The sequence below is a fragment of the Oncorhynchus nerka genome, linkage group LG15 (assembly GCF_034236695.1).
Source record: "Oncorhynchus nerka isolate Pitt River linkage group LG15, Oner_Uvic_2.0, whole genome shotgun sequence".
NCBI lineage: Eukaryota > Metazoa > Chordata > Actinopteri > Salmoniformes > Salmonidae > Oncorhynchus > Oncorhynchus nerka.
The window spans coordinates 26,062,539-26,206,717 of record NC_088410.1 but is presented as its reverse complement, the minus strand read 5'-3'; the positions used below and the strand labels follow the sequence as shown (position 1 = coordinate 26,206,717).

Here is a 144,179-nt window from a genome sequence, read left to right as displayed (position 1 = left end):
ACGCCACTGGAGTCGGCCCCTCAGTCCCCTCAGACCTAGAGTAAACACAGTGAAACGCCACTGGAGACGGCCCCTCAGACCCCTCAGACCTAGAGTAAACACAGTGAAACGCCACTGGAGACGGCCCCTCAGTCCCCTCAGACCTAGAGTAAACACAGTGAAACGCCACTGGAGACGGCCCCTCAGACCCCTCAGACCTAGAGTAAACACAGTGAAACGCCACTGGAGACGGCCCCTCAGTCCCCTCAGACCTAGAGTAAACACAGTGAAACGCCACTGAAGACGGCCCCTCAGGCCCCTCAGACCTAGAGTAAACACAGTGAAACGCCACTGGAGACGGCCCCTCAGACCTAGAGTAAACACAGTGAAACGCCACTGGAGACGGCCCCTCAGTCCCAGGCAGCTAGCAGTAAGCTTACAGTAAAAGCACAACCAGACAACAAATGCACAATCAGTGAGGGAGAACATTCTTTATGTAAGTGAATGTTTACCACTGGATAGCTGAACATGTAGCCTACAGTAGAGAGAGCACCCTGATCCAAACCAAATGACTTATATAGAACATTTTGTGTTGAGCTGGAACTTTCCCTCCAAGACATTTTGTAGACAACGTTCAGGGAGTGTGAAGGTGAAATTACGACAGTGTCCCTGACCATGACTAACACTAAACATAGGAAAGGGAGTAACACAGGGGTGTCTGTGGAGCTTCAACTAGTTTACATCAACCATAATTAAAGTCCTACTCCAGTCTCACTTTCAGATCATTTATCATCGGATTTACTTAACTATATGTCCATCTCAATAGGTGGTCGAGGTATCCTCTGACATGGCACCAGTGGGGGGGTTCTTCTATTGTTTCCACAAGCAAGGGGGGGAGGCGGACGACATCAGAGGGCACCATCAGACCGAATCCTTGAATGGCCTACTCCATGAAGATTTGTTTTAAACCTTTACTGTATCTGTGTGATAAAGTAACACAATCACTGGAGTGCATCTTTAAGTGATCCATCACTCCTCTAGTCACTTACACACATTATATCAGGCAGAGTGTAGATGTTAGTCCAGGCAGAGTGTAGATGTTAGTCCAGGTAGAGTGTAGATGTTAGTTAGTCCAGGTAGAGTGTAGATGTTAGTCCAGGCAGAGTGTAGATGTTAGTTAGTCCAGGCAGAGTGTAGATGTTAGTTAGTCCAGGCAGAGTGTAGATGTTAGTCCAGGTAGAGTGTAGATATTAGTTAGTCCAGGCAGAGTGTAGATGTTAGTCCAGGCAGAGTGTAGTTGTTAGTCCAGGTAGAGTGTAGATGTTAGTCCAGGCAGAGTGTATATGTTAGTTAGTCCAGGCAGAGTGTAGATGTTAGTACAGGCAGAGTGTAGATGTTAGTTAGTCCAGGCAGAGTGTAGATGTTAGTTAGTCCAGGCAGAGTGTAGATGTTAGTTAGTCCAGGCAGAGTGTAGATGTGTGTCCAGGCAGAGTGTAGATGTTAGTCCAGGTAGAGTGTAGATGTTAGTTAGTCCAGGCAGAGTGTAGATGTTAGTTAGTCCAGGCAGAGTGTAGATGTGTGTCCAGGCAGAGTGTAGATGTTAGTCCAGGTAGAGTGTAGATGTTAGTACAGGCAGAGTGTAGATGTTAGTTAGTCCAGGCAGAGTGTAGATGTTAGTTAGTCCAGGCAGAGTGTAGATGTGTGTCCAGGCAGAGTGTAGATGTTAGTCCAGGTAGAGTGTAGATGTTAGTACAGGCAGAGTGTAGATGTTAGTTAGTCCAGGCAGAGTGTATATGTTAGTACAGGCAGAGTGTAGATGTTAGTTAGTCCAGGCAGAGTGTAGATGTTAGTCCAGGCATAGTGTAGATTAAGGACAGTAGATGGACAACCAACCCACACATGTTTTTTAAGTGATGTCACATCCTGCCACTAATGAAGGACTTCTGAGGTATGTAAGCACATTAAGGGAAAATTCCCCACATTCTTCCCCCCACAGAGAACTTGTAGAGACATGGGTTAAGGTTAATGCAAGGTTAACAGGCTAAGTGGCTAATATGCTTTGAGAATACAATACAGGCCATAATCAATCTGAGGCATGGTCTGTAGAATGTTTAGAATGTTGTCAGTCTATGGAGACCATTATAATTGATTGTAGCCATGAGAGCTGACCGGTTCTGAATGGGTGTGTGTGTGGGGGGGTGGGTGTGGTGGGGTGTGGTGGGGTGGGGGGGGACTATGGACTCGTTCACTCCTCTGGGTAAACAAACTGTTTCGTTCAACATCTCACAATCTTCCTCCTAGACAACTGGTGCCGTTACCAGTAACCACAGAAACTCACATTTCCCCCTTATTAAAGATTGCCTTCATCCATGGTGGTTTTCATAAACCCTCCCTCAATCCCTCTCTCATCTCCCCCGTACCCTGCCTCCATCCCCCTCTCTTTCCCGCTATTCTCCGTTCCCATTCTTTGTGGGTTTGGGGTTGGGGAGTGCAGGCAGGCGTCGCTGAGATGGGGGCCAGTCTTTCTGCCTTTTTCTTCAGGGCAGGCCGTTTACTGGAGGGAGTAAACCCTGCCAGAACTCATGCTGGGCATAGTCTTGTCCAGAAACATGAAGGAAATATATTTATTAGAATGAAAACAAAGGAAGCCAACATGTATGGACTCCAGCAGTTCTAAGTTCCTACCCAAGACAGAGAGCCAGAGTACAGAGTGTGGTTAGTGGTTAGAGGGTGTGGTTCATTAGGCATTATTTTGGGCCTGGAGAGTGTGCTTTACCATACACAGTCAGAATCCACCAAGCTTTATACCAGTGGAGGCTGCTGAGGGGAGGACGGGTCATAATAATGGCTGGAACGGAGTCAATGGAATGGTATCAACCACATGGAAACCATGCGTTTGATGTGTTTGATACCATTCCACCTATTGCGCTCCAATCATTACCACGGGCCCGTTCTCCCCAATGAAGGTTCCAATGAAGGTTCCACCAACCTCCTGGGCTTTCATGCATGCACGCGCGGGCACACTCTTATGACAAGGTCTCTGGACTTAACACAGCAGTCAGTCTACAGCTAACAACCTACTTGACGACATACTTTCCTTCACTCTGCACACTGAACAAAACCTATACCAGCTGCTTACGTCCAACAGGCACAAACATGGGCCTTGTTCTTCCTTTCATTAAAATTAACTAATCGTCAGCCTCGAACTCAGCTTCTTTTCCGAGAACAAAACATTGTTTTTGTCTTCAATAAATATGACCAAACCATTACCATCGCCTATCTCCGAATTCAGCTTCTTTAATTAGAAATAATCCATTATTTGTAGTCATTAAACTGACCTAACTATACCTACCACCGAGCAGATGTTTGTCTTAGAAACTGAAAATAGAGATAATGTCTAAATGAGAGAGAAGCTCTACTATCATCCAGACAGCTCTGGAAGTTCCAGTACTCCTGAGGATTCTCTAGAAAGAGCCACAGTGAATGGAAACAGCCAAATAAGCACAAGATGATAAAAATAGAGTATCCTTTCACAGCGCCAGCTGTGTTGCTAGGGACTCTTGTCATTCTTCTCCTGTGTCGCAAAAAACACAACTTTATTCTCCGGAGCCTGTATCCTACATGGTTTGCCTTGCAGCAGGCATTCATGCTGAGGCAGGCACACACACACACACATGCATGCACACGCATGCGCACACACACATGCATTTGCACACATACACACACATGTAATTACACACACTTACATACACACACACAAACACACTCACAAACCAAAGCATCTGGAGCCAGTCCCTCTATACCAGGTTCTTTAACTCCATTCCTGCAGGACCCAGTGACTGTGGGATCTCGTTCCAACCTGTTATTAGTTCAATTATACATAGGGCATATTATATCACTCTCCTGCACTTTACACGAAGAGTCATTTCCAATGAGGGAGGGAGGGAGGGGGAGGGAGGGAGGGAGGGAGGGGGGGAGGGAGGGAGGGAGGGAGGGAGGGAGGGGGGGGGAGGGAGGGAGGGAGGGATCAAAAACAACTTCTCAGTCAGGAGTTGAGCTTTGGGACAGTAAGAGGGCAAAGTTGACAGACTGAAAGATACTGCTGATGAGCTGCTGTGGTGTCCCTGAGAACGTGTGGTTTGTTGGTAAATTAAGCCTGCGCCTCTGCCCCCGCCCGTCCATGGGTGTGTGGTGTGTGTGTCTCAGGCTGTTCTAGAGCAGAATACATATCAGAGCCTAAACCTGCTCACCCTGTTAAGACCGGGGCCATTTTCTGTGGAAACATTGGCACACACACGGAAACATGCCGGTTCATCATAGTGCACCAACAAACCAGATCCATTACAGAGAAGTTGAACGTTTACCAAGACATACAACTGAGTCAAGATGGGGACAGAAACTAACATGGAGTTTAGATGTAATCTAGGCCGACTCGCTGCACTTGACTGGCATGCTGCTGTATGATGGTTTATACTGTATATAAAAATGGCCACACGGAACCATAACCGATGAACAATGGATGTTCTTCTTCTTAGTTCTTCTGGTAATCATACATAGCATATAGGAGCATATGGGAAAAGGTTTGGGAATGGGAGAGGGGCAGAAGAACACATACTGTAGAAGAGGGGAGACTGACCATTTGGGAAAGGGGGATAATGAGTCGGAAAAGATAAATGGAGAGAGGGGGAGTGGGAAAGGGAAGTCCCGGAGTTGGAGAGTAGGGTAAAAGTGGAGAGTGGGAGAAACCGTTTAATATATATGGGAGGAAGACATGAGTGGGAGGATGACAGAGAGGGGGAGTGGGAGAGTTAGAGGATGAGAAAGAGGGGGAATGAAACAGAGCGGGAGAAGGAGAGAGGAAAAAGAGGACTCTCTCTTCCATGGAAGTGTAGTATACCTCTCTCTTAAATAAACAGACTCTCTCCCTACCTCCCTCCCAGAAAGAAAGAGCCCTCCAGCTGCTGATCCCACTCTCTCTTCCACACTCTCTCCTCCCCACTCTCTCTTCCCACACACTCTCTCCCTACCTCTCTGTCCCCACACCTCTCTCTCTCTTCCATACACTCCCTCTCTCCTACCTCTCTCTCTCCCACACACTCTCTCTTCCATACACTCTCTCCCTACCTCTCTCTCCCACACACTCTCTCTTCCATACACTCTCTCCCTACCTCTCTCTCCCACACACTCTCTCTTCCATACACTCTCTACCTACCTCTCTCTCCCACACACTCTCTCTTCCATACACTCTCTACCTACCTCTCTCTCCCACACACTCTCTCTTCCTGTCCCTACACTCTCTCTGTCCTACTCTCTCTCCCTGTCTGATCTCTTTGTCTCTCTTTTTTTCTTTGTCTCTCTCTCTGTCTATCTATCTGTCTGTCTGTCTGTCTCTCACCCCACCTCTCTCTGTCTATCTATCTGTCTGTCTGTCTCTCACCCCACCTCTCTCTGTCTATCTATCTGTCTGTCTGTCTCTCACCCCACCTCTCTCTGTCTATCTGTCTGTCTCACCCCACCTCTCTCTGTCTCTCTCTCTCTCACCCCACCTCTCTCTGTCTATCTGTCTGTCTCTCTCCATACACTCTCTCCCACACTCTCTCTTCTATAGCCCTTGTTTTCTCCCTCTCTCTTTCACACACACCCACGCGCATGAGTGCACGCACGCACACACACACACACACACACACACACACACACACACACACACACACACACACACACACACACACACACACACACACAGAGCCAGAGCCAGGAAGGTGTGTGTTACCTGTAACTATTAAAGGTTATATGTGGTGATGTGTGATGCAGCAGCCGGCGGCACAGCTCATCTTCTTGTCAATTCCCCCTTTCCTCTCCTATAACTAATGAACTGAGACCCTGCTGCTCTCAAGCTGGGGCTCCTTCATACTGAGCACATACCAAACATGTTACCCTGCAGAGTTCATAGGCTCAGTGTTGATGTATTACTAAGCACCAGACCTGGGGTGAGTTTCCTGAAAGCTTCACAGCTAATGTGGCACGTTACGTCTCTCGACGACAGCTCAGATGTAGAGTGGCGAGAGCGTAAAATCGATGTACGACGGGCAATCCTGTGTGGATGACTTGTTTTCAAAGGAAGCACTATGAGTGGAACTGTTAGTCTGCATCTGAAATGACACCCTATCCCAGATATATTATCCGATGGGCCTTGGTCAAAAGTAGTGCACTACATAGTGAATAGGGTGTCTTTGGGGCACACCCCCTTAGTGTACAGCTGTACAGTGTTTCTGATTTGGAATGTCAACATGTTATGCTGTCACAATGAGTGACCTGTGCTGCTAATCCTCGTGCAAGATACATTCTATGCTATTATTCACTATAGGGCTAGTTGAAGATAGGCTGCAGCTGATGCATAATGCTAGCTGGTTTCCATGTTATGCTATTATACTGAATAGGGCTAGTTGAAGATAGGCTGCAGCTGATGCATAATGCTAGCTGGTTTCCATGTTATGCTATTATACACTATAGGGCTAGTTGAAGATAGGCTGCAGCTGATGCATAATGCTAGTTGGTTTCCATGTTATGCTATTTTACACTATAGGGCTAGTTGAAGATAGGCTGCAGCTGATGCATAATGCTAGTTGGTTTCCATGTTATGCTATTTTACACTATAGGGCTAGTAGAAGATAGGCTGCATATGATGCATAATGCTAGCTGGTTTCCATGTTATGCTATTATACACTATAGGGCTAGTAGAAGATAGGCTGCATATGATGCATAATGCTAGCTGGTTTCCCAGGGTCAAACCAAGAGCAATTATCTCAATCCGACATGGAATCAGGACCTTACAGTTTCCACTAAACATTAGCACAGATGTGTGAGTGTACACATCTCTTCTCTACTCCTGACACAAAGACACTGCGGAACCAAGACACACAAGCAGTCAGTGTGGGAACAGCGGAAGGGAAGAGAGAAAGAGGGGTTCAGGAGTGGCCAGTGAGGGGTTATTGAGGGCTCTCTTCTCTCTCCAGTCTAAACACTCTTGAATTAGAGAAGGATCTGTCTCTGCATACTGAAGTATTCCTGGCTCATCCATGGATCCATTATAGGCCGTCCCTTTCATACGGACATTTTCCAGCCAACTTTACCATACCACCGCCTTTTCATGATATGTGAAATGTATTGCCTGTAGTAAAGCCAACACTTTTATTTACGCCAAACGACCTGAAACTCCCAAAGTCATACAACCCTTTTGATGCAATAGGACCTGCGTGTGGTCAACTAGATGATCATTTCAGCTCCATTTTGATCGGGGACTTCGCCATCGTGCTGCTTTGAGACAAGCTTGGGGACGAGTCTTGATAAATCAAGAAATGTCCGATTTTTGTTTTCAGTGAATCTCCGTTTGGATATTGGTTAGGCTACAATTAGGCCGGGGAAATGTTAGTTCCTGATCATCTTGTCTAGTTGGCTCATTTATTAGAATATTTTGCCATGTTATGTAGTTTAGTAATTGGATTCCTTTACTCGCAGTCACTTAGTAGCTGAGGCCTCAGGACCTGACTTCACTGACTTCTCTGATAGTCAATCAATGTCATTTTGTTTCACTTATTCTTCATCTGTATAGGCTATTTGGTTAAATGGTTTCTGTCTGGGCAAATAAGTGGAGGTGATATAGCTCATCTATGACTAATCAGAACCATTTAGCATGCCACAATGTAGCCTACATCAAGTTTAGGCCTATTATTTTTTTGCCAGATCGCTACTCCAAAAGCCCACGGAGGTTGTGAAATAAGAAGGAGAATCACGTTTTTCAAGATTGCTATTATTTTCTATCAGTATCATGATGAAGGTAAGACCCTATGCCTGCTCCCTAATTAAGCGGATAGACGTGTATTAGTGGATGCCAAGGGAAGCCAGGCTTCCCAAAATATTTACCAAGAAACAAAATAATGTATCTTTCGTCTCTCTGTGTCTCATAAACGTCCTTCAATTCGCAAGAGGCTAAATGTATCTCACTGGAAAAAGCATCGGAGCGAAGGAAACAGCGCCCCCTGTGTCTCAGTAGCCTATGTGTCTATCTGATCCTGTGGACAAAAAGAGTATGACATTGTTGCCGCCCGTAGCATTGAATGCAAGAGAAGCCAGCGAGCATTTGGCCTCCCTTGATATATTTTTTCCTATAATAGCCAATCAGTGTTGAGCTAAACTGAGTAAGCTCAACTGGAAATGGTTCTGGCATACCAAAAATCCCTGCCTGTGCCATTAAACCCCTACAACTCATCCAGAACGCCGCAGCCCGTCTGGTGTTCAACCTTCCCAAGTTCTCTCACGTCACCCCGCTCCTCCGCTCTCTCCACTGGCTTCCAGTTGAATCTCGCATCCGCTACAAGACCATGGTGCTTGCCTACGGAGCTGTGAGGGGAACGGCACCTCAGTACCTCCAGGCTCTGATCAGGCCCTACACCCAAACAAGGGCACTGCGTTCATCCACCTCTGGCCTGCTCGCCTCCCTACCACTGAGGAAGTACAGTTCCCGCACAGCCCAGTCAAAACTGTTCGCTGCTCTGGCCCCCCAATGGTGGAACAAACTCCCTCACGACGCCAGGACAGCGGAGTCAATCACCACCTTCCGGAGACACCTGAAACCCCACCTCTTTCAGGAATACCTAGGATAGGATAAAGTAATCCTTCTCACCCCCCTTGAAAGATTTAGATGCACTATTGTAAAGTGGCTGTTCCACTGGATGTCTTAAGGTGAACGCACCAATTTGTAAGTCGCTCTGGATAAGAGCGTCTGCTAAATGACTTAAATGTAATGTAAATGCAAAACAAAGCCTGTTGTCATTGTTCCAGGTGAATGGAATAAAGTGGAGTCAGGCACAAGACACATGTATGAGTAAAGCCACGATATTTACTCAAAATCAACAATAATCCAACAAGGATAAACATGAACAATCCAGAACACGTACACGGAGCACCTTGACAAAAACAATCGCGCACAAAACAAAAGGGGAAGCCAGAGGGTTAAATAAGGAACATGATTATGGAATGGACACCAGGTGTGTACAATGAAGACAAAACTAAACGAAAATGAAACATGGATCGGTGGTGACTAGAAAGCCGGTGACGTCGACCGCCGAACGCCGCCCGAACAAGGAGAGGGACCAACTTCGGCGGAAGTTGTGACACCTGTTTGGATTTGGCTTCACACCAATCACATTTATCAGAAGCCAAACGTCATTAAACATTTGTTGAATTTGTTGCATCTCTTGTGTCTTTGTCCTCTGGTGGCTAGCTAGCTAAAATCAACCCTCTCCTAAATTAGCCACGAACGGAGATAAGGGTTTGTACTTGTGGTTTAACTTAATTCTCTGTATTTTACCCACAGGCTGCTACTGTTCCCCAGTGATTTTACCCACACGCTGCTACTGTTCCCCAGTGATTTTACCCACACCCCGATACTGTTCCTCAGTGATTTTACCCACACCCCGATACTGTTCCTCAGTGATTTTACCCACATGCTGCTACTGTTCCCCAGTGATTTTACCCACACCCCGATACTGTTCCTCAGTGATTTTACCCACACCCCGATACTGTTCCTCAGTGATTTTACCCACACCCCGATACTGTTCCTCAGTGATTTTACCCACACCCTACTACTGTTCCCCAGTGATTTTACCCACACCTTACTACTGTTCCCCAGTGATTTTACCCACACACTACTACTACTGGATAAGAGCGTCTGCTAAATGACTTAAATGTAAATGTAAATGTACTGTTCCCCAGTGATTTTACCCACACCCTACTACTGTTCCCCAGTGATTTTACCCACACCCTACTACTGTTCCCCAGTGATTTTACCCACACCCTACTACTGTTCCCCAGTGATTTTACCCACGCACTGCTACTGTTCCCCAGTGATTTTACCCACGCACTGCTACTGTTCCCCAGTGATTTTACCCACACCCTACTACTGTTCCCCAGTGATTTTACCCACACCCTACTACTGTTCCCCAGTGATTTACCCACGCCTTGCTACTGTTCCCCAGTGATTTACCCACACACTGCTACTGTTCCCCAGTGATTTTACCCACACACTACTACTGTTCCCCAGTGATTTTACCCACGCACTGTTACTGTTCCCCAGTGATTTACCCACGCACTGCAACTGTTCCCCAGTGATTTTACCCACACACCACTACTGTTCCCCAGTGATTTTACCCACGCACTGTTACTGTTCCCCAGTGATTTACCCACACACTGCTACTGTTCCGCAGTGATTTTACCCACACACTACTATTGTTCCCCAGTGATTTTACCCACGCACTGTTACTGTTCCCCAGTGATTTACCCACACACTGCTACTGTTCCCCAGTGATTTTACCCACACACTACTATTGTTCCCCAGTGATTTTACCCACGCACTGTTACTGTTCCCCAGTGATTTACCCACGCACTGCAACTGTTCCCCAGTCATTTTACCCACGCCTTGCTACTGTTCCCCAGTGATTTCACCCATGCACTGCTATTGTTCCCCAGTGATTTACCCACGCCTTGCTACTGTTCCCCAGTGATTTACCCATGCACTGCAACTGTTCCCCAGTCATTTTACCCACGCCTTGCTACTGTTCCCCAGTGATTTTACCCATGCACTGCTACTGTTCCCCAGTGATTTACCCACGCCTTGCTACTGTTCGCCAGTGATTTACCCATGCACTGCTACTGTTCCCCAGTGATTTACCCACGCCTTGCTACTGTTCCCCAGTGATTTTACCCACGCCTTGCTACTGTTCCCCAGTGATTTACCCACGCACTGCAACTGTTCCCCAGTCATTTTACCCACGCCTTGCTACTGTTCCCCAGTGATTTTACTTTTTAAATGACAGCGGTTGTGAGCAAAATAAAAAATGGAACCATTTCCCCAAAAAAAACATAGCTGATATGGCTGACTTTTGAAATGTACAGCGACAGAATTCAGAACATGGGCCGTTCGTACAGTATTCTCCCTGTACACCAAGTCAGAACCATAGGATAAATGAAGGGGCATATAAGCAGACAATGAAAGCTCTTACAATATTCAATGATGACAATTCTCTAAAACAGGCTATAGGCTACATGTGCACCACCAAGTCAGAACAGTAAGCTAAGTTGAGTAGGGTCGAATATTGTAAGAGCTTTTTTAATTTAATCCCAGTCCCCGTCTCTGCAGGGGGCCTTTTGCCTTTTGGTAGGCCATCATTGTAAATAAGAATTTGTTCTTAACTGACTTGCCTAGCTAAATAAAGGTGGGAGGAGAATCCTCTCTTCCCAAGTAAATTACATTAAATATTATTAGACTATAGTTTACTACAATGTCTGTAAAGAAATAGCCTATTGATAATGAAAAGAAGTGGAGGGCACTCAACCAATGTGAGTCAAGGAGAAATCAAACAAATGTATTATCATTGAAAATAAAATGGCACAACGCGCGCATAGGTTTCCATGGTGAGTTAGCGTTTTCATTTTCCAGCTACCTTTTGTCTTTTCACTGTCTTTCCATCTGTCTCTCTTTTTTTCTTTGTCTGTCTGTCTGTCTGTCTGTCTGTCTGTCTGTCTGTCTGTCTGTCTGTCTGTCTGTCTGTCTGTCTGTCTGTCTCTCTCTCTGTCTGTGTCTCTCTCTCTCTCTCTCTCTCTCTCTCTCTCTGTCTCTCTGTGTCTCTCTCTCTCTCTATTTCTCTTTTTCTCTCTCCTCTTCAGTCCACATTTCTATTGGCAGAGCTGTGCATACCTAAACTGGAAGGGGAGGGGAAAGGTCCCTAATGACACATCCCAATGGGAACTAAATGAGAATGTCAGAGGCTCACTAGAAAGCTCGTGAAATCCGACATCGCCTCATTTTCCAAGTTCTCCCTCAACTAAAAATGCCTCTGTCTCTTTTCATTCCTGCTCTCTAACATGGAAAACCTGTCAGACTTGGAGCCATGGGTCTCCTGTGTTGTTGAACACTAACACAGTTAACAGCTAGTTCGCTAATTAGCCCCCCGTTGACTTCCATAGGGTTGTTATTGAGAGGCCATTGGGGACTAATATGGCCGCTCAGTTGCTTGTATAATTGCGCTTCCGTAAACAACCCAGACCATCAGTCACAGGAAAATAAAAATAACCCCTTTCTACTGGGGCGGTTAAATATCCCAAACAAAATACTACAACTAGTAGTTTGGATGATGGCTGAGACTCCCATTGACCTGGTGATCTCCTCAGTCCCAAAACACTGATTGGGATTGACATAGAATTATGCAGAACTGTTTTTTATTTAATTTATTTATTTCACCTTTATTTAACCATGTAGGCTAGTTGAGAACAGGTTCTCATTTATAACTGCAACCTGGCCAAGATAAAGCAAAGCAGAGCGACACATACAACAACACAGTTACACATGGAATAAACAAACATACAGTCAATAATACAATAGAAAAAGTCAATATACAGTGTGCGCAAATGAGGTAGGATAACGGAGGTAAGGCAATAAATAGGCCATAGTGGCGAAATAATTACAATATAGCAATTAAACACTGGAGTGATAGATGTGCAGAAGATGAGTGTACAAGTAGAGCTACTGGGGTGCAAAGGAGCAAAATAAATAAAATAGATGTTGTATGTATGGGGATGATGGGGATGAGGTAGTTGGATGGGCTAATTACAGATGGGCTATGTACAGGTGCAGTGATCTATGAGCTGCTCTGACAGCTGGTGCTTAAAGCTAGTGAGCGAGATATACCTTTCCAGCTTCAGTCATTTTTGCAGTTCGTTCCAGTCATTGGCAGCAGAGAACTGGAAGGAAAGGCGGCCGAAGGAGGAATTGGCTTTGGGGGGGTGACCAGTGAAATATACCTGCTGGAGGTCGTGCTACGGGTGGGTGCTGCTATGGTGACCAGTGAGCTGAGATAAGGCGGGGCTTTACCAAGCAAAGACTTATAGATGACCTAGAGCCAGTGGGTTTGGCGACGAATATGAAGCGAGGGCCAGCCAACGAGAGCATACAGGTCGCAATGGTGGGTAGTATATGGCGCTTTGGTGACAAAGCGGATGGCACTGTGATAGACTGCATCCAATTTGCGGAGTAGAGTGTTGGAGGCTATTTTGTAAATGACATTGTCGAAGTCAAGGATCGGTAGGATAGTCAGTTTTACGAGGGTATGTTTGGCAGCATGAGTGAAGGATGCTTTGTTGCGAAATAGGAAGCTGATCCTAGATTTAATTTTGGATTGGAGATGCTTAATGTGAGTCTGGAGGGGGGGTTTACAGTCTAACCAGACACCTAGGTATTTGTAGTTGTCCACATATTCTAAGTCAGAACCGTCCAGAGTAGTGATGCTGTGCGGGCGGGCAGGTGTGGGCAGCGATCGGTTGAAGAGCATGCATTTAGATGTGCAGAACTGTACTGACTACTGAGCGGTTCACCTAAGTGACCTGGATGCCAGTCTGTTTGGATGAGCTAATGTTGTTAGCAGATGGTAAAACAAATAAGCTAAATCATTTTTTGTTGTTGTCAATATACACTTTTACAGTTTATATTTGTTGTTATTTAAATTTTAAACTAACAACAATTAGGCCTCAACTGCATTGTTTGATTGCAATTCCTCTCCAAGTAATCTGAACATGAAAGAGAGAAATGGCCTGATATAAACCTAAGGTTAGGGTTACTTATTATCTTCCCAGAAAATATTTTAAAAATAGTATCGTCTCTGGTTCTATTTGTGATCTAATAGACAATGGGAGCAGAGAGAGGGACCGTCTGAAAAATGAGGAGTCAAACCAGGGTTGGGAAGATCGTTTTTGCCCTGTGTGTGTGTATGTGTGAGTGCGTGTACGTGTATGTGTGCTCGGTCACGTGTGGATATACTCATGAATATGATCATCATATCATGATACTATATACAAAATCATTGTATACGGTATATGATCTTGAGGTGCACTGCAGAATGTGTGTTTACGTTTAAAGACCATTTAAAGTGTGGTGTGTGATTATGGTACAGTGTTTCAGTCCCTGCGGACAGAAGAGGAAACCGTTGTAGACCATGTTGAGTACTGAGCAGTCAGGCTGTCCAACCACATACGTTCAACTCACCTCCCTGGCTTTCACGTTTCACTGCCGGGCAATTTAGTATCCTGGATGACAGCAGCTGTTTTGTATCTGCCAGTATGCTATGCAACACTATGCTGATGGAGACATGATACCCCATTGAATAAAGTCTGCTTCGAGTTGAGTCCAGTCGGCACTCCTCGGCTAGCGAGAGGAAACAGAAACAGGACCCAGCTGGTAGTGCTGAGATGGAGATGTGGTTTGGGGGCTACATTACATATCCTGCCACATAGAGAGAGAGAGATACACATCCTGACACACAGAGAGAGAGACTTGACGTTGACGAACCCAAGAAAACATTACAGTTCATTGTTGGGCTCACGTTTCCCCCGGCCCAGTCCGGCCCAACCCAGCATGGACCAATTGAATGGCTTCCAGAACCTGCTGGATGATGACACATTATATATCTCCTACTGCCACTCTGTGGACTTCATGAACAGTGATTGTCGTGTCGCCTCCCCACATGAAAAAACACTATTGTATACATTGGTATAAATACTAGAGTATTCACTTTGGTGTTCGTTGCAGACTTTACTGTAATATTCACTGTTGTTGTTTTTTCAGACTTTAGTCCTGTAGAATGTAATCTAGTATACCGTAGTTAGTTTACAGTTAACTATAGTATAACTACTGTAGTAAAATAAATGTAGTATATACTATAGTCATTTTTTTTTTTTTTTTTTTTTTACAGGGACAGTGCACATTAATCAACGTTTCAGTAAAAGTGCCGGTTTTAGCCAGCCGGCTCATTTTCAACCGCAGTCCCTGGGCAGGTTATTAAAAACAATTACAATATAGACAATAGCACCATAGAACAAGCAAGACATAGCAACATAGGACAAGCAAGACATAGCATACAGACAGAGCAACATAGAACAAAAAGCAGCAAGACAAAATTCATAAAAGCAACAATGTGTTTCCACACCTCACAAGCTACAGACAACATGGAAAGCGGCAACACACAGCTAGGGACCATGTTCACAAATCTGATTGACCTTTAGCCATGTCTTCAAGCATTTTGTGAAAGTGTGATATGTGGTGCAGTTATGTGTCTGATGGCAGTGTATTCCAGACATGGGAAGCTCTCACAGAGAATGCAGATTTACTAAAGGTGCTTTTCCTTAGGGGAACTATACAGTCACCTCTCATGGCAGACCTTGTGGATCTGCTGCCATATGTCTGGGTTTTCTGTTTAACAAAAATATTGAGTGGAGGGGGAGCCAGGCCATTAAGGATCTTGAATACAAGACATGCGTCGGTGTATTGCACAAGATTTTCCCAACTCAAGAGCTCATGCTTTCTAAGGATGTGACAATGATGATGGCTATTGGGCTTCCTATCAAGCACTTTGAGAGCCTGTTTGTAGACAGACTGAATAGGTTTTAATGTTGTACAGCAAGCTTGGGCCCAACTAGTCAAGCAGTATGTTAAGTGGGGGAGTATCATAGATTTGAAGTACAGTTTTGCTACCTCTGTAGTTTAACAATTTCGTATAAATCGGAAATTAGCTAGATTGAATTTAGTTATTTGAATTACCTTTTTCACATGCTTTTTAAAAGAGAGGTTGGAATCAAGTATGATGCCAAGGTACTTAAAATCGGATACCACCTGGAGCTTCTCCCCTGACACATAGACATCTGGCTCAGTAGCATCTGTTGCCCTCTTTGTGAAGAACATGCAAACCGTTTTTTTCACATTGAGATGCAAACACGAGTCACTGAGCCACTTTGTAACCTGGACCATTACAGTAGTGAGTTCTTGTGCAGCTTGTTGTTTGCTCTTTGCATGCACATATATCACTGTATCATCTGCATACATTTGAACTTCAGACCCAGTACAGACAGAAGGCAGGTCATTAATGTACAAGCTGAACAGGAGGGGCCCCAGTATTGACCCTTGGGACACGCCCACATCATAGCTACGAGTGGGCGACAGCTCATTGCTCACTCTGAGTTTTGCCTTCAAGGTATGATTTCATCCATCTCAAGGCATCAGGGGAAAAGTTGAACTTGGACAATTTTGTGATGAGAATCTCATGGTTAACAGTATCAAAAGCCTTCCTTAGGTCCAGAAACACAGCCCCAACAGCACCCCCTTTGTCCATCTTGGACTTCACATTTTCCAGAAGAAAGCAGTTGGCCGTTTCTGTGGAGTGTTTCGCTCTGAAGCCAAACTGCATGGAGTTTAATGTGAAGGGGCTGTTGTTGAGGTGGGCAATCAGTTGTTCTGCTACACACTTTTCAACAACCTTTGACACCACAGGTAGTATACTAATGGGCCTGTAGTTACTCACGTCAGCAGGGTCGCCTGATTTAAAGATGGCCGTTATTATGGCCGACTTCCATACCCTTGAAACACACCGAGACCAATAGATGTGTTGGTGACCTTAGTAATGGGGCCAATGAGTGACTCTTTGTAGTTTTTAAGAAAGGTAGAGTCCATCCCAAACACATCTTTGGCTTTAGAGTTCTTTAGTGAGCTAATCACCTTGTTCACCTTTGACTCAGAAACCTCCCTTATGATGAAGACAGGTTGAGTGTCATTCACTAGCACTGAGCCCAAGAAATCAGTGGAGGGGTTCTGTGTCAGTAACCTGACAGAGTCAATAAAGTAGGAATTGAAGGCTGTTGCTATTTCAACTGCATCCTGTGTTAGATTGTTATTCACCATGATTTCTAGTCTTTTTGCAGTGTTACTATGGTCTTTCCCTGTTAACTTTTTTAGATTCTCCCATATCAATTTAGAATTTCCCTTTGCTTCACCAATTATGTTAATAAAAAAGTTTGCCTTGGCCTGTCTGATTTCTTTTATCACCTTATTTCTCAACATGGTAAACCTACGTCTGTCATGCTCTAATTTAGATTTTAGGGCTGTTTTTAGAGCATAATCTCGTTCTTTCATCAATTTCCAGATTTCTCCATTTAGTCAAGGAAGAGTGCTCTTTTGGCCAGGTTTGGATTTGATTTTCTTTAGGAAGCCATTTATTGTAGTCTGGATTGTGGATAGAAAAACCTGACTATCAGCTTCCACGTCTGTATAGGACAAGAGATCATTCCAGTTTATTCCCTTAATTGCTTTTTCAAAATAGTTTAATTCACTCTTAGGTATTCTGAGTTGATCCGGCTTTCTAACAGTAGAGAGGTTAAACCTGCTCTTAGAAATCTTTCTGGCTATAAGTGTCAGATTATGATCAGACAGCCCAGTAACCATATTGAATGATTTAGTCACTCTCTCTGGTTTATTACTGAACACCAAATCAATCTGTGTTTTAGAGCAACAAGTCACCCTGGTTGGCCCTTTAACTAGCTGTGTAAGGTCAAAGGTATTAGTGATCCGTTTTATGTAGTGTTTGCAGATTGTAATATTCTGTAGTATTTACTTTAGTGTTTTTGCGGACATTACTGTATTATTTACTATAGTGTTTTGTTTTTATTATCTTTGAAACCTACTGGATAAACACTCAAAGAGCACATTTTCCATAACCTCTAGGTAGGACTGGGGTCTGAATGGATACTTCAGAGGAGCTTCTGAACTTTTTGATAACCTGTTTGGAACACAACATGGTCTATACTTGGCATATATACGTTTTTCACTTATGGGTGGCATAAATTGGGCTATGGGGGAGAGGGGAATGGACAGGGTATATGCAAATTAAATACTGTAGTATTTTCTATAGTTAAATGATACATTTTTGCAGACTGTGGTGTTTTTATGAAGATTATTATAGCATTTACTGCAGGGTTTTTTTTGTGTTGGGGGGGGGAGTAATACTGTAGTATTTATTATAGTATTCTACTTTTACATTTCAGCAGATGCTCTTATCCAGAGCGACTTACGCTAGTGAGTGCGTTATACTTTTCATACTGGTCCCCCATGGGAATTGAACCCACAACCCTGGTGTTGTAAGCACCATGCTCTACCTACTGAGCCACATGGGCTACTAATAACATTCTATAGTAGGTACTACACGTGATCGAGGGATACTACAGAGTGTAGTACAGTATTCTACAGTATGCTACAGTTTACTATAGAATTCTATGGTAAGTACTGTAGTATTCTATAGTAAACGTAATTGTTTTCATGTGGGGCCATAGAGATGATTATAGATCTCTATGGGTGACAGTCTGAGGAGATAGGACCATATTCAACTCAATCATAACAGCGCACGCTAAGTATAGGTTATGTCATGTATTTCCTTCTCATTATCAAATGGGCTATAAATGATGTCTTACGTGACTAAAGTTATGACTGAATGTATTGTGAGCATGAAGCTTGTTTGTGTGAAGACTCTATTTGGGTTGCTTGTCCTTAACTGATCTTCTTAATTGACCTTCTTAACTTATCTCATCTACACATCTTAACAGTACCTCAGTAACTCATTTCAATGTTGACACCTGGTTGCTAGGCATTCCCAGGATGATGTGGCATATTACAGGCGTGCAGAGAGGTTGAAATATTCATTGCTGCTTTAAAAAAAGATACTCTGGTGATATGTAACAATCCAGCAGAGTACTGAATGAGACAGGAGACTAAATGATTTATGGATAACACACGTACGCCATCAGTTGAACGAGTTCCAAGAGTGTTAACTGGCTTCAAATCAAGGACACATGTTGTAATAACTCATCATAGAAGAACCCTCTTTTTTCCCATAGTAACTCTGGTTGAAGAACTATCTTTATTTGTTTTGCTCCCATCTTTCTTATTGATTCTCCCAAGTCTGAAATGTTCTGCTGCATAAACTTTGAATTAGCTCTCGCATTGTTGTTTCCCTACATTTACATTTGACTAAACATGCTCAAAACATCCCAAAAACCTTCCTCACAAGTATAGTACAATAGTGTTTATGGGGTTCTACAGAGAATCCAAATGTTGAAGAAACCACTCATGTTCTGCCATTTCTATCGAATGCCAGGAGAGTTAAATGTTTTTTTGAGGGTTGGTCGGTATGTTGAGTAATAAACCAGAGTTTGAGTTTCATGGTACATCATCATCAGCGTTCTTTTTGACATGTGTCATATTTCTTGAAGAGCCATCCAAACCTCAGCTAATGACCCTGGCGTGCTAGAGAAAGCTCCCGAGCCCCGCTCGCTGCAGCCTGCCAGTCTCACACTCAAGTACAGCTAAAGTACTTGAAATATTGTTAAATACTATTTGAACCCAGGTCTGCCCGTGCTCGCACACTCTCACTCTATTGGGAACCTGACAAGAATATCACGACGACACCAGACCACCAATAGGAAGGAATGGAGTCAACGTTGTAACGCTGTCATCATCGCTTGGTCGCGTTTGAAAAAGGATCAGGATGCGAGGAACTCATTTGCCTCGAATCCCCCCTTTTTATATGGATATTGGAATTGGAAGGAACCTGCTTTAAAGAAAGTACTTGAAAGGGATAAAAGGAAGGGAGAGCGTCTCAGAATTCACTTCAAATCCTTTCCAGTCACGCTAACGTTTTAGCTAGCCTCCATTTGCGTGTCTGGGGTTGTGCTCGGCCAAACATATTGCCCATCCATCCGGAACTACAGCATATAAAGCCCTTCTACTTCCTGAACAAAAGAGACTGGGGCGAAAGGGGTTTCAGGCTGGAGCATGTCTTGGTATTCTGCTAGTTCAGCCTTTTACCTTATCGGTCTTCTTGGCTGCATGTTCAACAAATTAGCTCAGGATACAGGAGAAGACGAACACTGAGTCTGAGCGCCAAATGGCAGCCTATTCCCTTTATTGTGCACTTATTTCGACCAGGTCGCATGGGGCTCTGGTCAAAAATAGTGCACTATATATATAGGGAATAGGGTGCCATTTGGGATGCATTCTAGGTCTGAGTCTGGCTTTCATTTACATTCTTGCTGATTTCTAGTTTATTTTCAACTAAAAGGGGTAAAGAGAGAGGGAATTCCATGGGGCTTTAGAAAGAGAAAATACCAGGAATTACTCTCAAGCAACACAATCGTCAAGAGTTGAGATCCACAGGGGATCAGGCCTGCACAGCTGTGTGGTGTGGTGTTTTATTGTGTCGTCCTCTCATTTATTTTGATTACCACCATGTGTCATTGAAATGGCGTCCATTGAGGCTCCCTGTGTCAGAAGTCTTCGACTGACACCCACACAGGTCCCGTAGGGGATGAGTGTGAAATCTGGCAACTGGGAGGAATGAGCGACTCATCAGCCGTCAATCTTGGGGATTGAGTGAGACTTAATGAGATGTGTCCACAGGAGGGGGCCTGAGGTGAACACGGTTGCAGCGTGTCCTGTGGAGGCCTGTCTGCCTGTCTCTATGATGTGTTACACAGTCCAGTGGAGCCGAGAGGGTTGTAATGTATCACACACAAAACCCCAACAGGGCCCTGGTCTGCTTCTCATTAAGACGGTGGTCTACCAGAGCTGGGCTGACTACATCCAAACTATATCCAGACTTTCATAAGTTCTTCCATGTCACCCCGCTCATCCGTACACTCCATTGGCTTCCAGTCGAAGGTGGCATCCACTACAAGGCTTGCCTACAGAGCAGCAGGGGAACTTCCCCTCCCTACCTTCAGACTATGCTCAAACCCTACACCCCAACCCTGAAGCAACACTGAACCATGCGTGAGAACACCAGCTGTTCTGGATGACTGTGTGAACATGCTCTCCGTAGCCAATGTGAGTAAGACCTTTAATCAAGTAGTAAATCAGGTGTTAATTGAGGTGAAAATGAGACTGGAGTAGGACTTTAAAGGTGTCCCAGCTGTTTCTCTCTCTCTTTCTGTCCAGGGTGTAATCTCCTTGTTATCTCTGTAATTGAGCCAGTAGGGGCTAATTTTCTCTGGATAATTAGGGTTAGGCCTAATTGTGATGACTCACTGCTTGCGGATTCTTTCCTGCTTTCCCCACAAAACCACTCTACCAATATCAGTAGCGGAAGACAAGACACTTACCGCACCCACCCACTTTCTCTGAACTCATTTCTTAAAGTAACTGTCCAGTGAAAATCTCACTATTAAAAGTTAATATTCTGTTAACTCATACCCAAATAATGTTGCTGACTCATATTTGTGGCTAAGGCATAAATTGGAGAAAAAATAAAAAACACCCCAAAGTTGTATCTCAAACAGACCGTTTAAAAAATACTTGTAATTTCCTCATAGTGGACGATGTCATCCTCCTGAGGAAAAGGAGCTGGCCAATCAGCAGTCTACTCGCATTCAAGTTTTTTAGGGCCGATATACACCTACACCATTATTTTGTTGGGGTACCCCCACACCATTCCAACACAGAAAATATGTTTTTAAACATACTTAATTAAACAAAATTGGAAGGGAAACTATTTAACTTATATTGTAATTAATTATAGGTCATATTTTATAGAAATCTGGAAACACTAGACAGTTACTTTAACTCATCCTGCGAAAAGCCACTGTGCTTTCTCCCCGGCCACTTAAAATGAAATTGAACCTCATAAACTGAGGCTCATGTGGAACTCCAAACTTCTGCAAGTGGGGTGGAAAATCCAAACAAACAACCTAATGAGTCTCAGGTCCTTTTCATGTAACTTAACTCCAAACTAAACAACATAATGACAGTCTCAGGTCCTGTTCATGTAACTTAACTCCAAACTAAACAACATAATGACAGTCTCAGGTCCTGTTCATGGAACCTAACTCCAAACTAAACTACATAATGACAGTCTCAGGTCCTGTTCATGGAACCTAACTCCAAACTAAACAACATAATGACAGTCTCAGGTCCTGTTCATGTAACCTAACTCCAAACTAAACTACATAATGACAGTCTCAGGTCCTGTTCATGTAACCTAACTCCAAACTAAACTACATAATGACAGTCTCAGGTCCTGTTCATGTAACCTAACTCCAAACTAAACTACATAATGACAGTCTCAGGTCCTGTTCATGTAACCTAACTCCAAACTAAACTACATAATGACAGTCTCAGGTCCTGTTCATGTAACTAACTCCAAACTAAACTACATAATGACAGTCTCAGGTCCTGTTCATGTAACCTAACTCCAAACTAAACTACATAATGACAGTCTCAGGTCCTGTTCATGGAACCTAACTCCAAACTAAACAACATAATGACAGTCTCAGGTCCTGTTCATGTAACCTAACTCCAAACTAAACTACATAATGACAGTCTCAGGTCCTGTTCATGGAACCTAACTCCAAACTAAACTACATAATGACAGTCTCAGGTCCTGTTCATGTAACCTAACTCCAAACTAAACTACATAATGACAGTCTCAGGTCCTGTTCATGTAACCTAACTCCAAACTAAACAACATAATGACAGTCTCAGGTCCTGTTCATGTAACCTAACTCCAAACTAAACTACATAATGACAGTCTCAGGTCCTGTTCATGGAACCTAACTCCAAATTAAACAACATAATGACAGTCTCAGGTCCTGTTCATGTAACCTAACTCCAAACTAAACTACATAATGACAGTCTCAGGTCCTGTTCATGGAACATAACTCCAAACTAAACTACATAATGACAGTCTCAGGTCCTGTTCATGTAACCTAACTCCAAACTAAACTACATAATGACAGTCTCAGGTCCTGTCATCACCCTGGAACCTAACTCCAAACTGCAAAAACTACATAATGACAGTCTCAAAGGTCCTGTTCATGGAACCTAACTCCAAATTAAACAACATAATGACAGTCTCAGGTCCTGTTCATGTAACCTAACTCCAAACTAAACTACATAATGACAGTCTCAGGTCCTGTTCATGTAACCTAACTCCAAACTAAACTACATAATGACAGTCTCAGGTCCTGTTCATGGAACCTAACTCCAAACTAAACTACATAATGACAGTCTCAGGTCCTGTTCATGTAACCTAACTCCAAACTAAACAACATAATGACAGTCTCAGGTCCTGTTCATGAACTGCAAAAAACCTAACTCCAAACTAAACTACATAATGACAGTCTCAGGTCCTGTTCATGTAACCTAACTCCAAATTAAACAACATAATGACAGTCTCAGGTCCTGTTCATGTAACCTAACTCCAAACTAAACTACATAATGACAGTCTCAGGTCCTGTTCATGTAACCTAACTCCAAATTAAACTACATAATGACAGTCTCAGGTCCTGTTCATGTAACCTAACTCCAAACTAAACTACATAATGACAGTCTCAGGTCCTGTTCATGTAACCTAACTCCAAACTAAACTACATAATGACAGTCTCAGGTCCTGTTCATGTAACCTAACTCCAAACTAAACTACATAATGACAGTCTCAGGTCCTGTTCATGTAACCTAACTCCAAACTAAACTACATAATGACAGTCTCAGGTCCTGTTCATGTAACCTAACTCCAAACTAAAACATAATGACAGTCTCAGGTCCTGTTCAAACCTAACTCCAAACTAAACTACATAATGACAGTCTCAGGTCCTGTTCATGGAACCTAACTCCAAACTAAACAACATAATGACAGTCTCAGGTCCTGTTCATGTAACCTAACTCCAAACTAAACTACATAATGACAGTCTCAGGTCCTGTTCATGGAACCTAACTCCAAATTAAACAACATAATGACAGTCTCAGGTCCTGTTCATGTAACCTAACTCCAAACTAAACTACATAATGACAGTCTCAGGTCCTGTTCATGTAACCTAACTCCAAACTAAACTACATAATGACAGTCTCAGGTCCTGTTCATGTAACCTAACTCCAAACTAAACAACATAATGACAGTCTCAGGTCCTGTTCATGTAACCTAACTCCAAACTAAACTACATAATGACAGTCTCAGGTCCTGTTCATGTAACCTAACTCCAAACTAAACAACATAATGACAGTCTCAGGTCCTGTTCATGTAACCTAACTCCAAACTAAACTACATAATGACAGTCTCAGGTCCTGTTCATGTAACCTAACTCCAAACTAAACAACATAATGACAGTCTCAGGTCCTGTTCATGTAACCTAACTCCAAACTAAACTACATAATGACAGTCTCAGGTCCTATTCATGGTACCTAACTCCAAACTAAACTACATAATGACAGTCTCAGGTCCTGTTCATGTAACCTAACTCCAAACTAAACTACATAATGACAGTCTCAGGTCCTGTTCATGGTACCTAACTCCAAATTAAACAACATAATGACAGTCTCAGGTCCTGTTCATGTAACCTAACTCCAAACTAAACTAGTGAGAGATCCAATACGTAAAGAGTAAACATCACACACAACGATGTGGGCTTCCATTGGAACCTGGAAGGAGGGAGAGGGAGAGAGAGAGAGGGAGAGAGAGAGATATGGAAAAACACTCAGATGGTAACAGTTGAGGAAGGAATGCACTCTTATCATTAGTGACCTGGTCTGGGGTCTGTGGTTAGGCCCTATCAGTGCGTAAGGATTTAAATGTGTGCGCGTGGAGGGGCAGGGCGGGAATAGGGGGGTGACAAGCCGATAGCCTGAAGGAATGATAACCTGGTGAGTGGTGAAGAGGGAGACTGGATTCTGATAGTCCAATTTATCAAGGCTTTTTAATTTCTTTACCAAACATGGGGAGTGCCTTATTTTGTTTGTATAAAGGATACTGGGTAGTATTTATTTAGTATTTTATTAGGATCCCCAATTATCTGCTGCCAAGTCAGTGGCCTCTCTTCCTGGGGCCCAAACAGGAAACAAAACACAACATAGGACTGTTGGCCAATCAGAAATATTATGTATCTCTAAAGACATGGGCACCTGGTGGTTGTAGGCTGTGTAGCTATAGAGCTGGTGGTTGTAACCTATAAGTCTGTGTAGCTATAGAGCTGGTGGTTGTAACCTATAAGTCTGTGTAGCTATAGAGCTGGTGGTTGGAGCCTATAAGGCAGAGTAGCTATAGAGCTGGTGGTTGGAGCCAATAAGGCAGAGTAGCTATAGAGCTGGTGATTGTAACCTATAAGTCTGTGTAGCTATAGAGCTGGTGGTTGGAGCCAACAAGGCAGAATAGCTATAGAGCTGGTGGTTGGAGCCAATAAGGCAGAGTAGCTATAGAGCTGGTGGTTGTAACCTATAAGTCTGTGTAGCTATAGAGCTGGTAGTTGGAGCCTATAAGTCTGTGTAACAATAGAGCTGGTGGTTGGAGCCAATAAGTCAGAGTAGCTATAGAGCTGGTGGTTGTAACCTATAAGGCTGTGTAGCTATAGAGCTGGTGGTTGTAACCTATAAGGCTGTGTAGCTATGGAGATGATGACTGTAACCTATAAGGCTGTGTAGCTATAGAGTTGGTGGCTGTAGCCTAGAAGGCTGTGTAGCTATAGAGATGGTGGCTGTAGCTATAGAGTTGGTGGCTGTAGCCTAGAAGGCTGTGTAGCTATAGAGTTGGTGGCTGTAACCTATAAGGCTGTGTAGCTATAGAGTTGGTGGCTGTAACCTATAAGGCTGTGTAGCTATAGAGTTGGTGGCTGTAGCCTATAAGGCTGTGTAGCTATAGAGCTGGTGGCTGTAGCCTATAAGGCTGTTTTCTATACATGTAGAGCTGAAGTAGTGAAATAAATGGGCCTGACGTTTTATAGTTTTATAGGCCTGATTAAATGCCACGAGAGTTAAGGATTAAATGCCATGAGAGTTAAGGATGAAATGCCATTGGAGTTAAGGATTAAGTGCAATGAGAGTTAAGGATTTTTGAATGAGCAGTTACCGTACGTTCTCCTCTTGACAACCATCTCCCTCTACGTAGACATTAAATATCAGGGCATAAAAAGCTTAAACGCACTTCTACTAATGAGTGAGTCAAAATGTCTGGCAGTCCAGAGAAAGCTCTACCTCTGCCAGTCCAGAGAAATCATAGAAACCTCACTATGACCTCACTTCCTGGATCTCATCATCGTCATGGCAACCTCCGTGTAGGGGAGAGACTGTGGTCAACCAAGAATAATCACCTCCTTCACCTCATAACTGCCCACAACGCCAGGGCTCCCAAGGCCATGGCTACATCCAAATCCCAGCTCAGAGGGAAGAGAGAAGCATGTTCAGCTGAAAGGGATCGGCATCATCCTAGTGTGTGTGTGGGCCAAAGGGCTGGATAATTTTTTACTAGTACATGACTTCACAGTGTTGATGTATAAAAGAAATACGAGAGAAAGTGGGTATGGGAGGGAGAGAGAGGGAGAGAGAGAAAGAGAAAGTGGGTATGGGAGGGAGAGAGAGGGAGAGAGAGAAAAAGAAAGTGGGTATGGGAGGGAGAGAGGGAGAGAGAGAAAGAGAAAGTGGGCATGGGAGAGAGAGAGGGAGAGAAAGAGAAAGTAGGTGAGAGAGAGAGAGAGAGAGAGAGAGAGAGAGAGAGAGAGAATGGGAGAGAAAGTGGGTATGGGAGAGAGAGAGAATGGGAGGGAGAGAAAGTGGGTAGGGATGGAGAGGGAGAGAAAGTGGGTATGGGATGGAGAGAGAGGGAGAGAAAGAGAGAGAGGAGGTCAACCAAATGAGAGTTAGTGAATAAGATGAGAAGACTGACAGTGAGAGAGAAAAAGAGAGGGAGAGAAACAGAAAAGGAGACTGCATTTCCTCAGCCCAACACTCACCAGCCCTGCCTGTCTGTTAGATCACTCATCCGCCCCACATGAGACAGACACCATCATCCCACAGAGGCCCTATGATGTTCAAGGCCTCTGTCTGCTTTCACTCACAGGACAGGCAATCACAGGGTATTAGTCTGTAATGACCCCCTGATAGGGACACACTCCCACACCACAGCAGCACCGGAAGTGATTTGGTGGTGATGACACAGACAGACACACACACACTAGAGAGACACACATGGGGACACACACAAGCATGCACGTAAACATGGACACACATACACACTCATGAGCCACTTCGCTGCACCTTTCTTGTGTGTGTGCATGAGTGTCTGAGCGTGCCAACACACACATACACACTATAGCGTGCAAACACACACACACACACACACAATAGCGAGGAAACACGCACGCAATCAACCAGATTTAAAATGTGGCTCAAATACAGAACTCCCCAAACCACAAAATGACACAAATTAGTTTGAGTCACCATGCTTCTGTTGATGCATGTTTTTTGTGATGGCATCGCAATGGGGGGGGGTCTTAATTTCCCCAAGGTCTCGGAATAGGTTTGAAACGCCTAGTGTAAGTGAGGACTGGGAGACTGTATATTCTTCAGGTTAGGTTCTACGTTATGTGTTCTGTCCCGTGTGCTGGTAAGGGCACAGATGACAGACAGGTTCCAGTTGAGGTGGTTTCTGTCCCGTGTGCTGGTAAGGGCACAGATGACAGACAGGTTCCAGTTGAGGTGGTTTCTGTCCCGTGTGCTGGTAAGGGCACAGATGACAGACAGGTTCCAGTTGAGGTGGTTTCTGTCCAGTGTGCTGGTAAGGGCACAGATGACAGACAGGTTCCAGTTGAGGTGGTTTCTGTCCCGTGTGCTGGTAAGGGCACAGATGACAGACAGGTTCCAGTTGAGGTGGTTTCTGTCCCGTGTGCTGGTAAGGGCACAGATGACAGACAGGTTCCAGTTGAGGTGGTTTCTGTCCCGTGTGCTGGTAAGGGCACAGATGACAGACAGGTTCCAGTTGAGGTGGTTTCTGTCCCGTGTGCTGGTAAGGGCACAGATGACAGACAGGTTCCAGTTGAGGTGGTTTCTGTCCCGTGTGCTGGTAAGGGCACAGATGACAGACAGGTTCCAGTTGAGGTGGTTTAACAACGCTGAAGATAAACAGGCCTGGAACAGCACCGCACAGTGTATGTAGTATAGATGGGATAAGGCACTGAATTGTCTGGAAACTTGCTTCAACCAAAGTGTGTGTGTGTGTGTGTGTGTGTGTGTGTGTGTGTGTGTGTGTGTGTGTGTGTGTGTGTGTGTGTGCGTGTGCGAAGAGAGAAATAAAGATACAATAGTGAATGACAGAATACAATCTCCAACACACATCTCTTCTAAACAATATGCAGGGCTATAACATAATGCTATACAGGACCATACAGTGCAATACAACGTGACTGTACTCATTTGAGATCAAAGGGGTTGCCCCTGCACATGTACTACAAAGCATAGCACCATCATCTTCAGTACTGGGCTACAACTGCACAATGAACTGGAATACCTCTAAACAGGGAATTAAAATGTAATACACATTTAAATCAAATCAAAGTGCATTTGTCACGTGCGCCGAATACAACACCTTACAGTGAAATGCTAACTTACAGGCCCTAACCAACAGTGTGATTTTTAATAAAAAATGTGTAATTAGGTGAGCAATTGGTAAGTAAAGAAATAAAACAACAGTGAAAAATAACAGTAGCGAGGCTATAACAACAGTGAAAAATAACAGTAGCAAGGCTATAACAACAGTGAAAAATAACAGTAGCGAGGCTATAACAACAGTGAAAAATAACAGTAGCGAGGCTATAACAACAGTGAAAAATAACAGTAGCGAGGCTATAACAACAGTGAAAAATAACAGTAGCGAGGCTATAACAACAGTGAAAAATAACAGTAGCGAGGCTATAACAACAGTGAAAAATAACAGTAGCGAGGCTATAACAGTAGCGAGGCTATATACAGGCACCGGTTGTTTGGGCTAATTGAGGTAGTATGTACAGTGCCTTGCGAAAGTATTCGGCCCCCTTGAACTTTTCGACCTTTTGCCACATTTCAGGCTTCAAACATAAAGATATAAAACTGTATTTTTTTGTGAAGAATCAACAACAAGTGGAACACAATCATGAAGTGGAACGACATTTATTGGATATTTCAAACTTTTTTAACAAATCAAAAACTGAAAAATTGGGCGTGCAAAATTATTCAGCCCCCTTAAGTTAATACTTTGTAGCGCCACCTTTTGCTGCGATTACAGCTGTAAGTCGCTTGGGGTATGTCTCTATCAGTTTTGCACATCGAGAGACTGAAATTCTTTCCCATTCCTCCTTGCAAAACAGCTCGAGCTCAGTGAGGTTGGATGGAGAGCATTTGGGAACAGCAGTTTTCAGTTCTTTCCACAGATTCTCGATTGGATTCAGGTCTGGACTTTGACTTGGCCATTCTAACACCTGGATATGTTTATTTTTTAACCATTCCATTGTAGATTTTGCTTTATGTTTTGGATCATTGTCTTGTTGGAAGACAAATCTCCGTCCGTCTCAGGTCTTTTGCAGACTCCATCAGGTTTTCTTCCAGAATGGTCCTGTATTTGGCTCCATCCATCTTCCCATCAATTTTAACCATCTTCCCTGTCCCTGCTGAAGAAAAGCAGGCCCAAACCATGATGCTGCCACCACCATGTTTGACAGTGGGGATGGTGTGTTCAGGGTGATGAGCTGTGTTGCTTTTACGCCAAACATAACGTTTTGCATTGTTGCCAAAAAGTTCCATTTTGGTATCATCTGACCAGAGCACCTTCTTCCACATGTTTGGTGTGTCTCCCAGGTGCCTTGTGGCAAACTTTAAACAACACTTTTTATGGATATCTTTAAGAAATGGCTTTCTTCTTGCCACTCTTCCATAAAGGCCAGATTTGTGCAATATACGACTGATTGTTGTCCTATGGACAGAGTCTCCCACCTCAGCTGTAGATCTCTGCAGTTCATCCAGAGTGATCATGGGCCTCTTGGCTTTAAACTTCTTCACAACAGTATCTCGGACCTGCCTGGTGCGTTCCTTGTTCTTCATGATGCTCTCTGCGCTTTTAACGGACCTCTGAGACTATCACAGTGCAGGTGCATTTATACGGAGACTTGATTACACACAGGTGGATTGTATTTATCATCATTAGTCATTTAGGTCAACATTGGATCATTCAGAGATCCTCACTGAACTTCTGGAGAGAGTTTGCTGCACTGAAAGTAAAGGGGCTGAATAATTTTGCACGCCCAATTTTTCAGTTTTTGATTTGTTAAAAAAGTTTGAAATATCCAATAAATGTCGTTCCACTTCATGATTGTGTCCCACTTGTTGTTGATTCTTCACAAAAAAATACAGTTTTATATCTTTATGTTTGAAGCCTGAAATGTGGCAAAAGGTCGCAAAGTTCAAGGGGGCCGAATACTTTCGCAAGGCACTGTACATGAATGTATAGTTAAAGTGACTATTCATATATGATAAACAAAGAGTAGCAGCAGTGTAAAAGAGGGGTTGGGGGGGCGGGACAATGCAAATAGTCCAGGTTGCCATTTGAATACTTGTTCAGGAGTCTTATGGCTTGGAGGTAAAAGCTGTTGAGGAGCCTTTTGGTCCTGGACTTGGTGCTCCGGTACCGCTTGCCGTGCGCTAGTAGAGAGAACAGTCTATGACTGGGGTGGCTGGGGTCTTTGACAATGTTTTAGGGCCTTCCTCTGACACCGCCTGGTGTAGAGGTCCTGGACTTGGTGCTCCGGTACCGCTTGCCGTGCGCTAGTAGAGAGAACAGTCTATGACTGGGGTGGCTGGGGTCTTTGACAATGTTTTAGGGCCTTCCTCTGACACCGCCTGGTGTAGAGGTCCTGGATGGCAGGCAGCTTAGCCCCAGTGATGTACTGGGCCGTCCGCACTACCAACTGACCAACTGGCAGGTGTCTTCACTGACATTTTCAACATGTCCCTGATTGAGTCTGTAATACCAACATGTTTCAAGCAGACAACCATAGTCTCTGTGCCCAAGAACATTAAGGCAAACTGTCTAAATGACTACAGACCCGTAGCACTCACATCCGTAACCGCGAAGTGCTTTGAAAGGCTGGTAATTGCTCACATTAACACCATTATCCCAGAAACCCTAGACCCACTCCAATTTGCATACCGCCCCAACAGATCCACAGATGATGCAATCTCTATTGCACTCCACACTGCCCTTTCCCACCTGGACAAAAGGAACACCTATGTGAGAATGCTATTCATTTATTACAGCTCAGCGTTCAACACCATAGTACCCTTAAAGCTCATAACTAAGCAAAATATCCTGGGACTAAACACCTCCCTCTGCAACTGGATCCTGGACTTCCTGACGGGCCGCACCCAGGTGGTGAGGGTAGGTAGCAACACATCCACCACGCTGATCCTCAACACTGGAGCCCCTCAGGGGTGCGTGCTCATTATTCTCCTGTGCTCCCTGTTCACCCAAGACTGCTTGGCCTGACACGACTCCAACACCATCATTAAGTTTGCAGACGACACGACAGTGGTAGGCCTGATCACCGACAATGTCGAGACAGCCTATAGGGAGGAGGTCAGAGACCTGGCTGGGTGGTGCCAGAATAACAACCTATCCCTTAACATATCCAAGACAAAGGAGATGATTGTGGACTACGGGAAAAGGAGGACCGAGCACACCCCCATTCTCATCGACGGGGCTGTAGTGGAGCAGGTTGAGAGCTTCAAGTTCCTTGGTGTCCACATCACCAACAAACCTGAATTGTCCAAACACACCAAGACAGTTGTGAAGAGGGCACGACAAAGCCTATTCCCCCTCAGGAGACTGAAAAGAATTGGCATGGGTCCTTAGATCCTCAAAAGGTTCTACAGCTGCAACATCGAGAGCATCCTGACTGGTTGCATCACTGCCTGGTACGGCAACTGCTCGGCCTCTGTGATGTACCATACACCCATACAATTACAGGGCATATAAACAACGCACTGGGGGACATTATCCTTTACAAATACAGGGTTACATGTCCCAAATGATATGACAACCAAAACAGAGCTAGCCATCTCACAATAGTTAGCTCGCAGTAGAAACGACTAAATAGCATAACCATAAATATGACATAAACACCTGAAAGATACGAAATATGTACTTACATATCAACAAGGACGCACACTGGCCTTGTCTAACACAATGAAAGCTAACTGGTGGGAAAACACAAGGATGGCTGGAACTTTCTCCCACTTGACTTCTGTGCAGCTGATCTTCTTCTCTGAGCTGGAGATCGCCCAGCATGCTCTGCTCCACTTCACCGGTGGGCGGAGCTACTGCTCTGATATGATGAACTAACATTACTGACATGATTAACAGCCTTTTGGACACTTAGTGTGCATCCCTAATGACACCCTATTCCCTATATAGAGAAATATAGGGTGCTGTTTTGGGATGTAGAGACCTAGTCTTTGCTGCATTTTCTGTTATTCCTTGAAGACAAGCAGACTGGCCTTTTTCAAGTTGGCTCAGCCTATGATAAGTGTTTACTCTGTTGATCCTCTCATGTGTCAGTGTGTCAACGAGCCATCCTTAACTGACATTATCAGACTAGGAGAAATGCAGGCACTTGACCTGTCTGTCCATACATTAGCGTGTGCACACACACGCTGAGAAGACAATCACATGAGAACACACCTACACACACGCGCACCCACCCACACAGACACAGACACAGACACACACAGACACACACAGACAGGAACCAGACTTAATCCCCCTGGGAGGGTGATCAGGGTAGCTCCCAGCTAACGCTAATCCCATAAACAAACAGTAGTTTGTGAGGAGGGGAAAGGCATTGTCTCTTGGGCTCACCTGGTTATATGTACTAGACCTGGGTTCAATTAGTAGTCGTTTCTTACAAATACTTAAGCTGTGGTTGGTTGAGATTGTCTGGCGCTATGGAACCAACGGTGTACTTGAAAGTGCAAACCCTGCCCATCTAGCACTTTAGGCAGGCTCTGACAAATGCTGAAAGTATTTGAAAGGATACATATATTATTTGAACCCAGGTGTGTTTATATACGCTACAGGTAGAATGTTGGAACAGCCAACAGGATTAGAGCAGGATATCCATAATACAACCGCCGACCAACAGTTGGTGGAACCTCTCATTTGAATGATATGTGGATCAACATTCAGATGTCACATTCACCTCCCACGTTGGAGTGGGAGACTGATTTATATGGATTTTGTGTGTGTGTGTGTGTGTGTGTGTGTGTTGTGTGTGTGTGTGTGTGTGTGTGTGTGTGTGTGTGTGTGTGTGTGTGTGTGTGTGTGTGTGTACATGTTTTAGTATACTGTGATTACCAAAAGTCCTTACAAGAATAGTAAACCAACAAAAATTCAGAGAAGTGAGGACATTTTGCCAGTCCTCACTTAGGTTAGGTTTAGAGTTAAGGTTAGAATTAGGGTTAGTGGTTAGGTTTAGGGGTTACGGTTAGAGTTAGAGTTAGTGGTTAGGTTTAGGTGTTAAGGTTATAGTTAGGGTTAGGTTTAGAGTTAAGGTTAGAATTTGGGTTAGTGGTTAGGTTTAGGGGTTAAGGTTAGAGTTAGAGTTAGAGTTAGTGGTTAGGAGTTAAGGTTAGAGTTAGGGTTAGGTTTAGGGTTAGGTTTAGAGTTAAGGTTAGAATTAGGGTTAGTGGTTAGGTTTAGGGGTTACGGTTAGAGTTAGAGTTAGTGGTTAGGTTTAGGTGTTAAGAATGTTATAGTTAGGGTTAGGTTTACCAGTTAAGGAATCTACTGACATTAGGGTTAGTGGTTAGGTTTAGTTGGGGTCAGGGAAGGTTAGAGTTAGAGTTAGTGGTTAGGGGTTAAGGTTAGAGTTAGGGTTAGGTTTAGAGTTAAGATTAGAATTAGGGTTAGTGGTTAGGTTTAGGGGTTAAGGTTAGAGTTAGGGTTAGGTTTAGAGTTAAGGTTAGAATTAGGGTTAGTGGTTAGGTTTAGGGGTGAAGGTTAGAGTTAGGGTTAGGGAAAGGGTTAGGGATGCTGGTCTCCATAAAGTTCTCACAAGTATATTAAGACTTTGCTGATTCAGATGGGTTGGGTCTCTGCTGTTCTGTAAATAATGTATTAAATTTAGCTCATTTCTCATTTTCTAATGTTGGAAAATTCCCCCTCCCCCGCTCCTCTGCCACCATCCTCCTGCTGTTGCACAAGCAGAATCTACTGACACCTAGCGGCAGTATGAGTAATAGCACACGGGTTACTTTCTAAGTTGTCTGTCGTCTCTCACGGTCAGGGAAGGGTTCAATTAGACTGTTTCTCAAGTAGGCCTACAACACTGATGTTAGCAGCAGAACAAACTCCAATCACAGGTAAAGAGTAGTTCAATAGTTACAACAGCAAAGCTAACAGTTAGTTAACTAACTAGTTAGCTGATTTAGCCTACATCCTCTACATTCACTATGCTCAGCTGATAGCCCATATACTGCCCCCTCTGTGAGCAGTAGCTTAGGCTAGGTAGTTTGCTGACAGTGGGATGAGTGTCTTTGAACACCTGCCTCTCCAAAGGTATGTGCACCGCCCTGTATCCAATATATGTACGCACCCACACACACGTGTATGGTACAGGCTTTAAGCCAGACATCCCATTCATGGGACATTACATTACAGTGGTTGGTCGGGCACTCTCAGTGTTAACAGACCTGGTTCAATCTGTAGCCATGTTCTGTTCCAACAGAGATGGTTCAATCTGTAGCCATGTTCTGTTCCAACAGACCTGGTTCAATCTGTAGCCATGTTCTGTTCCAACAGACCTGGTTCAATCTGTAGCCATGTTCTGTTCCAACAGAGATGGTTCAATCTGTAGCCATGTTCTGTTCCAACAGAGATGGTTAAATCTGTAGCCATGTTCTGTTCCAACAGAGATGGTTCAATCTGTAGCCAATGCCTGGAGCGGTTTGGCAGGTGACAACACATAGCGGGTCTGAGCATGTTTCTAGAATTACTGACAATCTCTGGAGTTAGGCTAGTCTATAACACTACATAAACAATGCATTTATTTACACTTCCAGATGATAACTATCTACGATAATCAAGCCAGAGAGATACAACTGTTTCATGTGTTCTGTCTCCATGAAACAAGCACCATAATAAATCATCAAATTAGTATTAGACTATAGAATCCAGCCATATGTTCTGTGGGTATATTCTATGAATTATATTTCTATGGCTCCAAAAAATTCAAGGAACCACAATACCACAAATCTTCGACAATATGCTTTTCTCTTGCCTCCTCACGTTTCCCTGTGTGTACTGCTTGTCCCTGTATTTTAAAAGTTGAATTGAGTCCCAAACCATCAATGGTTAATGTGTAGGAGTGAGAGAGAGAGAGAGAGAGAGAGAAGAGAGAGAGAGAGAGAGAGAGAGAGAGAGAGAGAGAGAGAGAGTGGAGAGAGTGAAAGAGAGAGAGAGGAGGAGAGAGAGAGAGAGAGAGAGAGAGAGAGAGAGAGAGAGGGGAGAGAGAGAGAGAGAGAGAGAGAGAGCAAGAGAGAGAGATTGGGCTAAGACCAACCCCCCCTGGATGTTTCAGTTAGGTTCTGCTGCTCCGGTGTCTTGCTTGTCAGTTCTCTCTTGTGTGGTGGTTAGTGTGGATTCTCTTCAACGCATTGATAAGATCTCTACAAATAATATTCAAGGTAGGTTTATTTCACATCTGTATGCAATGTCGCAGTGCTAGTCTATGTTAATAGAATGTGTTTGACCAAATACGCGGTCATTGGATGCGTTGCTTTTACGCGCTAGAATTGCGTCTTACTTTATATCTGTTGTAAAAGATAAGGGTGTCTGTCTGCAGTGTGCTGAATCTCTTCTCAGAACATGTTTGAATTCGGTTGAATCCAATTTCACTTTCTGTTTATTAGATTTCGTTTGACATGTATGTAGCCTGTTGTGTGGAATGCACAAGCCGTTAACTTATTTTTGGTCTGTGGACCGTGGGAACTTTACAGACCATGCCCATCGCAATGAGACGTTTTTGGGGTAATCAGCGTACGGCAATTAGGCTGAATTTAGACAGGCAGTCTTTTGACCAATTAGATAAGTTCTGATAAAGATCTGATGTGATTGGGGTAATTACCGGTCAATGGGCTGAATTGGAAATGTAGGCATATGAGCACAAGACGTTGAAAAAACGTCTGAACCAATTTTGCTTAGTGGGATGTGATTCCATGGCAATGTGCAGTGAGATACAACAACGGCCACGATCATATTTTGAAGAACAGTTAGACTTCTCTATATGTATCCAGGCTATATTGTGGAATTTGTGTTGGCTATGCATTGTTTTGTTGCTTGTTTGAAACATATACATCCTATTAAATTGAGTATTCTAATTCCTAGCAATTCTATAGTTTGAACCTTGAAACGTCAAATGTGTTGCCCTAATTTCATTGGCTACAGATTAGATTCGAGTTAACGTTTCCAGACAAGACCATTTTTTAAATCTTACCATATGACTCAAGGCAAGAAAAAAAAATCCATTCTCAAAACACAAGACTCAAAGGAATGCGACCCGGTTGACACTTAATGGTTTTCTTACATAAACATTATCTGATCAAAGACATTCTCCACTCTGGTTTCGATTTCTTTTGACAAGACATTATTTATGAAAGTATATGCATTCCAGATTAAATTCCATACATTTGACACTGATTTCCTTCGAAACTTGAGCAACTCAAATTTACTCCAACCTACTGACATTTCACCCCGACTGTGCTATGACGAAGCTGGCAGGTGAAAGTGTCCGCGTGTGCCAACTTTACGCACGCACTGTTATGACGCTGAATGTCTAATATCGTTAACGTGATTAACTCACTCTTTAAACATAATTAAGGTAGTTAAGGAAAGAGCTTGAAACATTTCACATGGCCTCTTTAGGTACTCGCTAACTCAGTCAAAACCTTTACCCCAAGTGGTCACTATGTGTTTTAAACTAAGCTCATGTGTCGCTATCTCAATGTAGACTCTGCTCCACACTTCCCATAAGCCCAATGTTTTAATAAAAAATGAATCACTATAGCAAACGTTTTAGGGCAACGAATTAAAGATTGCCTTCAATAGGCTCATTTAATTACAATTAAAATGTAGATAAATGTTTTTAGTTATTTAAAAAAAATGTGTTTGTTTATTTGTTTTTCATTATGTGTTTGTAATTAGTCATACTGTACTGTTCTCACCCTAATGTCCTCTGTATTATTTAATTCACAGGAGTTGGACAATAATCGGCTCAGTCAAGACCCCTTCAACAGAGCACGTGAGCACCCCCTGGTGGCATTGACAAGCATTACACCTGTGATCAGAGACGGGGAAAGAAAACCACTACCTGACTCAGCTGCAACTAACACCTTCTTGTCTATTGGATTATAGTTCTGTCATTCTATGGAGCGAAACTCACAGAGAGCCCACATACCAACTGGTATTGATCGGTAACTGAAGCATGACAAGTTAAACTATGCGTTAATTAATACCTAGAATAAGGTATTAAAAAGTCAACCAAAGAGTTCACTAAAGAAGACTTAACAAACAACAGAAACATGGAGATGGAAGCCTCCCGTGCTGCTTACGCTGGGACCTTCCCCACTGAATCTATAGGCTCTCTACCCACCAACACCTCCTCTCCAAGCCTGCTCCAATTCTTCTGGGATTACCAGAACAATGATGTCATTGTGACGCACTACAACTACACAGGCAAGCTCCAGACAGACCGGTATCGTGAGGGGTTAAAACCTGAAGCCATAGCCTTCCTGGTAGTGTGTCTTCTTATCATCCTGGAGAATGCTGTGGTTCTAATAGCCATCTGGACCAATAAGAAGTTCCACCTGCCCATGTACTATCTCCTAGGTAAGTTGTTGTTTTTGTCCTACATCCACCCCCCTTTCTTCAGAGGACAACTTGACTATACTATATTAACTATACTTTATATAACTTTTAAAAAATGTTATGTTACAATATAATTTAAAAAAATCCACCATATGCAATTCCATTAATTTTCTATATTTTCTTCCTAGGTAACCTGACTCTGTCAGACCTCCTGGCCGGTGTCACCTACATGGCCAATATCATCATGTCTGGTCCTAATACACTGAGACTAACCCCAATACTCTGGTTTCTGAGGGAAGGAGGCGTCTTTATCACATTAGCCGCCTCCGTCATCAGCCTATTGGCCATCGCTATAGAACGCCACGTTACCATGGTGACAATGAAACCATACCACGGGGCAAAGAAGGGTCGGCTGCTGGCTCTGATCGGGGGCAGCTGGGCGTTAGCAGGGCTGCTGGGGGTGCTCCCCGTCCTGGGCTGGAACTGTATGGGTCGCCTGGACCGCTGTTCCACGGTTCTCCCGCTCTACGCCAAGTCTTACATCCTGTGCTGCGTGTCCGTGTTCAGCGGCGTGCTCCTCGCCATCGTCGTTCTCTACGCCCGCGTCTTCCGTATCGTGCGCACTAACACCCAGCGCCAACGCCTCGGAGGAGCAAAGGGAAGCCTTCGCAAAGGCCTCGCCAGGAAATCCCAGAAGTACATGGCGCTCCTCAAGACAGTCACTATTGTACTCGGCGTCTTCATCGCTTGTTGGTTGCCGCTCTTCCTCCTCCTCGGCCTAGACTCATTCTGCCCTGCCCGCCGCTGCCGACTGCTCCTCAAGGCGGACTACTTCCTGGGCGTTGCCATGGTGAACTCGCTCCTCAACCCCATAATATACACCCTGACCAGCAAAGACATGCGTCGCGCTATTTTAAAACTGCTCTGCCGCCCGTGTCTCATGACCAAGGACGGGCAGGTGAAGAGGATGGGGGTGCCGTTCCTGGAGTGTAGCTTCAGTAAGACGGAGGTGGCATCGAAGAAGCTGGAAGGCCTGGAGACGACGATCTCCTCTGGGAACATCGTCACGGCTCAGTCACCCATAAAGACTCTCTACCCCAAGCTCTTCAAGGTCTAAAGAGCCTAATGTGGATAGCTCTGTGATGGACAGGGAACTAACTCCCTATAGAAGATGGACAACATAAGTGCTCCATATGGCCTCCTGAAAAGACAGACCTGAAGGACCCTTTGGGCAGCTCTGTGTTTAAACCATAGAATTAGGGGCTTTGTCCCTTCCAGTAATTGTATTTCTATGGAGTGAACTTCATATTGAAGTGGTGGACAACAGGAGTGCTCAATATGGCCACCTGAAAACGGCATCACTTCCTGTTTGGCAACTCCACTCCAATGGCCTTCGGCAGACTAGACTACATCTATAGCTCTCTTCTGGCCAATGAACTAAGCCTAAGAGCAAACCCTCAAAAAGACAGGTGAATGATCTATGATTGCGACAGATATAGCTACAGGTGTTTTTGACGAGAGCATCAAGTTCAGACATATCTCTCTTCAGCAAGTCTGTAGTGGTGCACTTGCAGCAATATCACCACATCAAAAGACTGATGTTGTAAGAATGATGACTAAACATCAAGCCAGGTGGAAGAAATGAAAATGTGAATTAAGCAACTCTTCTGGTATTCACAAGAACCTTCCAGAACTGATTTGCACTAAGTTAACTCTGCATTGGGAGAGCATTGAAAGCCATGGATTAAGATTGGACATTCTGTTCTAGAACTAAGACTGTAAACTGGACATTCTGTTCTAGAACTAAGACTGTAAACTGGACATTCTGTTCTAGAACTAAGACTGTAAACTGGACATTCTGTTCTAGAACTAAGACTGTAAACTGGACATTCTGTTCTAGAACTAAGACTGTAAACTGGACATTCCAACCATGTTGAGTTGTTGTGGCGAGTGCGCCTCCGTTTACTTCACCCAACATTTTCTATGTTGTTGTTGTTGTTTGAAATGCCTTAAAGAAGGCATAATATGGACATAATAATAATATGTCTGTGGACACCTGGACTTCGCTGGCTCGAAGGTCCATGTTGTGCCTGTGTCCCAAACGGCACCCTATTCCCTATACAGTGCACTACTTTTGACATTTGGGATACACTCCGAGACGCCGGTTGTGATAACCCCATACAGCGACACAGTGTGCCCAAACAGAAGCCTATACAGGAAGTGGATGCTGTGTTGTTCACCCACCAGTTGCTCTTTGAAACACAAACACACAATGGAAACCTACACATGCACCTAAACATTGTGGTACCTGGATGTGGAGGGAGGTGTCAAACAATATTAAGACCACAGGATGCTGGTGAGGGGAGGACGGCTCATAATAATGGCTGGAATGGAATAAATGGAATGGTGTTAAAAGTCATATAAACCAAGTGTTTTCTACCGTTCCATTAATTATGTTCCAGACATCACTATAAGCCCGTCCTCCCCAATTAAGGTGCCATTAGCCACCTGTGACTAAGATTATAATTTGAGTAGAAAATCTCCACACTGTTTTAGTGGCATTGTAGCTGTAGCTGTTGTTCTGTGCTTACTCAGTCAAGTGGAAACTATCTGTTAGTTCCTGATTCAAATTCATATTTTAAATGCCATCACACACACTACAATACAAAAACACTACTATAAGAATGTCACCATGAACCCAACTACCTGCAGCTCTAATCAGTGATGGACTTCTTCCCCAAGCAAAGGACTTCATGCAGTCCTTCGTGTTCCTCTTGTGTTATTGTATCGATAAGAACCGTCTGTTGCACTTGGGGGTCTCTGTTTTGAAGACCGTGTTATAACTGATGAAACAACAGATCATCAGGTAACAGGTTACCATCCTAACCTGCTAGTCGGCATCATCCAGCTGCATTGGCTGTTTGGTAACGTTAGAACGTGCTTGTCAGCTATAAATCTAGATCAAAGTGGGAAGGTAAAGATGTATACAGTGCAATTCTAAGTTACAAACCCACCCATTGACACATCTGTTATTTCTGGCTTTAGAGAGGATTTTCCTATACAGTCTATGGACCTGAATGTATATTTTTCACCATTTAAACTGGTAATGTCATCTAGCAATTCCAAAATAAAATGTGTTCTGTATTTGGATGGATGAGATGGTGCACCATACTTTTGTACTGTGTGGTGTGTATTGAGCAATTTATTTTTGTATTTCTAAAGGAATTTGCTAGGGCTTGTACTTTGTACTGTAAAGTATATGCTTTTTGTACTACCAAGGTTCTACCATTATTAAAACAACTGTTTTCTGAAGAATCTGATTATAAAGTTGGTGTTCACTCTGCAGGATTATGCACAGATGTACAGAGCCTTCAGAAAGTATTCAAACTCCTTTTCCATATGTTGTTACAGCCTGGATTTAAAATGGATTACATTGAGATTTTGTGTCACTGGCCTACACACAATACACCATAATGTCAAAGTGGAATTATGTTTTACTAATTCATTCCAAATGAAAAGCTGAAATGTCTTAAGTCAATAGGTATTTTACTCCTTTGTTATGGCAAGCCTAAATAGGTTCAGGAGTCAAATTGAGCTTAACAAGTCACATAAGTTGCATGGACTCTCCAATAAAAGTGTTTAACATGATTTTTGAATGATGACCTTATTTCTGTACCCCACACATCTGTAAGGTCCCTCAGTCCAGCAGTGAATTTCAAACACAGATTCAACCACAAAGACCAGGGAGGTTTTCCAATGCCTCACAAAGAAGGGCACCTATTGGTAGATGGGTAAAAATATTTAAAAACAGAGGAAAACCTGGTTGTATGCTTTCCAACAGACACTGGGAGACAAATTCACCTTTCAGCAGGACAATAACCTAAAACACAGAGAGTTGCTTACCAAGAAGACAGTCAATGTTCCTGAGTGGCCTAGTTACGGTTTTGAATTAAATCAACGTGAAAACCTATGGCAAGACTTGAAGATGGCTGTCTAGCAGTGATCAACAACCAACTTGACAGAGCTTTTAATCATTTAAAAATATATGTAACCTTTATTTAACTAGGCAAGTCAGTTAAGAACAAATTCTTATTTACAATGACTGCTTACACCCGCCAAACCCGGACGACACTCGGCCAATTTTGCTCCGACCTATGGGACTCCTAATCACAGCCGGTTGTGATACAGCCGGCCGTAAAATATTGTACTATCCAGTTATTCAAAGCTCTTAGAGAATTACCCAGAATGACTCCCAGCTGTAATCACTGCCAAATGTGATTCTAACAGGGGTGTGAATGCTTATGTGACTGAGATATTTATGTATTTAATTTTCAATTAAATTTGCTAAAATGTTTGTAAACATGTTTTCACTTTGTCCTTAAGGGGTATTGTGTGTAGATGGGTGAGAAAAACAACAATTGAATACATTTTGAATTCAGGCTGTAACACAAACCGTAGATACATCAAGGGGTATGAATACTTTCTGAAGGCACTGTATGTGTGTGTGTGCAAACCTGCGTGTACTTGTGCATACGTGCGTTGGCGTGCATGTCCTCCCCTCGTGGAGGAGCTGAGTGAGTGAAATAGCATTTCTTCGAGAACTGTGGCAGGAAACAGTCTCAGACCCCCCCTCTCCAACATCTGTTAATAACATTGGTCTGGATACTGTATAGCTTCTGACATGATTCAAATATTTCCGTCGTCCAGCTCCTGTCTGACTGACTGCGAACACACAAAGAGCCTATTCTTCAAAGCCAGGCCCCTGACACATGGCCTTCCTGTCTCTCTTAACCTGTCATACCAGGGTCGTATTAATACAGTATCAAACAGGAAGAAAAAAGACTGTAACAGGAAGGGATGACCATCTGAGCTTGTCCAATAAGAAAGGCTTGTTTTCATGATCCTTGGCAAAAACGTGCACTAATGAATACATTAGTTACATGTAGACATAATGAGGTGTTGTTTCACCAGGCTGACACATAATCCCAGCTCGTAACTCATCCAAGGCACACTAGTCTTGTCCTCTGGTTGTGCGTCATAGATACGGTCCAGAAATGGACATACACATGTATGGTAATAAAAGGGTTATAGGTTTCTAAAGCTGCACTCCAGTCTCCTTTCCAGTTCATTTGTTTACTTAACAAAAGGCATTTCTCAATAGGTGGTCCAGGGATCCTCATGACATGGGCAGGCAGGCCTTTCCTCTTCTGTTTTCCTTTGCCGATGACATCAGAGGGCACCATCAGACTTCCTCCATGAACTTTACACTTGTGTCTAAAAAAACACAATTTTAAGTACAAATTCTGTCTGTTCTATAGATTAGGGTTACAGTTAGGATCATTGAGTTGCCCCCTTTACAGTGAATAATATGTTTCACAAACAATCCCATGAGATCTATTTACTGGACATTTAAGTAAATCCTAATAATCTACCCGGGTTTAACATGTAAAGATCATTAACCCCGTAGAGTGAAGTGTCTTTTGTTAGTATTGTGAGACTTTAAACACCTCTGGGTTATCTGTTTCTATAGCGATGGCTTTCACGGTTCACAGTGAATAACACACACACACACACAAACACATACACATACACACCAGACACGTGTGGATGATTTATGAGTCTACTATAGAAGCAGCGTAGTGTACAGCATACAGTAACATAATACCAGGTGGACTGAAAAAACAAATCTATTCAATACTAATACCACACAGTGTACTGTACATACAGTTTACCACAAAACAGATGAATCATCCCCCCTGTCTGTCTGTCTCTTTGTCTCTCTCTCTCTCTCTCTCTCTCATTGTCTCATTGTCTCTGTCTCTCCCTCTCTCCAGTTGTTACTATGGCTCTTAAAACATGAGAGAAGTATTGTGTGGTTGTAACCTGCGAGTTGATCTATGAACTTGGATACATAGATCAAACACATAATCTGACATACAGGTTTTCCACGATACGATGACCACATAGAAGACCAACAGCAAACGTTGGTAGCGTACATACCGTAGGCCTATAGGTTTCCCCACTTGTTAGCACCACACTTTGCCACTACCTCCATGAACATGACCATGTTCTGAAAGATGTTAAAGGTCGGTGAACCCTAACGTTAGCCTCCTTCCTGGGGCACTGACCCCTGTGCTGCAGGACTGTAGAATCGATTCCCCGCAGCTGTTCTAAGGTCTCTTATGCACAACAAAGGAGCAAGTTGTACCCAGGGTAGATGGCGAGGTAGAGACACCCATGAATCTGTCTCAGGAATACCCAAACACTGGCCCTGGGCTACCTTTCCTTCCTGCAGTGGAATGGCAGAATGGGCCATGGATAGACTGAATTCACACAGATGAGTTGCTAGTGTCACACAAATTAAAGCTGATTTCAGAATTGTCTCCCAAGGCTCAATGTGATGTTATTGGAATGAAGGTGTATTGTTCATCACTAATGAAGTGTGAACATTCATTTTCCTTCAAGCATAGACATTAACATTTGGAATTTGGACATGAATGAGTTTCAATATGGTCTCTGCTGCAATATTAAGTTTATTAAAGGTCCAATGCAGCTGTTTTTATCTCAATATCAAATCATTTCTGGGTAACAATACTGTGAATGTTTTCAATTCAAATGGTCTTTACAGAAACAAAAATAGCTTCTTAGCAAAGAGCAAATTCTCCAGCAAGAATTTTGGTAGGACTGTCTAGGAGTGGTCTGAGTGGGGAGGGGAAAACTGAAAACTAGCTGCTATTGGCAGAGAGGTTTGGAAGTCTTTCTTAATGGTTTATTAACTCATTTACCGCCTGGCAGGAAAAAACTTCAGAGTATTATTCAACCTAATATTGTTTAATTATATATAACACAGGGAAATCATGTTTTTGACTGCACTGGGCCTTTAAATACCTTCTCTGCAAAGAGTGGTTTCAATCACCTTAGCTCTGTGGTGGTTATTGCCAGTTAAGATGTTCTGTCTCTGAATGATCAACAGCATTGATGTGCAATTCATGTCTAAGACAAGTTTTTCCCCCTCATAGATCCTGTTCCTAAAGGCCCCAGGTAATTGGAGAATGGAGATATGAGATAATTGGATGTTAGTCGAAAATAGGGGTGTGTTGGCAAACTTTTGTTTTGCTTTGGGGAGGATTTTTTTTTTTTTGGGGGGGGGGTAGTGCATTTTCTTCCTGGTTTACATTCGCTCTTTTGCAGGTTTTACTACATCATGTCTTCCATCCAGCCAAATGTCCTAATCTGCTTGCATGCACCTTCCCTCTATCAAGGCGTTTTGGTACTTCCCTTATGCATACGCTTTTCCGTGTGCTAACTTTTACTATACCACAGCTAAGTATAGTCTACCAGTCTAACGCTCTATCCTGCCCTCTATCCACCATTCATAGTGAGAATAGTGGCTTGTTTAGAACCCTTTCCACAGAGGGTTCAACATGGAACCCAAAATGGTTCTACCTGAAACCAAAAAGGGTTGTCCTATGGGGACAGCCAAAGAACCCTTTTGGAACCCCTTTTCTCTAAGAGTGTAGACTCGCCTTTAACACAATGACTAATTGCATTATTGTTTTCAAGTGAGTACAACATTCTAGCCTACCCTGTGATTTGAATGTTTCATTTGATTTGGATCAGTTGTGGTTCTACTCTCGACAGTTTATACGGTCTAGAAAGGCACAGCAGCAGGCCAGTCTGGCTTTATTTTGTACTTCTGATATTGAATGCGCTGTCTGCTGCAGATCATCATTCTCCCAAGTCATCCTATAATAATGTTGCCATATGCTCCCGGCAGGCCCAGTTACTCAGGAAAGTTTAACACATGCTCTGCCTCCTCACGAATCTGAGCTATTCCTTGCACACCTAGAACCTAACGCTTCAATGTATTGTGAAGAATAGAAGGCTTTTCTTTGACATTTTAGTGACAGAGAGCATTGTTAGGAAGGCCCCACTAACACACACACACTCGTGAAGAAGTTTCACTTGCACCCACGCACGGAGCATAAAGAAGAAGGAATATTTAAAGAAAATGGACATGGACTCTAAAGAAGAAGAAGAAGAAGAAGGAGAAAAAATTGGTACAGATATTTATTAAGATGATTATTGAATGTTGAATGTTAAAGTTTGAATGTTAACGGTTGAATGTTAAAGTTTGAATGTTAACGGTTGAATGTTAAAGTTTGAATGTTAACGGTTGAATGTTAAAGTTTGAATGTTAACGGTTGAATGTTAAAGTTTGAATGTTAACGGTTGAATGTTAAAGTTTGAATGTTAACGGTTGAATGTTAAAGTTTGAATGTTAACGGTTGAATGTTAAAGGTTGAAAAATTATTAAAGGCGATAAAGGTAATGTAGTAAACTGGTTAATAATGTTATAATGTTGTTTGTTTCAACGTACAGCACATTTGGATTATGTTGAAGAGGCTTGGAGGACAAGGTTTGATAAAATATGATAAGGTTTAAATGTTATAAATGATATTTAAAATGTTGGGTGTTCAAGACATAACTGGAGTAATAAATGAGACTGGAGTAGGATTAGAATTGAGTGAAGTTAGAAGGGAATAAGAAAGGTTCACCGTTTAAAAAAATAATGTTTTAAAAGGTAATGAAGTATATTAAGGGTGGAAACCCCCAGGTCAGAGCAGCCAGGGGAGGCAAGGAGGGGGGTGGGGGGGGGCATCCTGTGGAGGCGCACCTCTTGCCTCGAAGAGGATAAGGTGGGGGCTAGTGGGTGCTGAAAAGGCACCTTTTGAGAAATGGCCACATTAGGTGTCAACCACTGAACGCGTCATCGGGGCAGGTGTTAGCCACGATGAGCTAGCAGAAGATGAGGAGTATGGTATAAAAGAGGCAGGACTTTAGGGAGAGGTACGACTCTCTTTGAGCTTGCTAGAAGAACCTGTTGCCGGCTGGAAGAAGATGTTTTCTGTAGCTTTTTAGTTGAAGATAGATGTTGAGGTTTAGGTTACCTAATTGATAGAAGTGTTAAGAGTTGTTTAGACACCAACTGAGGGACTGATCATCCTGAGGGCGAGACAAAAAGATGTTTATAAGTTGTAGAAGGTAAGAACACGTTTTTCTTATTATTAAACACCTTGCTTCTCATAATAAAAGACAAAAAAAGACAAAAAGACATTGTAAAAGACAATGTATTGGCACTCCAATAAGGGTTTAGTTAAGGGCGCTGGAGGCATCTATCAATTTAATCCAAGATTCATTTTCGCTTGTCATTGATTGGTGATATTAATTTGGTATTTTTATGCCTGTTTCCGGAATTTTGAATAAACTTGCTTTATTGTTCTGAAACCCTGTGTCATCAAAGAGTCATACAAGTGCATGTCGTTTTACTCTAGGGGTCTGAAATAGACTTCATTCATTTAGGATTTTTAACATCTGGTTAATTAGTCTATGGGGAACTCGAGTGGCTGGAATAAAGGATCCTGAGTGCATTGGTAGGTGTCGTAAGAGGGGTGTCTCTGGGCTAAGACAACCCAGAGGAGGTCGACCCGCTCATAGTGTGCTGAAGTTGAAGCTCTGGCCCAGATGATCCTGAGAAGGCACCGGGTTTATAGGTTCAGGGTGAGGGAGCGTAAACGCTCAACTTTGGGGATAGCCCACTTTACTGTAGAGTTTAAGGAACTGTCCCTAGCTGTACATTAGCTCAGTGGTAAGGCAGAGCTGCATCTATCAGATCCAGGGGCGCAATTTTGGTTTTAGAAGTGGGATGGACATAATTGTTTCGTTTTTTAATCCGGTCGGATAAACGCTCCAAACAGCCTACCTGACCGCTCTGAGGCGTCCGCATGGTCCTAAAGCACACCGTTTTGTATCACATTCCATTGATAAAACTGCGGGGGACAAAAATGCCTCCCCAGTGAAAGTTGCGCCCCTGATCAGATCTGTAGGGATTCATGAGGAATATCTGCCATTGGGTAGGCAGGGGCAAGTTGAATTGTTGATCCTGCATAGGTGGTATTTTAGCTTCAACAATAGCCTAAATATTTATGAATAAACTTTTAAAATGTATTACCTTTTATATGTGGCATAAACACAACTAGTCACAATGCTTGAATATGAATAGGCTGTTGCCAGCTGTTGGCTAGACAAAACCATCAGTATGCCTGGAGTTAAAAATGCAATGGAAACTCAAAAGGGATTTTTATTGTGCATTGCGTATTTACACACAGACTTTCATCTGCAACAAGTCAATTCGGTGGAAACACAACTCTGATGGGAAAATGCTCCAGTTTTTTGTTGTAAGCAGATAAATAAAATTGTAGCAGGCCAAAATTGTCCAGCAGAGGCTGTCTATCATAGCCTACACCCCCAAATGTGCTCTTCAGCACCATTCTCTCACGCCTTGCTCGCAGGTGCGCCTGCTGCTGAGGAGAGAGAGCAGCAGAGGAGCCTTGGCCTCGGCTACTGTTGATTGTCAAGATGGAGGCATTTTTCATTGAAGTAAAACAAAAGTTAGAGGGAAAAGAGTGAAAAGCCAACAATGGGAATTTAATATAAGTTTTAATATTGGGGTGGACTAAGATGGGAGTAATACAGGCTACTGCGCAATTCCCTATTCAGGTAGGATGATATTTTGGAAGTTACATTATTTATAATAATTTGTTCGATTATCATTATTATTATTGTATGTCGTTGTTATTATTTGAGCCATTTTCTTTGGCCAAATGAAGTTCCAACTATAATGCTGTGTTTGCCGCAGTACAACAGCCTGCTTGTATTTCCCCTATAAACAATGGCTTGACTTACTTTTGACATTTCCCTAATAAAGTTTAGAAATGTTTGTGAAGGTTTGGAGTGGCTATTATTAAGCTTTAGCCACTGCAAGCCTATGCTATAAAGGCAGTGTGATATGAAGGCGCTTCAACTGACACCGACAGTTGAACTTGAGGTGAGGAAGAATGTTTCAGGCCTACTAGAGTTACTCCTATAATCTAACAATATTATGCTTATCTTCATACAAAATATTATAATAAAAAAATGTAAGAATTAGCCTCCTTCTGTATGTCTATATCTGTATAGCAGATGCAATAGCCATCTGACATAAAGAAATGCATTGGTGTCGTAGCATGCCACGTAGCATAGCTCTCTCTGGAGCCAGGCCTAAACTTCTCTTCCTATTTATAGGCTAGATATACAGTACCAGTCAAAAGCCGCCATTGGACTCTGGAGCAGTGGAAACGCGCTCTCTGGAGTGATGAATCACGCTTCACCATCAGAGTCCGACAGATGAATCTGGGTTTCGTGGATGCCAGGAGAACGCTACCTGCCCGATTGCATAGTGCCAACTGTACATTTTGGTTGAGGAAGAATAATGGTCTGGGGCTGTTTTTCAAAGTTCAAGCTAGGCCCCTTAGTTCCAGTGAAGGGAAATGTTAACGCTACAGCATACAAAGACATTCTAGACTATTCTGTACTTCCAATTTTGTGGCAACAGTTTGAGGAAGGCCCTTTCCTGTTTCAGCCTGACAATGCCCCTGTGCAAAGAGAGGGCCATACAGAAATGGTTTGTCGAGATCGGTGTGGAAGAACTTGACTGGCCTTTACAGAGCCCTGACCTCAATCCCATCGAACACCTTAATGATGAATTAGAACGCTGACTGCAAGCCAGATCTAATCGCTCGACCTCCCTAATGCTCTTATTGCTGAATGGAAGCAAGTCCCGCAGCAATGTTCCAACATCTAGTGGAAAGCATCTAGTGAAGGGTGAAGGCAGTTATAGCAGTAAAGGGGGGACCAACTCCATATTAATGCCCATGATTTTGGAATGAGATGTTTGACAAGCAAGTGTCACCGTGTTCACATACTTTGGTAATGTAGTGTATTTTATATGATTGTAAATATGGCATCAAAATGTTGGAAATCTGATTTCCCTAGCTGATCTTTCATTGTCTGCAACTGTAGTATGAGCATGTGCTACGACGCAATTAGACAATAACAACCGACAATTCACTCTGTAGATCACCAGGCAGGATCAACTAGGAAATTATCGTGTAATGCGAGCACCCACGTCCTGGGGTTGTGGATGCGAGGAATAAAATATTTGGGACAAGGAAATGGGGTACGTGTATTGTGTGCCCAGCATAACAAACTAAGCTTTTAGTGCCACCTTGTGGCTCTGTTCTGGAATTTACAGTACTTGCTGGAATTACGTATTTTCTCTAGGCAGAACACTGCCCAGGGGAGAACAATATGTATTGGTGTGTCAGCACCTTCCGCACCTGGAACAAGCAGTATATATTACGTGTCCAGTTGTACAATAATCATATCGTGAAATCGTGAAATTGAATGGAACATGTACCCAAAGGTTCAAATCCATGGGAATATGAAGTGAGCTATATCAGGTGAGCCATATCATAATATGTTATTATGGGGTTGTTGAATGTAACAAAATGTATATGTTCATATAGGCCTATTCAACTGAACAGCTGTCTATTTCAGAATGACGTCATTCATTCAAAGAAAAATATGCATTGTCAGTGTAAAAGATAGGTCCATTCATTCAATCTACTGTAGCTTATTGTTATGATTCATTCCGTTTTCCCTGTGCTTTGTTTCTGTGTGAACTTGTAACTCTTTATTGAAAAGTGCATAGCAAGCACTTCATTCAAAGCTTTATTCCTTATTTCTGTAAAGTGCACACACGTTTATTTAACAGATTGTACAATTTCGTCGAATACGGCTTTCTAATATATATTTTGAGAAAATTGGGCTAATTGTGTCAATATTTGATTGTCAGAAGCGCGTTTAGATCGATGCAGAACTAGTCCCGCTTCCTTTATTCTAAGAACTCCTCTTCCGTAAAAGTCCCCTCCCTCCGCTCGCGGTTCACCGCTCATGCATGTCTATGGAGGCCAGCAGACTCGTATTGAGGCCCACTCTTATTTTGGCAGCGAGAATCAGTTTCGTACAATGCTTAGTCATGGTGAGTTACAGCTTTCCCCCGTTCCTATGTGGCGCACAGACAGCGATGGAACTATTCAGCTATGTGAGTCTATTTTACTATTAAGAAAGCAGATCACGATTGATTTTGAAGATATATAATATTAGTGATTTTGTCGCGAGAATGTTAATGAATGATGTTTCCGATTCCAATCGGCAACCTTTTTTTCCTACGAATCGAGTCGACACCAATAATGCCAGGCAGTTACTGACAGCGAAGCTAATTTTGATTGTCTGACAATGTTTTTCACAGCGTTTGCTTTTAATAGCCGTGGTGTTTTGTTGCTATAGCCTAATAGTACATCGACTGGTTGCCTAATGGTCACATTTGTTGTGAACGAGTAGTGAAGTATTAACGTCCGTGCATGCCAACACTTCAATGTGTTTAGCTATAACTGTTACAAGTGTGACTCACCAAGCAAGCTAAATGTATCACTGTAGCCTATTTGTTGGGAAATCGCCATCCCTTTGTCTAAAATCTGTAGCAAAATCATATGGTGCTATATAATTGCGCGGTAAGCACTTTCTTTATGTCCGTTTACATAAGGGACTCTTGACTTCTGGGTCATGTTTTGGTACACGCAGTTCCGTAATTTGCTCCCTCATCACAGTCAGTTACAGTCCACGATAAGATGAGTCACTGGCGAAGGCGCATTGCCAGTCCCCTATCAATCTTGTTTGAAATAAGCCTTCGTTAATACAGGTGGGCATTGTTTCAGATAGTTTAGGAAAGGTTAGGCTACCGGTAGTCGATCGGTTTGTCGTTCGTCTATTGTCAATATATCCAAATGTGCAATGTCTGTCTAAATTAATTATTTAAGAAGCTCGAGAAAGTTATGTGATCGAGTTACTAGTGTAACTCCGATTAAGCAACAATACAGATTTCCCCAGACTATCCAGCAATTTTGTAGTCTACTTTGTTGCATGTGCGTATCTCTCATGTCGTACATCAAATTGAAACCTATAGTCGTTCTCTGCGAAGTAACGTTATCGTATTTGGCGCGGAGAAAGTGACCACTTTAGGCCGGGGACTGTAGGCCTGTTGAGGGATAGCTGTAGTGTAAATCCCAGTAATATGGATATCTTCCATACAGGGTTCCAGGGTGACCTGCCCAGAAGTGTGTAGCCTACCGCCTATAGACGTATATTGACTACGAGGGCAGTTTATCATTTAATAAGCTGGTCCCATGAATTGCAAAGAGATATGGGATATTAGAACCCCGTTGTCTTAACATTGTAATCTTCAACCTACACGTTAACTAGCTGGTTAGATGTTTTTTGTTGTCTTGCATTAGCTTCAATTGCAAGTTTTCACCAACCTTATGATCTGCTTCAGACCGCTTGCGTTCTGCCTAAGCAGCGTAGCTACTATTCTTGAGCTGGTCCCGTGGTTGATTCAGAGCGGTAGACCCTTTGCATTATTGTGACTCCATTGTCTTAACCTTCCTATCTTAAACCTAAGCATGGGTACACTCAACATGTGACAGTTAGTGGAGGCTCCTCAGTGGAGTGAATTTAATAAAAAAATAGCGAAACATTAAAGGTAACCTTTTTAGATAACACTAAATATATTCACGAAAATGGATTAAAACACACCGTTTTGCAATGAAGGTCTACAGTAGCATCAAAAGCACTCTAGAGTAGAACCATTGTGTAACCGGAGGACAGCTAGTTTCCGTCCTCCTCTGGGTACATTGACTTCAATACAAAACCTAGGAGACTCATGGTTCTCACCCCCTTCCATAGACTTACACAGTAACAACTTCAGGTTGGAGGACCTCATCCGATCAGAGCTCTTGAAGCATGAACTGACATGTTGTCCACCAAATGAAAGGATCAGATAATTAATCTGATACTGGAAGCATAAGCTACAGCTAGCTAACACTGCAGTGCATAAAATGTGGGGAGGAGTTGACTGAAAGAGAAAGACAATTGTTGAACAGTTTTGAACAAATTAATTTCTTAAAAAATGAATAAGCAAGCGAGAGCTAGCTATATTTTGTTGTATTTTCTCCACTTACTTAGTTAGCGAATGCAGCTAGATAGTTTAACCTATTCAAACACACGGCTCAAACAGAGAGGGATGCCATGTTAGCTAGCAGGCTATGGTTATCCAACACTGGAACTTTTTTCCAAGTCAAGGTGAGCTTTTGGTTTGATTAATTTATTGCCACTGGAGCCGGCAGGTGTAACTTCTAGACTGCTTGCTGACTGTACTGCATGATTTGTAGCGATTAATATGCGTTAGTTCTAGTAGCTATGTTGTTTATGAGTATGATGTTCGCTAATATGATGACAAAGATGTAAGCTGTGTGTAGTGGTTATGATAGAAACTAATTTGCAACTGTTGGAGTAATGTTTACACCCTAAATCAGCTAGATGCAGGCAAGAGAGTGCAAGGCGGTATTAAATGTGTCAATGTCTGTAACCTTGATTACTCAATTTTCTCTCAACTTGTAAACTTTAATTCATAGGCTAGTCTGTAGCAACCTCATGATGGGTATAGGGACATTTTGAGTATCGTGTAGCAACCTGAACCTATCAATGTTACATTGAGCTGGGTGAATGAAATGTGAATGACAGTCATCCAATATGCTGTAATAGAAAATAAGGCTATGCTCATTAAAAAAATAATTGTCCTCCCTCATCATAAATGGCACCGACAGCCACTGCTGCCAGTCCACCCATTATGACTTGAATGGGGACGCCCGTTCTATTCATTCTATTTCTATGGTACCACCACAAGTCATGGGACTGATATTAGCTTTTTCTGTGCATAATGTTCAAATCATTTATTTATAAGTGACTTTGTTGAGCTTCACAATCAATTTGAGATATTTTCCCCTGATGTGAATGGGATTTGTGCCACAAATACTAAAATGCGGAATGTGGAACCAGTGCCAGGGAAACTAAACTGAAGCATGAATTGCTGTCATAACTTGTCCATAGACTGCTTACAGGGTAAGGAAACCATTGTCATTTTATCATTTGGGTCAACTAACCCTTTAATTAGTTCCCTTCTACCTATTGCTGCGTTCTCGTGCTAGTCGGATCAAAGAAACGGACATTTCCAACTTGTTAACTGCTTGAACGCGGCACGTGTATAACTACAACCGGTTAGCAAGTCGGAAATTGTGGAGTTTCCTAGTTCCAACTAGCACGTGAACGGGGCACATGTTTGTCCTTTTTAACTGCAGGCTTTTCTTTGGGTGCTGAAATCTGTTGTTTTTGATTAAACACGTCATTTTATGTGACGTCTGTCAAATTGCACCCCGTAATCGACAGTCTTTCGATGGAGTAAGAAGTTAGGACTTCAAGCGTGCGCCACAACACGATACTTTTATAAATATCCATTCTTTAAGGCTTACTGTGTACCTGTGCTTGTCCTGATTGTTATAGAGTTGTCAGTTGAATTTGGAATGCATATTTTGATAAAATTGCATTCTATACGTCCGCTTCCAAAACTGAAAGTCTGTCCGGCCATGATGGACTGCACCTTATCAGTTAACAAATAGCTCCCTTGGCAGGGTTCATGTAAAATGCTACTTTTATAAATAAAATACAGATCTGAGTCTTTCACTCAGTATTTGTGTTAAACAGAAAACCCAAACATATGGCAGCAGATCCACAAGGTCTGCCAGGAGAGGTGACTTAAGGAAAAGCACCTTTAGTAAATCCGCTTTCTCTGTGAGAGCTTCCCATGTCTGGAATACACTGCCATCAGACACACAACTGCACCACCTATCACACTTTCACAAAATGTATGAATACATGGCTAAAGGTCAATCAGATTTGTGATCATAATCCCTAGATGTGTATTGCCACTTTCCATGTCTGTATGCTACTTCTTGCTTGTCCTATGTTGCTCTGTCTGTATGCTACGTCTTGCTTGTCTTATGTTGCTCTGTCTGTATGCTACTTCTTGCTTGTCCTATGTTGCTCTGTCTATATGCTACGTCTTCCTTGTCCTATGTTTCTCTGCGTGTGCTCACTGCTCAATGATTGTCTACATTGTAATTGTTTTTAATAACCTGCCCAGGGACTGCGGTTGAAAATTTTACTGAAACGTTGATAACTGTGCACTGTCCCTGTAAAAATAAAATAAACTCACTCAATAGTAAACCAAGAAAAGCTTGCAGCTACACAGAACAAACATAGGTACAAGGAAACAATTAAAGAATTGACATTTTTACAAGTATCGACTGATGGTGACTCGATGTAGTTGGAGGTAGCCTAGAGTCCACCTACACTCGTTGCAACTCAACTCCATTGAGATGTAGTTGGAGGTAGCCTAGAGTCCACCTACACTCGTCGCAACTCAACTCCATCGAGCTGTACACTGAGTGTACAAAACATCAAGAGCACCTGCTCTTTCCATGACAGATGGACCAGGTGAAAACTATGATCCCATATTGATGCTGCTTGTTAATTCCACTTCAGTCAGTGTAGATGAAGGTTAAAGACCAGAATGATTTTTTAAAGCCTTGAGACAATTGAGACATGGATTGACATGTGTGACATTCAGAGGGTGAATGGGCAGAAGACACAATATTTAAGTGCCTTTGAACAGGGTATGGTAGTAGGTTTGTGTCAAGAACTGCAACCCTGTTGGGTTTTTAACGCTCAACAGTTTCCCGTGTGTATTAAGAATGGTCCACCACCCAAAGGACATCCGGCCAACTTGACTCCAATGCTTCCCACAGTTTTGTCAACATGGGCCAGCATCCTGTGGAACACTTTTGACACCTTTGTAGGGTCCATGCTTCGACAAATTACGGCTGTTCTGAGGGCAAAAGGGCAAATCAATATTAAGGTGTTCTTAATGTGTTGTGCACTCGGTGTATATATCATCGTTGAGTAAACACCGCTAGTTGAGGGGGTGAGTTCTTCCATGATGAGTACACTATGTGAGTTGTCAGAGGGAGTGTTGAGCAACAGGCTACTATTAAACTGTGACATTTCTTTCTCACGGAACTGTGAGGGATCGGCCTTCCATGAGATTTCACACAACAGACACACAATATAGGTCTACTTATCACTAGGCCTACTACTGCTGCTGTGTAGCCTACATCTAGGTAGAACTCCTACATCTCCTCGTTAAGCTAGAACTCCTACATCTCCTTGTTAAGCTATATTTCCTAGTTAAGCTAGAACTCCTACATCTTCTCGTTAAGCTATATTTCCTCGTTAAGCTAGAACTCCTACATCTCCTCGTTAAGCTATATTTCCTCGTTAAGCTAGAACTCCTACATCTCCTCGTTAAGCTATATTTCCTCGTTAAGCTAGAACTCCTACATCTCCTCGTTAAGCTATATTTCCTCGTTAAGCTATATTTCCTCGTTAAGCTAGAACTCCTACATCTCCTCATTAAGCTATATTTCCTAGTTAAGCTAGAACTCCTACATCTCCTCGTTAAGCTATATTTCCTAGTTAAGCTAGAACTCCTACATCTCCTCGTTAAACTATATTTCCTAGTTAAGCTAGAACTCCTACATCTCCTCGTTAAGCTATATTTCCTAGTTAAGCTAGAACTCCTACATCTCCTTGTTAAGCTATAATGGGTAACTATACATTCCTACAATGCAGTGCCTTTTCTTACCCCAGGAAGTATCACTTCTTCTTTAGTGTAAAATGTGGAATCCAAAATGATTTAATTATAAGGTCAGGTGTCCTTTTACCTTAAATATGGATATTGAAACTGAATTTGAATGCATTTGGAACTGTTTTCTTAGTGGATGTAGGTGTTATGCCATATCTCTGGGTGTTATTCATCAACTTCCACAATAAATATATGCCATAAAATAATCTTTCTTCATTTTTTTTATGTCCTAGTTAAATTCTCTCAACAATGTTTTTTTCATGATTATTGTATTTTATTAAAGATTGTTTGTGTATCCCTGATATCCCTTTTCACCCTGTTAGTTTGTTGTAATTCTCCATTTAAGAAAACAACCCCTTAATTTATCTGGTGAGAGAACAACAGCGCAAAGCTAAATGAATATAAACACTCAGTTGGATCTATTTGTATATTGTTTCATGTTAGTCTATGTCCAACTTATAAATGTCCACCCTGTTAAAATATGTTTGCTGTAGAAGTAATTTAAGCTCAATCTTGCTCACTCACAGTGTGATGGCTACTTTAGGCTCAACATTTCCACCCTGTTAGGATTATGTCCCTAACCGGTTAAGAAATAATAATAATTAAGTGCCTGAGCTTGACCAATATGTTTATCTGAAAGTCAAAAGTCCTTTTTCTGAACTTTTTTCTAAAGTTACAAGGTCCAAAAGGCACTGCATTGTAGGAACGACCCAACTTGACTTTAGTTAGGCCTACACACTGTAATAATATATCAGACCGTGTCCAATGTAAGCATTGTCTTCATTACAGAGAATGGGCCAACCACATAATATTAGTCTAATCTTGGTTTCACTTCAGTGGGTTGTACAGGATTTCATGTGATATAGAGGGAGGGTAAGATAATTATCTAGATAGTTGTATGGTCTGCCTACCTACAGTTCTAAGGCTGCGCCCAAATGGCACCCTGTTCCCTACACTTTTAGGAAAAAAATGGTTCCAAAAGGTTAATTCGGCTGTCCCCATAAGATAACAACCTGTTTTTGGTTCCATGTAGAACCCTTTCCACAGAGGGCAATACATGGAACCCAACATGGTTATACATGGAACCAACAAGGGTTCTTCAAAGTGTTCTCTTATGGGGACAGTCGAAGAACCCTTTTCTGTTCTAGGTGGCACCTTCTTTTCTAAGAGTTTACATAGTTGACATAGTGCACTACTACTAGAGTCCTATAAGCCCTGGTCAAATGTAGTGCATTATATAGGGAATAGGGGGCCATTTGGGAGGCATGTAGAACAGGTAGGCCAGAACTTGTCCTCCAGCCCTTCAGTTCAGCCAGTCAGTTCTCTTATCTACTTAGGGTATCTAGGGTATCTTATCTACTTAGGTAATCATTATGTGCAAAACGTAACATTGCAGTTATGTTACCCACTCAGGCCAGAGTAGCTGCAATAACACGATAACAATTGTTGCTGAGTAACTATGACTCTCTATAGTGACTTTTTTGTATTGGCCTAGTTGTGAACGAACAGGCTTAACACCTGTATAGCCTGTAGCTTACTTATTCGTGTGTGTGTGTGTGTGTGTGTGTGTGTGTGTGTGTGAGAGGTTATTTTCCTACTCTCCACTGCTGTAGCCAAATTGGTCACAGGACAGTCCAGGGAAAGAAAAAAAAACACTCAGTCACGATGACTAATTCAATTCTGGCCTAATTTAAGTCACTCACTCAGTCTTCCTCAGTAGGAAAGTACGTCACTCGGATCAGACTCTCGACCAGTGGTTGGGCTATCTTACCCACTCCCCGCCAGAGCTGGGTTCAGACTCTTTTACAAACCTTTCAAATACGCTGAGCATTTGCTCTAGTCTGCCTGAAGAGCCAGATGGGTGGGGTTTGCACTTTGGAGACGTCTCTATTGGTTCCATTGCAGCAGGTACGCTCAATCAAGCATAGATGCAATATTTGAAATGATTTCTAATGGTATTTGAACCCAGGTCTGGGGGGGGGGACTCTGCATTCCCTTGTGTGGAATCTGTGGAGACACCCAAGCTCTCCTAGAGCTGTGATGTTGTCTAAAAGCACATTGACTCTAGTCACAGTGACTAAGAGAAACTGTGACTCCTCCCAAGAGGATCCATGAGTGTGACTGTAAACTCTTTGATTACCTTAAAGGTAAACCGATCTATGCTGTATCTCTTCCTGTTCTAGGACACTTGTGTTCTGACTGGAGTGATTGAGGTTGGATGGCTTCGGAATGTTATTTAACTGAGTCATTCGCTTGTCGTAGAACATACTAAATCACTCTCGAAAATGAAAGTACTATCTGTTTTGATCAGACATGGAAATCAGTGCTAAAAACAAATTAAAAGAAGATGGTGAACAAGCTATGAAGGTAAGATACTGACATTTTGATGCAGGTATAGCCAACTAGGCAAAAATATTATTTAAATATTGTCAGTAAGATATATATCATCAAAATGTTTATCCCGATATGAAAATGTATTGATTTCTTTCCCCCATCACTATTAGATAAACCCTGTCCACCCTAACACCTAACTGTCCTGTCTTTTCTCTCTTCTCTTCTAGTTGCCAACGGCACCCAGACCTTCCCAGTAAATACAACAGTGCAATTTGAGATTCCAGAGCGGGGCGACTTCTGGGAAAGCTTCTAGAGTGGAGCAACTGATCAACCAAACTAAACTGAGCTCTCCCCCCCCCCCCCTCATTCCTGAATCCTCGGGGCTGCTAGCTTACGCTGACGACATTTTTGGCACCTGCTCTTTTTTTTCTCCCTCTACAGAGTTTTAGGAGTTTCCACCCCTCTACTACCCTATCCTTGTCCCTCTTCTACCCAACTCCTGGCAGAAGTGTAGCTCCATGAGCTAAGTCCTGATTTATAATTATGACCACCATTGAAGATGCAGTAGTATATCAGTGTCTGTTTTTTTGGCCTCAGAGCGAAAAAGGAATAAGCAAGTAGTTGGACTTGAGAGAAGATGTCAGAGTACTAGACACATCTGTCTGTTTTTCTGACTGTTGCGGACTCTCTTTTGTTCAGGAAGTTCCCCTTTAGGAGAAAAACATATCAACAAGCGGACGTGAATAACAGTAATTCCCTACTGCGTCTTTTCGGACTCGCTACATACCTCCTGCCAAAAAGACCATACGTCTTGCTGTTCCTTTAATTAAAAGAGAAAGAGAAGATAAGTTTACTCAAGGGCAGGTGGGAGAGAATCTAGAACACTGATGTCATAAATCGTGGTGGATAACGATTGGCCTGGTTATAACATACATAACCATGACTGGCAGTTCATGTAGAATAAGTATTTTTTTTAGTTTTACAATAGCACCTGATTGTGCACTATGGCTGGGCTTGTGGAATAAGTAAGACTGTACGAAAAACTCTTATAGACACAATGGCTGGAATTGAAGAATAAGAAGTAAGGGATAAGAAACCGTCTTTCGGACCTTTCTAAGAAAGCCGATTTAGTACTCTCTGAACTCTACAGTCACAGACATACATTCAACCAAAAAAAACAACAAAGACCCTAGGAAAAGGGTCGTAGCCTTCTACAATCCCCCAATAGCTCCTCCAGTTTTCAACATTTCCCTAGTGTCTCCTTGCCCCTCAGTGAGCAAGGATGTCCGGCAGCAGTCACTCCCAACACTGTTCTTAGTTGTTGTCACAGCTTCAACAGAAGCATCAGGAAGGATCCTTCGTCAGTCAGGATGTCTAATGAGTGCCCGACGGAGTGCAAGGCGGTGGTGACGCCGTCGACGCGCAACGGCCACCGCGTCTTCAGCTACACGCTGGAGAGCCACACGGCGGCCGCCTTCGCCATCATGAACGAGCTGCGGCTGGACGGCCAGCTGTGCGACGTGACGCTTCGTGTGTGCTACAACGACCTGGAGGCCGTGGACTTCGTGGCACACAAGGTGTGTAGCATTGTGTCAATTACGGTTATGCTGTGGATGGAGTCGGGTGTAGCGGTAACGCTCCTGACTTCGGACTACTCGTGCCCCCTTGGCGATAGGGGGGTCTGTGCCCTTCTCTTCTAGTCCTCATGCTTTGTCTATCCCCACATTTGTTTCTGTCTGTGAAACTCCCCCCAAAAATGTCGGGGGGAAAATTATGTTTGGCACTCCAATCTTTAAAGCTCCAATGCAGCTGTTTTTTTCTTTTTTTTTTATCTCAAATCGTTTCTGGGTAACAATTAAGGAACTTACTGTGATTGTTTTCAATTAAAATAAACAACTTCCTAGCAAAGAGCAATTTCTCAAGCAAGAATTTTGATAGGACTGTCTTGGAGTAATCTGAGTGGGGAGGGGAAAACTGATACAGTTGATATGTTTGAGATATCAAGCTGACAGTTCACGTCTACAGGTGGTGCTGGCATCGTCCTCTCCGGTCTTCAGAGCCATGTTCACCAACGGCCTGAAGGAGTGTGGGATGGAGGTGGTGCCCATCGAGGGGATACACCCCCGGGTGAGTGTTACAACACATTTTATAAGACTTGCCACAGGTATGTAATAAACCTTTCTAGCTGTTGGTCTACAGTAAAGTGTTAACCAATTCTATGGAAACCAACTGCATTTTCATGTGAGTAATAGTAGTGGAGACTGGATAGATGAGGGAGACCTGCATAAGTAGGAGGGTGGGAAGGCTGCCTTTCATCCAGGCGTGTCAGTAGAGCTGACGTTTAGAAGTCCCAGTTGTAATTACCCACGTTGCATTCAAGATAGGAAGGCAGTCACTCCACGTCTTCCTACGAGGGACCAAAGACTGACTCCATAAGAAAGACATTTGTATTTCAGTGGTAAAAAATATGCGCTCACACACACACACACACACCTGCTTTTATCGCTGGCTTCTTTGTTCCAGCTGGTGCGTACAGCCCCACTGAGTTATCTCCCAGAGATCGTAATCATGCCGCTGCCTATAGACACGCAGACACACCGAGCTCACAGAGAGGGCAGGATTAGCCATGTTGACTAAGGAGGGAACTGATAAACCAGCAGCTCTCTGACTGCTCTCTGTCATAGGCTAAGAACTGTGCCACACTGCCACGGCTTTGATAGTATTTATTGTGTTACGATTTTTATTTGCGAATTGTCTTTGTCTAAATCTGCATTATTGGGAAAGGGCTGTTAACTAAGCATTTCACGGTGAAGTCTACACCTGTTGTATTCAGCGCATGTGACAAATACAATTTGATTCGATCGGTTTTATTTGATTGTGTAGTTCCTCAGTACTGAGGCAGGTTGTGTCAGTCTGGAACCTCATGCCACAATAATGATGTAATTGAAGGGCCTCCCGGGTGGCGCAGTGGTTAAGGGCGTTGTACCACCAGAGACTCTGGGTTAGCGCCCAGGCTCTGTCGCAGCCAGCCGTGACCGGGAGGTCCGTGGGGCGACGCACAATTGGCCTAGAGTCGTCCGGGTTAGGGAGGGTTTGGCCGGTAGGGATATCCTTGTCTCATCGCGCACCAACGACTCCTGTGGCGGGCCGGGCGCAGTGCGCGCTAACCAAGGTTGCCAGGTGCACGGTGTTTCCTCCGACACATTGGTGCGGCTGGCTTCCGGGTTGGATGCGCGCTGTGTTAAGAAGCAGTGCGGCTTGGTTGGGTTGTGTATCGGAGGACGCATGACTTTCAACCTTCGTCTCTCCCGAGCCCGTACAGGATTTGTAGCGATGAGACAAGATAGTAGCTACTAAACAATTGGATACCACGAAATTGGGGAGACAAAAGGGGTAAAAAAATCTATATAATTAAAAAAATATATGATGTAATTGACCCTTTCTGTCTTCCTGTCTCTTCTAACTGTTCTAACTACTCTTGTCTCATTCTCTCTCTCACCTGCCCTCCACTCTCTTTTCCATCTGTCCCATCTCTTCTCTCCATCTCCAATCTTTTCTCTTCCTTTCTCTCTCTGCAAATCCCTCCTTCTCTCTCTCCACATCCCTCCTTCTCTCTCTCCACATCCCTCCTTCTCTCTCTCAGGTGATGGGCAGGCTGATAGAGTTTGCCTACACGGCCAGCATCTCTGTTGGGGAGAAGTGTGTGATCCACGTCATGAACGGCGCCGTCATGTACCAGATCGACAGCGTGGTCAAGGCCTGCTGCGACTTCCTGGTCACGCAGCTGGACCCTAGCAACGCCATCGGCATAGCCAGCTTCGCCGAGCAGATCAGCTGCACGGAGCTCCATCAGAAAGCTCGGGAATATATCTACATGAACTTCAGCCAGGTGTGTGGTGTAGATACTGTCTTCTGGATTTGAGCAAATATCTACTTCCCCAGGGTCGGATGACCTCATGGATACTATTTGTATGTCTCGGCATCTAGTATGAAGGAAGTTGGAGGTAGTTTCGCAAGCCAAAGCTAACAAGCATGTTATGACCTCTAATATCCTTCATACTGGACACAGAGACATAAAATGGTATCCACGAGTTCATCTGACTCTGGGGAAGTAAATAACAAGCTTCATCGCCAACATCCCGAAGTATCCTTTTAAAACAGTTAGCTTTAACCCCCTCACAACTGATTCAGGATCAGCTTTGCCTAACCTCGTTCTTTGGGTTTTGCGATTCTCCAAACCATAGCGAGAGAGAATCCTTTTAAACTCATGAGGGGAGTGAACAAGTACACACTTCGGAGAGAATGATAGTCAAACCCCCCCCCCCCCCCCCCCCCCGAGTTGGAAAAGTTCAGTATCCAGAGCATGCTCACTGTTGATGGTACGAAGTGTTTCACCATGACACTTTGCTCCTTGACCTTTCGATATGCCCTATGGGTTCCCCCAGGAAATAACCACGTCGCCTGACTCCGATCAGTTGAAATAATTCAAGCGGATACTGTGCGTCTCTCCTTATCTCCATTTGATATGGATGAGTCATTCAGTCAACCTTAATCGTTAGTGTCACCGTCACCGTCAGGCCATTCAGCTGCTATACAGATGAATGGCTTTTCTCAGATCTGTAGTCTCTTCCTGTAACTGGCGTCTTTGAAAAGCCAGAGTCCGTTTCCTCAACTGACTCTCTGTGTTTAGTTAAGGGAAACGTCAAGGCTTTGCGAGGGTGGAGCACCACCACCTGCACCACAGCATGTCATCACTGAACAAATAGTCTCAGCTGTTACTGTGCACCATCTTCGTTTCTTTTCTTTCTTTGGCCCTTGAACACTTAACATGAATAATCCTACTATTGTGTGGTAGTGGGTTAGGTGAGTGTGTGTTGGGTTAGTTTTGTGCGTGAGTTGGGTGAGTCGTGTGGAATCAGCGCATTGTGTGGGCGGGCTCATAGGGGTTTACCTGTATGTTCAATGTACAGGCAGTCAGTCTGCATGACTTCACAGGGAGTCAGACTGAAACTGTAACCATGGAAGAGCTGGTTAACAGGAAGAGATGTCTCATATATATTCTGCAAAGATCACTGATTGTCTCTCTCTCACACACACACACACACACACTCCCACAACCAAAAGAATGATCATGAGTCATAATAAGATGAATACCAAAGGTGTGATTCAGTGTACTCCATTGAATAAAAATGTTTTCAAAATGCTGCGTTTTATAATTCTAAAAGCCTAACAATTGCCCATGAACCATATCCAACAACCCCTTGTTATTCTCCATGACTTCATTTTAGACTGGCAACCAAGTGATGCCTTTCTTAGAACAGCCTCCTTCTCCTCCTCCTCACCTTTAGGTGGCGACCCAGGAGGAGTTCTTCAACCTCTCCCAATGCCAGCTGGTCACTCTCATCAGCCGCGACGAACTCAACGTGCGCTGTGAGTCTGTGGTCTTTCAGGCTTGTGTGGCGTGGGTCCGGTACGACCGGGAGAACCGGCGGCCCTACGTCCAGGCCCTGCTCCAGGCCGTGCGGTGCCACTCCCTCACCCCACACTTCCTCCAAGCCCAGCTGCAGTCTCTGGAGTGGGACGACCAGTGTAAAGACTACCTGGCTCAGATCTTCCAGGACCTCACCCTCCACAAGCCCACCAAGGTGAGATGGTTGGTTGGTATTTTGGGTAATAAAACCTGTTTACAGTTATTTAAAGTTCTAAACCCTCCATTGTTTCTGATGTGCATCAATGACCTTGCTGCTGTATCTAGCACTTAACGTCCAATACTGATGCCAAGAACCCTGATTTAATCAAGTTTTAAAAAACTACAAAGCCGACCTCCCGAATGGTGCAGCGGTCTAAGGCGTCACTACAGACCCGGGTTCAAACCCAGGCTGTGTCACAACCGGCCGTGACAGGGAGTCCCATAGGGCGGTGCACAATTGGCCCAGCGTCGTCTAGGTTAGGGGAGGGTTTGACCGGGGTGGGGGGCTTTACTTGGCTCATCGCTCTCTCCTTGTGGCGGGCCTGGGCTCCTGCAGGCTGACTTCGGACGTAAGTTGAACAGTGTTTCCTCCAACACATTGGTGAAGCTGACTTCCGGGATAAGCGGGCGGGTGTTAAGGAGAGTGGTTTGGCGGGTCATCGACCTTCGCCTCTCCAGAGCCCATTGGGCAGCGATGAGACAAGATCGCAATTGACATTGGGAGGGAAAAAAGGGGATATATATATATATATATTTCCAATGTATTTTTCTCCAAGGTAATCTCCTGATGGATCAATTGATTGATACATTTATGTGGTCTTCCTAGGTGATCTCGTGCCGCACGCCCAAAGTGCCCCAGCTCATCTACACGGCAGGGGGATACTTCCGTCAGTCCCTGTCCTATCTGGAAGCCTACAACCCCTGTACTGGGGCCTGGCTGAGGCTAGCTGACCTTCAGGTCCCCCGGAGTGGCCTGGCTGCCGTGGTCATCTCTGGGCTGTTCTACGCTGTCGGAGGAAGGAACAACGCTCCTGACGGGAATATGGACTCCAACACGTTGGATTGTTATAATCCCATGAACAACTGCTGGTTGCCTTGTGCTCCCATGAGTGTACCCAGGAACAGGATAGGAGTGGGGGTGATTGACGGGATGATCTATGCTGTCGGAGGGTCGCATGGATGTATTCATCATAACAGCGTGGAGAGGTTCGTGGAACTGAGATCTGATTGGGTGGTTTGATGAAGGGAGCGGGAGTTGCGTTTTTGTGTCCTTTAGGTTGGGGTTATGATTGGTTAGGTATGTAGGATTGGAACAGTGCCCTTTGCGCCATAGGACTTGGTATTTTCTGTGCGGAGCAAAGTGATGTCATACAAGGAAGTAGCTCAGCAAAAAAAGAAACGCCCCTTTTTCAGGACCCTGTCTTTCAAAGATAATTTGTAAAAAAAAATCCAAATAACTTCACAGATCTTCATTGTAAAAGGTTTAAACACTGTTTCCCATGCTTGTTCAATGAACCATAAACAATTAATGAACACAGACGGTAGGCAATTAAGGTCACAGTTATGAAAACGTAGGACATTAAAGAGGCCTTTCTACTGACTGAAAAACACCAAAAGAAAGATGCCCAGGGTTCCTGCTCATCTGCGTGAATGTGCCTTAGGCATGCTGCAAGGAGGCATGAGGACTGCAGATGTGGCCAAGGCAATAAATTGCAACGTCCGTACTGTGAAACGCCTAAGACAGGGAGACAGGACGGACAGCTGATCATCCTCGCAGTGGCAGACCACGTGTAACAACACCTGCACAGGATCGGTACATCTGAACATCACACCTGCGGGACAGGTACAGGATGGCAACAACAACTGCCCGAGTTACACCAGGAATGTACAATCCCTTCATCAGTGCTCAGACTCTTTGCAATAGGCTGAGAGAGGACTGAGGGTTTGTAGGTCTGTTTTAAGGCAGGTCCTCACCAGACTTTACCGGCAACAATGTCACCAAAGGGCACAAACACACCATCGCTGGACTAGACAGGACTGGCAAAAAGTGCTCTTCACTGACAAGTCGCAGTTATGTCTCACCAGGGGTGATGGTTGGAATCGTGTTGATCGTCGAAGGAATGAGCGTTACACCGAGGCCTGTACTCTGGAGCTTGATCGATTTGGAGGTGGAGGGTCCGTCATGGTCTGAGGCAGTGTGTCGCAGTATCATCGGACTGAGCTTGTTGTCATTGCAGGCAATCTCAACTCTGTGCGTTTAAGGGAAGACATCCTCCTCCCTGAAGTGGTACCCTTCCTGCAGGCTCATCCTGACAAGATCCCTCCAGCATGACAATGTCACCAGCCATACTGCTCGTTCTGTGCATGATTTCCTGCAAGACAGGAATGTCATTGTTGGCCATGGCCAACGAAGAGCCCGGATCTCAATCTCATTGAGCACATCTGGGACATGTTGGATCGGAGGGTGAGGGCTTGGGCCACCCCCCCAGAAAAGTTTGGGAACTTACAGGTGCCTTGGTGGAATCTCACAGCAAGAACTGGAAAATCTGGTGCAGTCCATGTGGAGGAGATGCACTGCAGTATTTAATGCAGCTGGTGGCCAAACCAGATACTGACTGTTACCCCCCCTCCCCCCTTTGTTCACGGACACATTATTACATTAGTCACATGTCTGTGGAACCTGTTCAGTTTATGTCTCAGTTGTTGAATCTTGGTATGTTCATACAAATATTTACACGTTAAGTTTGCTGAAAACAAACGCAGTTGACAGTGAGAGGACATTTCTTTTTTTGCTGAGTTTATATACAGTATATATATTTTTTATCTCAAGGAAAGTATTTGTTGTTTGTGCCTAAAAATAAACCAGGAAGAAATTACTTTGACGTTACGATTTTCCAACCTCACACTAAATATAGTCCAGTTGGTTGATTTTGTGGGCGTGTGTCTCTATCCTGCTCCGCAGGTTTTGTCAGTGTGTTTGACTGACTGTGTCTGTCTCTCCCCTCCTCAGGTATGACCCAGACAGGGACCAGTGGCACCTGGTGGCCCCCATGTTGACACGGCGTATCGGGGTGGGCGTGGCGGTCATCAACCGGCTGCTGTACGCGGTGGGCGGGTTCGACGGCACACACCGCCTCTCCTCCTCAGAGTGTTATAACCCAGAGAGGGATGAGTGGAAGAGCATGGCTGCCATGAACACTGTGCGCTCTGGGGCAGGTGAGGAACAAAGGGAGCACATTGACTTTGGACAGAATGTACGGTCTGATTCTCTACCTTTCTCTCGACGCATGTACTTACACGCCCCTTAAGGCATGGACAGGAATATGGTGGAAACTCTCCAGCCATTCTTGCAAAAATCCAATGTTTTCAAATCGATTTTAAATGCACTTTCCTGGGTAAAGGGTGGAGATTCAGAGTGAAACCTGCGTGTAGGCCTAAAGTCCTACCTGTGTCAAGATGGCCCTTCTAATAATGAACTTTGACCCATATCAGGTGTGTGTGCGCTGGGGAACCGTATCTACGTGATGGGGGGCTACGACGGCACCAACCAACTGAACACAGTGGAGCGCTACGACGTTGAGACTGACACCTGGAGCTTTGCAGCCTCCATGAGGCACCGACGCTCTGCCCTGGGGGTCACCGCGCACCATGGGAAGATCTATGTACTGGGTGGGTATTGTAAAAGCAGGTTCCACTGCAACAATGCTTTTGCGTAATTATGAGTCATTTGCTTCGGGGGCAAGAATTCTTTCTTTGAACACCGTAAACAAAGCCCCGGAGTCCTCCCCAAATACCCATTTCGTTTTTGCTAATACATTATGACAGAATCAACCCCCATGTGATGTGCAGTATTTAGTACCACAGTGTTTAGGTCACATTTAGTTTTCCAGTGTCGAAGTGACAGAGAGAAGCATATCTTATTGTTTTTATTTATTTTTTACCATTTGTCGAGAGACCTTTCTGGTGGTGTCTCACGGAATTGCAGGACTGATTATTGGCAAGTCAGTTTATAATTGGCAGCTAGCTGCATTTGAATGATACAGCAGCAACACCTGGTCAACAGCATCGGCTTTTAGGCCTCCTGCTCCGGCTCCTAGAGGGAAGAGGTGTGAGGTGATGCAGAGGCTCGCCTCGCAGGGTGCTTTTAGGCCTCCTGCTCCGGCTCCTAGAGGGAAGAGGTATGAGGTGATGCAGAGGCTCGCCTCGTAGGGCGCTTTTAGGCCTCCTGCTCCGGTTCCTAGAGGGAAGAGGTGTGAGGTGATGCAGAGGCTCGCCTCGTAGGGCGCTTTTAGGCCTCCTGCTCCGGTTCCTAGAGGGAAGAGGTGTGAGGTGATGCAGAGGCTCGCCTCGTAGGGCGCTTTTAGGCCTCCTGCTCCGGCTCCTAGAGGGAAGAGGTGTGAGGTGATGCAGAGGCTCGCCTCGTAGAGCGCTTTTAGGCCTCCTGCTCCTAGAGGGAAGAGGTGTGAGGTGATGCAGAGGCTCGCCTCGTAGGGCGCTTTTAGGCCTCCTGCTCCTAGAGGGAAGAGGTGTGAGGTGATGCAGAGGCTCGCCTCGTAGGGCGCTTTTAGGCCTCCTGCTCCGGCTCCTAGAGGGAAGAGGTGTGAGGTGATGCAGAGGCTCGCCTCGCAGGGTGCTTTTAGGCCTCCTGCTCCGGTTCCTAGAGGGAAGAGGTGTGAGGTGATGCAGAGGCTCGCCTCGCAGGGCGCTTTTAGGCCTCCTGCTCCGGCTCCTAGAGGGAAGCGGTGTGAGGTGATGCAGAGGCTCGCCTCGTAGGGCGCTTTTCAGGACTACTGCTGAGGTGTGGTGGTCTTATTTGCGCTTTTCCAGTCCCCAAAGCATGACCCAGGTGGGTGCTACCAGCCTGATCTAGAGAGGAGGAGCTGTGAACATCGACAGACAACGAGGTACTTGATGAAGAGCTCCATGGCCTGTCTTGTCAGATGTCTCTACCTCCCTGCCTGGCTGTTCCATCAATGCTTCCTCCGGCGATAATACTACCTTTCTGAACTGCCCCATGATGAAAGACCTTCGCCCAATAACTACCAGATCCTCCTACATTTTTTTGTTGTTAAATTGTTTTGTTTTTAAAAGCAACTTTGCGATTCAACGTGTAATGAAAAGCACCATATAAAATGCATGTATTATTATTTACATTTGAGATACAATTCTCATATGTTATAAAAGTGTTTTAAATCCCATCATATGTCCTAAAGAGTGCTTCTCCTCTCCTCCGCCGTTCTACAGGAGGTTATGACGGGAACACATTCCTGGACAGCGTGGAGTGTTATGACCCGGAGACGGACACGTGGTCGGAGGTGACCCGCATGATGTCGGGCCGCAGTGGCGTGGGCGTGGCCGTTACCATGGAGCCCTGCCAAAAGGACCTGGCCCAGTGTCTGAAGCATGAGAGGACGGAGGTCACTGGCGGTTGTGAGGGTGTTAGTTTGGGGTGTTCAGGGACAGGAGGGGACTCTGGATCGCACCATAACTCCAGACACGGTGCCTTCGGCAAGGGAACTTGAGTCGTACGCTCTCCACCATCCCTGGCTCAGTCCTCTTCAGTCTTCCATGGAAAAGCGCCCCGCCTTGAATAGAAGACAGAAACACAGGTCTTCTGAAAAACACAAGATCACAGAGGCCCTCCCTAGCCATGTTGGTTTCACACAACTTCAGTCATATGTGACAAGTTGTTTAATGATAAATTGTATATAGTTTATGATCTAGCACGTCGATTCACTCACTGTTCCCGTGATAACAATGCAGATGGGCAAAGTCATAGAAATAGGAGTTCTAGATCGTTTAATCTGTTCAAATCTACTTCTATGTGCTCCATCCCATACCACCACAGTAGCACTATAGCGCCCTCTTGGACCACTGTTTCCCTGGTCTACACCAAGAGGAGAAAGGGCTGTACAATATATTTGAAAGGCTACTAACTAACCTCTGTCTACTAAATTAGTAGTCACTTTTTTTCTATTTCAAGACCAGCCTGTGCAGATAAACCAAATATTTTGGGGAGGGGAAGAAATATACAAAATTGCATACCTTCAAACAACAAGAAAGTGTAAGACAAAGTACCTTTTGCTGAGAATTTTCCTGAACAGCAGTAAATGCAAACTTGTAGTGTATTCAAGGTTTAAAAAGGCTTCTAAAGTTTGAATTTTCCACTAAAAATGTTAGATTTGATTTTACCTAATGAAAAATGTATCAACCCTACACAAAAATGACCCTTAATTATAATCCACATAATTCACATTTCCTGTTGCTGAAGGATTATTTTCCTACTGTAGCAACCTGGCTCAAATTAAAGATCCTACATCTGTAGTACTTTTGGCAAAGTCTGTGGACAAATGGGGAATTTTAGGGTTTTCCTAATAGAAGTGCCATTACTATGCCTGCTGGCATGATTACCACCACCAGTATACAGACCACTCTCTGGTGGCAAGAAAGCATGTTGGTGCTTGGGCCAAGGGTTGGAGACTTAGCCTACAGTGGTCGAAGTAGGCCTAGAGAGCCCAAGACTGAGTCGCAAACCAACCATAAAGAATTTGTGGGATGGGAATGTACTGAAAAGTGTTTAGAGTAGGGAACTCACAAGGACCGCCCACAAGGACAAAAGAAGTGTCAATTAATTTTCAAACATTACACACAAATATATCTCCAATCTCCCCCCTGCGATTGCTTTTGGGTTTTAACAATCGTACACACCTGCCCAAACCACGGGTCAAGTGACCATTGTTGTGCATTAAGTCACATTTGATAATGTCACTAAATGGGAAGATAAGAAGAAAAGGGCTGAATCCCAAATGGCACCCTATTCCCTATGTCGTGCACTACGTTTGACCAGAGCCCTATGGACCCTTATCAAGAGTAGTGCACTAAATATTTCCTGATGACTCGTACTGAATTGAATTCCGCTGCTCTCTCGATGGAGAAGGAATGTCAGTGGGCCGGAGCCTGCCAAAACTAAATTGGGAATAGAGTGCTATTCAGTACAGGCTACTTAAAGAAATGTATTTGTAACAGCGGTTTAATTAAACTACAAAGGTTTTTTTAAGTGATGTTTTGTACATTGATATTATATTCCAATGGAGTCTTGTACAGAAGAATTTAAGACCTGAGGTTTTTTATTTATTAATTTTGTCCTTTTTTTCTGGTTTGCTTTGACTGACTACGACTTTGTATTACTATTGGACTCTGATATTGTTCTCCTGCTAATGAGAAGCATGCATTGTATTTAGGCATGCCTGTTGAATGCCTACATTTGTAAAGAAAGGTTGCCTCTTTTGAAAGGGACTTTTTTTCCTCTTCTTAGTAGTTAAAGAAATAGAATATTTAAAGAAATGCTTTGTACATTTTTCAGCAAACAAACACTGTACAAAACACATTGTATATTAAAATATGATTATTTTAACAGTGGCCTATGTTTCTTTGTCGAAATCCCAGTTCTGGGCTCATATTCACACAGTCTGATTTAGAAGTGCTGATTATAGGATACGATTTAGCCTTTTCGATCAAAATGAAGAGGGTGATCTGAGCCTAGTTTAGCAATACTCCAATTAGCATTGAGAGAAAGGAACCTGGATCCGGTTCGTTAGAACCATCGATGAACTTGGCCTTACGATACTTTCGGGAAACCGGGCCCTGATCAGGGAGTGTCTGCACAAAGACAGTACAGTACGATTATGGGCAGAAACTGCTTCTCCAATATAAATCCCCGATCACGCTCGTAGGCGATGTCATGGCGACTTTGGCTGGCTAAAATCAGGCGCAGAGACACGTAATCGGTTCTAACCGTCGTCTCGCGTCAAATCAAAGGCATGCCTTCGATATATCGTTGTTTTTGACGAACATGAGAACTTGTCAGTTTGTCACTTTCATGAGGTTAGTCATAACATGCTCAGCTACTTAAGACATTGTCTCGAATCTCGGTTGTGCCTTTCAGATTTCGAAAACGTTTACAACCAAGGAATAATTTTTCCACTTCTCTAATTGACTTTTCTAAGGCCAAACTCCTGCATGGTCTGCTTCACAAGCGTTCCCAGAAGTCTCGCAATATTGCACCTCTGGGTTTAGAAACTCTGTGGTCTGCATCGTGTTGACACAAGATGGCGCCTAAACACAGATTTTCGTCATACCACCAGATGGCCACGATATCACAAGTTATTGATGATAACATTGATGATGTGGATTTTTGATTACATTTGCAATATTAAAATAATAGTTAACATATTTCACTATTAAGGGTTTGTTTCATATTTGTTCAATATTATTTCTTATTTTATAATAGCTGTAGGCTGTAAACCAAGTAATTAATTGTACATACTGGCCATTCATGATGACTTGACATTTCACATTCCCTTGGTGAATCTGGCAGCGGAATGCAAAATAGGGACTGGGCTACAGTAGATTTAGATAAGTAGCCTAAACTGAACTCCATATACACTACATGACCAAAAGTATGGGGACACCTGCTTGTCGAACATCTCATTCCAGAATCATGGGAATTAATATGAAGTTTGTACCCCCATTTGTTGCTACATCAGTCTCCACTCTTCTGGGAAGGCTTTCAGATGTTGGAACATTGCTGTGGGGACTTGCTTCCATTCAGCTATGAGCAGTAGTGAGGTTCGACACTGATGTTGGGCAATTAGGCCGGGCTCGCACTCAGAGTTCCATTTCATCCCAATAGTGTTTGATGGGGTTGAGGCCAGTCAAGTTCTTCCACACAGATCTGGACAAACCATTTCTGTATGGACCTCTCTTTGTGCACGGGGGCGATGTCATGCTGTAACAGGAAAGGGCCTTCCCTAAACTGTTGCCATAAAGTTGGAAGCACAGAATCATCTAGAATGTCATTGTATGCTGTAGCATTGATTTCCCTTCAGTGGAACTAAAGGGCCTAACCCGAACCATGAAAAACAGCCACGGACCATTATTCCTCCTCCACCAAACTTTACAGTTAGCACTATGCATTGGGGCAGGTAGCGTTCTCCTGGCATCTGCCAAAACCAGATTCGTCAGTAGTACTGCCAGATGTGGAAGAGTGATTCATCACTCCAGAGAACACTTCTCAAGAGTCCATTGGAGGCAAGCTTTACACCACTCCAGTCGACGCTTGGCATTGCACGTGGTTATCTGCGTTATTGTTATTGGGTGCTGCAATTTATAGTTTTAGCAAAAAATAGCATTTTATGTGATGCCTGTCAAATTGCGCAGCGAAATCCAATAGAGTTCGAAGTTTGCCACTTCAAGCATGCACTGCCAGTCTCATGGATAAAGATACATTATTTAACGCTAACTGTGTACGTGTGCTTGTCCTGATTGTTATAGAGTTGTCAGTGGGTGTTGCAATCCATAGTTTTTTATTTAAAAAATTAAAAAGAAGGCATTCTATGCATCCCCTGCAAAAACTAAGCTGTTCCTTCTCTATTAACAATGGCTCCCTTGGTGGAGGTCGCGTAAAATGCTTCTTTTTTTTTTTTAACTACTGGTTGCAGCACCCAAAGAAAATAACTCAGTTACACAGGCCAAACAGTTACAAGGTACACATTAAAGAATGGGCAATTCTGCAAGTATCGACTGATACTGACTCAATGTAGTCGGAGGTACACTCTGCCGACCCTCATCGCAACTCGGCTCCCTTGAAAAGTATACAGTTGAGTTATATAAATGACTATACAGACCAAGGAAGAAACAAAAAATGCTGAATAATAATGATGATGCACTTCTCTTCATTCTAGATCAATGTCAAGGTGACATTCCTATTTAATAGCCTATGTAAGCAAAAAATAGACATATCCGTATAATTATTTTTGCCACACTGTCACTGGGTGGGCCAGTCAAAGTAAGATTAAGCGTCGACGCGTCGTACGTATTTTAGAAGGCGGAAGGCTTGCATTACCTGTATGGACTTCGACAATCCTGTGTGGCGTGGTAGGCTACTGAACGACACCTCACACTCAAACAACTATCTCAAACTTAAACTTGGGTCCATGTTGTCATCGACTAAAAGCCGAAAACAATAAGTATTTCCCCGCCTCAATAGCCAATTGACTTGACTGGCAGCGATGGGTCAGAGTTCTGATACTTTTTGTTAGGAGGGAAACTCGCGGACTACCCCCCCCGTGGATCTCGCACGAGCTCAGGTAAGTTGCCCGCTCTGAAACAATTCATATCAGAAATATTTGAGAACTGTTGGTTCTTTAAATGTATTCTTTTTATTTCATACATTTGAACTTAAAAAATAACTCTCATTAATTGTTTTGAAAATATATTTTGTGAACTCATAGTCTAAACCTATACTTTTGTAAACGAAAATTGTTTATTCAATTTTGTCTGACAGATGCTTTTCTCACAAGGAATGGCAGGAGCCATAACGAACTGTGAAGTAAATTGTCTCGTGCAATAAGCTGTGTTTTCCTGATTCATTGTGTAGTGTACTGTAATACATGAGTCATAAAGTGTCCGTTTAAAAAAAATATAGGATAAGTTATAGGCAGGCTACCCAATAAAAGTGTAGGCTACTTTCACAAAGCATGTTGAAATGTTTATGGTTTTGGTCAATATAAGTACAGTTTTCAGAATGAAATAGTTGCATCCTCAGTCATTAGATAGGCTATTTGCTTTAAATACACTGACAGGAGGGAGACACAATTACTAAGCCTGTTGTGAAATGGTCATGTACCTCTTGAATTTAAAACACCCAAGATATGATTACCTCAACTGTATCGCTTTCCTTAGAGACCTCTCTGTTGATCAGCCATTGTTGTCTTGTCATATTATGCCGAACAAAAATATAAACACAATATGCAAACATTTCAAAGGTTTTACTGAGTTACAGTTCATATAAGGAAATCAGTCAATTGAAATAAATTCATTAGGCCCTAATCTATGGATTTCACATGACTGGGAATGCAGATATACATATGTTGTTCACAGATACCTTTAAAAAAGGTAGGGATGTGGATCTTGCCTAGTTATATAAATACAAAATAAATGAATGAGAATTTGCCTCATGCATTTGCCTCATGCAGTGCGACACATCTCCTTCACATAGAGTTGATCAGTCTATTGATTGTGGCCTGTGGAATGTTGTCCAACTCCTCTTCAATGGCTGAACGAAGTTGCTGGATATTAACGGGAACTGGAACACGCTGTCGTACACGTTGATCCAGAGCATCCCAAACATGCTCAATGGGTGAAATGTCTGGTGTGTATGCAGGCCATGGAAGAACTGGGACATTTTCAGCTTCGAGGAATTGTGTACTGCACATTTTAGAGTGGCCTTTTATTGTCCCCAGCACACGGTGCACCTGTGTGCACACAGGTTTAATCAGCTTCTTGATATGCCACACCTGTCAGGTGGATGGATTGTCTTGGCAAAGGAGAAATGCTCACTAACAGGGATGTAAACAAATTTGTGCACAGAATTTGAGAGAAATAAGACTTTATTGCATATGGAACATTTCTGGGATCTTTTGTTTCAGCTCATGAAACATGGGACCAACACTTTACATGTTGCGTTTATGTTTTTGTTCAGTGTACTTTGTCCACTTTGGACTACAGTTCCGGCTACAGGCCGGCCCCTAATTTTCCCATGCAAGGCTCATAGATACTGTAGGAGACACCTCAGGAGAAACATATTCTATTCCCTCCCCAACCCCTTTTGAAAACACAAAATAAATATTTCTTCCTAAATTATAGGTTATTATCAGGTAGAGACATGTTGCTTATAATCCAGTCTTTGTGTCAGATGAGTTTTCTAAGCAGGTTGACATTTAGTGTCATGAATCTTGCCCTGGAGGTTAGTCACGGGACTGTGGCTTGCTGTATAAAGCAGGCAGACAGGCATTGAGGCATTCAGTTACTGTCCGATTGAACATTAGAATGGGCAAAACGAGTGACCTAAGAAACTTTGAGTGTGGTATGATCGTTGGTGCCAGGCGCACCGAATCCAGTATCTCAGAAACGTCCGCCATCCTGGGGTTTTCACGCATGACACTGTCTAGAGTTTACAGAAAATGGTGCGACAAACAAAATGGCCCCATCCTACCTGGTATCAACGGTACAGGCTGGTGGCGGTGGTGTACTGGTGTGGGGAATTTTTTACTGACAAATGTTAGGTCCCTTGATAGCAATTGAGCAACAATTGAATGCCATGCACCGAAAAAGTCAGTCCGTTTCGAGGCAAAGCGGGCCCGACCCAATACTCTATGGGTGTACCTAATAAATTGGCCATTACTCACGTTCGTTACTCATCAAATTTTCGCTGAGAAACTATCTTCATTTACTCCCGTTACGGCCGGTATGCAATACCAAAAAAGGTTGCTTGTAAATGTTTACTTAGACCTTTTTTGAAAGTACCTACCGGCCGTAACGGGGGTAAATGAAGGTAGTCGCTCAGCGAAAGTCTTTGGTGAGTAACAAACATATTTTGACATTACAACTCTTGCAGAGTTGGTGAATAAGAGTTTGAGTCGGAGCTTCCTGGGTGCTAGAGAGGTCTCTAACGCACAGATACTGGGGCACCCTGTAGGCAGCTCTGCAGAGTGGTCACTAGCTGGCACAGCCACAAAGACATAAAATCAGATGTTAACCCTAACCTTGACCACACTGCTAAACCTACTCCCTAACCCTAACTTTAAATACAGACCAAAAAGCTCATTTTTACAATATAGTCAATTTTGACTTTACAGCTTGCCCATATAGCGGAAATCGTTCGGTTCTGCCTCCAGGACAAAATTCATGACAGTAAACGTCAACCTGCATCTTCTAATGTGGGGCAGGCTTACTATAACCTTAAACATGGATATTTTGTAATATAGTGACTATAACTAAAGCCATACATTATGTTGCTTATGATATGCTTATTTTTGGTTTAATCCTCAACTGGTCACTTCGTCATTATTTCTGCATTCTCTTCTTCCTCACTTTGCTACAGTGATCAGGATGATACCAGTAACTGAGTTCCGGAACTTTGCCTCATCACAGAACCCCGAGTTCCGGGTTCTAAAGCCATGGTGGGATGTGTTCTCGGAATACCTATGTGTCGCCATGCTCATGATCGGAGTGTTCGGATGCACCTTACAGGTAAGACTAAACTCAAACAAACTAACCACCAATGAAGGTATATATTTTCATTGAACGATGAGTAGATTTAAGTCAAAACTGGAACATTCGCTGTCTTCTTGGTAAGCAACTCCAGTGTAGAGTTGGCCTTGTGTTTAAGGTTATTGTCCTGCTGAAAGGTGAATACATCTCCCAGTGTCTGGTGGAAAGCAGACTGAACCAGGTTTTCCTCTAGGGTTTTGCCTGTGCTTAGCTCCATTCTATTTCTTTTGTATCCTGAAAAATACCCAACAATTATCCTTAACAATTACAAGCATACCCATAACATGAGTGGTACTCAGTAATGTGTTGTATTGAATTTGTCCCAAACATAACAATTTGTATTCAGGACAAAAAGTGTATTGCTTTTCCATTTTATTTGCAGTTTTACTTTAGTGCCTTGTTACAAAACAGATGCATGTTTTGGAATATTTATATTCTGCACCGGCTTCCTTCTTGTCACTCTGTCATTTAGGTTAATATTATGGAGTAACTACAATGTTGTTGATCCATCCTCAGTGTTCTATCACAGCCATTAAACTCTGTCATTTAGGTTAATATTATGGAGTAACTACAATGTTGTTGATCCATCCTCAGTGTTCTATCACAGCCATTAAACTCTGTCATTTAGGTTAATATTATGGAGTAATTACAATGTTGTTGATCCATCCTCAGTGTTCTATCACAGCCATTAAACTCTGTAACTGTTTTAAAGTCACCATTGGCCTCATGGTTTCCTTTTTCTCCAGGAACTGAGTTAGGAAGGACACCTGTATCTTTGTAGTGACTGGGTGTATTGATACACCATCCAAAGTGTAATTAATAACATCACCATGCTCAAAGAGATATTCAATATTTTTTTGTTTTTTTTACCCATCTACCAATAGGTGCTCTTCTTTGTGAGGCATTGGAAAACCTCCCTGGTCTTTGTGGTTGAATCTGTGTTTGAAATTCACTGCACGACTGAGGGACCTTAGAGATAATTGGATGTGTGGGGCACAGAGAGGAGGTAGTCATTCCAAAATCATGTTAAACACTATTATTGCACACAGAGTGAGTCCATGCAACTTATTATGTGACTTGTTAAGCAGATTTGTACTCCTGAATTTATTTAGGCTTGCCATAACAAAGGGGTTGAATACTTATTGACTCAAGACATTTCAGCTTTTCATTTTTACTTAATTTGTAAGAAAAATAACATAATTCCTTTATGACATTCTGGGGTATTGTGTGTAGGCTAGTGACCAAAACAATCTCAATTGAATCCATTTTAAGTTCAGGCTGACCCACCTGAGAAAGGCAAGCATTCATAAGGCACCGTTCTAATCGGAGGGGGGTATTTGTCTTCGAATATTTGTCGTTTTTTTGTTGTGATTTATCAGTGGGTGCTGTAGCACCCTCAGCACCTTTACTTCCTGAGGCTATGGAGGCCGATGATATCAGTCAGGGTAATTATTGAAGTTTGCCGTTTTATCTAAAAACAAATACTATTTTGTTTCAAAACAAAAAAATGTTTTACCCTTAAGTGTGTGTATATTACTGTATTTATTCTTGGGATATTGTTTTTCAACAGGAAACATTCAAAAGATAGCTGGAGTGCGTCTTTAAAGCACATAGCAGGTTAGCCCCCGGGGCATCATTGCAACAGCTGAATGTAAGCACCTAATGGAACTGTTGGATCTTGACAGATGTTGTCGGTGTGTAGCCTGTAGCGATAAGAATAGGAGTGCCTACAGTATATGAAATAAAAATACTTGGGATTACTTACTTTATGTAAATGAAATATACTTTTACCTGAATAAGTTTACCTGTTATTAGTGATATGTGAGGACAACTTAAAAAGCAAATGAATGAACAATCACATGTAGAAAGCATTTGGCCCTGGATAATGAAAACATTTTAGATTGGATTAGTGTGTCCTGTTTAAATCTACTCCCTGCCACGTAACAAAGCATTCTTATCAGTGGTGGTGACCTCCAAGTGGGAAGGGAAAGGAAAGACACATTAACTAGTGTTTTCCCTATATGCATTTAGCACCGCCGCTGCTAAATCAACCAATGTTTCCCCTGGAAGCAGGTCACTAACTCCGTATTTAATATGTCATCTTCTCATCACACGATCCTAATCATTGGTTGATATCAGACCTGGGTTCAAAGGGTATTTGAAAGAAAACAAATACTATTTGAACCCATGTCTGTTAGATATCAACTGGAACAGGAAAGAAATAGATCCCAAAAATCTAAGCCTTATGTTATGTAGGTGGCTACTCTGCATGTTGTTCCATTGCCTAATCTTTCCAATAGCACTCACTCTTCTTCTCTTTCTCTTTTTCCCTCCCTCTCTCCATCATAGCTCACCCAGGAGAAGATCTCCTGCCTTCCCAGCCATTTCTCCAGCTCAACTCCAGAGGCCATCGATTGCAGCCACATCCGCAGCCACGGCGAGAACGAGACATGGGAGCACCATACCTTAGTCAAGCCCGTCAGGTAGGTAGCCTAGAGGTAGAGGTTAGAATCCTAGCTCCTAAGGTGGGAAATCTGGTGGCCAGATAAAGCAAAAAGACACATGTCTATTTGGATAGTTTGGATATGTTGATAAGCAACTTCTTGCTAAGGTTAGGGTTAGGTTTAGAATAAGGTTTACGTTTAGAGTATAGTTTTTGGGTTAGAGCGAGGTCAGTAGATAGTTAGTTGAAATGTTACTGATAGTCTGTACAGCATCTACAGAGGGACTATCCAAATTCTTCTTTTACAGCCCTATCATCCGGGAGGTGTACGGACGCAAGAACAACCTTGACATCCACCAGTACATCTTCATCAACCATTACTGCTACGAACGAGCCGTGCACTGGTACGGCAAGTACTTCCCCTACCTGGTGGTAATCCACACATTGATCTTCATGGTGGCCAGCAGCTTCTGGTTCAAGTTCCCTGGGACGTCGTCCAAGATCGAGATCTTTGTCACCATCCTGGGGAAGTGTTTCGACTCGCCATGGACCACCCGGGCGCTGAGTGAGGTGTCTGAGGAGCGTGGCGAGGAAAAGATGGTGATATGGAGGAAGAACACCATTTCGAAGTCGATGGCATCGGCGTTCGCTGCCTCGCCGGACAGTGAGCCAGGGGCGGAGGAGGAGATGGTGGGACTTCTCCGGCAGTCGTCCATCAAGTCAAATCCAGAGAAGAAGAACCCGGAACTACAGGCAGCGGATTCACTCTTGGACAGGAAGGAAGGGGAGCAGGCTAAAGCTCTGTTCGAGAAGGTGAAGAAGTTCAGAACTCATGTGGAGGAGGCGGATCTGCTCTATCTGATGTACGTTCTCCAGACCTCCCTCAAGGTCTTCAAGTTCGTCCTCATCACCTGTTACAGCGCTGCATTGGTCCCCAACATTGAGATTGTAGTTCGTTGCTCAGTTCCTCCGGAGCTGACCGGCTTCGAAATCTACTGCTGCAACCACACCAAAGCCCACCTATTCTCCAAGCTGTGCTACTGTTACATCTGCTTTGTGGGAGTCTACGGACTTCTGTGCATCTACACCCTCTATTGGCTCTTCCATCGACCTCTTAAAGAGTACTCCTTTGAGCATGTTAGGCTGGAGACGGGTATCAACGACATCCCAGACGTCAAGAACGACTTTGCGTTCCTCCTCCATCTCAGCGACCAGTACGATGCGCTCTACTCCAAACGCTTCGCCGTCTTCCTCTCCGAGGTCAGCGAGAGCCGTCTTCGCCAGGTCAACCTCAACCACGAGTGGCCCGGCAAGAAGCTGCGGGGACGCCTCTCCCGGAATGCCGACAACCGCCAGGAACTCCATCTCTTCATGCTCCCGGGTCTCCCCGACACCGTCTTCGATGTCCCTGAAGTGGAATCTCTCAAACTGGAGCTGCTAAACAACGTGACTATTTCCTCCAGTGTAATCCAGCTAGGTTCTCTCCAGGAGCTGTCCCTCATCCACTGCCCTGCCAAGCTCCAGCTGGCTGCCCTGACCCACCTCAGAGAGAACCTCAAGGTCCTCCGGCTAGCCTTTGAAGGACTGGAGCAGGTACCAATGTGGATGTACACACTTCAGAGTCTTGAAGAGCTCCACCTGAGTGGCACTTTGACCCACGAACTCTCCCGCAGTGCAACCTTAGACTCCCTGAGAGAACTCAAAGCTCTAAGAGTCCTGACGCTTCGCAGCCGCCTAACCAAGATCCCTCCGAGTGTTGGGGATGTGGCAGTCAACCTCCAGCGTCTCTGCATCTATAATGAGGGCCTCAAACTACAAGCCTTCAGCAGCCTAAAGAAGTTGACCAACCTGGCCTCTCTGGAGCTGATAGGATGTGAGCTGGAGCGCATCCCCAGCGCGGTCTTCAGCCTGTCAAGCCTGCAGGAACTGGACCTGAAGGAAAACAAGCTGACGACAGTAGAGGAGATCTTGAGTCTACAACATTGCCGGCGCCTGGTAACTCTTCGTCTCTGGCACAACGGCATCACCTACATCCCTGAGCACATTGCTAAGCTGAAGTCCTTAGAGACGCTGAACGTCAGTTGGAACAAGATCCGGAAACTTCCGTCACGTCTCTTCTACTGCACCAAGCTCCGGCACTTGAACCTGTCCCACAACCAGCTCACATCGCTACCAGCCGAGGTAGGGATACTCCAGAGTCTCCAGTTCTTCTCAGCAGCCTTTAACTCCCTGGAACAGCTGCCGGAGGAGCTGTTCTCCTGCAAGAGGCTCAAGACTCTGGCGTTGGGAAACAACTGCCTGCTCTCGCTTAGCCCCAGGGTGGCTAACTTGGCCCAGCTAGTGCGCCTGGAGCTCAAGGGGAACAGACTAGACTCTCTACCTCCGGAGATAGGGGACTGTCCCCTTTTGAAGACCAGTAATCTTGTGGTAGAGGACAACCTGCTGGATCTACTGCCGTCGGATGTACGGAGCAGGATGAAAGACAGTTGAGAGACAGTTACTTTGCTTACTTTAAAGGGCTTTTTACTCCTCCTGGTGCATAGGCCGCTGACAACAATTGAGAGATAGGATAAAGGGTCAGGTTTGGTTGCACTTGATTGGTCAGAGATGTCAGCTCTGGGGGAAAGGATTGGACCTCTGAGTGGATTTGCAGTTGTGATGACATGAGGGATTCACTTTTTTAAAGGCAAATAAGAGCCCAAAAGTACGAGATGACATGTAAGGACAGAACTATGGACATACCGTAGCATATAAGGTTCAAGAAAGGACCTTTTGGAGGGACATACAGTATAGCAATAGAATAATTAGCAAATATAATATATATAATCCTCTTCAAATCATGTTCACCTACTTATTGCCATGACTGTACTTTTAAACATGTTTTTTAATACAAAGATGTCTATCAAATTGTCCTTGATGAAATGTCATCCGTACGTCATATGATGATTCTCTTTGTTCATTTAACTTGCTGGTGGCTTGGACATCGTTGCTCATGAAGGCTGTCTTGCAGGCTTGTTAAGGGAACTATTCAATCTGTATCACTGAAGTGTATTGCACACTAGAAATACTGTAAAGGTTATTCCCGATTGAGCTGACCAATGCAAAGTTTACTGTGAATGCAGCCTCCACTAACTCTGAATTTCCATGATATGGATTGATTAGAGCCTTAAGTTTACAGAGAAAAACTGGCAAAGTGAGTTACTGTTTTATGCCATAGAAAGGATGGAGGATGATATGAACACACATGATACAAGGTAGTGGGAGGGAAACATCTAATATCAGTTTCTCTCTTCTCAAAGATTATACCTCTCTTGTTCAATTGATTTACCTGCTAGATTAGTGGTGTACGGCTGGAGGAATCATATATTTCTGAGATCTCTAAAGAGAGAACTTCAGTTGCATCCAGCCAGAGGAGGAAAGAGATGGGGATCCTGTATCCTGTTCAACTGGTTGTTTCATACAAAGGGTTCTTGTATCACTGTCATGGAGATGTGACAAACGCAGAGTGAAATCTTTTCAATGCCGGTGCCTTGGGAGGTTGACCTTTTCCCACATTAACTGAGTGACTTGGAGAGTAACTCATTGAATGAATGTTTTTCATTGTGTTTTATGCATATCAGTTGAAACTAGATGGAGGCCAATTCAACTAGCTAATCATATACAGTAATACTGTAAGCTTCATTATGATACACTGCAGTACATTCACAAAGTGAAACGTGTTATTTGACAATGTAGTACACCACAACAACACAATGATGACACTGGTAGGCAATGCACAAATGTATTACACAACGTTTGTACAATCCACCTGTAATGAGTGAATGACGTGGACCCAAGTGAAGCTTCCTTATTCCTTTGTTGTTGTCATCCCTTTTTTGACTACCTTTTCAGCTTGTGAGTCACGCAACCAATGTTAAGAAATAAACGAGGGCTGAGTCTAAGGTCAGCACTATAAAGGGTTGTACACAGTACTATACTGTAGTAATACTGTAGCAGTATGAGGAGTCAGCCGACAGTACTATACTGTAGTAATACTGTAGCAGTATGAGGAGTCAGCTGACAGTACTATACTGTAGTAATACTGTAGCAGTATGAGGAGTCAGCTGACAGTACTATATTGGAGTAATACTGTATCAGTATGAGGAGTCAGCTGACAGCACTATACTGTAGTAATACTGTATCAGTATGAGGAGTCAGCTGACAGTACAATACTGCAGTAATACTGTATCAGTATGAGGAGTCAGCTGACAGAACTATACTGGAGTAATACTGTATCAGTATGAGGAGTCAGCTGACAGTACAATACTGTAGTAATACTGTAGCAGTATGAGGAGTCAGCTGACAGTACTATACTGTAGTAATACTGTAGCAGTATGAGGAGTCAGCTGACAGTACTATACTGTAGTAATACTGTAGCAGTATGAGGAGTCAGCTGACAGTACTATACTGTAGTAATACTGTATCAGTATGAGGAGTCAGCTGACAGTACTATACTGTAGTAATACTGTATCAGTATGAGGAGTCAGCTGACAGTACTATACTGTAGTAATACTGTATCAGTATGAGGAGTCAGCTGACAGTACTATACTGGAGTAATACTGTAGCAGTATGAGGAGTCAGCTGACAGTACTATACTGTAGTAATACTGTAGCAGTATGAGGAGTCAGCTGACAGTACTATACTGGAGTAATACTGTATCAGTATGAGTCAGGAGTCAGCTGAGTCAGTACTATACTGGAGTAATACTGTATCAGTATGAGGAGTCAGCTGACAGTACTATACTGTAGTAATACTGTATCAGTATGAGGAGTCAGCTGACAGTACTATACTGTAGTAATACAGTATCAGTATGAGGAGTCAGCTGACAGTACTATACTGTAGTAATACTGTAGCAGTATGAGGAGTCAGCTGACAGTACTATACTGGAGTAATACTGTAGCAGTATGAGGAGTCAGCTGACAGTACTATACTGGAGTAATACTGTATCAGTATGAGGAGTCAGCTGACAGTACTATACTGGAGTAATACAGTATCAGTATGAGGAGTCAGCTGACAGTACTATACTGGAGTAATACTGTATCAGTATGAGGAGTCAGCTGACAGTACTATACTGTAGTAATACTGTAGCAGTATGAGGAGTCAGCTGACAGTACTATACTGTAGTAATACTGTATCAGTATGAGGAGTCAGCTGACAGTACTATACTGTAGTAATACAGTATCAGTATGAGGAGTCAGCTGACAGTACAATACTGCAGTAATACTGTATCAGTATGAGGAGTCAGCTGACAGTACTATACTGTAGTAATACTGTATCAGTATGAGGAGTCAGCTAAGAGTACCATACTGTAGTAATACTGTATCAGTATGAGGAGTCAGCTGACAGTACTATACTGTAGTAATACTGTATCAGTATGAGTCAGCTGACAGTACTATACTGTAGTAATACTGTATCAGTATGAGGAGTCAGCTGACAGTACAATACTGCAGTAATACTGTATCAGTATGAGGAGTCAGCTGACAGTACTATACTGCAGTAATACTGTAGCAGTATGAGGACTCAGCTCTTTCAACAGGTTGCATACCTTACTAAAGTATTATACTATAGTGATATTACTAGAAGGCAGGGATGTAGTCAAGTCACTAAACCTTGACTGCGAGTCACGAGTTGAGTCACGAGTTGAGTCACGAGTCCCTTGGTATTGCTAAAAGCTACGGTTCAAAAAATGTTTAAATGTCAAATCTGTTAATATGTTTCACATTGTAAGGATAACTAGATAACACAGCTCTCTAACATTTGCTGTTGTAGCTAGTACAGTATGTTCAATTATGCGGCAAGAGATGTTTTCTGACAGTCACTACTGGTCGAGTCCAAGTCGAGTCACAGTCCTAGACTGGAGTACTACAATACTGCTAGGAGGTATCAGGGGGCAGTTTAGAACACACAGACATGTACAAAAGGCATCAGGCCATTGATCTGATTATTTACAGATGCAAGTTACTGCACAATGCCACAATGGACTGGGTCAGACACAGCCATGTTAATACACAAACACCAAAGCGTTCCTATTGTCAGTGTGTTGTGTTTCTCCTCCTGTAGAAGGAGCCCAGTCTTGCCCTGCCTTTTGTCTCCATAACAAGCGTTCATATCAGCCAAGCCAGGAACATACATACCTCAGTAATACCTAATCACACAGGCCAGCCCACACACTCACAATCACAGACAAGGCCAATGGGGGGAAACTGCACTTCCCTGTTCATGCTGGAGCTACAGTAGGGGAGTAGGCTAGGCTGGAGCTACAGTAGGGGAGTAGGCTAGGCTGGAGCTACAGTAGGGGAGTAGGCTAGGCTGGAGCTACAGTAGGGGAGTAGGCTAGGCTGGAGCTACAGTAGGGGAGTAGGCTAGGCTGGAGCTACAGTAGGGGGAGGCTAGGCTGGAGCTACAGTAGGGGAGTAGGCTAGGTTGGAGCTACAGTAGGGGAGTAGGCTAGGCTGGAGCTACAGTAGGGGAGTAGGCTAGGCTGGAGCTACAGTAGGGGAGTAGGCTAGGTTGGAGCTACAGTAGGGGAGTAGGCTAGGCTGGAGCTACAGTAGGGGAGTAGGCTAGGTTGGAGCTACAGTAGGGGAGTAGGCTAGGTTGGAGCTACAGTAGGGGAGTAGGCTAGGCTGGAGCTACAGTAGGGGAGTAGGCTAGGTTGGAAGGTGGGGGAGTGGATAGAGAGATAGAGAGAGAGCAGCCAGTGGAAATTTCCAAAGGTGTGCAGACAGCACTGTTTGTCACACCAGTGTGTCCTTGGTATGCACATGCACACACACGCGCATCCCACTCTGCTCTGCCAATCATTTCCTTTCCCTTTCAGGCAGTAGTGTCAGTTAAAGGTTGATCTGGAGTTTGGAAATGACGTCCAGGATTAGTCAGACACAACCCAGTTTAATAACCCCCGAGACAGAGCCATAGACAAGCCCTAACGGAGCCCTAACCTCTGCCCAGACACTCCGGTAGAGCTGATAGAATTCGATAGGTGCACAAAGTATGGTAATTGCTTCTTCTGGCCTTTTGATAGGCTGGGTGGAGTTCTTACTGTATTGTTTACACCTAACAAATCACTATCAGATCTACACAGGAGGGGCTAGGGATTGTTCCTGGAAGGAGTAATAGGTTGGGTGTTGACTCTGAACTGTGCTGCTTTGCAAGTAGAGCACGAGCAGAAGTCTCAATGCGTATCATGTTATGTTTGTTTCGGTGTGTACCAGCCAACAGGTCTGGTCATCCTAATGCAATATTTACACAAATAGAGGAGTTGATCTCATCTCCTCTAAGATACTTCCTCTATTTGCCTCCCAGCAATATAATTTAATTCCAGCAAACTTGAGAAATGTTTACCAATTGCGTGATTTAAGTTACTCAGCGTGTTGTATATCTGGGATAGCCTGGTTCCAGATCTGATTGTGCTGTGTTGTTAATGCCTATGGTCATTGGCGTGATAATGACCATAGGCGTTGGCAAGACGGCACAAACAGATCTGGGACCAGGCTATATCTGGGAGGCAGGAACTGTGTCAATGTTTCCTATCCTAACAGATGTGATAAGCTCATAATGACTCATTATATTACTTCACCATGCATGCTAAATATACAGAAATTGAACCGGTATGATGAAAAGGTCTAGCATGGGTACCAGTCTGTTTAACGTTCCACTCCTTGTTCTCTGTGTCATATGGCAAAGATGTTTTAGCATGACAAGGAGTGGAAGGAGTGGAATGATCGCTTAACCTCCTGGTAGCCGGACTAGGAAAGTTCATTGTTATCATAACATTATCATTATGTCACCATACTGCTTAAGCACTATTTCAACCCCAAATACAGGTTACCCATAGGCACAGGTCTAGGATCAGATTATTTCCCCCCCCATTCTCAAGATAACAAGTGATAAGGATGTTTTGTTAGGTGAATTTTGGCTTGTGGCACATACTGTAGGAAAACAACACATCCATTGTGCCAGGCAGTGCCCTTCTATTTGCCCTTCTATGCCTGGACAGCTCTTAACCAAACAGGGCCTTCATTCATCCCTGTGTGCCTGCGCCCGAGCGTATATGTCCAGGTATCTGCCGTTACCTTTGTGTAGTACATACCATTGTGGAGTCATTAGAAATGTCCTTGTTGACTCACCTTGGAGTTAACACTCATGAGTGCAAAACAGAATACAATGGACAATGTTACCTTAGGTAAAGTACTCGATCTAGAAGTGTACTCTATCTCTGTAGCCACATTCACACTGAACTTAGCCCAGGGCTAACAGCCTCCTTAGCCCAGAGTTAAGAGAATGCAGTGTCAAAAGGCCTCATGTAAGATGTTTGTTTAGAAATGTCAATACAATAGATGAATAACACAACTGACTGGGTTTACAATAGAAAGGTATGACAGTCACGAAGAGAAGACTCTTAAGCCTTAAAACATCTTCTGTCTATAATCAAATGAATTTGTGAAGGTTCTTGAAATTGCACAAAACCACCACGTTGTCACAAAAGTGTTATGGGGACAGCTGCACCTAGTCAGGTTTGCCCGTAGAGACACAGAAGACTCATGGATATAACCCGTTTCAGCATGAACATTGCCATTGAGGGCTCCCACCATTTTAAAGAAGTCAACTGGGTGGGGATTCCCATGGGCTGTAGCTTCAATAGCGCTGCCACAGGTAGCCTAGTGGTTAGAGTGTTGGGCCAGTTACCGGAAGATTGCTGGATCGAATCCACAAGCTGACAAGGTAAAAATCTGTCATTCTGCCCCTGAGCAAGGGAGTTAACCGACTGTTCCCTGGGCGCCGTGGATGTCGATTACGGCAGCCCCCCACACCTCTCTGATTCAGAGGGGTTGGGTTAAATGCGGAAGACACATTTTAGTTGAATACATTCAGTTGGACAACTGACTAGGTACCCCCCTTCCCTATCAGACGCTATAATGACACCGATCTAAAGATAAGTCCTCCATCTCTATGGGTTTGCCTCCCTTCTTGGCTCCTCAACTCTAGTTGGATAGTGACCTCCTGTGGCCACAATAGAGAACTGCACTTGTCATCAAAATCATTGTATATGGACTTCATGCGTGTAATAATATAGAAGATTCTTTTGATCAGGATTCTGAATTTTAATAGTCAGACATAATTCTAATTGTATAACCTGTTGTAGCTATTTTACCAACAGTAACTCTTTAGCCAAGTCCCATAGAATAGAAACAAAAAAAGGTCAAGTTAAACACTTTATTTTGTGCTTCAGTCTTCCAAGAAGGAATTAATACTTAATTTTTTCATTTTCAATAGTATTTGTATATAAATAACATCTCAAAAAAACAAAACCGACAATAAATGTAGCTATTTACAAAAGTTCATAAGAATATTTTCAATAAATAAATACATGTAAAATTCCCAAAAATTCTAAATATGCCTAATAAAAAGACAATTTTTCAAAGATAAACACAACTACCATGCAATGCAGTCATCATGGGATACACCATGTCAAGTCAAAATATCAAAGTTTGAAAAAAATCACAAACAGTTCAATTTCCTTCACAATGAGGAATAATAATGCAATATAAGTCATCACAAACACTCAATAATAAAGCCATGTACAAGTGTGCACTCCTGAATCAAAGGGGGGGAAGAGGTCAAATTTACCATCAAAAGGTGCTTTGCTCTGTGCAAAAATGGTGTCCAAATAATGTCCACCATACTTATTCTTCCATAAGCTGCCAAAACAGGTCAACAAGTCAATCTCGACCAGTTACTAAAAATCATACTTTACAAAGTAAAGTTTACATCAATGAATTCAAGTCACCAGGTTTTGAGAGGAGAGTGTAGGTAAGGTAGGTGTAGAAGGGGAGTCTATGAACCATCCAATTTGGCATAGAGGGGGGTCCATCTAACTCCTAAAGAGGGAGAGGTGGGGAGTGAGAGAACACTTTAGACTCCAGCTGTCTCTCTAGAAGCTCTAACACGTCCGGTGTACATGACGATGAGGCTCGGGCGAGGTCCACCGCTGTCTCTCCACTGGTGTTGGGGTGTTTCAGGTTGGAGAGAGGTGCAAGGAACTCAATGACGTCCCGGTAGCCCTCTCGGACAGCGATGTGGATGGGTAGGGTGCCGGTGTGGTCTGGCCTGTTGACTGACGCGCCGAACTCCACCAGAACCCGGAGTGTGTCCACGAAGCCAGTGCGTGCCGCATCATGTGCCGGTGAGACTCCTCGCCGGTCTGTGATATTTGGGTCGGCTCCGTGCTCCAACAGTAAGCTGGCCACGTTGGAGTTGCCCATCATCATCACCTAGGGAGAACAGAAGGAGACTTGACGTTAGAGGGCGTTATCAAATGTTATTCATCACATGATGCAGTGTTTGACATAGGCCTAGTGGGAGAGAGTTCATGGGATTGTAACAATTTAATTTTATGTAGGGTAATTATAAAGGATATAAGTAGCTAGGTTAGGTACATTTGTCAGAACTGTTGTCCAACACTTTAGCTATTAATGAGCAATAGACAAGGTTGTTACTTAATGCTTCAAAGAAAATGGTTAAACTCTGTGGTTTCACTGCATTTCATTCAAACAAGGTATAAGAAACCATTCTGAGGAAGCAACCATGGGCTGACAGCTCTGTTGTTGTCTCCCTCTCACACCCACACAGACTTAGTTAGCTACCTATATTACATTCAAAGCCAACACAGTTTGAGTCGAAATATTACAGGCTAGGACACAATGAAAGTTCAATGAGGAAGTTGGTTACCTGTAGAGCGGTCTTTCCAAATTGATTGACAGTATCGGGATGCACTCTGCATTCCGGCCCTAGCATCCTCCTGACCTCGTCCGTATTTCCCTTGGCTGCGGCAGCGGTCAGGCTCTTAGCCGCATCACTCTGACTCAGGACCATTGTGGACGGATTTCTATATTTTATCCCTAAAATATGAATAGAAGAAATAGCTAGCTGAGTAGCTACCCAGTATCTAATTGTAATCAACTGTTCTAGTCTATCAACGCTAGCCAGTTCGTCTCGTTAGCTAGCTCACTATCATTTATCCCCAACCAGCAAACGTTAGCAAGCTAGTTGCGAATAGTTCAACTAACACATTATAATGAGAAAAAAAATGCATATATATATATATATATATATTACACACACTTCACAACGTTATTTCTTCGAAATTATGGAGCCCAATTCTAGCTAGTAGCGCAGGATAATAATGCTAGCTAGTAGCTAGCAGTCTCAAAGGGGAATCAAAACTCATATGAAAAGGTAGTTACCTTGTCTGTTTTGAAATGATCCCGACCGTTACAGGCTCTTCTTTTCTGTCCTTTTTTCGAGATACTTTTGAAATAAATCACAGCAGGTAAATGTTGAATAACTTTGAAGGCTGCAGGACCTTTAATTTGCGCGCTGAGAACTACGTTACCGTTTACCCAACCAACATTTACAAACATTGGACAGAACGTATCTCGACCAATCAGCGCGTTGAATGGCGAGGTGGGTGGAGTAATGACTTGGTTGCCACCATACAGTCACTGGTTGCTACAGTATCACTGTGGTAACAGTTGAGTCGACCAATGAGAAGCCATAGCGTAGAAGGCGGGCAATTTTGCGGACGTTGATGTCTTCAAAGTACATTCATTCACATTTCTAAAATGTTATAGTAAATGTCCAAAATCAGACATTTGATAGTAAGTCTCCAAAGTCAAGTAGAAAAAAGGCGGGTTATTGCCCGTCAAATGCCCGCGATTGACAGTTGTGTCATTAAAACGCGCCAATGGGTGTGAAAAACGTTTGATATGGGATTTTATATAATTTCTGGCTAAAATAGCAGCTAGCATTTTGGATGATATAAAACAATACATTCATAGCTAAAATGTTTTGTTCATTAAATGTAATAATACACAAGAAAAACACCCCCATTACTGTATTTCAAGGCTATAGTTTAATATAAACATTTAACAATCTAAAAGACAATGAGTAAAGCAATTAAAATCACAAATTACATTGCATGACATAAAAGTTAAAATCACAAACAATTTTATACAGTAACATTATTAAGTAGAGCATTTCAATGAAATTTAAAGACATTTTCCTTTTTTTAGTGTGCAATTAAATTGAACAATGATCTCTGGAAGCAAAGGAAGAAGTTGGCCACCATGGTTTAGAAGTTACTCCGTAGTTGGTAATCTAAATGAAAGAAAATAGAACAATAAAAATACTATAGGATAAATACTAGTTCTAATTTTAAAGAGTAAAAATACATTTTTCCTTAAATTTCTCTCTATGACTAAATGATGGGTCTCTTTTTGCTATACATGAGTAAGCTATATCTAAAGAACAAGGCAGTCCTACCTCCACTCTGTGTGATGTATCTGACCCAGGGCAAGGCCTGGTAACCACTCTTCTCTATAATTTTCATGTACCGCACCTTGAGGCACACAGGGTGACAGAGGAGAGGAGAGAGATCAGTGTAACTTGATATAATGGACCATTTGTTTTGCCTAACCAAATGAGGCACTTGTAGCCTATGCTAGTTTATGCTAAGTAAGTCACCACTTTGGTTCCGCATAAGCTTGTTTTCAAAGGTCAATACAGTATACTCACAAGCGCGAGCACACACACAGCTCACCTGTATCCCTGACACTGTGAAGTATGGAATCTCAAAGTTGACAGTGATGGGAGGTTTGCCCTCCATCTCATCATTCTCCACACTGGGCAGGCCAAAGCTGGCCCGCATCAGAAACTCCTTACCGCCCTGGAGACAGACAGACAGACAGAGGGAGAAAAAGAAAGAGAGGGGGGTGGAGAGATACAGAGAGAAAAATTACAGAAAGAGTGAGATAGGGCCCTATATGAACTGACCAGATGATGTGTCCTGACCAGAAAAAGAGGCTGGAGTTTTTCCAGGTCAGGAGCCTTAATGTTCTAAATTCTAAGGTTCATTGTTGACCCATTTCCTGGCCGACGGCCACATCATGAAAAGTTGCACACAGTTCAGAGTCCTAAAGGGGTTTATTTACATGGGAGTGGGATACAGAATCCTCTGGCTTCAAATGCAGCTTGTGCAATTAATCAGATGGTTATTGTCTACAACATTGTCATCAGAGGATTGATTACCTAGTAAGTTAGCAAGCCAGTGAGGCAAGGCAAGGTAAAATACCACAACTAGGGCTAGATAAAGCCAGGAGAATAATATACTTGTTGAACATAGCTATAGCCATCAGTCTTACATGTTTTCATGGTCATCACTCTCTCACTGTTAAGTTGGTCAAGGTCCCGACATCAGGGTTAGCTATCCTGCTTACAGAGCTTTTTGTTGCGAAGATGCGCTTCACTCAAACGGGACGTTTGCTTGTAAACAAAAAAATGTCTCTATATATTTGGCCTTGAGTTTCGTCGACAGGGAAGAACGGCTGGAGACAGAAGTGCTGCTTGGATGAAACACTTACAGGGAAGGACTTGATAGTCCACACAGCCAGGTTCTTCTCAGGGACGTATTTAGCGTGGCCTGTACTGGTCTTAAACTTGGGGGAGTCAGCGTCACTGGGGACAGGAACCCGCACCTCCACGTTGTTGGCTACTGACTGCTTCTTGAACTGACCTTTAGCCTATGGAATTAGAGACAGGCAACTGTAGCATAGGACAATGCATAGATTCATACACTGAGTGTTACTATATAACACTACCTTAACCATGATCTCAACTCGACTGTGAGAGAACTTCTCGATGACAGACTCAATCCATATCAGAGGCTTCACCTGTAGGGATACAGAATGTAGTTAGTTCTACCGTCCACTGGAAAGCCATTATACTACTTTATCAGTGATGTGGTGGTCGGAAAATAGGTGGGTAAATGCTGATCGCCGTTCGCGGTGAGTCAAGTAATACTCCCATTACTTTCAATGCATTTTTCCTGAAAAATGTGGGTAAGTGCACACGCAAAATAAAAAAATGGTGCATGAAGTGTTTACCCTCCACTACACCACTGTACTTGATACAGACAGGGCTTACAGCTCACTCAAGTATTGATTTCAGTACAGTAACAGTGCAATGGAAGGGTGAAACTGTATGAGGGAGGGATGAGGGTATTTTAGGGAGGTCATGTACATTTTCAGAGATACAATATGAATGTATTAAGGTAACTCACGTGAGTGTTGATGCGGTAGGACATGAGTTCAGACTCTCCGTCAGGAGGGATGAAGGAGATGGTGCGGTCACTCTCGAAACGGGACAGACGAACACACTGGTGGAACTTAACGTCCTCCATCGTTACAGTCTTCCCTTTGTCGCCTGAACACACACACTCATTTTCATCAACATCTAAAATGCAATTGCATCTGAGAAGCAGTGACTGTGTGTGTGTGTGTGTGTGTATTGTACATACGGCCAGTGAGGGCGAACAGCGCTCGGTCATTGAGTCCCAGTCTCAGCTCAGGCATGCCAGACAGCATGGTCTTCAGCTTGACAGTGCCCACGATGTCACTGCTCATCACACTGCCATTGGCATTCACCTGGGGTCAACCCATGACACAGGGGTCAACCTCTGATGGAGACTTTTTATACAGTAGCTAGTTGATTTATTGAGAGAATGCTCAGTCAATTAAAGATCAAATCCACACTAGGGGAAACAGCATCAGTGTTCACCCCGGCATCTTCGGTATTGTTTTTGTTTTGTTGAGGAGATACGGCAGAGAGGAGCACCCAGCAGCAGGGGAAAACAACTGCAGTAAGCCTACATATTCTGCTGTTCGCGCTTGCAGTGATGTCTGAGGGAAAAAACTGTGTTCGTTGTTTCCAGTAACTTCTTTGTTGTTGTAATATCGCAAACAGGTGTGGCAGTTCCACCAATTAAGTTTTTAAGTTTATTTTATTTTATTTTTACAGGGACAGTGCACATTAATCAACGTTTCAGTAAAAGTGCCGGGTTTAGCCAGCCGGCTAATTTTCAACCGCAGTCCCTGGGCAGGTTATTAAAAACAATTACAATATAGACAATAGCACCATAGAACAAGCAAGACATAGCATACAGACAGAGCAACATAGAACAAAAAGCAGCAAGACAATATTCATAAAAGCAACAAAGTGTTTCCACACCTCACAAGCTACAGACAACAGACAACATGGAAAGCGGCAACACACAGCTAGGGACCATGTTCACAAATCTGATTGACCTTTAGCCAGGTCTTCAAGCATTTTGTGAAAGTGTGATATGTGGTGCAGTTATGTGTGTCTGATGGCAGTGTATTCCAGACATGGGAAGCTCTCACAGAGAATGCAGATTTACTAAAGGTGCTTTTCCTTAGGGGAACTATAGTCACCTCTCATGGCAGACCTTGTGGATCTGCTGCCATATGTCTGGGTTTTCTGTTTAACAAAAATATTGAGTGGAGGGGGAGCCAGGCCATTAAGGATCTTGAATACAAGACATGCGTCGGTGTATTGCACAAGATTTTCCCAACTGAAGAGCTCATGCTTTCTAAGGATGTGACAATGATGATGGCTATTGGGCTTCCTATCAAGCACTTTGAGAGCCTGTTTGTAGACAGACTGAATAGGTTTTAATGTTGTACAGCAAGCTTGGGCCCAACTAGTCAAGCAGTATGTTAAGTGGGGGAGTATCATAGATTTGAAGTACAGTTTTGCTACCTCTGTAGTCAAACAATTTCGTATAAATCGGAAATTAGCTAGATTGAATTTAGTTATTTGAATTACCTTTTTCACATGCTTTTTAAAAGAGAGGTTGGAATCAAGTATGATGCCAAGGTACTTAAAATCGGATACCACCTGGAGCTTCTCCCCTGACACATAGACATCTGGCTCAGTAGCATCTGATGCCCTCTTTGTGAAGAACATGCAAACAGTTTTTTCACATTGAGATGCAAACACGAGTCACTGAGCCATTTTGTAACCTGGACCATTACAGTAGTGAGTTCTTGTGCAGCTTGTTGTTTGCTCTTTGCATGCACATATATCACTGTATCATCTGCATACATTTGAACTTCAGACCCAGTACAGACAGAAGGCAGAAGGATTCCAGCTTTAATCAATTAAATGAATCAATTATTCAGAAAGCAAAGGTTATTGGCATTTTCAGTGATCAATATTTTCCTATGGAGATTAAAGCATTATATACACAAACCCAATTATGACAATTATTGATATTGCCGAAACACAAGAAAATTAATTGCCGAATTGCATGTATCAAACCCAACATCCTTCTGGTAAAACCACTCACCAGTAAGTTGATGGACTCGATGACATCGATGAAGACCTCATTCTTCTTGTACTTGATGCCCTCTGACCTCCAGGACACAGCGTTGGTGACAGTGGTGGGAACCTTAGTCTTAGCCACCTCCAGCTTGGTGCCCTCCTGCGTGATGTACCTGGATAGACAGCCAGTATGGACATCAGTAGTTTGATCCCAGATCTGTTTTGTATGCCAATGAATTAAAAGGACCAGGAATTGGCAAGACAGCACATACAGATCTGGAATCAGTCTAAGTCAAGATAAAAGTCAATGTACCTGTAGTAGAGACATACAGTATGGAGATCAGTCTGATTGGACTTTCAGAAGTCCCAAAACTTGTCCTTGCTTTATGGTGTTGGGTCTAGAACCAGTATGTCTATTAAAGCTGCATCTTTATAATAATAATAATAAATATGCCATTTAGCAGATGCTTTTATCCAAAGCGACTTTCAATCATGCGCGCATACATTTTATGTATGGGTGGTCCTGGGAATCGAACTCACTACCCTGGCGTTAGAAGCGCCATACTCAACCATACTCAGTCCATTCTCTCCATTTACCCAGTACACGTGTATGACTAATTGACTATATTGTAACAGAGAACATGTGTATCAGTGTGTGTTGTGATTGGCAGGCTCCCCCACCGCCTTCCTCTGCAGATCCTTTATGGTCAGTTGAAGAATGGACTGAGGTCTGCCAGGGGGCAGAAGAAGTGCATCAAGGACCACAGCAAGACCTTCCTGAAGCGGAGAGCCTGACAACCAACTGCCATACCTGGCGTCCCACCTTCCGCCTGGGTGTCACACACCTCCAGGACACAATCCCAGAGAGGAGAATCGAAATGTCTTGCACAACAACACCAGCATGCAGCGGGTATAGCCCTCTGAGGTGGAGAATTCACCTGCCCCTCATGTGGCAAACCACGCGGGTCTCGAATTGGCCTGCACAGCCACATGCAGTGGCACTAACGCAACTCCCCACAATTGGGAGCAGTGTCATCATTGAAGGACAGCCATAAGCAAGTAAGTAAGTGAGCGGGTGTCACTCACTCCTGCAGGATCTTGCTGTCGGTGGTCTGGGGGAAGCCAAAGTCCATGAGCTCGTCCAGTAGCTCATAGACCACCACAAAGTTGTCCTGTATGCTCTCCTCCTCCAACTCTGTAAAGTACTCTGTGAACACCTGGAAACAACACAACATCGATTGGCAGCCTCAGTAATAATATGTGAATTATGATCATGTTATGTCAAATGGGTAGGGAGAAACCAGTAGACACATTATGCAGGTCTTTTGGTAGTGAGAAACACTTCGGACTCAGCCATTGGGGTGAAAATGACAGCAATGGAGTTGTTAAGACAGCACAGACAGACCTCTGACTCACCTCAACCACTTTATAGAGGAAGGCATAGACCAGAGAGGCGTTGGAGTTCTTGTTGGTAGTGGCCACCACTGTGAGAGCGTCAAGGTAGATAGAACACACAGGCCTATTCTAAGGTCCTAGTGTAATATGTTTAAGAAGTTCATTATCATCTTTACTCTAGGGAAAAATACATATTTGTCTTTGTGTAGGTTTGACTAGCATCTCATTAGTAAAGCTAACATGATTTGTACAGGCTACAAAATGGTAATGATTAACTTTTAGCTGGCTAGCGACTAAAGTCATTATAAGGATACAGTACAGGTTGGTGTGCTTGATCCACAGGAAATGAACGTTGCCGTGCGACATGATTGGACAGGTAAGCCCCTCCTCTTCCTGTGTCATGAGCAAAGGCAGGAAATGGTCAATCTCAGCCATGTCCACGTCGCCCTTGTAGTTCCGACATATGAGCACCTGCAGGGTAAGAGGGGAAATTAATAGGGAAAGAAAAACAATAACCTATATGGGTCAAAGGTCACCCTTAAGGCACCTGAGTTTTTCCTAAGCATGTGATGTGACTAAAAAAACTCATGGTCCTACTAGAGATCAATGGGTGAGAGAGGTGATGAGGTAATGTAACGTAGAGGTCAACGGGTGAGAGAGTGGATGAGGTAATGTAACGTAGAGGTCAACGGGTGAGAGAGGTGATGAGGTAATGTAACGTAGAGGTCAACGGGTGAGAGAAGTGATGAGGTAATGTAACGTAGAGCAGATATGGGAAGAGTAGAACTAGAGATCATTATTCCAGCAACCTTCTGGATGTGTCAGGCGAAGAGGTCTCATAAACGTTACACAATATTTCATGTTGAGTCCTGTACATGTTCCATCGATTCCATCTCTAAGGAATGCTAAATGAAGGAAGATCATAAGGGCTTGACAACTCTTTGCCTTGACAAGTGATCAGATGGCTGAGATTGGGCTCCAGAGCTACACCTGTCACTCAATCAAGGAGTTGCAGTGCCTACAAAGTCTAGGTGTACAGTAGTACCATGCAACAGGCTTATAACGGTGGTTATTGTGGCTTGTCAGTTGTTGTGTCAGCCTAGGCCAGGGGTTCGGCAACAGGCGGCCCAAAACCGTCCCAAGTGTTTTTTTAGTAAAATCAACATATAATATATATTTTTTAGGATTTTAGTTTTTGTAAAAAAAAAGACTAAAATCACAACAAGAATTTAGCTAAAATTGAGTTTACTTTAATGATTGTGTCTTAATGTAATCAAGGTATTCAAATATGTCTTTTTGGCTTAGTTGTGGTCAATTTGTAGTGTACAAATTATTATAATTATGTTCTGGCCCCTCGAACATAATCGGCCGGCTGCTGAATATGGTTGCCTAGGCCTACTCATTTGCATGTAGCCTAATACAACCTCTATCCCTCTCTGTTGTGCCACCTGAAACCATGTCCTCTTTCCCCTCCCATGACTTCTAGGCCTATTGTAGAGGGATGGAATCTTTTTATCAAATTACACCTCTAGCTGTGAGAGATTCAGACTATACTGAATCTCTCACAGGATAAGAAACCTGAATAGAGCATTCTCTTCTGTTTATAACAGGAAGTACTGTGTTGTCTGCCCAACCAAATGTGATTTATAATGTGTTAATCTCGGCACTATCCTTCTACAATGTACACAAGATGACAGGTGCCAGGCAACTTTGACTCACTTACTATATTCACTTTCATGTTTGGAAATGATATGTAATTCTTTTGTGGCAGCTTTTTTCATAACACCTGGTATAAGAATTTGTCAAGTCTAAAAAGGTTGCAGCCACTGGCCTTATGACCTGTTTTTATCCGCGTGTGTCCGGAAGTGACTTGTGCAAGTCTTGAATGGAACTGTCACAGGCAACGAATGAATCTTTAACGACGTGGCTATCTATTAATGTTTAATGGCAAGAGCAAACGTTGAACAAACTCGATTTCAATCCCAAACAAAAGCGAGTTAAGGTCAAGTCAAGCTAAAACTGACATTGTTTATAGCGTTATCAATGGCAACAATCAAAATGAGAAGTGATCTTACCTTTCCTTTCAAATCCAGAACGAAGACAGCGGAGGCAGACATTATCAGCACCAAATGGATCACTCCGCAAGTATTTCGACCACTACAAGCTTGTCCGCTTAAATTTTAAGCGTTTCCTTTCGCCAGTAAAGTAGTCTAAATGGGTATAAATTTACTCATGGCTTCCACGGTTCCTTTTCTTGAAGGGACACGTCAGATCTGACGTCACGGGCCTCCAGGTAAAACATTAACAGCATCGCACTCACCTGTATGGAAAAAAGAGGCCTGGACGCACTGCTCGATTATTTCGCGAGATGGCGCAATAGATCCAGATATGCATGTTGGAACTTTTAGCGCAATACTCACGACTTCCACAAGAGGGCAGACGTACATTAGATAAGTAACGATTGCAAAAATCCACCGATCGATTCTGTACCATACAGCACAGGAGGCTGGTGGCACCTTAATTGGGGAGGACAGGCTCGAGGTAATGGTTGGAGTTGTATAAGTGGAATGGTATCAAATATATCAAACACATGGTTTCCATCTGCTTAATGCCATTCCATTCGCTCCGTTCAAGACATTATTATGAGCCGTCCTCCCTTCAGCAGCCTCCACTGCCATACAGTCTATAGACTCTATGGTCTGTAGGCCTGGCCTGCTGATAACAGTTTAATGTGATCTTGAATTTAAAATAAAAAATATATTTTCTGCTTCACATATCTAGAATTTACTTTAGATGGCTGGAGCTTTTCCCAACTAGATTTATTTTGACCTGGTGACCTTGACTTTTAACAGGCATTATGTCTGTCAAGATGTTTTGTAAGTTAATGCAGTGATATTTATTGCTCTGACGTCACTTTTGGAATCTTGCAACGAACTGGCTAACAACAAACTCACATGTTTCTCCTCAAAGTCAAACCCACCCAAAATGATCTGACACTTTACTATTTCATTACAAAACCCCAGGCCTTTCAGCGTTTACTGGTCTCTTTATCTTGACATCTTTACAAAGGCCTATAAGGATTTGTCTAGACCTGGGTTCAGATAGTATTCATCTTTATATGGACTTTTGGGTCTATTCCATTCACTGTGCCAGTCGAGCTCAATCAAGCCCAGCTAAAGTAATTGAATACTACTTGAACCCAGGTCTAGATTTGTCATGTGCACTCCCTTTACAGCTTCTTAATCTGTTATAACCCTTACTTTACAAGCATGGTGCCGCAACTCGCCTCCTTCCCCACTGTGTGTGTGTGTGTGTGTGTGTGTGTGTGTATTTAGGCTATAGGAAGGCCATGGCCAACAACAAACTTCCATGTAGGAGTTGTGTATGTTATGGGAGGGTTGGGACATGTGTCAATCTCAGTCAAATTATTGCTCATTTTGTCCAAAAGCTTTGTTTGCACCAGCTTGAAGTAGCCACATCCAACCCACAGATAGGAGAATTTGTAGACCTACTGGAGCTGTAAACTAGACAGCAACGCCTTAGTGAAACACACATGCTACATTCACAAAGGCTGTGGCCTGTCTATCAAATAATAAAGGGTCAGATGTGGGCCAATGGGTGACATGCAAACTAAGGAATGCTTTGTGTACCTTTCAGACACACACACTGTTTGTTTTAGTCAGTTAGTGTAGGCCTACTGCCATCTTTTCTAGTCACCCTTAACTTGACCTGTTTTTGGACAAAATGTGTCTAAAAACAGGTAACGTTAAGAGTGACGAGCAAAGATGACAGTTTATCCAAATCGAAGTTTAGCATCCTCCACCAATGTTTGATTTTAAACTTGAACAAATCTCCCCCACACTCCAAATCAAAGCTTAGCATCCTCCACCAATGTTTGATTTGAAACTTGAACAAATCTCCCCACACTCCAAATCAAAGCTTAGCATCCTCCACCAATGTTTGATTTGAAACTTGAACAAATCTCCTCCACACTCCAAATCAAAGCTTAGCATCCTCCACCAATGTTTGATTTGAAACTTGAACAAATCTCCTCCACACTCCAAATCAAAGCTTAGCATCCTCCACCAATGTTTGATTTGAAACTTGAACAAATCTCCCCCACACTCCAAATCAAGCATGGCCTACAGGAAGAGAGGGAGTACTGTGACAAATGTAAACATCAACATTAAACCCCACGATTCTGAATCGGACCTCTTCTTCCTCCCCTGTTGTTGTGGCCTGGATGTGAAGCCAGAAGGAAAGGCCATCACCGCTGCAGCCTTGGGATGTGTCTCAAATGGCACCCTATTCCATACATTGTGCACTACTTGTCAAAAGTAGTGTACTATATAGGGAATAGGGTGCCATTTGAGATGCAGGCTTGACTGACTGCAGTAGCCTTCCCATATCCCCCATATGGGGTACTTGGATGTCCAGCAATAACATATGGAAACGCTTTGTAGGTCAGACAGACTTCAAAGGAAACAAATGACTTGTAGGTCAGACAGACTTCAAAGGAAACAAATGATTTGTAGGTCAGACAGACTCCAAAGGAAACAAATGACTTGTAGGTCAGACAGACTTCAAAGGAAACAAATGACTTGTAGGTCAGACAGACATCAAAGGAAACAAATGATTTGTAGGTCAGAAATGAAACAAATTTGTAGGTCAGACAGACTTCAAAGGAAACAAATGACTTGTAGGTCAGACAGACTTCAAAGGAAACAAATGACTTGTAGGTCAGACAGACTTCAAAGGAAACAAATGACTTGTAGGTCAGACAGACTCCAAAGGAAACAAATGACTTGTAGGTCAGACAGACTTCGAAGGAAACAAATGACTTGTAGGTCAGACAGAGAAACAAATGACTGTAGGTCAGACAGACTCCAAAGGAAACAAATGACTTGTAGGTCAGACAGACTTCGAAGGAAACAAATGACTTGTAGGTCAGACAGACTTCAAAGGAAACAAATGATTTGTAGGTCAGACAGACTCCAAAGGAAACAAATGACTTGTAGGTCAGACAGACTCCAAAGGAAACAAATGACTTGTAGGTCAGACAGACTTCAAAGGAAACAAATGACTTGTAGGTCAGACAGACTTCAAAGGAAACAAATGACTTGTAGGTCAGACAGACTTCAAAGAAACAAATGACTTGAAACAAATGACTTGTAGGTCAGACAGACTTCAAAGGAAACAAATGACTTGTAGGTCAGACAGACTTCAAAGGAAACAAATGACTTGTAGGTCAGACAGACTTCAAGGGAAACAAATGACTTGAGGTTCAGACAGATTTCAAAGGAAACAAATGACTTGTAGGTCTGACAGACTCCAAATGAAACAAATGACTTGTAGGTCAGACAGACTTCAAGGGAAACAAATGACTTGTAGTTCAGACAGATTTCAAAGGAAACAAATGACTTGTAGGTCAGACAGACTCTAAACGAAACAAATGACTTGTAGGTCAGACAGACTCCTCCAGACAAATGACTTTTCCTCTACCTCTCTAGGTTTTACTATACAGTAGGTCAACAAGTTAAACTGTTCAACAGTGGCTTCTTGCTACTATCTATCCCAGGGGTTCTTAAACTTTATCAGCTCAAGACCCAAATAAGAAATTGACCGTGACCCAAATTGCTCTCCAACAACTGATTTTAAATCTGATTTTAAACCTAACCTTAACCACACTGCTAAACCTATGCCTAACCCTTACTTTAAATTAAGATTTTAAAAAGCAAAAACAAATCCATACATTTTTACGACTTTGCAGCTTGGCCATCTAGTGGGTCGATATGACTGTACATTCTATTGTTCCTTCAGTGCACTGCTGAGTGCCATAAAGAGGTAGACATACACAACAGACGACACATTGACGCAGCTGCTATTGTCATGACCTAGTTAAGAACACCTGTGCCGGTCAAATCATCTCCCCTTCACATGATGGGTCAAACCATCACAAGCTCAGTTCATTTAACCCTCAGACTTCACCATGGTATGTACAGGCCTGACCGGGGCATATGGAAAAATGTTATGGACCAGCTAAGTGGTGATGCTCTTGACCAGTCTTACTCTCTCTCCTACCCATTTTCAACAGTGTAGAGCCACCACTGAACATATCGATGGTAGAACTACTAGTGACTAGTTGGCCTACGACTAGTTGGCCTACGACTAGTTGGCCTACGACTAGTTGGCCTACGACTAGTTGGCCTACGACTAGTTGGCCTATGACTAGTTGGCCTACGACTAGTTGGCCTACGACTAGTTGGCCTACGACTAGTTGGCCTACATGTGTCTGGGTGTGTTTGAGTGCAGCAGTGTGTTTCAAAGTGTATCCTCCCCTGCAGCCTGGGAGGAAGCATTGCTCTGGGTAGTGGCTGGTGTCTTTGGGTCTGAGACAGAGACTATTGTTATTGCTTATCACCAGACCAGTACAGCCAGTACCACTCTGTTCTGTTTGGTAAACTGGCTAGTGACCTGTTGTTCCTGTTCCTGAAGTGACTTCCTGTTCTCATGTCACAAGACACTCCCCCTCGTAGACTGTCACAGTGGTGTGATGTTCGGACCCCGCCCCTTTGTGACATCGCTGGCCAATGGGAGATGGCGGAATGGCAATATGAAAATAGTCAGGTGAGGTGACGATACAGGAGATAGTGTCTATGAGCCTATCCCCTGGGGACAAACATTGTTTGTCACCTGTGCTTCAGTGTGTATCTTAAAGCCATAGGGGTCTAGCACACTGTGGATCTAGACTCATTTGAATGGCTATAAAGGGCGATAGCTATGTGCATCTGTCAACAGTGATGCTGATGGAGTGTATGTGGATACAGACCCTGTATAATTTCCATTGCTCTGCACTTTCACACGTTTTACCTGCAGGCGTCCCTTTACCCATAACACTATTATAGCTTAGCTTCCATACAACATACTGCATCTAACGAAGGGGAGTGAAGGTTAGGCCAAAGAAAACAACCCCAGAATTGCACCTCCAGCTTTGTATTGCAGCTATATGTTGAATCCAAAGATTTATCAGAAGACTGTTGATCTACAGTAAAACTGTACTGAATGTCCCACTGGGGCCTCCTGGGGCCACCAGTACAAAAATGTATGCAATCACTTGTTATAAGCCACTTTAAGTAAAGGTGTCTGCTAAATGAAATACATTATTATAAATGTTGGCAAACTGTTTGCCCATGCATAGGTACCGCACAAAAACCTGACAGAAATATCACGAGGATGACAAGGCGATCCTATGTAGACTCCACGTGTAGACCACTCCTACTAAGGAATGTGGATGCTAGTTCCTGTCAGATGTTATTCATTAATAGAGAACAGGTCTGTCCTTGAGGAGTGGATAACGACATCACAGCTCATAGACAAATCTATTCATTCACTTCCTGCATAGCTCACCTATATATACTTTATATAAGTCAGCTAGATACCATTCAAATCAAATGTAAACTTTGTAAACAACAGGTGTAGACTAACAGTGAAATGTGTACTTACGAGCCCTTCCCAAAAATGCAGAGAGAAAAATAATAGACAAATAATAACACAAGGAAGAAATACACAATGACGGGGTACCAGTACAGAGTCGATGTCTAGGGGTACAAAGTCATTTAGGTAGATAGAGTGCCTTCAAAAAGTATTCACAGCCCTTGACTTTTTCCACATTTTGTTGTGTAACAACCTGAATTTAAAATGGATTAAATAGAGATTTATTTTGGTCACTGGCCTACACACAATACCCCATAATGTAAATGTGGAATTGTTTTTTTTTTCTCCAAATTTTGACAAATTAATAAAAAATGAAAAGCTCCTATTGGTAGATGGGTAAAAAAAACAACAGACATTTAATATCCCTTTGAGCATGGTAAAGTTATTAATTACACTTTGGATGGTGTATCAATACACCCAGTCACTACAAATATACAGGCGTCCTTCCTAACTCAGTTGCCGGAGAGGAAGGAAACTGCTCAGAGATTTCACCATGAGGCCAATGGTGACTAAGACGGTTACAGAGTTTAATGGCTGTGATAGGGGGAAACTGAGGAAGGATCAACAACATTGTAGTTACTCCACAACACTAACCTAAATGACAAAGTGAAAAGAAGGGAGCTTGTACATAATAAAAATATGCCAAAACATGCATCCTGTTTGCCACAAGGCACTAAAGTAATACTGCTAAAAAATGTGGCATAGCAATTTTATTTTTGTGCTGAATACACAGTCTTATGTTTGGGGCAAATCCAATACAACACATTACTGATTACCACTCTCCATATTTTCAAGCATAGTGGTGGCTGCATCAGGTTATGGGTGTTCTTGTAATTGTTAAGGACTGGGAAGATCTTCAGGATAAAAAAGAAACTGAATGGAGCTAAACAAAGGCAAAATCCTAGAGGGAAACCTGGTTCTGTCTGCCTTCTACCAGACACTGGGAAATGTATTCACCTTCAGCAGAACGTTAACCTAAAACACTAGGCCAAATGTACACTGGAGTCTTTTAACAAGAAGACAGTGAAAGTGGCCGAGTTACAGTTTTGACTTAAATCTGCTTGAAAATCTATGGCAAGTCCTGAAAATGGTTGTCTAGACATGATCCCCTACATATTTAAAAGAATGTTGAAAATAATCATGTGCAAATATTGCACAATTCAGGTGTGCAAAGCGCTTATAGACTTACCCAAGAAGACTCACAGCTGTAATAGATGTCAAATGTGTTTCTAACATGTATTGGTGAGCTGAACACTTAAGCAACGACTATATTTTGTTATTTAATTTCTATTAAGCATTTTTCTTTCACTTTGACATTCCAGCAGTGGAGGCTGCTGAGGGGAGGATGACTCATAATAATGTCTGGAATGGAGCGAATGGAATGGAATGGCATCGAACCATGTGTTTGTGGTATTTGATACGATTCCCCTCCAGACATTTCCACGAGCCCATCAACCCCAATTAAGATGCCACCAACCTCCTGTGCATTACAGTATTTTGTGTAGATTGTTAATTTTAAAAAATTACAATAAAAATCAATTTTTATCCCACTTTTTTACTTGATAAAGTGTGAAGAAGTCCAAAGGGTCTGAATACTTTTGCAAGGCACTGTATATCGTAATATGTGATATAATAGTACACGTTGATGACTTCAAATGGATCATATTGACGTACATGTGTCGTATCTTGTGACTATAGTGAGAGGAAACATTGCAACATTGCTATCAGTCAGGGTTAGTACTAGGAGGTACCATGCAGACAAGATTGTGTTAGGGAGTGAGAGAGAGTATTGGGTCAAACGAAACTAATCTCCATAATTTTGCCTGCCGTAATGGGATCCAAGCCCTTGGCTTTATCTACAGTACACAGGAGCATTCTGTCTTGTGTCTAGGAAGGAGATAAAGGGCTGTATGTACAATGTATCAGATGTCTCAGAGCAGGAGTGCTGTGAATGAATAAGATGGACGGGGGACCAGTGGCAGTATTCACAAAGAGTCTCAGAGCAGGAGAGCTGATCAAGGATCAGTTTAGCCTTGTAGAGATTTAGTAGGATTAAATTGACAAGAGGGGACCTGATCCTAGAACACCACTCCTACTCTGAGACGCTTGACACATTCGGCCCCAGGTTGGGGGTTGATTGATCGACGCTGGTGTCTGTATGAAGGACAGGCCTTGGTCTATTTGAAGGACTGGTATAACTGGACTCTTTTAAGTATCGCCTAGCTATGACCAGCCTCTAAAGTGAACATTCTTGTCAATTACTCTTAATGGTGTGACTTTTTGCTTGTCAATGACACTGTCACTGAGGACTGTACAGTAGCGGTTTGTGGGCAAAATAACTGGGGAAGCCAGAACAAAAGCCATATTACACCCTATGTGTTGTGATAATTGCGTCGTTTGCTCTATAACCTGTTAGTTCACATGCCTTGACACCATGTATATATATATATATATATATATATATATATATATATACAGTCCTAAAGCTGAGACAATAAGAAGACACAGTGGCAGAATAAATTCAACCACACCTTTGTTTCACCACAAAACCGAAGAGCAACCTCTGTCCTGTGAAGTCCACAAAACATATTGCCTGTAACAAACAGTTACATCACCTACAGCAGTGGTTCCCAAACGTATTATAGTCCCGTACCCCTTCAAACATTCAACCTTCAGCTGTACCCCCTTTAACACCAGGGCCAGCGCACTCTCAAATATTGTTTTTTTGTCATCATGGTAAGCCTGCCACACACACACTATACAATACATTTCTTAAACATAAGTGTTAGATTCTGTCACAACCCGGCTCGTGGGAAGTGACAAAGAGCTCTTATAGGACCAGGGCACAAATAATAATATTTGCTCTTTTATTTAGCCATCTTACATATAAAACCTTATTTGTACATCAAAAATTGTGAATAACTCACCACAGGTTAATGAGAAGGGTGTGGTTGAAAGGATGCACATAACTCTGCGATGTCGATGGATGCTGCAGTGTACCCACGTGGCGTCGAGAGCAACTGCTTGCACACACTTTACCACTTCCCTATGTCTCCCTGTCATGGCTTTTGTGCCATCAGTACAGATACCAACACATCTTGACCACCAACGTCCATTTGATGTCACAAAGCTGTCCAGCACTTTAAAAATATTCTCTCCTGTTGTCCTGGTTTCCAGTGGTTTGCAGAAAGAGAATGTCTTCCTTAATTGACCCCCCATAAACAAAACGGACATATACCAGGAGCTGTGCCAGGCCCGCCACGTCTGTTGACTCATCCAGCTGTAACGCATAGAATTCACTGGCTTGTATGCAAAGCAGTAATTGTTTCAAAACATCTCTTGCCATGTCAGTGATGATTCGTGAAACAGTGTTGTTTGATGAAGACATTGTCTGTATAGTTTTTTTGGCCTTTTCCCCCAGCATTCCACCAGTCATAACCGCAGCAGCAGGAAGAATTACGTCCTCCACAATAGTATGGGGCTTGCCTGTCCTAGCCACTCAGTAGCTCACCATATAAAATGCTTCTAGCCCCTTCTTATTAATGGTATCTGTTGCTTTTATACATGTCTTACTAATTGAAAGTCGTCTTCATTCTCACTCAAAAAACTTCCGTGGCTTATTTTTCAAATTGTCATGTTTCATTTCTAAATGTCTGCGCAAGAATGAAGGTTCCTTGCAAGAGAGTAACGGTTAATGTGATTGGATGTTAATTATTTGACTAGGCTACCTGTATTTGACATTGTGTTGTTATTTCGCTGAACACTAGATGGTTTAATTGTATTTTTGGCAGTGAAACGAGGCTACTCAGGCAAGAAAAAACCTCACCCAAATGTATAGCCCTGTTGGAAAATATAAATGTACTGTTTGAAAATGTGAAGACTTTTTTTTTTTTTTTTCAAGCAAGTTCATGTTTCTGCCATTTTGGGAACTATTGATTTAGAACCAGGAAGAGTTTACCGCTAGTCTCTAAGAAAACAGGTGCTGCCTCCACTATTCAGCACCATTTCACCTTCAACATGTCAACATCATCTAACCACCTATGAGTTTACCGCTAGTCTCTAAGAAAACAGGTGCTGCCTCCACTATTCAGCACCATTTCACCTTCAACATGTCAACATCATCTAACCACCTATGAGTTTACCGCTAGTCTCTAAGAAAACAGGTGCTGCCTCCACTATTCAGCACCATTTCACCTTCAACATGTCAACATCATCTAACCACCTATGAGTTTACCGCTAGTCTCTAAGAAAACAGGTGCTGCCTCCACTATTCAGCACCATTTCACCTTCAACATGTCAACATCATCTAACCACCTATGAGTTTACCGCTAGTCTCTAAGAAAACAGGTGCTGCCTCCACTATTCAGCACCATTTCACCTTCAACATGTCAACATCATCTAACCACCTATGCTTAATCTAATACAGTGACAACAAAAATATACCAAAAACATTTAGTCCAATCAATGTAAGCTACAGTAAATATGATCGTGTGTGTGTGTGTGTGTGTGTGTGTGTGTGTGTGTGTGTGTGTGTGTGTGTGTGTGTGTGTGTGTGTGTGTGTGTGTGTGTGTGTGTGTGCGTTCATGCAAGTATAAACATTTTTTTGACTCACCCTACTTGTAGACAAATGCCAATGCCATCCTCCTCTCTTTCATGTTTCCTAAATGGTCTGTGACTGGCTAAAATGCTCGTTATCCTGACTTCCTTTCATGGGCAATGATGCGCCAGGCCAGCTGGTTAACATTAACCTACTAGCTACATGCTGAACTTCCATCCTCTCATGCCAGGGACACAATGTATGAATTTATGGTGGGATCAGAATCGCAATTATAATAATTTGCCAGTACAGAGTATTAAGTATCCCTATCTCCATCCATGGCTAATTTAGGAAACAGACTATTCTAGCTAGCTATAGCCACCGGAGGACAACAACACAACGAGACGCAACAATTCAAGTTGTTTCTGTCAATGACGTATGCTCTCGATGAATTTGATAGGAGTGATGCCAAATGCTCACTGGCTTCCCTTGCATTCAACGCTACGGGCGGCAATAATGTCATACCGTTTTGGACCAGACAGAATCAGATAGATGGCCTACACATACAGAGACAGAGGGGCGCTGTTTCGCCCGCTCAGATGCTTTCTCCGGTGAGATACATTCAGCCTCCGGTGAGATACATTCAGGAAAATTATGAAACACAGAGAGACGAAAGATAAATTATTTGAAAATAAATAAATAAATAATCTGTACATTTTTGGGGAAGCCTGGCTCCCCTGGGTATCCATGAATACACGCCACTGGTGGTGTGATCTTTGTTTGTCCAATCCCTGCTCCCTCTCTGGTTTAGTTTCCAAGTGAACGTCTCCAGCTGTTAATGCAATCTTGAACCAAAGACTGTAATGTTGCAGAGTTCTCTTCTGATTTCAGTAGAGGGCTATAAGTGTAGATTCTCTTCCCACAACTCACTATGGTGGTTGATTCCACATCTTAATCCCCCTGTTCCGGAACTCTCTCTCTGTTCCATTATGCAAGTAGAGTGCTGATTGAGTCTCTGGTGTATAGAGGGAAGAGTGGGAGGATAGAGGGAACACTCATCATTATGGATTAATTATGGATGATGTTAAATGATGACAGGATGTTGTCTGTAGTTTGTTTGGGTGTGTCTGTATTTGAGACCATCTGCACTACAGACAGTTCTACAGTTAGACTCTAGAACTCACCCATGTGTGTAATTCCATGTTCCGGGGGAAATGTATGGGTCGTCTCACAGACAGATCAATCCAAGTTTTTTGTTGTTGTCTGATCTCCACAACTTTGTATCACATTATGCCTTTTATTATCTGAAGTCTGGATGGAAATACACTTAGATTTGTAGGTCTACTGGCAATTCCTCACAAAACCCGAGTTAAAAGAAACACCTATATACACCCTGGAATATATACTTACCTATCACATTTTCCATTGCAAAGACAAGTGATGACTCAGGGAAACCAATGTCCTGTAACTTGAATCAAACCCTCATTGCAAAGTCAGGGTGTTTCCCTTCGAAAGTGAAGACCAACTGTACACTTTGGGTGGTTCCCAATGAACCACTTCAAAAGAGAACATGAAACGCGACAATGTGCACATTCATCAATATCTCCACACTGTAATTGTCCTAAATAACCCATTTCAGTGAGGTTAGTGAAATACCCTGAAATACTGCAGTGAGTATAATATTAGTTTATCCCTAACTATCCAGTTTGAGGCTTTCAGGAGCAGGATATTACACGTACAGTACAGTTGAGTCATTCTTGACTGGAGGGTTCTTTCTGAGGGCCTTATGACTTTCCAAAATGTGCTAATTTCCTTGTTACAAATACATCCGAACTCTATTGTATAATGAAAATGACTGGATAATTGTAAAGGAGAATTTGGGTCGCAAGGACTTCATCGTAAACGTCCTTGTCACAAGTCAGCAACTTAATTGTTCACAGGGAATGACTGGATTATCATAGAATAGATTTGTGTGACCTTGACATATTGGGTCAGGAAATGTTAGACCAAAGTTCTAGGCTGTTCTCAACACTGCATTACTCCCACAATGGTAATCCAAGTGGAATATTCTCTCAGTGACAATAAAAACATGTGTTTAAATTAGCTTAGAACACACCGCCTGCACATTGCATTCCTTATTAGTAGTCAAGTGTGATCAAACTGACATGTTTCATCAGTAAGAATTTGTTCATAACGGACTTTCCTAGTTAAGTAAAGGTTAATAAATAGGTTGGGTGCAGGGCTGAAAACAGTTGGTATACAATAAAGAACCGGCACTCAGAAGCTTCACCTATTTCTTTATGAACCTTTATTTAACTCGGCACGTCAGTTAAAAACACATTCTTATTTACAATGACAGCCAACCGGGGAATACGGTTCAGTTGTTTGTTCAGGGGCAGAACGACAGATTTTTACCTCGTTAGCTCGGGGATTCGATCCAGAAACCTTTCGGTTACTGGCCCAACGTTCTAACCACAACGTTTAGTTCCTGCAAGGATCTTCATCAGGTCCTGATGAAACATTGTTTATGAACAGATGCGTGGTGGAGTTTATGAGTGTGCCGGCTCCATTTATTTGATAGCTTGCTGCATCTTCACCTTGACACGTGATAACAAAAGCTGGACTTACACTGGTGGTAAAAGGCTTTGTGAAACACACTGGCAGGAAGGAGATGATGTCAGAGAGACTGAATACAATACTGAGCACAAAAAACAACCTTATGAAGCATTAACAACAACTGACCGAGAACAAAAATAAGTTGTAGCTTAGGTCTTCGGCCCCGAAAAAAACAGTGAAACTGAAAGCCTACATCAAAAAGCCTTATTAGATTGGCTTCCCACCGTTATCAGGAACGGGATGAGTAATACAGTATGTGCAGTGGCTAGAACGTTAAGTACAGGTTCTGTGGTTTTTTGTTCTAACGATGACACAGCCGTACAAGGAAGACAGTATCTGTGCAGTGGGACGAAAGAGACGTGACGGATAAAACTTGATCATTATTTATCTTTTATTAAACAAAATAATCACAACACAAACTATACAACGGTCACTTTGAGATTGGATTCTCTGAACAGGAAGATTAAGACTCAACAAGAAGAGCAATTTGCATGTAACAGGCAAGCTGCAGTTGGAGCTCTGTCCTGTGGACTCGTACATCTTAGGGTGATACACAACATTGTGCTTTACACACCACAACTGATGTCATAAAACACTGCGCAATTTAGTCTATAAAATGTAAGATCTTCAATCAGCTGTGAATGAAAACATAACCATATAACAGAACAAACATCAACTTCACCAGAACCATAGATGTATATCTATATATGGATCTGAACTTTACACTGTTGTTCAGAACCAGCAGTGTCATTCACACAACCAAGATAATGATTCAATGGATAATGAACATTGGTTGGTTGGTTATGATGATGGGACAATATTAACAACTGTGTAACTATTCACAGTAGACAGGAGAGCTTAAGAAAATAAAACATCCAATCAAGATATTTATACATGTGTATATATATATAAATAAATAAAACAAATCTGTAATATGTACAACATTTTTCACGTTTTAAAATGTACAAAATGAACAGGGTGATACCACAGTGAACTGAGGATGTAGTATTTACAGAAACATACAAACTATATACATATTCTCAAAAATAATAATTAGTATCTTCATATCATACCAGGATGTCATTCAACATCATTCACCATCATTTATTTTGTCAGCTTTCCACCTCAATAAAAAAATCAAACGGAAGGTGTTTTCTTCATGGCTTAACTCTTTAGAACAGTGAGCAGCATACAGACATAAACCAGTGGCTTTTAGTTGGCCTTCAACTAGCATTCAGCTGCTGGTCTTCAACTAGCCTTCAGCTACTGGCCTTCAACTAGCCTTCAGCTACTGGCCTTCAACTAGCCTTCAGCTAGCATTCAGCTGCTGGTCTTCAACTAGCCTTCAGCTACTGGCCTTCAACTAGCCTTCAGCTGCGGGTCTTCAACTAGCCTTCAGCTACTGGCCTTCAACTAGCCTTCAACTAGCCTTCAGCTGCTGGTCTTCAACTAGCCTTCAGCTGCTGGCCTTCAACTAGCCTTCAGCTGCTGGCCTTCAACTAGCCTTCAGCTGCTGGCCTTCAGCTACTGGCCTTCAACTAGCCTTCAGCTGCTGGCCTTCAACTACTGGCCTTCAGCTACTGGCCTTCAACTAGCCTTCAGCTGCTGGCCTTCAACTACTGGCCTTCAGCTACTGGCCTTCAGCTAGCATTCAGCTGCTGGTCTTCAACTAGCCTTCAGCTAGCCTTCAGCTGCTGGCCTTCAACTAGCCTTCAGCTGCTGGCCTTCAACTAGCCTTCAGCTGCTGGCCTTCAACTAGCCTTCAACTGCTGGCCTTCAACTAGCCTTCAGCTACTGGTCTTCAACTAGCCTTCAGCTGCTGGCCTTCAACTAGCCTTCAGCTGCTGGCCTTCAACTAGCCTTCAACTGCTGGCCTTCAACTAGCCTTCAGCTGCTGGCCTTCAACTAGCCTTCAGCTGCTGGCCTTCAACTAGTCTTCAGCTGCTGGCCTTCAACTAGCTCTTCAGCTACTGGCCTTCAACTAGCCTTCAGCTGCTGGCCTTCAACTAGCCTTCAGCTGCCTTCAACTAGCATTCAGCTGGTCTTCAACTAGCCTTCAGCTACTGGCCTTCAACTAGCCTTCAGCTACTGGCCTTCAACTAGCCTTCAGCTACTGGCCTTCAACTAGCCTTCAGCTGCTGTCCTTCAACTAGCCTTCAGCTGCTGGCCTTCAACTAGCCTTCAGCTGCTGGCCTTCAACTAGCCTTCAGCTGCTGGCCTTCAACTAGCCTTCAGCTGCTGGCCTTCAACTAGCCTTCAGCTACAGGCATTCAGCCATCTTTAAAATTGGCCACAAAAACAATGCTCATCGATTTATTGATTTGGATGTAACTTGTTGATGCACAAATTGGAATATATCAAAAATGCACAAGACGTGTAAAGCCATAACCAGATAGATGGCAATAAGGCAACAACTCAACTCACTAACTTGTGTAAGGCAACAGTTGACAGGGGCTATAAGATCATATTTACCAAGAGACCATCTCTGCTGCACGTGCCAAGGCAAGATAACTATCATGTCAGCTATAGTTGACTATAGTGAAAGGAGGTCATAAGGCATTTGGGCTCTTCTAGACACTGTATACCACATACCGTAAGAACATGTACGTCACTAGACATTACACACATTGCTGGAGTGAGTATAGAAATGCTTGCATTGATGATGGCAAAGGCACCAATATGTAAAGAGACCAATGACAACTCAAAAGTTTCAGCTCTGATTAGTGCCGACGACTCACACGTTTCAACTCAGACTAGGGCCGACAACTCACACGTTTCACCTCAGAGTAGTGTCACACCATAGTTCAATGTCCCCCCTGGGAAAGTCTCCACTTTAAGATGTGGTGATGTTTGGTGCTAAGTGACTAGGCACGTGCATGTGTCAATGTCAGATGGTAAGGCCATCCAGAGGTCTCAATGTCCATTGTTAAGTACACCATAAACATACAAACTAGGTACCGTTTTCGACCTTCAAAAGATATGACAAGACAGCTTTTTGACTGCAGCCTGTTTTAAACCCACAATCTTCAACACATCCTTCATGTTGTGCTAATTGTGTTTTCTAGTGCTTTCGTCAGGCTGACAAAGGAAGTGGGATCCAACTGAACTCAAGAATCAAATGGGTTGGAAGTGTAGGACGTCTTCTGTACAGTGCTATGCACAATCTTATGCAACATTGGAACAAAAGTTTGCCTATTTTACAGTAAGTAGCCAAATGTACACTCATTTACAAAAGAGCTGCTAAGTGATATGTAACAAAAACAAACAAAGATGAAGCTGTGTTAGATGGTTGTCATTTTGAACTTCCTTGTGTCAAATAGCCGAGGTCCAGGACCTAGCCTGGTACCAAATCTGTACATTATGTGCTTAGACATTTATTCTTCTCTCTGACGAGGAGTTAGCCTAAAATACATACATTTGGGACCAGGCCACCTAGGTAAGAACTCTTACATTATGAAAGAACGGACGACTACAGTCCAACTGTGCATTTACTGTGTCTTTCATTTTCAAGTCCTTCCGATGTTTGACAAAATGGCCTCCAAATGTTTTTTTTCTCTTCAGGGTTGTGTTCGAGACCACAACGCTACCAAGTCATTTTTTGTGTGATTCCGTTTGTATATGTTTCTTCTTCTTCCATTCCTTGTTTTTGGGGGTGGGTTTCCATGGCAACCAAGTTATTCTTTCTGAGTTTCTTTTTTCCTTCTTCTTCATCTTGGATGGCAGCACAGTGTTGAGGTCGGAACGGAATCTTCGGAACAGGAAGCCAGGAACTTAGGTCATCGAGATGAAGTCATCATCATAGGATTGGAAAGGACGTGTCAGTAGCATTAGGGTTAAAATGACCTCCATCGGTTTATGTTTGTCACTTTTTCAAACAACAATCTCTCTTTAAATACAATTCTTCATATCCACTTGTTCTTCTTCTTCTACTAGTCATGCCAGGTCTTCTTCCAGGCTCACCATCTGTCTCTGTGAGGGGAGACAGAAAATAACCATAAACACAAAGTCACACAACACTGAAAACCACCACATGCTTTCTATTAGCCACTGCAGAACACCTGCAGGATTGGGGTCAAGTGGATTGCAACTGCACATAGGAAAACAATGGGCAATTCATCCCATTATTTCACTTAATCGAAATGGAATTGATCTTAACACAGTATGAGAATTTAAATGGAATGAACTCTAACCCTGGTGACACGTGTAGTCTACATAAGTAATAAGACAGTGACTGGGTTGATTGGTGGGTTGCTAGGTGACAGTACCTGTGGGTAGGTGTATCCATCCTGGCTGTGGTTTCTACAGATGTGCAACTCGTCCTCTGTGGTCTTCTGGTACACAGGGTTGTCAAAGTGGATGGTGTTGGTGTTCTTCAGCCTCCAGTGTCTCCATAGCAACACTGCACCAAACAGCACCAGGCACATCATCACTGGAGAGAGGAGATAGGGGGTCAAAGGTCAGTTCTTGTTGTTGTAATTGTTGCTGTTGATAAAGTATGGTAGGTAAAGCCAGGTTAACTTTTACAATGATATGTGTTTTACTGAGTGTACAAAACATTAGAAACACCTTCCTAATATTGAGTTACACCCCCCTTTGCCCTCAGAACAGCCTCAATTCGTCGGGCATTGACCCTACAAGGTGTCGAAAGCATTCCACAGGGAGGCTGGCCCATGTTGACTCTAATGCTTCCCACAGTTGTGTCAAGTTGGCTGGGTGTCCTTTGGTTGGTGGCCCATTCTTGATACACACGGAAAACGGTTGAGAGTCAAAAACCCAGCAGCGTTGCAGTTCTTGACGCACTCAAACCGGTGCACCTGGCACCTACTACTATACCCCGTTCAAAGCACTTAAACATTTGTCTTGCCCATTCACCCTCTGAATGGCACACGTAGACAATCCATGTCTCAAATCTCTCAAGGCTTGTCTCCTCCCCTTCATCTACACTGATTGAAGTGGATTTAACACATAACATAAATAAGGGATCATAGCTTTCACCTGGTCAGTCTCATGGAAAGAGCAGGTGTTCCTAATGGTTTGTACACTCAGTGTATATCAACACATAAGTCAACACATAAACAGAGAGTAGGTTACTACAGTACTACTGTATTTATCAGTGCACTAGACATTATGCTGATACTACAAGGTAAAATACTCACTGATAGGTAAGACAATGTAGAGCACAGTATGGTGTGATGCCTCAGCTACTTTGGGCATGGCAACATAGCCACTTTGACCTGTGACCGCAGTTTCCTGTGGACTGTGAGTGGTCGAGGACCTATCAGGGTCCTGAGGCTGGGCCCGGCGGGCTGAGGAGGTAGTTGTGGTAGTTGTAGTTGTGGTGGAAGTGGGACCAGCTGGCTGTTTGGTTGGGGCCCTGGTAGGGCTGGGAGCTGCAGTTTTGGGAGTGGTGGAAGGAGCGGGAGTTGTTGGAGCTGTTGAGATAAGAGACAGGGTTAAAGGTCACCAAAGGTTAGAGGTTAGACACACAAGAACGTGTCAGTTAGTTTGAGAAAAGGTTCAATGACCATGAACAGTGAGTATGAGGATAAACACTAACCCTGACATCCATTGGCTTTTGAACTAGCTTTTAACTACAAAATATTTGGTCTTAAACAGATTTTAATGATGATTAATAATGAAGATATGAATAACATTCCACCCACGAGGTGGGCGATCTGGTCATTTGACTGCAGGAAAGGTGGTATAAAGGGCAATAGTTGCACCTTCTCCTCTAAAGTTCCATAGGGTTCGACAGAGGAAAACACATACCTGCCACACACTTCCTCATGTCCAGGCCGAGGGTCATGTGATCAGGACAGGCACAGGTGTATTTGGGGGAGTGTTGGTTGATCTGGGGAGCAGGTAGACATAGGAACTCACAACCTCCATTCACAAAGTTTTTCTCTGTGCACCAGTTCTTTCCTATAGGAGAGAGAGAAAAGGGAGAGAGAGAGTGAGTGTTAGACCACCTGATTCAGCTTTTAAAGTTAATTACAGTTATTCATGTAAGATTTGTTATGTTTTTCAAAAGCGTGCGTTGCCATACCGATGGGCTGCTTGAGGTTGTGGTATACAATGATGTCCTCTGGCTGCATTAGGTCCTCCGCCAGTACAGTGATGTCATTTCCTGTCAGGCGGTTGGCGCTCATGACCGCTCTATCACCCATGTCGGTCCAGAATACTTTCTCCTGTGAAACAAATGAGAGAAACCAGAAAAAAGAGACACAGGAAGAAAAACTAGGTTAACCAACTGTACATAGTCAGTACATACAGTACTTAATGTTAACCAACTGTACATAGTCAGTACATACAGTACTTAATGTTAACCAACTGTACATAGTCAGTACATAGCATATCATAGTCAGTACATAGCATATCATAGTCAGTACATAGCATATCATAGTCAGTACATAGCATATCATAGTCAGTACATACAGTACTTAATGTTAACCAACTGTACATAGTCAGTACATAGTCAGTACATACAGTACTTAATGTTAACCAACTGTACATAGTCAGTACATACAGTACTTAATGTTAACCAACTGTACATAGTCAGTACATAGCATATCATAGTCAGTACATAGCATATCATAGTCAGTACATACAGTACACAAAGTTAACCAACTGTATATAGTCAGTACATACAGTACTTAATGTTAACCAACTGTATATAGTCAGTACATACAGTACTTAATGTTAACCAACTGTACATAGTCAGTACATAGCATACCATAGTCAGTACATACAGTACACAAAGTTAACCAACTGTACATAGTCAGTACATACAGTACTTAATGTTAACCAACTGTACATAGTCAGTACATAGCATATCATAGTCAGTACATAGCGTACTTACAAATTCATCCACAAACAAAGACTTAATGTATCTGGGGGAAACCAACAGTTTCAGATATGGGGCTTATTAACCTCCTATGACCTGGATACTATAAGATCAGTTTGGTCTCCATTCAGCAGCTACATGGATGGATTTCTGTAATACAGCAGCTGGCTAGCTGCATGGCTAAACTCATAAACCGAGCTGCTGTATAAGACTCAACCTGGAAATCCCCTTTAATTAAAGCTACCACAGCCAGGTTGGTGTGGGCTGGAGGGGGGAGACCATGGTGCTCGACCCAGGGACCTAAAGGAGGTTCTGGAGCCACAGCCAGGGTAGAGGGGGAAGACCATGGTGCTCGACCCAGGGATCTAGAGGAGGTTCTGGGGCCACAGCCAGGGTAGAGGGGGGAGACCATGGTGCTCGACCCAGGGATCTAGAGGAGGTTCTGGGGCCACAGCCAGGGTAGAGGGGGGAGACCATGGTGCTCGACCCAGGGACCTAAAGGAGGTTCTGGGGCCACAGCCAGGGTAGAGGGGGGAGACCATGGTGCTCGACCCAGGGACCTAAAGGAGGTTCTGGGGCCACAGCCAGGGTAGAGGGGGGAGACCATGGTGCTCGACCCAGGGACCTAAAGGAGGTTCTGGGGCCACAGCCAGGGTAGAGGGGGGAGACCATGGTGCTCGACCCAGGGACCTAAAGGAGGTTCTGGAGCCACAGCCAGGGTAGAGAGGGGAGACCATGGTGCTCGACCCAGGGATCTAGAGGAGGTTCTGAGGTTGGATTGTAACCATTGCCCACATGGACTGGACTCTACTGGTTCAGTTAAGTCTCTCTTTCCCTTCCTACAATTCCTCTAGGACCTGCCCATAACTATACTCCAGATGGAACTCAGGTTAGGGAGACCTTAATGTCCACATTCCATCACTATTTACCTCGAAGACGGCGAGAGAGAGGGGGTGAGCCAGCTTGTCCTCGTTGTAGATGAGTGTGTGTCGTCCTCCTCCGTTTACGCCGATGCTGGAGAGGGTGTGCATCTTAGAGTCCACCCAGTACAGACGCTGGTTAACCATGTCTGTTCCAGAGGCAGGGAGCGTTAGACAAATCCAACTGTATAATCATTCACTTATAAACACTGCTTCCACGCCTGATAACGAGGCAGATTATTTGAATGTAAATAATGTACACCTACAGTATGATAGAACTTCCAACAATAACACAACACAAAATCTCAACTGTTCTGTATACGAGTATAAGAATCACGTGAGACAGCAAATTACAATGTGCCCAATCACACATCACTATATTGCAGTGTCCAATCAGTGGACTCTTCTTACCAAGAGTGATGCCGTTGGGCCACACGATGTTGTCCGTTACCAAGGCGACGCGGTCGGCTCCGTTCAGCCCACTCTTCTCGATCTTGGCCTCGTTGCCCCAGTCAGTCCAGTACATGAAGCTGGAAACAGACACAGTACCGTCAGTCAAAACTCCGACCTCAAACACACTTCAGCACAACATCTGGAGGTCTTTAGAGAAAATCACACACACAGACACGTTGAGCTTCTGCCATGTTTCTTGTTGCGAAAGAGATCCTCACTCATTCAATTATTCCAATATGTTCGACAACAAAAGAATCCTGTCGAAGATTTATCTTTTTGCTTTTCATGGCAGTCAACGCCCTATTGAGCATGATACTGATGAAAACAAGGTTAATAAAATCAATCAATCAAATCCCAAGTTTCTTACTTATTGGCTGGGTCCACCACGATGCTTCTTGGTTTCTCCAGTCCTTCGCCGATCAGTGTCTTTCGCCGTGTTCCGTCCGTGGTTGCCACGGAGATGGTCTGGAGCACACTGTCCGTCCAATAGATGTTACCGTGAATCCAGTCGACGGCCAGGCACTCCGGCACCTCCATCTGGCTGTCAATCACCACGTTGTGGTGGGAGGAGTTCCCTGCCAAGTTCATGTCGGCGCTGGGGAAGGGTGCAGGACAAAATAGATGTTTGTTAACTAACAAATACTGTATATTGTCTGTTTGCAGAGATATATACACATACACACACACACACACACACACACACACACCTTCCCCCAGCAGGTCCTCACCTGTAGATCTTCCTGTGGTACAGGTCAGACCAGAAGATCTTGTGTCCAGGCATGTCCATGTCCAGGGCCACCACGTTCTTCAGTCTGGGGATGAGAGGGACGTACTCGCTACGGTCCAGAGTCATCTTCCTCACCTCGTGGCGGTTGGTGAACAACAGGTAGGGGACAGTACCTGGAAGACATACAACTAGATTTAGAAGGTTTTACATTTCGACCTCAAGTCTGCCACTTTACCCAACTGTTTACATCACAACATAAAAGTTGTCATTTCCAGTAAAAAAAAGTGGGCCTCAAATCTGCCACTTTACTATATTTACATCTCATTTAGAAAGTTGTTTAATAATGAGGCCTCAGAGAAGCTACCGAAACCTCTTCTTTGCTTTAATTCGTTCAGACTATATCAGAATTGCTCCCAAGGCTCTGTTCATATATCTACACTAGCAAGCAATCTATCAAGCATCCATTCTAAGTGGTATGCCGGGGTGGCTGTCAGAATGTAGCTTAGCTAGTGTGTCCCTCCATCTCACACGTACCTGTGGCAGCCTTGCAGGTCTTGGTCTTGGGGTCCAGTTCATAGCCCTCCTCACACTCACACTTGTAACTTCCCAGGACGTTCACACAGATCTGGGTACAGGTGTCTGGGTCAGCACACTCATCAATGTCTACAGGAGGAGGAAAACAGGGTTAGAGGTCAGAAGATAGGGTCAGGGGTCAGTTGTGGCAATTCATAGTATGATTTGATCCAAATCCAATGTCCTGCGATCTTATCCGGCACTCGTCACTATAGTGACTTAGAGCTCAGTCATTACAATCTTCTGATCTGAGTTCAGAGTCTCAGTGCCATATTAACATTTATTTCCACACACCTTCACATTTCCTGTTGTCCTTCCCCAGACTGTACCCAGCAGGACAGGAGCAATTGAAGCCAATCTTCAGGTCGGTACAGGTGTGAGAGCAACCGCCGTTATTGGTCAAACACTCGTTGTTGCCTGCAGAATCAGACCGGAAATCAGTTAGAAGAAATATATCTATGTAGAAAACTATAAGAAACAACCATCATCCTATCCTCAATGTCCATGATGACAGCCTTTTCCCTTAGGCAAGACTAAACCAGTCACCTCACTCTTTACAACCACTAACTAGTTTGGCCAGACCAGACTGGCCTGAACCACTTGGCTAGCTGTCTCTATCATATTCTCCTAGCTGGGATGTGGTCTCTCTCCTCTGTTTTCCACTGAATGGTATGTGGGTGTAAAGGGAGTTCCCTATGGGCCCAGGGTCAAAAGTAGCGGGCGAAACAGGGATTAGGGTGCCATTTGGGACGCAGAATATCTCTACGGTTCCAACTCACCACACTCCCTGATAGGTTCGTCGGACATGTCTCGGCAGTCTTTCTTCCCGTTGCACACCTTGTCCACGGTGATGCACTCCCCACTCTTACACCTGAAGCTATTCGGGCCCTCACACGCATCCACTGGGGGAGAATAAGAAAGAATAGAATATTATTAGACATATAGTACAGCTATAGGGAGAGTGTGTGTGTGTGTGTGTGTGTGTGTGTGTGTGTGTCCATTAGGGCTGAGCCTCACCGCTCTTGCAGTCCATCTCATCACTCAGATCCCTGCAGTCAAACTGGCGGTCACACTGACGGCTACCATGGATACAGGAGCCATCATTACACTGAAACTCATCTGGCTGGCAAGTGGGCCGACCTACACACAGAGACAGAGAGAGAGACAGAGAGAGAGACAGAGAGAGAGAGACAGTGAGAGACAGAGAGAGAGAGGTTAGATAAACAATACAACAAGACAGATGGACACATAAAGAAAGAGCGATTGGGATTTTCTCTGAAGAGTCCCTTAGTTTAGTATCTGTTTATACAGTATATATATATATATATCTTTGGAAGATGAACATTTGTTTTTGTAAACGCTTAACTAAATAAGCATATTTCTGCTTTTGAAAAAAACACAAATGTTTCAGAGAGAAAGGACAGAAGCAGAGTTGAATATTGTCAAAAACCCTTCCACTCACTGCAGTTGGTTTCATCTGAATTATCCAGACAGTCCTTGCCTCCATCACAGCTCCAACTCCTATGGATACACTCCCCACTCCCACAGTGGAATTCATGTGGCCCACAGGGCTTTGTTGTCGGTTTGGTGTCCCTCCCGCCACAGTTCTGGGGCCACTCGTCTGAACCGTCGGCACAATCGGCGTCGCCGTCGCAGGCCCAGAGACGCGGGACACACACAGTGTTGTTACACTGGAAGGCGTTGGGACCGCAGGTGGCGGTGGGACAGGAAGTCTCGTCAGAACCATCGGAACAGTCGTTGTCCTTGTCGCACACGAAGGAGACGGCGATGCACTGACCGTTGGAGCAGCGAAACTCGTTGTCGGTGCAGTTCTTTGCGGCTGGAGGGAGGAAGGGAGAGCGAGGGCTGCAGGGTTAGGGATATGGAAGGTTTGGGACTGGGTGACAGTATTTGTACTCTATTGTGCCTTTAAGATGTTATTATATCTGTAAATAATGTTATTGTCACTGAAAGAATGAGAGGTTTTTGTCTAAGGGTTCAATGGGTGCAGAGTAGACACAAGGACCATAGTCATGTGGTGATTGTACCAGTTAGTGATTACAAACTGGAGTCTTATCACATCATCATGCACTAACTACAGAGGTAATCAGTGTTGAACAGAACAGTTTGTCTTCGGTATGGTGATGACTGCAGTGTAATCAGGTATGACAACGATAGAAGAGTTGGCTACAGCATATACACTATTGGACTAGACTAGTGAATGTAAATATGTAGGATCTTAATTTGAGACAGTTTGCTTCAGAAGGAAAATAATCCTGCAGCAACCGGAAATGTGAATTATTACGTGGATTATAATGAATGGACATTTTGAGTCAAATTTCAAAGTGGAAATTTACGAACTTCATAAGCCTTCTTAAACTTCAAATACACTACAAATGTTAAATGTTCTGCATTGCAGTAAAGTTCTCCTGCAACAGGGTGATCAAATTAAGATCCTACATCCGTACTGTTATCTTACCACAGCCCTTCTCATCAGCTCCATTGTCACAGTCAGCTTTGCCATCACAGTGCCACGTTCCGGAGATACACTTGTTCAGTGGGCCTCCGCAGCTGAACTCAGTGGGCAGGCAGGTCTTAGCCTCTGGAGACACAGAGAGACATGAACAGATAGAGACATTAGAGTCTGTGTGACACATCTTAGCAGTTCTATCTTATCTGAAGAGGAGGAGGAGGATGAGGAAGAAGAGGACGAAGGATGAGGAAGAAGAGTATGAAAAGAAAGAGGAGAGAGAAGAAGAGTAGAAGAGGAGGAAGAGTCAGTTACTCACCACAGGCGGCTGGCAGCTCGTCAGTTCCGTCACCACAGTCATCACCTCCGTCACACACCCACCGGCTGGTGATACATTTCCCGTTGCCACACCTGAACTGACTTGTCCCACATGTATACGCAGCATCTAGGGGAATAATTTTTTTAAATCTTTTATAGATCTTTACTAGTGTAATTTTAAAAAACAAATGGTTTTATTTATTTAACCTTTATTTAACTAGGCAAGTCAGTCAAGAACAAATTCTTATTTACAATGACGGCCTAAAATATAGGTAGTACAAATATAATATACAAGGTCGACAGTTTAACAGAGTGTATTTGATACAGATTCAGTAACTTTTTACAATATAGGGCAATAATTAATTATACATCTTTTCTGTCATGCGACACTAGTACCACATAACATTAGGCTCACGCAGAGGATAGAATAGGTCTGTAGTAGTGACGGATGTTAACTAACATTTAACTAAGTAACTTCCCTCGGTTAGTTCATGTTCAACAACGCTCACTGACAACAGAGGGCAGTCATCTGACGGCCATTAAGATTGGGATTATATCTAGTTGTTGGTGAGAAGAACACATCCTCTACAATGTTTTGTAGTGCCCCTCTGGGACCAGCAATTATGTGTGATAAGAGCTACAGTAGTGAGAGTCCAAAGATAAAGGAACAGGATTTTAGGTTAAAAAAAGACTACAATATGGAGCATTTCTAAACAGGAAGTGAAGGAGATTCCCATGGGAGAGACTTATCTCTTATCGGTCACACACTGGAGCTACTGTATCTCATTGTCTTTCAGCAGACAGTGAGAACTTGATGGCCATTTTGTTATGCACTCAAGACTGTTGCTTGGCAACTACTGTTTGTGTGTTTCTCATGTAAACCTTCAAATGAAGGAAATTAGTGCAGGACAAGATGTTGCCGAAACAGAACACACACAAGTGTCAACTCACAGGCACACACCATTGGCCCACATATACAGCATCCGGTAAGGGAAAGTTAAACAACTTATAGACCTACTGTACAGACTTGAGCAAGGAAATAAAGAAAAATCCTCACTTAGTTTCTGCCAGTAGGCCTATGAATGAATACCACGTTACTGTTTGACTAGCCTATTCAACAGTGAAATGAGATTTAACCCCAAAATGGCCCAGTTTATTTTGGGTTGCTGAGGTCACAACCTCATTGAACTCATCTGACCAATCAAAGTGAAGATGTCTTCAACAAGGAAGTGAGAGCCATCAGGTAAAGCTAGCATGGAGCCTTCAATATTCTGCAAGGTCTCGGTCACTAAGTCAGTTTATCTCCCTCCACTGTCAAATTCCACTGTGCCTGAGGCAACAGAGTATGAGTCAGAGCCTGAGGCTGTCTCTTTAAGACAATGGAAGGGGGGAGGAGTCATAATCACACCACCCGCTGCTGATTGGCCCTTGAGGGACATTCCTCAAAATACTCATAACAAGAGCACTAGTGAGAGCAACAGGGGGAGGTGGGGCACAACCGGACACAACACCAGGAATTTTCTGAACTCAAGCTGTCAATTGTTGACACTTGTAGTAGTAACCGCGGCTACACCAGCATGACTCAAGTCGTAAAGTCGGTTGCTACACAGAGAGTTAGTGAAGTAGATTCAGAAGATAGAGGTTGCTTGCTCTGTCTATTGGCATGTGATGTCACCAATGCTCACACCTTCATGTAGAGATGTGGGACTGTAATATCATAAGACGATCTTGTATTGAGAAATGTTGGCCTGACTTGATCAATCAGGGCTTTTCATGGGAAAAAACGACTGCTGAACCCCTCGCCTCAAATGCTTAATTACACAGGCACTGTATCCGCCAAGACTGTGGCTGTGTTTCCAGTGAACCCAACACACACACAGTCCCACACACACACACAGTCCCACACCCCCACACACACACACACACACACACACACACACACACACAGTCCCACACACACACACAGTCCCACACACACACACAGTCCCTCACACACACACAGTCCCCCACACACACTACCAGATGTGGAGGTTCCAGGAATAGTTTCCCCCCATCCTATTCCAGCTGTTCTTGGAGAGAGTGGTGATACATTTACGAGGCTGGCTGACTGTTAGCCCGCCCGGAGACGTTACTTGGCCCCGACACGCACTCTGCCTCTCTCTCTCTTTACATGATCCTCTCTGTCTCCCCTCCCCCTTTCTCTCTCTCTGTCTCTCCCCTCTCCTCTCTTCTCCTCTCTGCCTGTCTGTGTTTTAATTTTCTCTCCTGCTAATCTTCTGTCCCATCATCTACAAATGGGTCACAAGCCTCTCAAGTTGCATACTGTGTTCTCTCTAACATTCTCTCTCTAGGTCACAAGACGCTCAACCTCCAGCAGCATAGCCCACTGTACTCACTCAAAAGGCATCTGTGTGTATAGTATGTTAGACTGTACGCCACAACTATGTCTACCATTCTCTCTCTGGGTCACAAATCTCCCTTCCCAAGCATACTGTACTGCACTCTCTCTTTGTAGCCTATAGGATTAGATATACATTGTGTAATAGAGGACTTGTACTGCACTCTCTCTTTGTAGCCTATAGGATTAGATATACATTGTGTAATAGAGGACTTGTACTGCACTCTCTCTTTGTAGCCTATAGGATTAGATATACATTGTGTAATAGAGGACTTGTGCTGCACTCTCTCTTTGTACCCTATAGGATTAGATATACATTGTGTAATAGAGGACTTGTGCTGCACTCTCTCTTTGTAGCCTATAGGATTAGATATACATTGTGTAATAGAGGACTTGTGCTGCACTCTCTTTGTAGCCTATAGGATTAGATATACATTGTGTAATAGAGGACTTGTGCTGCACTCTCTCTTTGTAGCCTATAGGATTAGATATACATTGTGTAATAGAGGACTTGTACTGCACTCTCTCTTTGTAGCCTATAGGATTAGATATACATTGTGTAATAGAGGACTTGTACTGCACTCTCTCTTTGTAGCCTATAGGATTAGATATACATTGTGTAATAGAGGACTTGTGCTGCACTCTCTCTTTGTAGCCTATAGGATTAGATATACATTGTGTAATAGAGGACTTGTGCTGCACTCTCTCTTTGTAGCCTATAGGATTAGATATACATTGTGTAATAGAGGACTTGTGCTGCACTCTCTCTTTGTAGCCTATAGGATTAGATATACATTGTGTAATAGAGGACTTGTACTGCACTCTCTCTTTGTAGCCTATAGGATTAGATATACATTGTGTAATAGAGGACTTGTGCTGCACTCTCTCTTTGTAGCCTATAGGATTAGATATACATTGTGTAATAGAGGACTTGTGCTGCACTCTCTCTTTGTAGCCTATAGGATTAGATATACATTGTGTAATAGAGGACTTGTGCTGCACTCTCTCTTTGTAGCCTATAGGATTAGATATACATTGTGTAATAGAGGACTTGTGCTGCACTCTCTCTTTGTAGCCTATAGGATTAGATATACATTGTGTAATAGAGGACTTGTGCTGCACTCTCTCTTTGTAGCCTATAGGATTAGATATACATTGTGTAATAGAGGACTTGTGCTGCACTCTCTCTTTGTAGCCTATAGGATTAGATATACATTGTGTAATAGAGGACTTGTGCTGCATTCAACTTAGTCTCTAATTGAAATGCAGTGGGAGAGAGTTATTTTCCCAGGATGTTGTAAGTCGTTTATCTTAAAAAATAAAATAAAAAAGCCCAGCAGTTCTGAATGGAAACCTCTTTCCATTGACTAGCTTTGAATGTGAGACGTTATCAACGACAGAGGCCAAGTCTAGCTTACGTTTGAACCCAAAACCATCTGGCTGGAAAGGTTGGACCACGCCATAGCTATACATAGCCCTCTCTCCCAGTGTGGGCGTGTCGTGACGTCAGAGTGTATTTGTGTGCGTGTCGTGCGTATCATTGGTCGATAACTAAGCCATGCACTTGGCATAGTAACCAAGCACAGAAGACGGAGGAAGTTTGTTTGTGGCACACTGTTCAGGTTACAGTTAATTATTATTAAACAGACATAATCATAAAATAGAAGTTTGGTTCCTGTCTACTTAACTTCCTTATGGGCCCACTTAATGCAGTCCGCCTACTGTCTGTACGGTTACTGTATGTGCAGTGAGTCACCATATAGGGGCATTTCATTTGTCTTTGAGGTTGTGACTAAACTAAATCAAGATAACAAATATGGGGTGATTTCTCTGACGTGTTTCCTTGAGGGATAATAGTTGTATTGTATTGCATTGGTTTTCTTCACAATTACTCCAGAAAAGAATTGACTTCAGACAAAGTGAGTGGGAAAATCCTGTTGTATTTCGAGTGGAACGTTACTTTAACAAATCTACACAGTTCTACCAGCAGGGTACTTTTCATTAGTTCCAACAGATCACATTCAAACTAGCTCTGCATGCAGCCTGTAAACTATTGCATAATAATCTCTGATTCTATGAACCAAAAAGCCATTATAAGCAACCTTCCTTATTCACCAATCAGCACATTCTTAGGTGTCTCTGCCTGCCTGCCCGCGCGCCCGCATGTCTGTCCGCCCGCCCGCATGTCTGTCCGCCCGCCCGCATGTCTGTCCGCCCGCCTGCCTGCCTGCCTGTCTGCCCACCCACATGTCTGTCCGCCTGCCTGCCTGTCTGCCCGCATGCCTGTCTGCCCGCCCGCATGTCTGTCTGCCCGCCCGCATGTCTGTCTTGCAAATGGAATTACCGGCAAGTCACCTGATTTGCATTCTCCTTCCTATGCCTGATGCCATCCCCACACAATTTGACCCACGGGGGAGGAGAGGCAGAGACAAATAGACAGAGTGAGGCAGAGACAAATAGACAGAGTGAGGCAGAGACAAATAGACAGAGTGAGGCAGAGACAAATAGACAGAGTGAGGCAGAGACAAATAGACAGAGCAGAGGCAGAGACAAATAGACAGAGTGAGGCAGAGACAAATAGACAGAGTGAGGCAGAGACAAATAGACAGAGCGAGGCAGAGACAAATAGACAGAGTGAGGCAGAGACAAATAGACAGAGTGAGGCAGAGACAAATAGACAGAGTGAGGCAGAGACAAATAGACAGAGTGAGGCAGAGACAAATAGACAGAGCGAGGCAGAGACAAATAGACAGAGTGAGGCAGAGACAAATAGACAGAGTGAGGCAGAGACAAATAGACAGAGTGAGGCAGAGACAAATAGACAGAGCGAGGCAGAGACTAGTGATGAGGGGGTTGACTCATAACCCGCAGTCCCACAGTTATATCCGCGGGGCGGACGGGTTCATGGTCATTAAATATTGGCGGATGTGTGTGGCAGGCAGGTTAAATAAAGAGAAACAATACCTTCAAAATATCCATCAATGTATAATTCTAGTGCAATTTCTATCAACAGGCTTCTTGGGCTTCTTATTTTTATTATTGTAGGCTATCTGGCATTAGTGCATAAGACTAAGCTTTCGGGCCTAGCTGCACTCCAAATAGCCTACACAGCCAATCGCCAAATGCTTTCGGGAAACAGGCAGAAAAAGTTAAGGACATGGTTGAAATTTCATTCAATAAGACAAAAGCTGCAAAAGGAGAGTTGAAAATAAAGAGAAGGGAGGGCCTGAAAAGAAATGTTTGGGACAGATGTGGTGAAAGAGGAGGATAGCAGTGTTCTGTGTGATTGTGAGACACTATACACATTTGACCGTCACAAGACGGGACTTAAAATGTCAAGGGAACTGTAGCCTACTGTTCAGATGGGTTAAATGGAAAGTGAAATCTGGACACGGACTGTAGGTCTATAACCTCTCACGCAGCCTTAATAATAACTCCTGCAGAATGTAGCCTTTCTTGCAGGTAAATTATAAACCAAATGTAGGCTAAATTTGGACTTGGGAACAGGAGTGGAGACATATGATTTCTTGAGAGAATGCATTGCTCCGTTAGATACCGTCTGTAGAGGTGCTGTCTTCATCATACAATCTGATAGCATTTCAATCTTTTTACTCCTGAACAGGTAATCAAATGGCTACCCAGACTATTTACATTGTGTGCCCCCCCTCTTTTACACTGCTGCTACTCTCTGTTTATCATATATGCACAGTCACTTTAACTATACAATCATGTACATATCTACATACTACCTCAATTGGCCCGACTAACCAGTGGTCCCGCACATTGGCTAACTGGGCTGTCTGCATTGTGTCCCGCCACCCACCACCCCCTCTTTTACGCTACTGCTACTCTCTGTTCATCATATATGCATAGTCACTTTAACCATATCTACATGTACATACTACCTCAATCAGCCCGACTAACCGGTGCCTGTATGTAGCCTCGCTACTGTTATAGCCTCGCTACTGTATATAGCCTCATTACTGTTATAGCCTCACTACTGTATATAGCCTCATTACTGTTATAGCCTCGCTACTGTATATAGCCTCGCTACTGTTATAGCCTCGCTACTGTTATAGCCTCGCTACTGTATATAGCCTCATTACTGTTATAGCCTCACTACTGTATATAGCCTCATTACTGTTATAGCCTCGCTACTGTATATAGCCTCGCTACTGTTATAGCCTCGCTACTGTATATAGCCTCATTACTGTTATAGCCTCACTACTGTATATAGCCTCATTACTGTTATAGCCTCGCTACTGTATATAGCCTCGTTACTGTTATAGCCTCACTACTGTATATAGCCTCACTACTGTATATAGCCTCACTACTGTATATAGCCTCGCTACTGTATATAGCCTCGCTACTGTTATAGCCTCGTTACTGTTATAGCCTCACTACTGTATATAGCCTTGTTACTGTTGTAGCCTCACTACTGTATATAGCCTTGTTACTGTTGTAGCCTCACTACTGTATATAGCCTCATTACTGTTATAGCCTCATTGCTGTATATAGCCTCACTACTGTATATAGCCTCACTACTGTATATAGCCTCACTACTGTTATAGCCTCATTACTGTTATAGCCTCATTACTGTTATAGCCTTGTTACTGTTATAGCCTCATTACTGTTATAGCCTCATTACTGTTATAGCCTCATTACTGTTATAGCCTCGCTACTGTATATAGCCTCGCTACTGTATATAGCCTCATTACTGTTATAGCCTCGCTACTGTATATAGCCTTGCTACTGTTATAGCCTCGTTACTGTTATGGCCTCACTACTGTATATAGCCTCGTTACTGTTATAGCCTCACTACTGTTATAGCCTCACTACTGTATATAGCCTCACTACTGTATATAGCCTCGCTACTGTATATAGCCTCACTACTGTATATAGCCTCGCTACTGTATATAGCCTCGCTACTGTATATAGCCTCACTACTGTATGTAGCCTCACTACTGTATGTAGCCTTATTACTGTATATAGCCTCGCTACTGTATATAGCCTCGCTACTGTATATATAGCCTCACTACTGTATATAGCCTCACTACTGTATATAGCCTCACTACTGTATATAGCCTCACTACTGTTATTTTTCACTGTCTTTTTACTGTTGTTTTATTTCTTTATCTACCCATTGTTCACCTAATACCTTTTTTGCACTGTTGGTTAGAGCCTGTAAGTAAGCATTCCACTGTAAGGTCTACTACACCTGTTGTATTACGGCATTCCACTGTCTAGCCTCATTACACCTGTTGTATTCAGCTACACTAGGTCTACACCTGTTGTATTCAGCATTCCACTGTAAGGTCTACTACACCTGTTGTATTCAGCATTCCACTGTAAGGTCTACTACACCTGTTGTATTCAGCATTCCACTGTAAGGTCTACTACACCTGTTGTATTCAGCATTCCTACATTCCACTGTAAGGTCTACTACACCTGTTGTATTCAGCATTCCACTGTAAGGTCTACTACACCTGTTGTATTCGGCATTCCACTGTAAGGTCTACTACACCTGTTGTATTCAGCATTCCACTGTAAGGTCTACTACACCTGTTGTATTCAGCATTCCACTGTAAGGTCTACTACACCTGTTGTATTCAGCATTCCACTGTAAGGTCTACTACACCTGTTGTATTCAGCATTATATAGCCTCACTACTGTATACAGCCTGTTGTTATAGCCTCGCTACTGTTATAGCCTCACTGTATGTAGCGCAGCCTCGTTACTGACAAATACACTTTGATCTGATTTGAACCACATAAGATTTCAGTTGGGCTTCGATGCACATTTTATCAGAAACACGTTGGGGTCGGTCGTTTTCACAGCTTTCTTTTTCCTTACAACTGGTCAAACTGATGTCAAAAATCTTCTGCCGTCTTGACCGTTTTAGCCTATAGGGCATGTTCTATATGTGTGGGTTAGAGTTGGGTGTGGGCCTCAGAATTACAGTGGATCTGGCGGTTGTGGATGGCTTATTAGCAATTGCGGGCGGGTGTTGGTGAATAAACAGCTGCACCTTTAGCAGAGACACACAGCTGACCACAGCTGCCATCCGGACAGGGCCTTAATGTAGTTAGGTGCTTGTTGGATGCGGCCCATTTCCTGTAAGGACCTATCCACTGCTGCTGGCTCACTGTGAAATACAGGAAGCCCTATTGGCAGACAGACAGTGCTCACTTCTTGTAATGTACACCTACTGTCTTCAAAAGGTTAGCATCATGACCAAGTTACACCATGACCTGAATAGACCTTCATATGGCTGCCTACATACAATGGAAATCACGTTGATCTAGCCGTGCTGCTGAGTGAGGGAGGCGGGAGCGAGAGAGATAGAAAGAGACAGTGAAGGAGAGAGAAAAAGAGAGAGGAAGTTAGAGGGATAGAAAGAGAGAGCAGGAGAAAAAAGAGAGAGAAAAAGAGAGAGTGAGAAACATTTTATAGAGAGAGTCCCCACCTCCCAATCTCCATCAGGTTCTATGAATAAACACTGCCTGCCTGCTTGATGACAACTTGACCATGTAAGGTCCTTCAACACTGATTTTGCTGCGGATGGAAGAGAAAGAACGTGCTCACTAAACACCAGCCCCTAGTCTGCAATGGACTTTCCAATAGCCCCAAATGTCCTCCATGTAACCTGTTATATATTTGAACTGGAAAGCTGCAGCCTGCCTGGTGTTCAACCTTCTCAAGTTCTCCCATGTCACCCTTCTCCTCCGCACACTCCACACTGGCTTCCAGTCCACTCCACACTGGCTTCCAGTCCACTCCACACTGGCTTCCAGTCCACTCCACACTGGCTTCGAGTCCACTCCACACTGGCTTCCAGTCCACTCCACACTGGCTTCCAGTCCACTCCACACTGGCTTCCAGTCCACTCCACACTGGCTTCCAGTCCACTCCACACTGGCTTCCAGTCCACTCCACACTGACTTCCAGTCCACTCCACACTGGCTTCCAGGCTTGGCCAGTCCACTCCACACTGGCTTCCAGTCCACTCCACACTGGCTTCCAGTCCACTCCACACTGGCTTCCAGTCCACTCCACACTGGCTTCCAGTCCACTCCACACTGGCTTCCAGTCCACTCCACACTGGCTTCCAGTCCACTGGCTTCCAGTCCACTCCACACTGACTTCCAGTCCACTCCACACTGACTTCCAGTCCACTCCACACTGGCTTCCAGTCCACTCCACACTGGCTTCCAGTCCACTCCACACTGGCTTCAGTCCACTCCACACTGACTTCAGTCCACTCCACACTGGCTTCCAGTCCACTCCACACTGGCTTCCAGTCCACTCCACACTGGCTTCCAGTCCACTCCACACTGGCTTCCAGTCCACTCCACACTGGCAGTTCCACAGTCCAGTGCTCGCATCCACTACAAGACCATGGTACTTTCCTACGGAGCAGCAAGAGGAACTGCCCCTCCCTACCTTCAGGCTAGGAGCAAACCCTACACCCCAACCCGAGTACTCTGTTCTGCCACCTCTGGTCTCTTGGCCCTCCCACCCCTACAGGAGGGCAGCTCCCGCTCAGCCCAGTCAAAGCTCTTCTCTGTCCTGGCACCCCAATGGTGGAACCATCTTCCCCCTGAAGCTAGGACATCAGAGTCCCTGCCCATCTTCAGAAACCATCTGAAACCCTACCTCTTCAAAGAGTATCTTAAGTAATCCAAGACTAGCACGTAACTCATCCGCCTTACTAGCTCTGACTTTGCTGATAGCTCCTTTTATTGAAGAAAAACGTACTTACTATGACTGAGATTTGTGGTTGTCCCATCTAGCTATCTTAAGATGAATGAATCCAACTGTAAGTCACTCTGGACAAGAGTGTCTGCTAAATTACTAGAATGTCAATGTAAAACTAGAGCTGAAAAGACTATGTTGTTTAGCAGCAACACCAACCGTCTCTGCAGCTTTAGTTGAAGTGTATGAAAGGCTACACTGGATGACAACAGGAGGAAGGTCCATATAGGTCAAAGGTGAGGCTAATATTGGAGTCCTCATCAACGCCCTTGTCATTGTGTGTGACAGGCTTGTTTCTTTAAGTTAGTTTGCCTATGCATTTCTGCTTGTTTTGGCAAACACACACCCACGGCGAGATAAGTGTTTGTATGTAAACACAAATCTTGCCAAAGGTCAGGGCTTGGTCTTTCCATAGCCACAGATTAATTTAGAACTAGGTGACATGTGCACTGATGGTCTTCTGTCAAGATGCTAAACCAACAGAACTCAGTCTGTACTAGTTCAGCTAACTGCATTTTTGGTTTAAACTCGTTCATCCAACTGCATTCAGCTTATACTAGTTCATCTGACTGCACTTGGTTTATACTAGTTCATCTGACTGCACTTGGTTTATACTAGTTAATCTGACTGCACTTGGTTTATACTAGTTAATCTGACTGCACTTGGTTTATACTAGTTAATCTGACTGCACTTGGTTTATACTAGTTAATCTGACTGCACTTGGTTTATACTAGTTCATCTGACTGCACTTGGTTTATACTAGTTAATCTGACTGCACTTGGTTTATACTAGTTAATCTGACTGCACTTGGTTTATACTAGTTAATCTGACTGCACTTGGTTTATACTAGTTAATCTGACTGCACTTGGTTTATACTAGTTAATCTGACTGCACTTGGTTTATACTAGTTCATCTGACTGCACTTGGTTTATACTAGTTCATCTGACTGCACTTGGTTTATACTAGTTAATCTGACTGCACTTGGTTTATACTAGTTAATCTGACTGCACTTGGTTTATACTAGTTCATCTGACTGCACTTGGTTTATACTAGTTCATCTGACTGCACTTGGTTTATACTAGTTAATCTGACTGCACTTGGTTTATACTAGTTCATCTGACTGCACTTGGTTTATACTAGTTCATCCAATTCCACTTGGACCTTCATTGTGAGGTTATTAATGGTGTTTTTGCATGCCACTGGTGACTGATTGAGAGATCTGGTGTGTTAGGAGAATGTACATCATGCGATGCCTATCAGATGCTCTTGGGGCTGCATGATTCATAAGGGGATTATTCTAGAATCTATTCTATTCTAGAACCACTGATGCAACTCTACAGGGATTTTCCCATTATTCTCCATGGTGTCAACTAATACAGCCCCTTGGGGCTTCACACATACAGCAACAGCAGACCTACTGTTGGGGCCCCACATATACAGTAACAGCAGACCTACTGTTGGGGCCCCACATATACAGTAACAGCAGACCTACTGCTGGGGCCCCACACATACAGTAACGGCAGATCTACTGTTGGGGCCCCACATATACAGTAACAGCAGACCTACTGCTGGGGCCCCACACATACAGTAACGGCATACCTACTGTTGGGGCCCCACATATACAGTAACAGCAGACCTACAGTACTGCTGGGGCCCCACACATACAGTAACAGCAGACCTACAGTACTGCTGGGGCCCCACACATATATTAACAGCAGACCTAATATTGGGGCCCCACACATACAGTAACAGCTGACCTACTGTTGGGGGCCACACACACACACACTGCACATGTCAGCAGCAGATTTAATTGCTACATTAATGAATACCTTGAACTATAAACATTGGATGGAAGTTCTAATCTTCAAATCCCTGGGAGCAGGAGTTAGTCTGCATCGCAAATGGCATCGTCCCATAGGGCTCTGGTCAAAAGTAGTGCACTTTAAAGGAAATATGTTGCCATTTGGGATGCAACCTTAAAGATTGAGGGATAACAGTAGAACGGGGTGGCAGAATGGAGCCACAACTAGACTAATACACAACACAATATTAACCTAGAGGTCGGTAAGTTCACCCTTAGCCTACCTACTGAAACCAATAAGGAATTTGCCCCGACTGCTGTTAATGCATTGCAATACAATACAATGTAATAAATTGTAATAATGTTAGCAAATAAGTTAATGGACATGTGAGTTGTATGATAGTGTGTTTAGTTCCTACTGTGGGTTGCTGGTTGGGGGCCACAGAAGTAAAGGTGAAGGAAGTTGGTGGATTTTTATCATATCAAGACATCTAAAGAAGGAAGCAGACTTTTCTTGAGGTGATAAACATATCCTCATAACATGCATCTATTAATACGCCTATTACATTTCATTGTTGAAGACAAAAGCTATGATTTTAAATGCCAATTGAGAATGTATTTTGACATTAAGCTACATCTAACCTACAAATGCATAAAATTAGTGATCAAGAAGGTCTGCAACAATCAGAATTTTGTAGCAAAATAGTCTATCCTTCAGGTGTAAAATAAAACCAAGTTCTATTTCCTCCATACATGGCACAGAAGCAGGGCTAAATAACCTCTTGCCACACGGTATAGAAGCTGGGCTAGACGCCCTTTTGCCGCGCCCTTTCTCGTTGACAACCGTCTTTTTCCTCCAACACGTCAAGGCCACAGGTAAAACCAGACAGCTTTGACATATGGACCTACCGGATGTGACGAGCCTATTTCTCATTCGGATTGGCTCGCGGCTACATACTATTTGAAGAACAGCCAATCGACTTCCCGAGCGTAGCTTCCGTTCATATGGACGAAATAGATACATTTGAACTTTTATAGATAAACATATTGTCAACGAAAATTATAGGTTAAGTTAATCTTTAATCGGCTTTGAAAAGGAAAATGTCTTGAAAAGCTGTTAGCGCTTGACTCTCAATGTCAAGAACATGCCCCCTTCCTGCGCACTAAACCCACTATTACAAGTTCAGCCTAGGACACGAGGGTATAAACATTGGTTTAATTGAACATTCGACTGGTATTTTAAGCACCAAAACAGAAATTAATTCAGAAAATGTCAATTTAGCCATTTATTCTATGTGAGCAGCACGGTTGCATTTACAATTCCATGTCAGGCATAAAATAAAAATATCACTGAAATATAGGCAATTGACAACTATGTCATATGTTATAAGTAATTTAAAGATGTCAAATTCCATGTCAGATCGTTTAGACCAGAGAATCCCAAGGGCAAAACCCGCTCTGCACTCAGCCGGAGTCAGCCCCAAAAATACGCATCATAAGCATCTTGCATGATACAATTGACTTCACATCCTTACCTGTAGGAGCAAAACAGTGGGAAAGCAACACCAGGCAACATGCTGTCAGCCCGGTGATTCCCACACGAGTCGGTAGCATCTTTTCTCCTTTGGGCTTCCACGCAATTCGAAGTGTTTCTTCTTGGTCTAATATCGACCACCCGGCACGCAAAATGTTTGACAGCTAGCCTACTGAACAGCACTAGTTCAACTCAACTGAGAGATGCTTCTATATATTTGTGGATGTTGCAGTCACAGCTAAAACAAACTGGGATAAGCAAATGACTGTGGTTTGTGTTTATAGAGAAGATTTACTGTGCGCCTGTGTCTAGGTCTAGTTCCAGGGAGAAATATTAGATTTTTGAGCCACTTCTGACTATTTCTATGTGGTCCTACATGTGGGCGGGATCAGCAGAGTGGTGTGATATTTGAAATTCGACATCAGCACCGCAGGGGTGGAGCTACAGCAGTCACTGACAGAGAGGAAGAGAAAGAAAGAGTCACCCAACCACAATGTTACTGTTATCATTATCTGGCTGGGCTGGCTTCCCTGTCTTGCCTAGCCTGGCCCACCTTCAATTTAAGGGCTTTATTGTCATGGGAAATGTATGTTAACATTGCCAAAGCAAGTGAAGTAGATAAAAGTGAAATAAACTCAACTCAACAAAAAAAGAAACGTCCCTTTTTCAGGACCCTGTTTTTCAAAGATAATTTGTAAAAATCCAAATAACTTCACAGATCTTTATTGTAGCTCGGGGCGGCAGGTAGCCTAGCGGCTAGCCTAGGCTAGATCTTGTAACCAAAAGGTTGCAAGATCGAATCCCTGAGCTGACAAGGTAAAAATCTGTTGTTCTGCCCCTGAACAAGGCAGTTAACCCAGTGTTCCTAGGCAGTCATTGAAAATAATAATTTGTTCTTAACTGACTTGCCTAGTTAAATAAAGGTAAAATAAAAAAAATTGTAAAGGCTGTTTCTCATGCTTGTTCAATGAACCATAAACAATTAATGAACATGCACCTGTGGAACGGTCGTTAAGACACTAACAGCTTACAGACGATAGGCAATTAAGGTCACAGTTAGCAAAACTTAGGACACTAAAGAGACCTTTCTACTGACTCTGAAAAACACCAAAAGAAAGATGCCCAGGGTCCCTGCTCACCTCAGTGAACATGCCTTAGGCATGCTGCAAGGAGGCATGAGGACTGCAATAAATTGCAATGTCTGTATTGTGAGACGCCTAAGACAGCACTACAGGGAGACAGGACGGATAGCTGCACAGGATCGGTACATCTGAACATCACACCTGCGGGACAGGAACAGGATGGCAACAACAACTGCCCGAGTTACACCAGGAATGCACAATCCCTCCATCAGTGCCCAGACTGTCTGCAATAGGCTGAGAGAGGACTGATGGTTTGTAGGCCTGTTTTAAGGCAAGTCCTCACCAGACATCACCAGCAACAACGTCGCCAAAGGGCACAAACACACCGTTGCAGGACCAGACAGGACTGGCAAAAAGTGCTCTTCACTGACAAGTCGCAGTTATGTCTCACCAGGGGTGATGGTTGGAATCGTGTTGATCGTCAAAGGAATGAGCGTTACACCGATGCCTGTACTCTGGAGCAGGATCGATTTGGAGGTAGAGGGTCCGTCATGGTCTGGGGCGGTGTATCACAGCATCATCGGACTGAGCTTGTTGTCATTGCAGGCAATCTCAACGCTGTACGTTACAGGGAAGACATCCTCCTCCCTCATGTGGTACCCTTCCTGCAGGCTCATCCTGACATGACCCTCCAGCATGGCAATGCCACCAGCCATACTGCTCGTTCTGTGCGTGATTTCCTGCAAGACAGGAATGTCAGTGTTCTGCCATGACCAGCGAAGAGCCCGGATCTCAATCCCATTGAGCATGTCTGGGACCTGTTGGATCAGAGTGTGAGGGCTAGGGCAGTTCCACCCAGAAATGTCCAGGAACCGGCAGGTGCCTTGGTGGAAGAGTGGGGTAACATCTCACAGCAAGAACTGACAAATCTGGTGCAGTCCATGAGGAGGAGCTGCACTGCAGTACTTAATGCAGCAGATACTGACTGTTACTTTTTATTTTGACCCCCCCCCCTTTGTTCAGGGACACATATTCCATTTCTGTTAGTCACATGTCTGTGGAACTTGTTCATTTTATGTCTCAGTTGTTGAATCTTATGTTCATACAAATATTAACACATTAAGTTTGCTGAAAATAAACGCAGTTGACAATGAGAGGACATTTCTTTTTTTGCTGAGTTTATAAAAAGAAACAGTAAACATTACACTCACAAAAGCTCTCTCTCTCTCTCTCTCGCTCTCTCTGCGGGTGTGTGGGAGGGGTGGGTGTGTGTGGAGGGGCGAGGGCAGGGTGAGTGTGCATCTCCATCCCCTCTCCTGTGTGTGTGTGTCATCTGATCTCTCCCCTGAGAGAAATGAGGAGACAGAGGCCTCCAGAATTCCTTCCTATAAGATACCACTCTCTAGTCTAGGACGTTCCCATTGATGTTTTGCACTCAGGGAGTGAGAGGCAGGGCACTGTTGTTGTGGTCTTGTGGCTGGCACATGTACACATGTACACAAATCATGTGCAAAAGAAAAGCTTGTGTTTTTCTGTTGTGTTCATGAAGAAGAATAATTAAAAACAAGAAATTAAACATTTAATAAAGTTAAACAGGATGAATTCAAGATATAGAATTTACCACCTGGGTAAAGTTTGGTGGAGGTAAAATCACATTTAATTGTTTAAGTGTTATACAATAACAACAATAAGCTATTTTACTGTACATGTAGGAATGTATCTTTGTTGAATCACTACATGAAGCCTATTGTAAGAAAATGCCCTATTCAGTAGTGAAATCATTGCCAAATGATTTGCAGAGAATTTGCAAGATAGTTTCAAGAAGTCCAATATTAGGAAACTCACTAGAAGCCTTCGGCAGCTGTGTCAATCTAAGCTTCAATGGTATGTTCTTGGCCATTGAAAAGTATTTCAAAACGGTTACACAATACAATTGTACAGTTTCAATGTTACTCCCATGAACAAAGTGCCATTTACACAAGATAACAGTTATGATGTAAGCGGTCACATTCTATTCCATATCAAAACCGGTCTGAGAATCCAATAACCATTCTCTTGCACTGGAATCAATTTGAATAGAAATAATAGCAGCTCCTCCTTGAATCGAAGGCTCTTTCTCACAGCAGAAAGTTCAACTTCACCTAGACAGATTTTTGTTTTGGAAAATGTATTAAATGAATGGAACATTTTAAAATATCGAAATCAACTAGACACTACTTTTACATACTGTCAAGTCTATCCTGAGCCAATGGCAGCATGCTATCTGTATTCAAATGTTCATCATTTCTACCACATCCTGTATGTAGCCTAGTTTCTCTAAGAAAGCAACGTGGGCAGATTTGCAAAACAAATGTAAGGCTTAATAAATATTGCAAAACATAAAGTCTTGTGGATCATAAATGATTGGCTGTATGTGAAGTTTGACTAGAGTGAACAGGCTACTCCTTATAGGAGTCCTATTGGCTGATGTAACTGAGGTATTTGGGTTGTTGAGCAAGATGCCTTGACTCCCAAGGGTGTGACAGACAGTTCAAAACAGATTTAGTAACTTGCATTACAACCTGACCCGTAGTTCGTAACAACAAAGGGAGACCACACCTGACTTAAATGCAAAAAGGAAGACATTTATTCAACGAAATAATAAGAAATACAAAAATGTAACATACTGTGGACGTCTGTAGGATCAGTGAAACAGACCAATATAAACTAAAGGCAGGCTTGGCCTGCCAGTCAGAGAAGACCGAGAGGTGGCTGATGTGACAACCCTTTATAGCCTGCAGGCCAAGCCTGCCCAGGTGTGTCACATCAGCTGACGATCTTCCCAGCTCTGCCCACTGGCCTCCTGCAACACGCAGACTGCCAAACAGGAGACCCAGCAGACAGAGTGGGAGGGATGTCACACTTAGAAGATACCTTTAAATCACATTAGCCATCATATCTATCTATGTATACACACTGTATATTCAATATCTATTCTCCACATTGTTGTCACTCTTCTATTTAGTGAGTATTTATATATAGATCTGGTATTACACAGATTCAGTAACTGGAAGGACAAAATAAATGAAAATCATTGTTGACACAATCGTTTTATGTTATTATGTTTATGTTGTGTTTCCTGCTATCATGTTGTCCCCTCCATTCAGCCTGTATTGATGCACAAGTTTGGTGTACAATCATCGGTTGGATGCTGGTTGGGGATTCCCGGAATAAGACTAGGGAGGGATGATGGAAATCCTGCCCCCCTTTTCTCTCTCCTAGTCTCTCCGCTCCTCCTCTCCTCTATCCAGCCCCTCTAGTTGTTTAGAGGAAAGTCATACATTTTCCTGGAATATATCAAGATGACATGTCCCACACACCCCTAGTGGATAAAGGAAAGATCGAGAGGTCGTCTGTGAGCAAGCCCATTGGAATGGAGAGAGATATTCTAAGAATGTGAGGTGGATCTAATGTTTATAGAATGTTTGTGTCAGAGCAAATATTTCCATGATTGTGTGTGTGGTGTGTGTGTGTGTGTGTGTGTGTGTGTGTGTGTGTGTGTGTGTGTGTGTGTGTGTGTGTGTGTGTGTGTGTGTGTGTGTGTGTGTGTGTGTGTGTGTGTGTGTGTGTGTGTGTGTGTGTGTGTGTGTGTGTGTGTGTGTGTGTGTGTGTGTGTGTGTGTGTGTGTGTGTGTGTGTGTGTGTGTGTGTGCATGCGTGTAAGAGGGGGAAGCCTTGTTAATATTTATAGAATAGAGGAAATCTTTCCATGGGGTGATATGTGTGTTTGTGTTTCAGTAGGAGGGGCTAGTTAGTTATCAGTTATGCTACTTTATTCATCCTCCAAGAGGGGAAATATACAGTTCACTTCTGGTCGGCCCCTGTTAGCTGGCTCCTGCTTGAGAGGTGTGTATCTGCCTGTCTGTGTGTGTGGATGGGGTAGATTAGTTAATAATCAGAGGAAGTATTTCAATTGGGTGATGTGTGTGTGTTTTCGATGGGGGAGGGGCTAGTAAGTTACTAGTTGAGGCAGGGTAGCAGAATGGTATTCCTGGTAGTGACGGTAGAAGGCTGGTACTCCTGGTAGTGAAGGTAGAAGGCTGGTACTCCTGGTAGTGAAGGTAGAAGGCTAGTACTCCTGTTAGTGAAGGTAGAAGGCTGGTACTCCTGGTAGTGAAGGTAGAAGGCTGGTACTCCTGGTAGTGAAGGTAGAAGGCTGGTACTCAAAGTAGAGGGCTGGTATTCCTGGTAGTGAAGGTAGAAGGCTGGTACTCCTGGTAGTGAAGGTAGAAGGCTGGTACTCAAGGTAGAGGGCTGATATTCCTGGTAGTGAAGGTATCAGGCTGGTACTCCTGGTAGTGAATGATTCAGGCTGGTACTCCTGGTATCAGGGTGGTACTCCTGGTAGTGAAGGTAGAAGGCTGGTAGTGAAGGTATCAGGCTGGTACTCCTGGTAGTGAAGGTATCAGGCTGGTACTCCTGGTAGTTAAGGTAGCAGGCTGGTATTCCTGTAATGCTGAAATGGTTGCTGGATTACATATTTCAGAAAGCCCACAATGACTCAACATATGCACACACACACCTTCAGGGACCGGAACAAAGGGCCGAGTGTGTGTTACAGTGTTACAGTTTTTATATATATGTCTACAAACAAAATGAATGAACAATTAACGTTTTTGAAATATAAGACTGGCTGCGTAACAAGTATTACCAGTTTGGAGTTTTGTACTAATTCACCACATACTCTGGAAAATGGAACCAAAATACACTGAGTGTACAAAACATTAAAAACACCTTCATATTGAGTTGCACCCCCTTTAGCCCTGAAAACAGCCTCAAATCGTCGGGCATGGACTCTACAAGGTGTTGAAAGCGTTCCACAGGGATGCTGGCCCATGTCGACTCCAATGCTTCCCAAAGTTGTGTGATGTTGGCTGTTATCTGGGTGGTGAACCATTCTTGATACACAGGAAACTGTGTTAGTTGATGACTGGTGCGCCTGGCACCTACTACCATACCCCATTAAAAGGCACTTCAATATTTTCACCCTCTGAATGGTACACACACACAATCCATGTCTCAAGGCTTAAAAATCCTTCTTTAACCTGTCTCCTCCCCTTCATCTACACTGATTGAGGTGTATTTAATAAGTGGCATCAATAAGAGATCATAGCTTTCACCTGGATTCACCTGGTCAGTCTTTGTCATGGAAAGAACAGGTGTTCATAATGTTTTGTACACTCAGGGTATACGTTTACTGTGAGATATAATGAGTACATTGGTTTAATCACCAAAACACAACATAAAGAGTTTGTGATTTTAGTAAAGCAGTGTGAGCCCCCGATCTAAAAGACCCCAGCTACTTCATTTTGGTCGTGCACACACATTAACAGATGTTACAGCAGGTGCAGTGAAATGCTTGTGTTTCTAGCTTCTGCAGTGCAATAATACAATATTAATACAATACCCAAATAATCCAGAAAGTCCAAAACAAGAAAGAAATGCATCCCTTATACAGTAAACATGTATCCAAAAGGAAGTTTCTGGGGTCTTTTTGATTGGTGGGGGTGGGGTCACACTGCTTTACTAAAATTGCATTGGCCAATACAGTACTGTA

The 144,179-nt window shown here is 43.4% G+C and overlaps 6 protein-coding genes across 8 annotated transcripts; 3 read left to right on the top strand and 3 right to left on the bottom strand.

Annotated features, from left to right (window-relative positions):
• The first annotated feature begins 35,210 nt into the window (after nt 1-35,210).
• Nucleotides 35,211-41,195, top strand: s1pr5b (sphingosine-1-phosphate receptor 5b). The gene is made up of 3 exons (XM_029644796.2): nt 35,211-35,368; nt 36,936-37,568; nt 37,736-41,195. Exons 2-3 carry the CDS (start codon nt 37,262-37,264, stop codon nt 38,662-38,664), a joined length of 1,236 nt encoding a protein of 411 aa, XP_029500656.1. The 5' UTR covers nt 35,211-35,368; nt 36,936-37,261; the 3' UTR covers nt 38,665-41,195.
• An 8,585-nt stretch (nt 41,196-49,780) lies between these two features.
• On the top strand, nt 49,781-71,303 carry keap1b (kelch-like ECH-associated protein 1b). Of its 3 annotated transcripts, none has more exons than XM_065001373.1 (9): nt 49,781-49,888; nt 58,647-59,996; nt 60,445-60,546; nt 62,063-62,308; nt 63,768-64,064; nt 64,716-65,095; nt 66,900-67,105; nt 67,382-67,558; nt 69,134-71,303. In XM_065001373.1, exons 2-9 carry the CDS (start codon nt 59,790-59,792, stop codon nt 69,409-69,411), a joined length of 1,893 nt encoding a protein of 630 aa, XP_064857445.1. In that variant the 5' UTR covers nt 49,781-49,888; nt 58,647-59,789; the 3' UTR covers nt 69,412-71,303. The 3 variants fall into 3 exon arrangements, with proteins under 3 accessions (XP_064857445.1, XP_064857443.1, XP_064857444.1); XM_065001371.1 differs by lacking the exon at nt 49,781-49,888 and adding an exon at nt 50,425-50,532; XM_065001372.1 differs by lacking the exon at nt 49,781-49,888 and adding an exon at nt 58,043-58,452.
• Nucleotides 71,304-73,560: 2,257 nt separating this feature from the next.
• Nucleotides 73,561-83,401, top strand: si:zfos-323e3.4 (volume-regulated anion channel subunit LRRC8C). The gene is made up of 4 exons (XM_065001369.1): nt 73,561-74,037; nt 76,833-76,981; nt 79,352-79,485; nt 79,754-83,401. Exons 2-4 carry the CDS (start codon nt 76,841-76,843, stop codon nt 81,933-81,935), a joined length of 2,457 nt encoding a protein of 818 aa, XP_064857441.1. The 5' UTR covers nt 73,561-74,037; nt 76,833-76,840; the 3' UTR covers nt 81,936-83,401.
• Nucleotides 83,402-88,686: 5,285 nt separating this feature from the next.
• cdkn2d (cyclin-dependent kinase inhibitor 2D (p19, inhibits CDK4)) lies at nt 88,687-90,918 on the bottom strand. Its single transcript, XM_065001370.1, has 3 exons — nt 90,731-90,918; nt 90,216-90,385; nt 88,687-89,758 (listed from the first exon to the last, which is right to left on the bottom strand). The coding sequence occupies exons 2-3, from the start codon at nt 90,357-90,359 to the stop codon at nt 89,366-89,368; spliced, it is 537 nt and encodes a 178-aa protein (XP_064857442.1). The 5' UTR covers nt 90,360-90,385; nt 90,731-90,918; the 3' UTR covers nt 88,687-89,365.
• Nucleotides 90,919-91,379: 461 nt separating this feature from the next.
• Nucleotides 91,380-99,345, bottom strand: ap1m2 (adaptor related protein complex 1 subunit mu 2). The gene is made up of 12 exons (XM_065001368.1): nt 99,137-99,345; nt 97,376-97,532; nt 97,083-97,150; nt 96,753-96,883; nt 95,692-95,839; nt 93,841-93,967; nt 93,604-93,746; nt 93,143-93,214; nt 92,906-93,064; nt 92,086-92,211; nt 91,809-91,884; nt 91,380-91,643 (listed from the first exon to the last, which is right to left on the bottom strand). The coding sequence occupies exons 1-12, from the start codon at nt 99,176-99,178 to the stop codon at nt 91,618-91,620; spliced, it is 1,275 nt and encodes a 424-aa protein (XP_064857440.1). The 5' UTR covers nt 99,179-99,345; the 3' UTR covers nt 91,380-91,617.
• A 14,389-nt stretch (nt 99,346-113,734) lies between these two features.
• Nucleotides 113,735-137,852, bottom strand: ldlrb (low density lipoprotein receptor b). The gene is made up of 17 exons (XM_065001367.1): nt 137,504-137,852; nt 124,016-124,141; nt 123,706-123,828; nt 122,689-123,066; nt 122,244-122,366; nt 122,006-122,128; nt 121,521-121,643; nt 121,188-121,316; nt 120,655-120,826; nt 120,294-120,521; nt 119,885-120,003; nt 119,483-119,622; nt 117,756-117,897; nt 117,479-117,631; nt 116,866-117,141; nt 115,975-116,138; nt 113,735-115,678 (listed from the first exon to the last, which is right to left on the bottom strand). The coding sequence occupies exons 1-17, from the start codon at nt 137,580-137,582 to the stop codon at nt 115,643-115,645; spliced, it is 2,634 nt and encodes an 877-aa protein (XP_064857439.1). The 5' UTR covers nt 137,583-137,852; the 3' UTR covers nt 113,735-115,642.
• Nucleotides 137,853-144,179: the final 6,327 nt, after the last annotated feature.

Excerpts from the sequence above, each read along its gene's own strand:
- s1pr5b (XM_029644796.2), top strand. The coding sequence starts at position 37,262 with ATGGAGATGGAAGCCTCCCGTGCTGCTTACGCTGGGACCTTCCCCACT. Across the intron at positions 37,569-37,735 it reads GCCCATGTACTATCTCCTAG|GTAACCTGACTCTGTCAGAC; the intron begins GTAAGTTGTTGT and ends TTTTCTTCCTAG.
- keap1b (XM_065001373.1), top strand. The coding sequence starts at position 59,790 with ATGTCTAATGAGTGCCCGACGGAGTGCAAGGCGGTGGTGACGCCGTCG. Across the intron at positions 59,997-60,444 it reads TGGACTTCGTGGCACACAAG|GTGGTGCTGGCATCGTCCTC; the intron begins GTGTGTAGCATT and ends TCACGTCTACAG. Across the intron at positions 64,065-64,715 it reads CCCTCCACAAGCCCACCAAG|GTGATCTCGTGCCGCACGCC; the intron begins GTGAGATGGTTG and ends TGGTCTTCCTAG.
- si:zfos-323e3.4 (XM_065001369.1), top strand. The coding sequence starts at position 76,841 with ATGATACCAGTAACTGAGTTCCGGAACTTTGCCTCATCACAGAACCCC. Across the intron at positions 76,982-79,351 it reads TGTTCGGATGCACCTTACAG|CTCACCCAGGAGAAGATCTC; the intron begins GTAAGACTAAAC and ends TCTCCATCATAG. Across the intron at positions 79,486-79,753 it reads ACCTTAGTCAAGCCCGTCAG|CCCTATCATCCGGGAGGTGT; the intron begins GTAGGTAGCCTA and ends CTTCTTTTACAG.
- cdkn2d (XM_065001370.1), bottom strand. The coding sequence starts at position 90,359 with ATGGTCCTGAGTCAGAGTGATGCGGCTAAGAGCCTGACCGCTGCCGCA. Across the intron at positions 89,759-90,215 it reads TTGGAAAGACCGCTCTACAG|GTGATGATGATGGGCAACTC; the intron begins GTAACCAACTTC and ends TGTTCTCCCTAG.
- ap1m2 (XM_065001368.1), bottom strand. The coding sequence starts at position 99,178 with ATGTCTGCCTCCGCTGTCTTCGTTCTGGATTTGAAAGGAAAG. Across the intron at positions 97,151-97,375 it reads CAAGCACACCAACCTGTACT|TGGTGGCCACTACCAACAAG; the intron begins GTATCCTTATAA and ends ACGCTCTCACAG. Across the intron at positions 93,215-93,603 it reads CCTACCGCATCAACACTCAC|GTGAAGCCTCTGATATGGAT; the intron begins GTGAGTTACCTT and ends GTATCCCTACAG.
- ldlrb (XM_065001367.1), bottom strand. The coding sequence starts at position 137,582 with ATGCTACCGACTCGTGTGGGAATCACCGGGCTGACAGCATGTTGCCTG. Across the intron at positions 121,317-121,520 it reads GGACAACAGGAAATGTGAAG|ACATTGATGAGTGTGCTGAC; the intron begins GTGTGTGGAAAT and ends CTCCTCCTGTAG. Across the intron at positions 117,898-119,482 it reads TCTCTCTCGCCGTCTTCGAG|GAGAAAGTATTCTGGACCGA; the intron begins GTAAATAGTGAT and ends TTTGTTTCACAG.